Source organism: Symphodus melops (assembly GCF_947650265.1).
Source record: "Symphodus melops genome assembly, chromosome: 14".
NCBI classification, from domain to species: domain Eukaryota; kingdom Metazoa; phylum Chordata; class Actinopteri; order Labriformes; family Labridae; genus Symphodus; species Symphodus melops.
This window is the reverse complement of record NC_136704.1, coordinates 21,443,011-21,569,627: the sequence shown is the minus strand read 5'-3', so window position 1 is coordinate 21,569,627 and position 126,617 is coordinate 21,443,011. Positions and strand designations below refer to the sequence as shown.

The 126,617-nt window shown below is 42.9% G+C and overlaps 8 protein-coding genes across 18 annotated transcripts; 7 read left to right on the top strand and 1 right to left on the bottom strand.

Moving 5' to 3' along the window:
- Positions 1-5,215: 5,215 nt before the first annotated feature.
- Positions 5,216-8,402, bottom strand: thnsl1 (threonine synthase like 1). Its single transcript, XM_079361287.1, has 3 exons — positions 8,214-8,402; positions 6,625-8,028; positions 5,216-6,033 (listed from the first exon to the last, which is right to left on the bottom strand). Exons 2-3 carry the CDS (start codon positions 7,996-7,998, stop codon positions 5,230-5,232), a joined length of 2,178 nt encoding a protein of 725 aa, XP_079217413.1. The 5' UTR covers positions 7,999-8,028; positions 8,214-8,402; the 3' UTR covers positions 5,216-5,229.
- A 460-nt stretch (positions 8,403-8,862) lies between these two features.
- enkur (enkurin, TRPC channel interacting protein) lies at positions 8,863-11,307 on the top strand. Its single transcript, XM_079360695.1, has 5 exons — positions 8,863-9,028; positions 9,252-9,397; positions 9,476-9,699; positions 9,840-9,986; positions 10,889-11,307. Exons 1-5 carry the CDS (start codon positions 8,949-8,951, stop codon positions 11,060-11,062), a joined length of 771 nt encoding a protein of 256 aa, XP_079216821.1. The 5' UTR covers positions 8,863-8,948; the 3' UTR covers positions 11,063-11,307.
- Positions 11,308-11,403: 96 nt separating this feature from the next.
- Positions 11,404-21,146, top strand: prtfdc1a (phosphoribosyl transferase domain containing 1a). 2 transcript variants are annotated; one of them, XM_079360696.1, is made up of 10 exons: positions 11,404-11,554; positions 11,705-11,802; positions 12,865-12,971; positions 13,055-13,238; positions 15,052-15,117; positions 16,804-16,821; positions 17,243-17,325; positions 17,825-17,871; positions 18,377-18,453; positions 19,863-21,146. In XM_079360696.1, the coding sequence occupies exons 2-10, from the start codon at positions 11,725-11,727 to the stop codon at positions 19,908-19,910; spliced, it is 708 nt and encodes a 235-aa protein (XP_079216822.1). In that variant the 5' UTR covers positions 11,404-11,554; positions 11,705-11,724; the 3' UTR covers positions 19,911-21,146. The 2 variants fall into 2 exon arrangements, with proteins under 2 accessions (XP_079216822.1, XP_079216823.1); XM_079360697.1 differs by lacking the exon at positions 16,804-16,821 and having other exon boundaries at positions 11,404-11,802.
- A 3,928-nt stretch (positions 21,147-25,074) lies between these two features.
- Positions 25,075-103,298, top strand: arhgap21a (Rho GTPase activating protein 21a). 9 transcript variants are annotated; one of them, XM_079361764.1, is made up of 26 exons: positions 25,075-25,328; positions 26,280-26,521; positions 67,079-67,267; positions 69,051-69,072; positions 78,337-78,429; positions 80,005-80,083; positions 80,429-80,483; positions 83,175-83,198; positions 84,578-86,543; positions 90,541-90,687; positions 90,792-90,894; positions 91,064-91,100; positions 92,068-92,187; positions 92,535-92,834; positions 94,050-94,114; positions 94,234-94,385; positions 95,218-95,348; positions 95,458-95,616; positions 95,878-95,956; positions 96,078-96,151; positions 96,293-96,382; positions 96,463-96,588; positions 96,677-96,718; positions 96,893-96,998; positions 99,509-99,540; positions 100,572-103,298. In XM_079361764.1, the coding sequence occupies exons 2-26, from the start codon at positions 26,444-26,446 to the stop codon at positions 102,249-102,251; spliced, it is 5,949 nt and encodes a 1,982-aa protein (XP_079217890.1). In that variant the 5' UTR covers positions 25,075-25,328; positions 26,280-26,443; the 3' UTR covers positions 102,252-103,298. The 9 variants fall into 9 exon arrangements, with proteins under 9 accessions (XP_079217890.1, XP_079217889.1, XP_079217891.1 ...); XM_079361763.1 differs by having other exon boundaries at positions 25,075-25,521; XM_079361765.1 differs by lacking the exon at positions 83,175-83,198 and having other exon boundaries at positions 25,075-25,521.
- Positions 103,299-103,713: 415 nt separating this feature from the next.
- apodb (apolipoprotein Db) lies at positions 103,714-109,148 on the top strand. The gene is made up of 6 exons (XM_079360770.1): positions 103,714-103,899; positions 104,220-104,405; positions 105,913-106,028; positions 106,111-106,232; positions 107,106-107,191; positions 107,883-109,148. The coding sequence occupies exons 3-6, from the start codon at positions 105,918-105,920 to the stop codon at positions 108,113-108,115; spliced, it is 552 nt and encodes a 183-aa protein (XP_079216896.1). The 5' UTR covers positions 103,714-103,899; positions 104,220-104,405; positions 105,913-105,917; the 3' UTR covers positions 108,116-109,148.
- Positions 109,149-109,460: 312 nt separating this feature from the next.
- On the top strand, positions 109,461-110,940 carry otos (otospiralin). 2 transcript variants are annotated; one of them, XM_079361793.1, is made up of 4 exons: positions 109,461-109,597; positions 109,753-109,810; positions 110,255-110,278; positions 110,632-110,940. In XM_079361793.1, exons 2-4 carry the CDS (start codon positions 109,762-109,764, stop codon positions 110,817-110,819), a joined length of 261 nt encoding a protein of 86 aa, XP_079217919.1. In that variant the 5' UTR covers positions 109,461-109,597; positions 109,753-109,761; the 3' UTR covers positions 110,820-110,940. The 2 variants fall into 2 exon arrangements, with proteins under 2 accessions (XP_079217919.1, XP_079217920.1); XM_079361794.1 differs by lacking the exon at positions 109,461-109,597 and having other exon boundaries at positions 109,653-109,810.
- A 633-nt stretch (positions 110,941-111,573) lies between these two features.
- On the top strand, positions 111,574-115,961 carry cops9 (COP9 signalosome subunit 9). The gene is made up of 3 exons (XM_079361698.1): positions 111,574-111,759; positions 112,301-112,373; positions 115,779-115,961. The coding sequence occupies exons 1-3, from the start codon at positions 111,697-111,699 to the stop codon at positions 115,814-115,816; spliced, it is 174 nt and encodes a 57-aa protein (XP_079217824.1). The 5' UTR covers positions 111,574-111,696; the 3' UTR covers positions 115,817-115,961.
- A 1,783-nt stretch (positions 115,962-117,744) lies between these two features.
- and1 (actinodin1) lies at positions 117,745-124,166 on the top strand. The gene is made up of 7 exons (XM_079361612.1): positions 117,745-117,764; positions 118,316-118,412; positions 120,104-120,148; positions 121,125-121,270; positions 121,779-122,192; positions 122,439-122,693; positions 122,817-124,166. The coding sequence occupies exons 2-7, from the start codon at positions 118,340-118,342 to the stop codon at positions 123,816-123,818; spliced, it is 1,935 nt and encodes a 644-aa protein (XP_079217738.1). The 5' UTR covers positions 117,745-117,764; positions 118,316-118,339; the 3' UTR covers positions 123,819-124,166.
- The last annotated feature ends 2,451 nt before the right edge of the window (positions 124,167-126,617 follow it).

Below are 126,617 nucleotides of genomic sequence, written 5' to 3'. Positions count from 1 at the left end.
CAGAGGCCCTGAGGATGCTTTATGGCCCAAACATACACTTTGCAGTTATTATCATATTATAAAAATGTAAATACTTTATATTTCTTCATGTCTTGCAGCAAACAGTGTCAGGATTGTAGGTTGAAATTGGAACCAGTGCAAAGAGGAATACAGTGCATAGGAAGCCCACACTACCACCTGAGCTACATCAGTAACCCAACAACTCATTTCTGTAGAAACAGATTTTAACATATAGGTTCATTCTTAGCATTTAGATAATACTGAAATGGGCTTTGCAAAAAGACTATATCATGACATTTTACTTTGGACTCATTCTCATTTGTTTTGGATTCTTTAAGCAGAAATTGACCAGAAGTGATGTCAGAAGACAAACAACTTGCTCAGCCAAATGACCAATTCAAAGCAACGTATTTGCCAAAAAAAAAAACAACAACTCTATTTCTCACAGAGCAAGAGGGCCAAGAGAAAAAGTGCATGTCACAAAATAATTAACAACATAGAAGACGGTGCCGTAGATGTGATTTATGAAAGCATTTTGTTCAAGTCACGCACAGTGGATGTGTGATGTGTAACACAAAATACAGGCCTCAAAACTTTGCAACTTTCATGGCACAGTTTTTATAGAGCTGGGGCTGGATGAAGACATTCAAGGCCTCAACAATCACATAAAAGAAACCCCTAATAAATCCTAGAGGGACTGGTAAATAAATGTAAATATATCACTGAGACTAATTTTAATATGGGACAATAGTATTTGAATTAAAACTCAAGCTCAAAGAATGAACACAAACAAAAGAGTCGATGACCACTCGAGCGCCAAATCAACGCAGTTCAGCGGATCCTCTCTCCAAACTCGTCATAAGCGTTAATTTCCTCCTCTCTCCTTCTATTTCCCTCCACAGTGAGAGAGCAGTTTCCATTATGCCTCAGGTTCACATTAAAGAGATGGGAACAGGCTGGTACCTGCAATTATCTCTGCTCACCCAGCCGTGGGCCACGAGGTGCCGAGCAACAGCTGGCTCTCTCTTTCCCTCGACCACTCACACACACACACACACACACACACACACACACACACACACACACACACACATGCACCTGCACACTTCCTCTCCTCCCCCTTAAGACACTTACCCGCCCATTCCTCACATTCACCTGCCAAACAGCGTGATTAATAAGGCCAATGCAACTATAGACTCAGAGGGGAGGAAGGGAGAGGAAACAGCATTGAGCTGATAAAAAGAAGTGTACAGTGTGGGACCACGTGTTGGGTAATATATTCACGCATAGCAAGAAAGTGATCCGTCATCCTGTAAGGATGGAAACACACTAAAGTATAGTCAGAGGGGTGATCGTAAAATATTGCAGTGATTCAAAGAAACAGCCCAGGTTATAAATTATCTTGATGTTCCCCTCACCACCTTTCTCTCTCTATCTCTCTCTCTCTCTCTCTCTCTCTCTCTCTCTCGCTCTCTCTCCCTCTCTGTTTTCCATCCAATAAAACCAGTACACTCGAGAGCAATGGATCACCTCAAACCACAGAGACTGCATTCTCCCTCTTCCTCTGATTTTCACTGACAAGCAAACCGTTTAAACACGATCCTTCTTTTTGTACTATGTTTAGTCCAGTATAAGGAGGGAAAAGCGGATCGGTGCAGAGCTGTCGGACTCTCTTTCTGTTTGTTGATTTTGTTTATCAAATCTTAAATCTTAAAGGAAGATGATAAATATAAGAAACAATGGAACATTTTGCTGCTAATTTGACAGGCGAAGAGTCTCTCAATGCAAACTGAAGCTTTTCAAAAATGTGTTTGTGCTCACTGTGAGAACGTTCTTGAGGCTGTATGGGATGTGTAGTTGACTTATGTTGAGTCTTCTTGTTTATTTATTTTTTAAGTTTATTTATGTCTTTATGTCGTCGTTGTGCAGAACGGCCAGTGTACATGTTTGTGGTTTTTCATTGGTAAGTGCTTCTCTGGTCACGTGACTGTTGTTGGTTCTCTTGTTTTTATTTGTTTATTGATGTGTGCAGCACTGGAGTCCAAGACAAGTTGTCCCTAAGGGGACAATATAGTGTGTCGTATCGTATCATGTCTCAAGTGGTCTCGTGGTGCCTGAAGAAGTGGGTATACCTTCAATGTTTTTTGTTTTTAAGTAGCCCATCCAGTAGTGGATGATAAACAGTGACCAAGAAGACTCCTCTTGAATTTTTAGTCGGTGCACACCAGCCAATTAGACAGAGTTGTGAGGGTCATCCAATCACCATCCTAGGAAAAATGCAGCATATTTGAATCTTTGTCAGTCAATCAATCATGTGAATCAGAGAGGATTTAGAAGTCGCTTTACCTGATGAAGACTGAAAAGTATGTGGGTATCCTCCATGTATGAACTGAACTACACCACTGATCAAATCACATTTATGTTGAGTAGAACCAACGTAACCAAATCTGTGCTTCTGGTTGGACACTTTTTCACCTGCTTTGGTTGCAGTAAAAAAAAAAATCATTGTTTTGTTTGAATGATGTTGAAGTTTATGGATAGTGAGTACTAATGAATTTTTCCGAACACATAATGAAGACTCGAGTGCAGTTGTGTCGAACACACGGTTAACAGTTAAATGTTAATCTAGCTTGTTTAAGATCAGCGTCTCCGTTATGATTTTGTTTTATGAAAGACGCTACTGTGTTGTTTTTATCGTGAGCAGGACAAGGTGTCACATTTATGTTTGATAAGACTTTATAAACACGAGTTGAGGGACATTCAAAGGGATACCAACACTAAAACACTTTTTATAGGGCGGCCATAATGCTCATCTCTCCAAAGTCACCTGAACTTTATATGGATTGTATTTTTTCGGTAATATAGGCCAGTAGGTCATTTCTTTCACAGCTCTTCTGCAATGAGAAAATAATAGCTAACTATGTTTATACCTGAAAATTGACACAATTTAAAATGGACTTGAGCTGGTTAAGATCCTCTCTGGCCTTTGACTACTTTGTCAACTGTTTTTTTACACCACAGGTCACACTAACCCATTCGCACCCCCGTCACACACTGATGGCAGAGGCCGATACGCCGAGCGTCCATCAGTATTAGCTAATCCCATTCATACACATTCATGTGCCGCTGACGCAGCAGGAGCGATTTGGGGTTCAGTGTCTTTCCCAAGGACACTTCAATGTGACTGACACCTTCTTGTTAAAAGGCCACCTATTCTTCAAATCATCCACAGCCGCCTGTAAAGGCTTATGGGGAAAAAAAAGATGGCTGTTTTCTTAATGAAATGAGAAATCTTTTAAAAGGCTGCGTTTGGAATCGGCTTTTCCTGTTTCAATACTGAGCACAAATTCGGTCATGAAGACATCAGGTATGCAGTTTGTTGAGGAAGAACTTGATTGGCCCTCAGCAGAAGGTGTTCAAAAATGTCATGAAAAAAAAGAAGAAGTCTAGATTCAATACAGATGTTCTGCTCAGGAGACGACATACTTTCAGCTGAAACGGAAAATTAAAACAATCAAAAGTGAAGGAAACACTTTCCCTGTACATCCTGGGAAATACTGAGACACACGATGATCTAGTTTAAAGTTCAAGCTCTAAAAGTGCTTTGTCAAACATGGACTTTCCATCTATTTTAACAACTGCAGTCATAAGCAATATTTGAGATCTATGAAACTTATCCTCGTCTGTCCTCGACACTCAGCTGCTGAGGCAGCACCTGGATTTCCATGACTCAACTGTCGGCCACTGAGACTCAAATCATTTATGGACACTCCCTGTTATTGATGCTGTGACATAACATGGAGGGAAAAAAAGACTTTGCATCATGAGGATTTTACGATTCTGACACAGGGTGGGTAGAAACAGGGCAATGAGGTTTGTTATGCTGGAAATCCTATTTATGTTTTAATGCTTTTTTTTTTTTTCATCGGAGAAGTTAAGCCATGTCTCAACAGAGCTTTTCTTCCAGCCATTGCTCTCCCTTTCCTTTTCCTTTAAACATGCATCTATAAAGAGCCGCTCTCACAGTCTCCTCTCGAGATGGCGGTTAAGCAAAGTGTTTAAAGCAAGTATATGTTCCTAATCCATTTTAACCACAATGCTTTAAAATTTCTCCGGTTGTATTTTTATTAAACAGTCGATTTTCCCAGTTTCACTCACACAAGTTCTTTATCTACGGCAAAGACTTCATGTTTTTGAGCTGTTGTAACGAAGCAAATAGCAGGAAAAACAACTGCAGAACATCCGAGCACTGAAATAAGACGCATTTTAAGTCAAGAATAAAAACATCTTCCTTTCTTTGCTTAACAGCAGAAGCATTATGCTTAAGCACTTAGTGTGTTTGCACCATGTTTAGAGGCTTTAGTCTTCGAGAGCCGGCAGACTGGGTTCGAATAGGACCTGTGGCTCCTTTCCCTCGTGTCATTCCCCATTATTTCTCCCCCCAATGAAAAACAAAGGCATGAAAGGGCCGAACATAAATCTCACAAAACACTGAAATCAATGCTGTTATTTCCTTTTTGATGTTGTCTGCAGAAAAAAACACGAGTAAGTATGTTGAGAAGCTTCCTGGGTAAAAAAACAAAAACAAAGTGATCACACATTATCTTCCAACTTGTCCTTTAATAGTCATGTTCTAAAGCTGAGAGGCTGAGTGGTCGACAGTGCCATCAGTGAAGAAGTCTTCTCCCTTTCAGTGAGGTAGTTCATGAGACAGCAGCAACTCATTAGCTGTATAGCTCTGATGCTCTTCATCGACACCAGCTTAACTTTTCTCTGTGTCCAGAAAAGTTAAGTAAAAACACACAACACTATAGATCAAACCTTGTATATTCATTTGGAGGAGACGTTTATCTTCCTGACTGTTGAGAACGATTTCATGTCACTCTTTTAATGTTTTTTTACAAACTCCTGAACGAGCCAGTTATCAGTTCCCATTCCTGCACTTCCTGTATACTAACGCTGTTATTCTCAGTGTTTTCATACAGCTGAGGCCAAGAGGCAGACGCCCTATAGGCCTCTGCATGACGATGTTAAGAAAGCTGCATAATCAGTAGGCTTTAAAAAGCGTCATAAAACAGTTCAATGTTCAAATAAAGTACAATCACAGTTAGTCCTGCAGACTCATGCAGGTCAAACATTTTATATTGTATATAACATTTATTATTTTTATTCCATTTTATTAATTCAAAGAGGAAATGAGTTGGGGTTTTTTTGTTTTTTTAAATAGTCCTACATCGCTTTCAAGAAGGAGTCCTGTATCATGGCCTCCACCTCTTCTACCAGCACACTGTAATCTGCCTCACACACAGTGTGTCCTCTCCTGCTGCTCTCCAGCAGCCGTTTCATCATGTCTCTGTGCATGTCTGGTCCGGCTGCAGCCGCTGCAAGCGTCCTCAGCTGCTCCACGGGATCCTCTGGCATATTCTGGATTTTTAAGGCTTTGAACACAGCGGGGGCAAACTTCCCGTAGTGCGCAGTGGAGCAGATCACCACGGGGCAAGAAGCGTCCTGCAGCCTGTCAGACACCACTTTAGCCACCGCGGTGTGTGTGTCCATGACGTAGCCCGTATGTGTGTGAACGCTCCGTATGACGGCCAAGCACTCGTCTTCAGAGCACCAGCCGGCCTGCACTTCCTGCTGCATCCTACGGAGAAGAGGCCTGGGAACCTGGAAGTGCTGCTGATTGTCTAAACGAGAAAACAGCTTTTTCACAAGAGGCCCATCTCCGCGTGACACGTGGTGGATAAAGCGCTCCAGGTTGGAGGATTTCAGGATATCGATAGCTGGAGAGAGGGAGGGAATGAGAGGTCGGCCTCGCAGGTTGTACTCTCCTGTGGTTATGAAGTCTGCGATGATGCGGTTGTGGTTGGACGCACACATTACTTTTCTTATCGGGATGCCCATTTGCTTGGCGTACACCGCTGACATGGCGTTGCCAAAGTTACCAGAAGGGATGCAAACATCAATGGGCTCGCCAAACTTGATGACACCGTCTCTGCAAAGGTCCAGGTAGGATGAGCAATGATAAACCACCTGAAAGAGGAGAACAAGTTCACTGTGTTGACCTTCATGTCGATAAATTAGAGACTAAATGCTTTAGAGGACTGTGTCAAATGAGAAAAAGTGAAAATCATGTCGATCTTCTGCTGCATTAACGGGGTTTCAATCCTGGCTGTGTTAAATCAGTCTTTGTGTGTCTTTCTTTCTAATGCCTTTATTTAGAGATGGGTGGGGGTGGGTGGGGAATTTGGGGGCACAGTGGGCAGACATGATAGGAAAGACTTCAGGTAGAAAAATATTCAATAAATGGTAGGAAAAATTATGTGTGGTAATGTATACTTAAATGTATTTAGACTTAGACTCCTTCAGGGAAATGTAGGTTTACTGCAGCATATAAGATAAAATAAAATGTAGCAGGTAACAGTATAAAGAATAAAATAAAATAAATAATAGAGCATTCTCTGTTGGAAAAAAGGAAAATATACAAAATATGCCTTGAAAATGCAAAATGTAAAAAATATGGCTAAAACAATTATTATTATTGCGATTATTGCACATACAGGTGAAAGTGTCCATGTGTTATTGCACAGTGAAATATATATTGATTTATTATACACCGCCCACCTGTGGCAGCAGACGTGCCCAGTTGATGGAGTTGGCGGTGCTGAGGACTGTCCCGTACTCCACAGCGAGGTGCCCCGTCAGGCCAGACTCTCCGAACATCCTCTTTATGGATCTCTGACAGAAGTCAAAGTCCGAGGCGACGCTGACAGCCCGGACGTTTCCCTCGCTGTAGCTCGTCATCTGAAGTTTCTGGATCTCACTCACACCAACTTCTGGGAAAAACACGAGCACCCCTGCCCTGTGTCTGTCGGTGCCAGCGAGACCACTAAAACCACTGAGTACTGCACTTCCTGTGTCTCCAGACGTGGCGACCAGAATGAGGTAATTACACATGGAGGGAAGGCAGTGGGCGAAGAGCTGCGGCATGAGCTGCAAGGCGAGGTCTTTAAATGAGGCGGTGGGCCCGTGAAAAAGCTCCTGAAGATACTGGTTATTCATGAGATGTTTCACAGGTGCTACTTTCTCGCTGGAAAAGTTAGAACCATATGCTTTGAAGATCATTTTTCTGAGATCTAAAGCGGAGACTTCCAAGGGGTGGATGCACTTTTCCAGTAAAATTGATGCTCGCTCTGGGTACGACATGTCAACAAGCCTTTGCCACTCACGAGGATGCACATTTGGAAAGCCATTTTCAGGAACATAGAGGCCTCCATCTGGAGCTAAACCTTCAATCACCACATCACTAAAGTCTGTTTTCTGATTGGACGATTCCCCTCCATCACTCCTGGTTGACACGTAGCTTTCTCCGGAGGGGTTTTGATATCTTTTCACAGCTTTCAATACCTTCTCAGCAACTTCCTCCACCGTGTCCCCTTTCCCGCACAACACCCGCACGTCCACCCACTTCTCATAAAACGGCTTCCTGTAAAGGAGAATGTCCCTCATGGACACACCCACGTCCTGGCCTACAATCCTGTTCACCTTCATCCTGGCGAGTCGGTGTAGGATGTCTTCACTGTCCACGTCGAGGTAGATGACCAGGCCGGACTCTTTGACGTGCTGCATCGCCGCACAGTGAAGAGGATTGGAGCCTGTGAGGGAGACAACACACCCTGAAGCAGAGAAGTTACTTAAAGCCTCGCCTTCCTCCTCCAGGAATCGTTCACCCCCGATTAATGCCAGCTTGGCAGCAACGGGCATCTTCCATGTCGCCTCCAAGACATCATCGTCCACATCAATGGCAGGAAGTCCCAGTCTGTGGGCTACTATCTTGCCCACTGTGGTCTTTCCCGCTCCAGGAGGACCCATCAGCAGGATGTTTTCCCCCCCCAACTGGTAGGCTTTGGTAGACAGCCATGATTTGGTTGTTGTAAAGGGAGTTAAGTAGCATCTAACAGCTCTCACTGCAAGCTGTCCTGCATTCATTAAGCCCATGGAGGAGTCTTATAACAGCTGCCAGCTCTCCTGTGGAAGAGAAATTAATTTAAAAAGGGGACATTTGACTGCAATGACACGTTTGATTCAGACTGATATATTAGCCACTACTGTGGGTTTAAATAAGGCTGCAGCCAGGACAGTACCCTAGATAGAAAATGACCTGTCACCATGACCTGGGGAGGAACGATTGTTTATATGGCCGAGACACTCACGTGAAATGTTTTATTCCCGTACTGCACACTCAATTATATTGTTTTAGTAGAGTCTGTGGCGTTTTCTTTTCTTATGTAGCGGGACAAAGTACAATTCTGCCCCACATGGTTGACAGGAAGAAAGCCCTCTGAAGTCACTACAAACATCTACGGTCAGCCTGGAGGGACAAAATACCCGCACTTTCAACGAAAAGTCAAACGCATAGACTGTGCATATTAATATTACTAACCCAAATGTCCCGTTGCCAAGCAAAATAAGCGCATTTAAGTAATTTGTTGTTTATTGTTTTATTTTTTTGAAGTGGGCTCATCGACTTCATAATGTACAAGAGGGTAAACATTGACAGCACGCGAGCAAACCATGCTGTATTCACGGGCTCCTCGGAAAGTTGTTCTTTCGAAGAGCAGAATCAAAAACAGCATCACATTTCTATGACAATAGCCATTTATGTTTATGAAACAATTCTAGAAATGAAATGAACGAAAAACAGCGTAATGGGTAATGAATAGTGACAGTTATATTTGCTTTCGTTGTTTTATAATTTAAACCAAGACACATCTCGTCAATTTAACAAGAAGACAGGCGAGTGAACCCGAATCCGTGTTTTACAACGGTCTGTAAATGGTACACGAGCTTGTTGTTGCCCAGCAACAAACCAACAGCGTGTTGTCAAACAAATCCAGCTAACTTTTTTTCTCCGTTCGCTCGGTGGTCTTTTTGTGAAGTAGTTCACAATGTCCGGATTTATTTATCCACCGGAAAGTGTTTACAATCTGCTCCCTAAGGAAGAGGTTCATACTCAGAAGCCACCTAGGTATTTAAAAAGGCAATTTAAAAAAATATTAGTTGGTGTTCTCTTACTCCTGCTTTCACGTTATTATTCAGAAATTATTATTATTATTATTTTTAACATTTCAAATATTATTATTGTGCTTGCTTGTTTTAAAACTGCATTTAATTGTAATAGATAAAAACATATTCTTCTTTGATTGTTGAGCAATCAATGGTTTCTTTTCTTTGTTATGCTTTATCTGAAGGTATATGTCCAAGTTCAGGCCGACAGTCATTCTTGAAAAGAGATCTAACAAAGAGGCCATGAGGACCATGGGACCAACAAAGATAGAAGTGCAGCCCCCGGAAAAATACCTTAAGAAGCATTCAAAAGATCCCAAATTACCTGAAAGTGAGTGAAATGGATCAATGTGTGGTTTCATCTTTGAGCTGCAATTGTGATATTTACCTTACATTTGGTGTTTTACAGTTACACGGTGTTCAAAAGAGGTTCGAAACACCTGCGTTGTGAGAAAACCTCCTGTTCCTGCAAGGACAGACCGGCCACTGATGGGCCTTCACACGAAGAGGGACTTTATAAAGACAGCTACAGCCGTACCAATGAAGCCCCAGCCTGCATGTGTCGACACGAGCAAGGGACACAAGCAGCCCATTGAAAAATCCGGACTCATCCCGGTGTACATTAAGAAAAAGGTACATAACTACAGTCTTACACACAGGTAGATCAGCTAATAAAAAGATGACAAGCAGAGCTCTCAAAACTTTGCATAAATTCCCAATTTGATCTGTGAAATGATCATCTTCTAAACTTCTTTTCCGGTTCCTTTTTTCAGGATTACGGAGAAGTACCCGAGTACCTGAAACAGCGCTATGAGGAAGAGCAAAGAGTTCACGAGGAGAATTTAAGATTTTTGAAGGAACAGAGGGGGCATGGAGCCATCAAACTGATATCTGAAGAGGAGCAACAGAGCATGATAGAGGTACGCAAACACATGACTTTGCAAAGTCGCTCTCTCTCAATCAGCAGGGAGGCGTGCAGACATCTGGAACATCTGTAGTAGAACAGGAAGGGATTCTGACAATTTAATGTCTGAAGTTTTCAGACACTTTCATTCATTAAGAATGCCCTGAAAGTACATTTAGCCTGAGCCAAGCATAATTCATTCAAACATTAATTGTATTTTTGAACTGCTACTCCAGTGATATAGGAGCTTTATCGGAGTAATATTACACAATGGGAGTGCTGATGTAACAGAAATCAGTACAGCTGAGATCATCCTCAGCTCTCAGTCTGCAGCCTTGTGTCTACGACTGAATCACACTCCTGGCTGTATTCAGACCCACATCCAATGTGACATTGCTTTTACAAAACAGTTCAACAAATAATATTAGCATTAGCAATAAGTAGCATTAATAAGCAACTCAAGGTTATTTTTGGTTCATTGAGTTCTTGGATTGTTCCCAAGCAACACATTTGATTTCTTATTAGATTTGAGTGAGTGAATTAGAGAAGCCCTGAGCAAAAATACATCCAGATGTTTTACTGTTGTTTATCTGTGATAACAACAATGGAAACAATTCCATCCTTTTCTCGAGGTCTCTATCCTGCTCGGGATTCCTTTGATAACCTGGTAGTTTATCAAGATCATGAGAAAACAGATGATAAAGATAAAGTCCGGTGTTGTTAAACCAGCATCGTCATCAAATGAAGGAGGATATAGGTTAAGATCTCACAGTTGCATAGTCATAAGGATTTAGTTGTCATAGGGATGTATGTCCGTGTGTGTGGGTGTGTGTGTGTGTGTGTGTGTGTGTGTGTGTGTGTGTGTGTGTGTGTGTGTGTGTGTGTGTGTGTGTGTGTGTGTTTGTTTCTACTATCCAGGGCTTGAAGAAGAATTGGGATATGATGTTCCATGAATACCAGGGCCTCTCACTTGTCACTGACACCATGACAAAGAGAGCCCATAAGCAGCGCCTGGAGGCTTCGTTGGATCAGCTGGAGGCTGACATCAAGTTTTTGGAGAAGTTAAAGAGAATCTACCGAATCAAAAACTAGGACATCAAATAAAATCTGACTTCATCAGGTTTGGTGTGCCTTGTCTTAAAACCTTTATTCTCAATACAAAAAGATTTCACCTTAAAATGATGAAGCGCCTATTTCTCTTGTTGAGATTTAAACATTTGAGCCCCCGGGTATTGACAAAAAAAAGAAATGTGCATTTGCAAACAGTCAGGCTGTCACTGTTGTATTAAATCTATTTCATTTTGACAGAATAAAATGTTCTGCTCTGAAACGAAGAATTTGTTCATTTCTCCTTCTGTGGCTTGTGATTCTACCACAAGCCAGCATCACATCACATGAGGCTGATTATCCCTGTAATTCTCCTCCACCACTCGTAAACAGCGCTTTCCTGTTTCACACTAATGACTCGAGCGTGATCCCGCGGCCCATTGTGGCCGGCTGCGACAGGACTACTCTGGATATCATTTGACTTTCTGTCGTCTCTCTTGGTTTTGTGAGTTGTGACCGAACGAAAGCAGCAAAGCAGTGAGTAATGCAATGGGACAGTACGAGTTGATTTTTTTGTGTCATTTTTGGTGAAGTTTGAATCTTTTCCTGTTCAGACAAAGATGGGAATCCTTTCGTAATTTGCGTCCATCAGGTTAAATGTTAAATGTTTGTGTATTTCCTCTGAAGGTTACTGCCGCCTGTGTCCTATGCTCAGTCTTTACTCCAGGGTGGACAGTTTTTACCCACTGCACATGGACAGCACAGGAGTGACAAAAGGAATCGTGGTATGTTCAAACAAAGGATTATTAGTGCTGAATTCAGAAATGTATGTCCCAGCTATATATACTGACATTTATGGAGAAGGATTATTTCCTCAGCTACAAACATTAGAGCTGTTTGAAAATGATAACATGTTTGTTTTTCTCTGAAAGAATTCCTTAGGGTCCTGGTGTGATTAATTTACACTAAGCCGCTTCAGAATACCTTCAAGGTTTTCATATTCTTAACCGAGAAATAATTAACAATGGAAGAAGAAACGACTACATGTCTGAGGTTCAGGATGCTGTGGGCTAGAAAAACAATTTGTTTATATCCGATATGGTTCTAATTCTCCGTTTATATCCCGAGAACTTTCACTTTAAACACACTTTGAGCCTTTATAATGGGCAAATTCAACATTATCACTGCTGAAGAAACTTAAAGTTACTTATTTTGTTGTTCTCTTGCTGTACTGACTTTCTGTGTGGAGCTGCTAAGTTCTGTTGTCAGCTCCCCTGAATTTCTTATGGTGATGTAGTGTGTAGTTTTAAAACACCTCTGACATCCATTCAATTTCACTTGATTTAATATCCCCGGGTGGAAATGTGTCTTACAACCAGGTCATACCATAAAACAGGCAACAGAAGTCCGTAGCCTCGGTCACGACACAATCAGAAAAAATAAAAGGTATGCATGCAGTCCAGTCACCTGCTGCTTGTTGCTTAAACAGCAGCGCCCCTTACTTCTCTTACTTCAGTAATATTTAAGTATGTAGAGAACAGCCAACACGAAATTCACTGGACCTTTTAAGATCCCTCACTCAAATATAAATAATCAAGTAACTATGTTACACTGCTGTATCAATTCAATTCAAAGGGCTTTATTAGCATGGAAAACATACATTAACATTGCTAAAGCTCATTAAGAATAATTCACAAAATGATGTACATTACAATTTAAGAGATTAGAAAAGATCCAATATTTAACTAACTAGTTTTTTTTATACTGTTTTTTTAATACAAAATATAAATAAATAATTAAAATTTGTATTTGTATCTCAATTTCTAATGGCCTGCTGCATGTCCTAGATCAAAGATGATTGGCCTGGATACAGTCTGGACCTCTTCACGTACCCGGAGCACTACCATGAAGACATAGAGAGTGTGTACATTCCACATGGAGTAGTCATGAACAGGTAAAAAACACACCTGAAAAATGTATTCTTTCAATGACTATACCTGCTCATTTGTATTTTGATATTTGCCATTCTTCCTGCAGGATCGAGCGTATGGCCAGATACATCATGGATGACTTTGGAAATAGCAACATCATGGTGCTGTGCGTCCTGAAGGGAGGCTACAAGTTCTGTGCAGACCTGGTGGAGTTCATAAAGGTGCTCGGTCGAAACTCCAACAAGTACCTGGAAACAAGGGTTGAGTTCATCCGTCTGAAGAGCTACCTGGTAGGTAAAAAAAAAAAAGATATTGGATGTTGTTTGTAAATTTGTCTTGAAGTTTGTTGCCAGTCGTTCTTAAAACCCTTTCCTGTCTTCTTTTCCTGTCTCTTCTTTAAAAGGGGGGGAAAAAGCCCCGATCCCCATCATTAAACTTCACAGTACGGATTTGATTGATTCCATTTGAGGAAAAATCATTGACAATTTAAATTATTTTGAGAATTAATTCTTTAATGGTAATTAACAAAGTCAAATATTCCATCATTCCAGCTTCTCAAATGACTGGATTGACAGGATTCCTTATGTTTTATATCACTGTGGATTTAATATATTTAGGTTTTGGGACCGTCAAAATGATAAAAAGATGTTGTCCTTAGCATTCCTACACTCATGCACTAAAGACACTCCTCCTTTGTTTGGCATCCCAAATCTGACTCAGACTTCAGTTTGACCACCAGATGTCACTGTTGGTCCTGTTTAGCATTGATAGCTCGTTCAGGCAGGACACCTCAAGGGCGATAGATGGTGGATCGAGTGCAGCGCTCAGGTCGTAAACACAACACTCGGATCATTTGTGTTTGTGCAGCTGCCAAAGAAAGACGCATAGAAAAAGGGCCTAACAACTGGAATGTAGAAAAAGGAGGATTTTTAACTTATGGTATTAAATATCAATGTTTACAATGATATATAACTTGCCAGTTTCCACCACAGACAGTTATGATTGTGTGTTTTGGCACACGAAGCATCCAAAATGATGTGATTTACATTTCTCTGCATGTGGTCACATTCCTTTACTTCCTCTCCCGGACATGGGAAGACTCACTTTCTACTTGAAGAATTGGCTTTTACAGAGGATGTAGTAGCTATAAGGACAGGCTAGATTGAATTCTAGATTATTTTCTTTGGTGGATCAGTGAAAACACTTTGAGGTCATTTCACAAAATCAAGCTTATAAAACAGATTTCTATTATTAAATAACTGTGTGAATGAATGACTGACCAAAACATACCTGAGTAAAATGAGAATTTCTTACACACATAATTAAATTTGTACAACTTCATTGATTCCCTGTGAGCACAATTGTACTCAACAGCTTTCTCATCAGATCAATTGACACAAGAGGAATTCACAGAAGAAGAAGAAAAAACAATCTGTATGTGGAACATAAATACAGGAATTATTTTGTTAATACAAATCTAAAATTGCAGCTTTGTAAATAGAAAAACTAGTGAGGCTGTTTAAGAAGATAAAAGCATCGTCATTGCATTTTGATGTCAACAAACAACATGGCAGCAGTCAGTGCTGACTCTTTGTTCAGTAGAGGACAATGTGTGAGTGATGATGACTCTGTTAGTCGATCTCACAGGTCATGATGGAGTCATGTGAACGGCCTCCAGGGCCAGGATTCACTCCCTGCTCGTCCTATCCACACTGATGCATCGCTAGCTGAGCGACCCCAACTTCAAAGGTTGACATTCAAAGCTCACCTCCGGACTCCGACAGAGACAAAAAGAGAATTTTTAGAATCATATGGTCCATTCAACATCTTTGTGAGGCAGTTAACGCTTCATAATGCAGCAGACTGATCGCTCTAAAACTGTCAGACAGACGCAAACTGTTCAATAGTCCTACGATCGGGCCTCGACCGATGAAGACTTTTTTACACCAACACTGAATGAAACTACATAATGACACCATTTCTGCATCACACCGAATAAATACACCAACACTGTGAGAGGCTTCATTAGTTTTGATTAGTATATATACATACATATCTGTGAGGCTCTACTTATATATGAATACTCTTCTCTGCTCTCCACAGAATGACCAATCAACAGAGGAACTGCACATCATAGGAAGCCAAGATCTGTCTTTCCTGCGAGGAAAGGTGCGTGTAAATTCATTTCTGACTGAATTTGGATATTAAGTGGAAAATTGGCAATAGAAATAGAAAAGGTCTGCTTCAATGAGGAGCTGTCAAAACAACAACGATAGAATTTATGTCCCGCAGTGTTCCTCTGAGATTAAATACATTTTTAGCAATTGAGATGAGATTTAGTTTTAAAGTTGTTTTTTTTATTCTCTTCTGGAGCAGAGAACACAACCCCCCACACAACCCTCCATGAAACAGGATAACAAATGTTCCTACACTGCAGATTTACTGACGGTTTATCTCGTACAGCCCGGAATGGAGGTCTCTGGGGGGCCACGCAGGATCTCGAGGAATGATCCTCCTCACTGCATTATTATCTGAGATATCAGGCCCTCCTTACTCAGCCGATTGAGTTTGCAAATATGCCCACACGCGTTCTTCGAGGAGAGAAAAAAAAAAAGAAGACTGATTTTGAATTCCGTGAAATGAAATGTACTGAAGGTGAAAAGGTCCTGAAGTGTTCAGAATAGAAACAGCTTATCAGCACCTTGCACAAAGGACGTGAATCACTCCACTCTGAAAGTGTTACATAAATCACAATCCTTTAACCTCCCACAAGGACCTCTATATCATCACAAACACGAGTTCTTCAATATGTGTATAACCATCTTTCATTGGAAGCCATCCACACAGGAAGACATGAAATCACAGCTCCAGATGATTTTTCGCCTTCAGGTGTCTTAATACCAGCTGTTGATTATGTTGCAGATAAAGCCAGAGGTGCTGTTTGTCAACGAGCAAGGCAAGCAACTGCTCGGGGCCCGAGACCAGCAGGAGGCCCCTCAGGGCTCTCAAACTTGATTGATTTTCTGTCCAGGGCCCCAACAGACTCTAGAGTCGTCACAGCCATCACACCCTGAGACTTCTCCATAATGGAAGGCCGTACATGCTTCGCGCTTGTGCGAGTGCATGAAGGCCACCTTTCGCGCTTTCTAGGGTTGAGCACAGATCGGAGCACTCAAACTAGTCAAACAAACTGAACCTATAAGGTGAAGCGTGCTTTTTTGTTGTCAGTATTGATTGACAAGAATAAAAAAATTTAAAAAAACACGATCCAGGCGTCCTGGTCAGAACGAAAACATCGACCCTGCAAAGTGAAAAAAACTGCAAGTGCCCAGCTCCCTTGAAAGAGCGTATTTGTAGCTACAACAAGCAGCCACACAGGGTCGATTTATTTCAGTATTTTGTGTTCTCCACTTTCCCCTTCCCACTTTCTCCGAGTATTGTGTAACAGTGTTCAGGTGTAGACGGAGAGAACACTGGCCAGCTGCCTGCATTCTCTGTGCTCACTCTCCCCAAAACCATAGATACTCCGCTCTGCGCTCACAAAGAGCTCCATACAGCCAACTCAGGGAACAAGGAGTCATTTGAAACCCTGCAGCAGTGAAAGTGTGCAACACGCGGACTCTTAGAAGTGACTTTTTCTCACTGTCGATACACAGCTGTTCATTACAATGTGGAAGAGAATGAGTCGACTGTGTTTTTAAGATACTGCCAATGTTGTTGCTATAGATATCATCAGTAAGGAATGTACATTACACAGAAACAGTGGCGCCTTTATTATCACTTTTCCTGCAATTGCTTTGAAATAAAGGTGCTATTTTACTCCTGTTTTTTCTCCTTTTCCCACATGATACCAAGAGTGTGCTCATTGTTGAGGTGAGTCTCAGGTGCATCTTTGGTTCCTTTTTTATCGAGCACTTTTTTTCCCGGATGTTTGCCTTGTTTGACACCTTTGACATGTTTTGTTTGCACTCCTGTTTGTGCCCTTTTTTTGGGGTTGAGGAGCCTTTGTGCTGCTTCTTTTTTTGTTTTTGTTCCCAAAAAGGACAAAAATAAATAAATAAATAAGTGCTTGCTTGTTAGGATCACGTTTCAGCTGTTACTCAAATCAGAAGCACAATACAATAATGCTTGTGAACTCCCAGTTTCGAGTGGGTGTCCTTTTAGATTGTGTTGTGGAAGTTTTTCCATCCTGCAGTGTGCATATTTTCAAAGCATTCTGCACTCCGAAACCCCGCGTCCGTCCCTCTTCATCTCTTCCTCTTCCTTTGCTTCCTTTGCTCTTCCCTTCCCTCAGGCCATAGTGGACACAGGAAAGACCATGAAGGCCCTTCTGAAGCATGTGGAGACCTTTGAACCCAAGATGGTCAAGGTCGCAGGGTGAGCCAGTATCTCTGTCCTCTGTGATTCCCCATATGGGGGGGGGGGGGGGGGGTTGCCGAGCGTGTGACGAGCACAAAGGAGCGATATCACTCATCCACAGATAGATAGATAGATAGATAGATAGATAGATAGATAGATAGATAGATAGATAGATAGATAGATAGATAGATAGATAGATAGATAGATAGATAGATAGATACTTTATTGATCCCGAGGGAAATTCAAGTTCACAGACGCTATCTCATGTCGCTATCTCATGTCTGTGGACTGTTCCTACACAACCTGAGATCACAGAAGCTAGATAAACATCTTTCCTCACACACACGAGTTTCATGCTGAAAGTTTGTCTAGTCTGTAACTTGAACACTGTTTAAATGGCAGCTGTAGATTTTGATAGTGAGACTTATTTGTTTTTCTTTCTAACTTTAAGAACTTGAATCATTTCTGGCCTGTTGCTTTTTTTTGGAAATTGACTAATATTTCATGTGTTTTTTAGTCTGTTGGTGAAGAGGGTCCCTAACATGGCAGAAAGTTTGACAGACTGTGAGTAACCCTGTCCTTTAATGGCATCCATTCCTGTCTCTTTATTACACTTCCATGAGGCCGTTATCATACCTCATCTCAGACGTCAGCAACAGGGACTCAGATGCTCCAGTGTTTCTCGAAGCTAAAGCAGATGTTAGGCATGCGGTCTGTTCTGTGTTTTATAATGTTTCATACTGTGTTGATAATCGAGAATGCTTCCTGGCATGATAAGTCTCCTCCAATCAGCTCTGGACCGCATGACTGAGACAATAAAACTGGAGATAAAAACTGCAGAATTGAGGTTCAGTTTTTTGGCTTTTTGCAAATTTTAGAGGAGGGTCAAGAAGAAGCCATTTTTTATTCGGACAGTCAGCAAAGAGGCTGTTTCTCCCTGTGAAGATGTAGAACACAACACAGACACGTTTGTAGTTTAAAAAAGGAAAATAACTGAGTATCTAAGGTTTAATGTTGGCTTGTTGGTAAATGTGAATGCTAATATTCATTTCTGTGTTTTCCCTGGTAGACGTTGGATTTGAAATCCCAAACCGCTTCGTGGTCGGTTATGCCCTGGACTACAATGAATACTTTCGAGACCTGAATGTGAGTCCACGTCTGCACACAGCACCTGACCTTTCAAAGAGCTTTAGAGAAAAAGATGAAAGGGAAAGAGGGCGGGCAGGTAAACACAGGAAATCAATGAGATGCACTCCTCTCTGAAACCTGAACCTCAACACGCAGCCTGAGGAGGCTTTACATGGAGGCCTCGCATGACAAAAATCTACATGGAAAAATTATTCAGGGAAGCTCAATACGTGACTCGGCTTTGAGTCAGACAGACAGATGTCAACAAGGAGGCCCAGCAGTCAGGGACATCTTCAGACAGAAAATGAAGGAGAACCATTAAGAGCAAAATATTTAACTTAATGAGCACATGGATAATGATTTACTCCATTATCATGTATTTAAATACCTTTTAAGATTAAAATTGGTGCTGTATGAATTAAAAACATATTATAATCGAATTTATAATCATTTATCTACAAGGTTGACACATACTGGTTAAACAAACTATTTCACTTCTACCTTCAACACTTGTTTTTTTCCTGTTAAGCCAACACGGAGCTACACAATATAAAGAGTCACAGATTGCAGCGGAGAGTTTAAGACTGCAGCATTTTTAAATTGTATTTGAGCAAACGTTATTATAAATCACTGCTTGTTGGCATTATTGGTACGTCCTTTAAATATGCCGACAACGTCGAACTAAAAAAATGGGATGAACATTTATTCTTTCACATCCATGTGCTCATCCAGCTCACTTCTCGACAAACTCTGAATCAGGAGCACGTTTGACTCTGATATTTCGACGACTCATTCCAATTTAGACTTCTGAGTCTTTTTTTAGAAAGTGCAAACGTATGTGAACTTTGTCTTTTTTTATATCTAAGAAAGCATGACCTCATATTTGCCTCTGGCTCATGTGAAACAATGAGCCAACGCTGACTCCCCTGCTTTTTTTTCTGTGTATGTGTATGTGTGTGTGTGTGTGTTTTGTATTGGTGTGTGTGCAGCATGTAACGTCCATACTGTACGGTTGTGTGTGTCTGCCTGTTTGAGGGGAGGGGGGGGTGGTTTTCATTACTAAACTTTGAAAAGAGGTTGACCTGTGGAATGTGGAGGTTCGGATCCCTTTATCAGGCTGAGTTAAAGCTTCCCTTCTTATCTGTCCGTATCCTTCACAAGAAATATGAGCTGCACCCCTGGGACGTTCAAACTTAGAGTAATGAACGTGTCATATCTATGTCGAAAAACCTTCCTCGCTTTTTAATTAACACGTTCACTTTCATCTACTCATACTATATATGACACGTATAATGAATTTTGCAGACCATGCTGGAATTCCCCAAAGTGCAGGGTGGTCTTAAACAAATGTTTTTCTGTTATTTGATGTGGACAAGACTGAACACTGAGGCGACACAAGCTCATTCTTCTTCTTCTTCCTCCCTCAGCATATCTGTGTCATCAGCAAGACTGGGAAGATGAAGTACAAGGTTTGAGGAGAATTAAAACCATCATCATCTACTTTACTGCAGCAAAATGTCAAGGAGCAGTTTTGCACTGTTTTTGCGAAAATAAGCGGGATTTTTGTGATTTTTGTTTTCATTTCTCTTTGTATGTCTTGACATTTTTTACAGTGTTTAATATTAACCAAATACTTCCTTTAAGTGCTTGACTTCATTATATGTCTTTATATTTAAAAAGAATACCACAGTATAGTAACGTCTCATCGTCTCCAGTTTGTCTTCTGTTGTGGTGCACATGAGGGGAAAAAACAAACAGATTGAAAAATGAAAAAAGGGGGTTGACTGACCACCAGTGCTGAACGTTGGTGACAGATGGAGTAAGCTTATGGACGTTGGCATCCCCGCGCCCGGATGACGCCCACTCTGACTCATGGAAAACACACAGTGGGTGTGGAATCCAGGCGATTCACCAGTCTGTCTCTATTTGTTCCCAACTTTGAGTGGACCTTGAAGGAAATCCCGAAACCAAAGGAGACTTCAACCGAGCATTCAGCAAACATGTTGAAAAAATTAACCTAAAGGTTTGGTTTATGAGTTACTTTAGATGCCAAATCTTTCATGTTGATTTTTATACAGTGTTCAAGCATTTTAGCAGACGTGAAGTCTTTAAACTCTGTTTCATATTGAGAGTTACGTCCAAGTTAAAACTGCAAGTATCCTACATTAAACAGAAATAAAACTTTTTGAGTGTCAGATATATTACTTCTGTCATCAATATTCCCAAATAAGACTTTCTGTTTGATAAAGAGGTCGGCCTTTCACATGAACTGTTTTTATAAACTTTATTGAACAAATAATTCAGCTCTTAAGCTCTTGACCTCAAGGGGAGAATGCTGGCTGCAATTGCAACTAATCAAAATACCCGCAGCATCAGTTAAGAATGAGATTCTGATTATTTCTCTGTAACTATAAACACAACCACAGGCAGGGGTATTTCTTGTGTTTTGTTGCCATTGTTGGGGTGACTAAGAAAGCTAATCGTGCATGTCAGCAGACAGAACAGCACACGCCTCACTTCAAGGCTTCACTTCACTGGCGGAGTTTTATCATCTGGATACGCACTCCTGGTTCTCAGTCACCTGAAACTCTAAACAGCCGTCATATCCCATGGCAGGAATGCATGCTCACACACACAGCCATTATTCTGTGATGATTTCAGATACAACATCTCAAAGTATAGTGCAAATGAGTCAGAGTGCCTTCAAACCTACAGGTGACTTATTCTGCAATCCTTGAGACTGGAATAAAAACAATGGAATTCTACGAACTGTGTGTTTCCCTCACTTTTTTAGGGAATAGTTTCTAGGGCAAAGGCAACGATCCAGCTCAGACGACAAGGTCTCTCCATGTTCAATGACCTGATAAATGAGTTGGCATTTGGATAATATGAGATACTTCAAACAAAAGAGAGACGTGGGAGGTCTGGAGCACTCCGATTCCACGTAGTGCTTTCAAAGTTTCCTCACGTTTTGTGCCGATAGAGGTAAACAGCACCTTGATTAATACATTTAGAGGAAGCCTTAATTCCATCAGGCCTCGTCCCTGACCTCTAAGGTGCAGGAAAGTGAGATAAGCGAAAAAAGGAAGACACGAAAACAAATTGTCCAGCTTTTTGGTTATCTGTGCAGAGTCGCACACACAAAGACCATCATTGTACCTCAAGCTGAAACCTGCGTGTCCTTATCATAAGGCATCAGCACTTGGCGGTAGTGGTTAACCTATCCCAGTGCTAATGCCTCCCGCACTGCCCTGGGAACCTGAAGGCCATTGTCCTTCTCCTCGATGCAGGGTTTGGTGAAAGGGATACGAGACACAAAGCATGGCAGGTTTCACAAGCTGTGTCTTTGTAGAGCTCCGTCAGGGGAACACAGGATGGGGCTGACCACAAAAAGTAGGCTACAGGTAAACTGTGCTCGGGACAAAAGGAACAAAACGGGAATTGTACATTTGAATGGACTCACATCTATGCATTTGACATTGGACGCCTGTGGCTGGAGACGGTGCGGTAGGAATTCATTTCACACCACCAGTTCCAATGAATGTACTGTTGACTAGAAAACCCTTCATGATCTTCTTCCTGGAAAAGAAGATTTTGGCATTTTAGATATTTGCTTGCATTTTGAAGCTCTTTCATAGTATTATTTAATATCCTCTCTCACGTTTGACCTGCAAATAGAAATGAGCCTTAAACTAACTTTGCTTTAATACATCAAATTACAACATTTCATTTTAATATTACACACGCTCCATTTACAAACAAAAAGAACTGCCCAAACTATTTTTTTTACCTACATTTTGCAAGCAGGTGGTTAAATATAGCTCTCATTCCATGTTTGGATTTACTAAAAAGCGCTTCACTCACAGATCTCACGTACACAGATAGAAAGTACATCCTCTCCAGCTTTCATTGTGTTCCAATTATGGCACTGGCCAGCCAGAGGGCTTGATACATTGACAGCTGTTGGGATTCATCCAGTCATCAAACTCAGTGCCAGATCCACTTATATAACCTGGAGCTGGGAGTGATGGTCATCCTCTTCAACCCTTTCTTTAACTGCAGCTCTTACAATTAGAATGATTTACATTTCTACATAATTGTATCGCCTTCATGTTTTTTTTTTGCACAAAGCAAGTAATTATAACATTGATCTCGTACTCTACATGTTGTTGGCAGGATCAGTTCCACCTGGCCTAATCCTCACGCTACTGCGCTTTGAACTTGGACTTCATGTGATGTCCTAATCCAGCCAAACATTTTGCTGCCACGAGAGAGCTCGTAATCTTCCCACTGCCTGCCGAATGTTTGAGTCACGCTGACTCTGCGACTTCACTTGAGCTGCTAATGGTCTCTCAAATGCTCCAACAAAAAACTTTAAATCGAACGAATGTGGATTAAAAATTCAGAGCAAAAAAGGTGCAAAAAGGATGGCGAGTTTGAATACAAGTCTACACAATGGCATCTGAAAAAGCCTGGCAGGCACTGGCTACAGTTAAATGAGCTTTACTCATCATTCACTGATGTGAAATCCTCCGCCTGCACGTTTCCATTCATAAAAAAACAACACGACAGTGTATGAATGTCTCATCGCAAAGTGCTGCATAGAGCAAAAAGAACTGGTACCACAGGGAAAAAAAGACACACAATGCACCTTATATTGGTGCATTGACATATTTTGATCACCCACTTGTCACTTGCAGTCTCTGTCTCTATCTCGTTTTTCAGCCATAGCCATCACAGCAGATGGCGTTCTACCAACCATTCTGTTTCTTCTCGAGATTTCTGCCTGTTAAAGGAAGGTTTTTTTCCCCCTTGCAACTGTTGCCAAGTTCTTGCATATTGTTTGATTTATGCTGTGCTGCTTTACATTGTACCTTAAAGAGTATGTGTGAAGTTACATGAGACAATTATTTCAAAAATAATTCCCCAAATGTAAAAGTAGTCATTGCTTAGCTAACAGATCAATGAGTTAAGTTTTCATGCACAGTAACTCTACCAAATCAATAAGATGTCCTTGCTGTGTTAATAGGGCATTAAAAACAAATTGCATTTAGTAGATATGGACCTCATGTTTGCCATCACATAATGCAGAGACCCACTTACATCAGTTTAAGTTCTCCATTGTCTGAATGAGGGTGCACCAGGTCTTTAGACAATAGCTCCTCTCTGAAACCAGGGAAACCTCGCCACACTATGGGTCAAAAGAGTCCCATTGTCCTGTCCTCTATTGTGCTGCAGGAGTAGCTTGCAAACAGAACACTGTCAGCCTTTGTCTTTGTCAGGATCAGCTGTGCATCTTTTTTCCCCCTTTTTTTTTTAAACCCTGCTGTGTGGAGTCCCATGTGGCTGCCATGCCCTATATGTCACCATAATAAAGTTAAAGACACTGCTGTTACAGTTGATAATGGATGGACAAATGTGTTTCACCAGTTGAACGTTAGGAGATTGGAGAGTTTAGCATGTGTGTGGAGCCTCAGGGCTTTTCCTCACCATTACAATGCCTTTGCTGTGATTTCAATAGAAGAGGTCTGAAAGGCTGCATGATGACGGTGGAAGTGTATTGCTCAGTGTAAAGATATAGATGGTTACATGAGTACTTAATTGCATTATCTGAGTGCAAAGTCTCTTTAAGCTCAAAAGATAATAATGTTCCATAAGCAAAATCAGAAAGGCATTTAAATATTTTTAAATAGATAGATTAGATTAGATTAGATAGATACTTTATTGATCCCGAGGGAAATTCAGGAAATAAAAGTAACATTACCAATTATCAATTAATATTATATAATAATATATATAATTTGACATATAGCCACACTTATTCTTGTGTACAGCTGGTAGCGGTAGACGACTTGAACTCGGAGGTGAAAATGTAAGAAAAGACTCGAAAGAAAAAGCACCTAACATCTTTTTCTGTACAGATCTTAAGTAAATGTACATTCCTACTTTTTGGAAACTGCTTGCAAATTCCCATCTTTCCCCCTGACATTACTCAGTTAGTTTTGTTTTTTAGTTGTAGTCTTTTTCAAAGCGTCTTTGAGTATTTTAAAAAAGTGCTCTATAAAATGTATATATCATTATTATCATTAGATAAGTAATTACACACAGAGTAAGAATTAGAAAAACAAAAAACATTGACTTTGGTCAAATTAGTTATTGCATCAAAAATAAAAACTGTACAGTGAAATTAAGTATTTGCATCAACATAAAGAAAGCCCTGAAACTTAAAGAGCTAGTAATGCAGTAAAATGTTTCCAAAATAAAATGAACTATTTGATATTATTGTAAAACAGTTTTTATTTATTATACATTGATTGATGTGTTAAGCCACTTTAATGCAATGGTAAATACGGCACTATTGTATGTTTTTTATATGATCATGGAAAAGAAAGACAATAATGTGTTTAAGTATAAAGTAACATAAACTTCAGTTAGTCAGGACTTGAGTAAATGGGTTGAGATACTTCCCAGTAACTAAAGTGATGTTGAGCCAGTAACCAGAATAGACCAGCTTCCACTCTTTATTAGAAATGTTATGTAACAACAACTCCAATAGGCCCGCTTTAAAATTCCAAAATTAAACTTACCCCCTGATTGGACGACGCCCTGCTTGAGGGCAAGCCGAGGGGCGGGGCTTCGGCCGAGTCGGGGAGATTCATCTGTCCACATAGAGATTGTCGCGCCGCCAACCGGGGGGACCACGTAGGAGGGATACATACGACTTTTTTTTTTGTTGTTTCTATTTTGGCTGCTTTTTTTGCGTGGAAGAGAAGCTCGAAAATGATGGGAAATGAATGAGCAAGGGAGGTTTATTTTTTGTCGGGCGTCCCTGACGAAGAAATGCAGAGTGAAGGGCGGATACCGTGTTTTTTCCACTGTGTTTTTCCTAACAGGTAGTGAGCCTCAGCGGTCAGTGAACGCAGCCCTGAAAGGAGACTGAATATCCCGCTTTGTAATCTCTTGACAGCCCTTTTAACCCATCCTTTGGCTCGACGGAAGCTCGCACCAAACACCTTACTTTTCCCACTAAACATGGACAATGTGTTTATTCTCTCGTTTCGGGACAGTTTTATGAATTTGTAACAGGTAGGTTTTACGGTGTTATTCACAATTATAGCCACAGCAACAACCTGTCGGTCGAGTTTTATCACTGAAAGCGGATGAAAATGTGAAGTAAAATGTGCATTTATACAAATACATCGTATCGTATCTGTGTGTATTTAGCTTTAGATTCATGATTGGTTGGTTTAGCGTTTTACGTCGAAATGTGAATGTCTTGTTGTGCACTTGCTGCACGTCCTTGTCCGTCAATTCTCCTTTTTTTTGGTGATAACATCCCAGAGATGTAGTTTTGGAGATGATTTTTTGTAAAGGTTGCAAAAAACCTCCAAAATCCACCTGCCAATGTTCGCTTCAAAACACTTCAATGCAAATATTAACTAACCCTTGATGCATGCTATTTAAAAATAACACTATTAACCCTTATACTTCTTTATTGATCTCAGTGTGCTTTAAAACAGTGCCATCACCATAATATTGGAAATATAATAAATTGAATGTGTCATATGACTTTATAGTGCTTTAAATTTGCATCATGTCTGATTTTACAGAAGTTATAAGGCTGTCCTTGTTTGACCAGGTCCATGCAGACTGTATATAGGGAGCTTTAATGTGACGTTTAATGGCTGTAGTATTTTTCAGTTCAGGGTAACTTAACTGAAGGTGTCTGTACGTGCATGCCCAGGCTCATCCTCTGGATAAAAATGTTGTTGGAGTTGTCACTTCGACCACACAGGTCAGTGTGTCCACCTTCTCTTTCACTAACTTCTGTCCTCTGTGTTTAGATTTCAGCCCCTGATGGACATGAAGAAGAAGGACGGTGTGGATTAGGATCTTTTTTTCCTTTTCCTTTTTTTTTTTTCTTCTCTATATATTTTTTTTGGCTTCATCCTCTTCACCTCCATGTGGTCTCGAAAGGACTTTTTGCTCCTGTGCGCTTCGAAATGAAATGATGGCAGCACGTTGGAGTGATTCCCCCCAGGACAATGAAGAGAGTAAACACAGAGCTGTGACTCCGTCTTGCGAGGTAGGACTTTGTGTGGAGATGAGTTGTCTGCGTCTGGGTCTGCTATGGGTCACTGTGCAGTCTGGCATAGTGTCTCTTGATCGCATTGTTGTGTTTTCATACCTTTCTCCTGACATGAGAAATCAACTTGCGTGTGACCTTTCTGGACAAGAGAGTGACTTCATTCTTCACATGTTTTGCATCTGTTCTTTATTTCTTATGTAATCTTGGCTTTGTTCTGCTTGACAGAGGTGTAAGTCACTTTCATGTGGATTCACAAGTTACAGACGTTTATCTGAAGACATGCGAAGCTTTCTGCGACTTCATCAGTGCGCTCTCAGAAATCTCACGACTTGTTGCAGGAGGTGCAAAGAGTCTCTCACGGCAAGCCTGTTAGCGAAAAAAGTGTTGCGGCGCCAAGCACATCACGCCACATCTGCCAGCATCCAGGGTGACGAAGTTCACATTTTTCCCCACTCTGACAACTGTTTAAGTGCACAAAGAGAGTTTTATACTTGCAGTGCTAATCTTATAGGCTCTTAAAGGGGCTGCATGCCAAACTCTGATAAATGACACATTGTGGTGGAGCTCATCCCTTTTCCTCTTATGGCAGTCAAAATGGTTACATCATCATAATCATCATCATCATCATCAGAGAGCAGCCAGGCTTGATGCATGTCATAACAGCACTGCAGCGGTGGCATGTTTTGGATTAATCCATCATCAGAAAATGGCAACAGTGCTGTGTGTGTGTGTGTGTGTGTGTGTGTGTGTGTGGGACTGTAATCCTCTTACGAGAACTAGCTGAGGATGGACGACATAAATCTTTGGAAATTGGGTACCAGCTGATGGAGTAAAGTAGGAGCACAGGGTGTCCGTACTGTATTTGTGTAGACGTGTCTTAATGAGAAGAAGGAGGAGCAGAGTTTGTCTGAGGTTGTTTTAATAGTTAGGTTTCGAAAAAGACTGAGAGCGAATCTCAGCGATAAAGAGACAGGAGTGTTGTCACCGCAGAGCCTCGTCTGTCTTCTTCACCGGCTCTTTCTGAGTGTCTCTGCGGTGTGGTTTTTCCTCACATCTGTCTCTTCAGTCTTCGAAATGTTTCCCGTAACATCACTTTAACTTTCCCTCACAAACACCACAGCCTGCCGAACTCCCAGCTGCGGAGCAGAAACATCAACAAATACGCACATTACTTGAAAGCACACAAAGTTCTTCGATTTGGACCGTCTTCTTGAGCTTCAGGAAGAGCAAATTACGAAGAAAAAAAAAGAAATCCGACAGCTGAATCAGCTGGACGCCCTGATCAAAAGTGGGATTTGACTCCATCTGTTTTTTTTTTTTTTTAATAACCCGGAGGACCAAAACAGTCGGGCCACACAGCTCTACAGGTGTGAGTCACCTGTGAGTCAGTAGACATGTTTAGCTTGATTATTTTTGCAGCCTGAGGCCTGACGCTGCAGTGACTCAGGTCTTTTTGAGCTACCTGATGCCTCCTACACAAAAGACTCACACAAACACAAAACTTTCAAGCCTTTTTCAGGGTAGAGCGATGTCTTATTTTATGTAAATAATGACTCTTTGTATATTCAGCCTATCACACACTCAGGAATTAAAAACAACAATCAGTCTGCGGCCACTTTTCACATGAATGTCAGTCACGACACATTTCGAGCTTGCTACTCTCGGCCTGTGCATGTCACTTCTACCATAACATTTTAAAATAGTGATTGTTATTAGCTATATATTTGTTTACTGAATAAATGTTGTTAAATGTTTAGTTTTAAGAGAAACAAGCTGAGCTAGCATAAACCACAGCTCAGCAGGCAGCCCACAAAGACCTTCAAAAAACGTCCCTTGGAAACAGATTTCAACAAGGACCTGCAAATTGTACTATTTTAAAGCTTCATTGATAACTGGGTCTTGTGAAAGATAAACTAAAACTTGCCTTGATGAAGGCAGCTCAGCTCACAGCCCCTCCTGACATCCTGTACAGCAAATAGCATTGGAGAAACAGAGATTTTTAGCTTTTTTTTTTCAATATGAAAGAGACCCTTCGGGAATGATTGAGCTCCTGACAGAGAACGATAAGCAGAGAAGAAATCTGATTCAAAGACGGACCTACAGTCCTGACAGGCAGCTCAGCTCTCAGCCCCCTAACTCATGTTCTGTAAAGAAGAGAGACTCGAGCTTTAACTTTTTCTTACCGTTTAAAGATGATCTTATTGCCTATTTAACTATTTAGCACATGAAAATAAACTACAACAAAAATACGACAGATCGTATTTTTTCTCCCTGTTATTGCCTATAGTCCTCAGATTCACTGTTTTTAATCACCATGGCCCCCTGGGGTGTAATGACAGTATAGAGACCCCAGGCGGGACACCCCCCTCCCCCCTCTGCTCCCATCCACTCCGCTGCTTCACTTCAGCTTGTTAATGAGACATAGAGACACCCGCCCTCCCGCCCGCCCGCCCGCCTGCCTGCCCCACCCTGATGCCGCCTAAGCGATGGCAGCAACGGTGGGGTAATTCAGGCACAGCTGCCCTCGTCATTAGGAGGAAAAACACCCCACGTGTGTAACGTCTGCTCCTCTCTCTCTCTCTCTCTCTCTCTCTCTCTCTCTCTCTCTCTCTCTCTCTCTCTCTCTCTCTTGGCCTCATTCACATTCCCTCTCGACCTGCTGTCACAGTGATACTGGCAGGGGCATTTTGAAGCAGCTGAGGCCCTCAAGTCGAGACATCTCAAAGGAGTACGTCAAAGAAAAAAAAAAAAAAAGTGGGAATTCGATGTAACAATTGTTTTCCTCATTAATTAATCTCCCAGTTTTGTTTTGTTTTGTTTTTTCATGAAATGAGCGATATCAAAAGTCTTGTTTTGAACAGATGTTGGGTTGGCTTGTTGCTCTTTCTACCGAGTCGATTTAGTCGTGTCGGTTGGGGCAAATGAAGATGTTCAGTCAGCCAATCGTCTATGGAGTAAACTCTAAATGTCGACATTAAAGTGTTGCAGGACCCCGACCAACCCCCCCCCCCACACACACTTTTTGTTTTAAGTTCCTGACAAACCTGACATGTTTCCACCGCTTCAACCTGCTGCCTCCAACACATATTGATCACATCGTCGTCCACGGTGGAGCAGATCAGACCAATGGCGATGCTGCTGATGCTCTGCTCTAAATATAGCCCCTCCCAGCTCCATAAAGCCCTGCTCTTTTTTTTTTTTTCCCCTCTTCCCTCGACCACATGCTTGCCTTTCACTCGTCCTCTATTCCCGCGTGTTTTTTCGTGCTGCTATATTTAACCCTGTGGAAACATGAATGCTGTGTGCGTCGGAGAGGGAAAAATGGAATCACTGTGCTGGAAGCCCCATTCGTTTTTTTTTGTTTTTTTTCTTGAGCGCTGTTACAGGCAGAGAATATGTGACTGTCGGTCAGCGCTGTATCATTTTGAGGGTTGGGGAATTTAACAGCGGTCACTTTGGGACATGTGAAAGCTTGTTTTTAAACTGTGGAAACCAGAATGTCGGGCTTGTTTTTTCCACTTACATCCCGAGCTGCACACGTGTTAAAAGATGAGCTCCATTTCAAGTGTCCATCTTATTATTACCCGATTTATTGCGCTCACTATGATCTCATTTTTTTTTTTTTCGTAGTCTGCAGGGTTTATTTTAGTCAGCGCTCGGAAAGATAAAAGATTACAGTGTCTACAAAAAGGGAATGACAGGCGCATTTATCAGCGTTTAGAGCCGTGTCGTGTTCATCAATCAACGCAGCGGAGGAAAAAAAAACAAAACACGCTGATTTGCATACGTTTGAAAAACCAAATATGTGTCAAGCAGCACATCGCGCTCCTTTCCTTTTCAGCAAACAAGACACTGACCTGGACGTGACCTCGCTTCTTTCCCAGCGCAAACACTTAAGGAGACAAAGTGTACTGGGAATAAGCAGAAGCCTGCTCCATGAAGGGTCCACCCCCCCCCTCCTGCCATGTTTGACTTCGACCTCCCACTTTTTATCATCAAACTGAAACCTACGCACGTGTTTTGTCATCTCTTATCGGAATCATAACTTCCGGGCTATTGTCACTATTTTTCCTGGAAGAGACCAAAAGGGGAAAATCTGTGTGCGGCGTCGGGCTCAAGGTCACCAGAAATATGTGTTCAGATGTGTGTAAGGAGGAAGGTCTCGCCGGTCTCTTTCCCCTCGTGGAGAGGCGGCATTCATGCTTCCTTCAAAGACCGGCCACAGTATCAAAATCAGACGCTTTTATTCCGCTGGCCAAAAGGGAAAGATGGATGATTGATGGATGGATACACCGAGGGAGGAAGGGAGGAGTGGGAAGAGGGCAGGGGGGGGTCGAGGCAGATATGAGTTGGAAAACCCTCTTCTTCTTTTTTTTTTTGCCAGTTGGCTCAGTGTCCCGGTCTCTTCTGCCTGAATGCCCCGGCCCTTTCCTTATGATAAAGCACGGGCAGGAAGAAGATGGTGAGAGATGGGGGGTTTGGGTGGGTGGGGGAAGGAGGAGCTGACAGGCAGAACAGAACCAGTGTGATGCTCAGTGAGGCTGAGACGCTATCCATTACACTTCCCCACGGCCTCCCTGTCAAAGAAGTCGACCTCTGGCTGCATCTGTGATTGGCTGCGAGACCTGGCGTACGCGAGTCCGGGCTGTTAGGAGCATTAAGAGCTCCGCTTCTGAAGGCGCTATTCACCGTCCCGTCATATTTTACCCCAATTATGCAAAACACACTGCAGCCATAAAGCCCTTCCTTATATTAAGAGCAGAACATGAGACTCGTTTCAAGAATAGTACAGTCCCGATGTGAGATGGCGACCAGGGTGCTGGCCAATCGAGTGACGCTTATATAAACCTTTTCTTCTTCTGGTGAATTATCGTATCTGATACATGGACTGGTGTCGTGGCTGAAAACTGACTCTGTATTTTAGGGGATAGCGGGAGTTGAAGTCAGTACTGGTGTTGGTTTTGAACAGCTCAAACTTTCTTGAATAAATAACTTTATTAACACACGCGTTCCCGCCGTGAGACATCGTCGTGAAATGTTCTGACAGAGCGCTGAAGAGTGATGGAAGACATGAGTCAGTCAATACTCGTGTGTGATTGGACGTCCACTCTACATCGGCAAACAAATATTTATGATTTTCATCGGCTCATTTTGTATCTTATACTTATTTACTTGCGCTTAATACAAGTCCATGCACATTTGTTGTTGCACATCTTTGAACTGAATCTTGAAAGTTTTCTAAATCTGTACTTTTATTTGTTATATTTTCGTACTTATATTTGGATATAGTTTACACAGTGGCAGAGAGTAACGTTTTCTAGATTTGTCTATATGTTCAGCACATGTTGAAAAACTGATGATGATGACAGTTCCTTTAGATCAGGGATACAAAGATTTCAGATGGCAGTGCAAATGTTCCTCTTCTTATTTTATTCCTCCATCAGACACTCTCACTGACTTCGTGTTTTTAAATGTAGTGAGTTGATGAGTTTTGATCAGCATGATTTGTTCGGAGCAGACGTTTACGTAACTGGGTGTTATCGGGACATATCTTAACCCGCGGTGTGGTCTCTGAGGTCGCGGCAGGAAACCACATTATTTCCTGACGACGTCAGTTGTGGAAATGAACAAGGGCACCGTGCTGAAGGAAAGATTTCATGAATGGAGGGCAGAGAAGCCGTTAGTCTCTGTTTTTCGGCGCTCCGCTCCTCCGAGTTCAGGCCGCTTCAGTTCAGGACTGAATTTATGGCGAATCAGCTTGAATTCACCCCACAGTGACCTCAGCGGCGTCATCGGAGGCAAGAAACCACTCGCTTTACGTCATCCAGGAGTCGGCCAACAGGCTGTCAGTTTCTACAAATATGTGACTTTCATGTTGTTTCCATCCTAAAGCAGTATTTCACACTGAACAGAGTTTTAGAAATATTATTGGAGATTATTTTTTTTCGAACTAACAAGATGACAGTCATCAAAGTAAGGATGTTAAAATAACAACTCTGTAAATCCTTATGAAGCTGATTCCTGATGTCCTGGACTCCCTCACTGCTAAAGGAAACTAACTAACTTGATAAACGTGTTTAAACATTAGCTGCTTCCCTCTTTTGTAACGTGAAGATTTACAGACTTCACATTTTTGGGATTTCGCCGTGATAATTCAACAAACTGATTGGTAAATAAATCATTAATAATATAGTAATTGAGTTTAAACGTGCAGGTTGGATTGAGTCAGTATTTACGGACTCGAGTCTGAGTCCAAAGGATAAAGCTGCTGGCTTCACTCAGTCATATTTTATTCTTCTCCTCTGAATTTAATAACCCAAGTCGTCCGTCAACGTCTCGATAAGCTTCAGACCCCCCCCCCCCCCCCCCCAATGAGATGATGTAACCCCCACATCTTTAAAACATGCATCGTTGTTTTCAATCCTGTAGGAGGAGTTTGTGTGTGTGTGTGTGTGTGTGCGCAAATGTGTGTGTCCAGAGAGTGCCACAGGATCTATAACTCAGGATTGATTAAATTATATTGGCTTCAGCGTGTGTGTGTGTGTGTGTGGGGGGGGTTGATGGGGGAGCTGCAGCTCGTACGTGTTGCTGCATGATGTCACGGCGCTTTCTGGTGTATCTCATCACGTTTGCTTTTAGTCCAACCAAAGATTATTCAGGCGACAGAGAGAAGCGTAAAACTTCTAAACAGCTGCAAAAATCCCAAACTCATGTGGTTATGTCTTCTTGTAAAGTCACACACAAGGTCTAATTTTGCACGCCGCATCGTGGATTATTCATTGATTTGATGATAAATAAGTTACCCTCCGACTTCATGATCAGAGGTTATTGGTGCAGTTTGGTGATTTTTAAGAGTCGCTCTGCCAGGTCTACGTTCTTTGTCAACATTACCACATGGTTGCAGATCTTGGCAGCAGACTTTCTTGCATTAATCCCTCTGGCTTGTGAAGCATTTGTGATGTTTTTGTGCAGCTTAAATTGAAAAAAAAAAAAAAAAAAAAAAGCTTTGATATGTTTTAATCTGGAGACAGCTGGGCGGTTAGATCTCCAGTCCCTGAGAATTTGTCTTCCATGTTTGACCCCAGAATGCAATTTGAAAAAAAAAAGTCAAGGTAGCACAAGAGATTTATCTGAGAATGTAAAGATGATTCAAATAAACAGATTCAGATTATTTCTCCACTTTTCAAAGCTCATCGGTGAATAGAACAACAGGATGCAACGTCCACTTTGTGAGTCGGCGTGCAAGGGTGGAGTTCATTCTTTTTTCTTTCTAACACTCGAGACGAGGCGTCGGGACGCATGTGGCTCTGTTGCAGATGTATTTTCGGGTTCAAACTTTGTAGCCACAAACATTTTCGTGGCTTCCAGCTTTAGTAAAAAAACTGTAAAAAGTAAAAAAAAAAAAAAAAAAAAAAAAAAAAAGCGCAGCCCAAAGATTTTTGGACCATTCTGTTAAAGCTGTCTGTCAACAACCCTGATATTCCTATTTTTAGCTTCTGTGTGTTTTCCCCATTAAATCAGTACAAGAGGCTGGACTCTTTGCAGAGATAGACTTGTGATATTGCAGGGGATGGGACCGTGCAGGATCCCCTCCCCGGCTCGTCTGTTGCTGGTTTGCAGAGGGGCCCTCTGCGTTGCCTCGTCTGGTCACATCCTGGGTACGGCCTGTGGGACTTGGCTGACCTTTGTGAGCAGACTGAGCGTAGCCTCCTGACCTGACACTGAGTCTCGTGTCTCTGATGTCACTCGAGTCGTTTCCACTCTTCTTCTCTCACTTCACACTTTTGCATCACAGCTCTGTCCACGCTGGGTTTGATCTGTTCGTGCACCTGCGCATTCAGCGGCGTTCTCACCGTGACGTGCCGGTTCTTTATTCTCTGTGAGTAAGCTGTCATGGTAAGTGGACGCCCAGAGCTCCCTGTTATTGTGAAGAAGAGAAAAACAGCACGGTGCCACATCATTTTTGAGTTTTTTTTTTTTTCCCAAAAATGTGTGAATGTTTTAAACCCCTCGTCAGGCTCCTCTTCGCTGCTAAGCGGTTGTGGCGTTTCTCATTTGAACCGAGTTTGGAGCTTCTCACTGATGAAGCCGCCTCATGTCACAATCACAACCATCTGGACGTCAAACGGCATCAAAGGCTGAAAAGAACATAAACAATCTCAGACAACTATTTACTGGCACACAGTAGTTTCCTGATTCTCTCCTCATGCATTTCCGGCATATTTCTCTCTCTATCTCTCTCTCTCTCTCTCTCTCTCTCTCTCTCTATCTCTCTCTCTCTCTCTCTCTCTCTCTCTCTCTCTCGAAGGCTCGATTTCTTTGACATCCCGCGGCGAGAGGAAGCCTTAAACTTGATGTTGATTCACTCCAGAGGGACGGCTGCTTTGCTCTGTAGCGGTGGGGGCTGCGGTATTCTTCTTGCCTTGCACAGGAGGGTGAAGATTTATTTATTTATTTATTATTTTTTTTGCAAAGTAAGGAAATAAATAAAGGGGATAGAGTCCCGCATTGCCGGGCCATCATTCAGGTCTGGAGCAAGAGGCAGGAGAGCATGCACAGGTGCGTGTTCGTGTTGAAACGAGACATCAGAGAGAGAGGTGAATCAGAGGCAGCGAGCGTCTCTTTTCTTGGCTGTGTCCAAAAGAGAGAGAGAAATCTTCTGTCCTGCATTGCGGCCTGATGATTTAGAGTGAGCCTTTGCAGCTCTGCTCTGCTTTGCTGGGCTGCCTCAGCCTGGTACCGCTGCAGAGACGAGCACCGGGTGGCACAGCCAGCTGGAGGAGACACCGTCACAGGAAGGAAGACAGAGCGGATCAAAAAGAGAGACGAGTGAAGTGCAGCCTCATCCATCTCAGTTATTACTCTCCTCCACCGGTGAGTCGGCATTTTCCTGCGTTACCATGGAAATACCTCTCCTGCACTGCCATAACCAAGTGGACTTTGTCTCTCCGGACTGCTGACAACTTTATTTTCTGCATCCCTGTCTGTGGAAGATTCTTTTTTTTTTCCTATTTTTGTTTTTGTTGATGAAATAATCCCCAGAGTTTTTGCGCAGCACGAGTCATTAGCATATATTGCTAATGAAGCGTGTCGGGGGCGACGGCTGCAGCAGATACAGGATGCCTGCTGGGCTTGCATATGTGCACGTAGATGCGCCCTTCGCCGCATGCAGCTGATGATCCCCCCCCCCCCCCCCCCGTCAAGGTGGCGTCGGAGAGCAGCAGGGTGCAAGCGGTGCTCAGCGGGGTTTGGTACACACAGCTGAGGGGCAGGTGTCTGCGCTGCTCGGATTGAAATGTCTCATCTTAAAGTTCTGGACTGTATGGTCAACAACAACTGGAGCCTGATCTGCGATCTGTACTGTGCCTGGAACAATCAGGTCAGTTCGGTCTTCATTTCATCGTTCGTGTTCCATATTTTTTATAGCATTAGCATTTTAGCATTTAGCATTTTAAGCATTCACATTCTTGGTCGTAAAGGAAGTTATTGGCTGAAGTAACCAGAAGTTGCTTGTGATTAAAACACATACCAAACATCCAAAGTACTACGTCACTAAAAATGGATAAATGGACACAATTGTGGCGTCTAATGAGATGAAGCGAACATGAGGCGCTTTGACTGTGTGTAAGAATTTTACTAGCCTCTGGGCTTCGACAGTGGAGTCAATGCAGAAGTGCCTTCAACTCTTTTCTGGAAGTTTCCTTTTAAAAGATTTCCAGTTGTTTGGAAGTTCATGATGTCAAAATGTCTCAGTTAAAAGGGCTTCAAACTATGTTTTAATTTGTTAGTAACTCCTAGTTTGGAGTTGTCTTTAATACTGCAGGATGTTCCCTTTGTACGTCATGGAGCCATGTAGAACGCCTGTGTCTACGAACTGTCGACGCTCTTGTTCAAATATCGTCTTATTTGGCTCCAAAGACAAAAATTGTGTCCGCAGAAACACTCAACTCGAGGCTATCCATCAAGTTGACATCCTGTTGTGGTTACAGAGGCAGTGAAGAAGTAATCAAGGGTTGTTGTTGTTGAAGCAGGTGGAGCTTCGGTCGCCCTCTCTCACCCTTCTTATGAGCCTGCCTTTGCCTCCCACTCTGTCCACCGTCGCTGGCTGGAGTTCTCCGGGAAAGGCATCCCTGACATCTCGTGTATTAATAGCCAGAGTTCATTGAGTAGTGCAGTGTGGAACAGGAGACTCTGGAGTGCTTGGCATGCTGACCTCTGAGTGTCCCTGCTCTTGCAGACAGAATAGCTAATGCAGCCTCAGGTGGCCTGACATAAAACTGAATCCACTTCTTCAGTTCTGGAATGATCTGATTAAGCGGGTGATCCTTGGCTTGCATATCTCTCTCTCTATTGGCTCCAATTCACACCAGACTTCGTCTTGGGAACGTCCTGATTTTAACATAGAAAATCTTTTGGGAATATCGGATCAGATGCCGTTTGGAAAGCGTCACACATGCGGGTGCAGTTGAAGATCAAAGGCCTGCTGCTTAAAGTCCACGGGAGGATGTTCATCTTTAATGGACGAGATGTTAAGTTCAAGGGGGCAAAGGTTGTCTCCCTTCTATGTTCAGAACATGGTATATACCCCAGTGAATGTGGACATTATCTGTGTCATACAATGCTCTTTGTGGAGATGTCTTGTGTGTGTCCGCTTGTCTCCATATGCACAGAAGTCAACTTGGCACCCTCGCTAACACTTCATATCTCTGTCATGCCTTTTCAGCTTACTGGAAACACACAGACGGCTCATTGTTTCCTGCATTTCTTTTCCCCCCCCCTCTCCCCTTCTTTCATTTCACCATCGAACGCCTGATGTGAGGAGTAAAGAAGTCTGGCCGTGCGGAGCAATGCGGCAGAGTTTTCTCCCTGCTCTCTGGTATGCCCCTTCCCCTAATTTAATTTTAGCACTGCTGAAAATTGTTTGCGTCCCGAGCTGAACTGACAGGCCTCTGTTTCCCCGAGTGCCTCTGCCTCTCCGAGGTTGCTGAAAACGGCCCTTTGTGCACCCAGTGGCTCAGCACTGAGGCCTCATGAAATATTTACAGGCTAACACCTGGTGTGAGACACAGAGAGACGGGAGCTGGGGAAAACAACAACACCGCCACCAATAGCAGCGAGGCCACAGCGTTACTAATGTGGTGGCCTGACAAAGATATTTGGCTTGTTGTTGTCTTTAGTATTCCTGTGAGCAATCACATTCTTTCCAGTATCAGAGCAAAAAAACAAAAGTATAACAAAACTATAACTACAAGATCAAATCGAAAGAGTGGTGGATATTTTTAGTTATTGACACTAAAAATGATGGTTCGTTTGTTAATCTCTAAAACGAGGACTTCCAAGGAAACAAAGGTTGTGTCTGAATCGACACGTTTACCCAATCATAACTCCATTTCTGTCCCTAGTTGATGTGACTTTGGACGACACAAAACGCCTGTTAAATTTGGATGTAGTCTTAGTGACCTCACCCATCGGTTATCGGTTTCTGAAGAGGAGTGATTATCTGTGAAGTGGATGTTTCTGTGGTGTTTCTTGGATCTGTTCGAGTGTCATCACTTGACTCTGTGGACTGGTTTTGACATGACTCTGTGGACTGGTTTTGACATGACTCTGGTGGGTTTAAACTGGAGAGTCTAAGTGTCAGAGGGTGCACTGTCCTGACCCTCCCCTGTCAAAAACCTCAAAGAGCGAACAGGATTAATAATTCATAGATGAGGAAACCAATTATACCGGGCTTTGCTAGCATCTGGGTGGGTGGAGGGGGGGGGGGGACCCAGGGGACACTAATTGGCCCACCTGCTCTCTGTCTCTGAGGGGTCGGCAAGGTGGCTGGCTGGATTTTGAGAGTGGAGGGTTTGTCTCTTTGTTTGGTGCACTGGGAGCCTGTGCAGTGATGGAGCACACCCAGCACAGGAGGGGTGGCATCCAATGTGCTTCCCCAATGACTTTCACAAGGCAAGCCAGAAATGTGTATCAAAGTGATTCATTAGTTTCAAGTGCTAAAACCACGAGGCGAATCAGAAGGTTATCAGTGAGCTACAAAATGCCGTGGAGTATCCCAAAAAAAAAAACTACCCGTCAAAAAGTTCTTTCCAAATGGGATGGGGACGGTGGGTGCAGGAGGCAAAATGTGGTGGAGAAATCCAAGATGGCGGACAGAACAACCAAACATTTCTTGCCTGTGTATCAATGCGTCCAGGGTCAACGAACAAGTGAGAAAGAAACATCCTGGTGATCAGAAGAACATCCTGGTGAACATCATGGCACCTGCCCACGAGCTCGAGCTGAAGTCCCTGAATGTATCGCGCTGCATTTACACGTCGGCTCGCCCCGATGGAATTGAATCGGTTGAAGTCGTGGTTAAACGTTTTAGCCGTGTACGCTCTCACGAGCAGCTTCAGGATCTCTGTGCATGAATAAAATCCCCGGAGAGTTTTCAGGAGGAAATGATTGGAAAATCTGTGGGTGTGGTGCACATGTTGAACTATTTGGATGCGTCCTTTTAGGCCTTGATGCATTGTAATGAATATTACTGAACTAAACATAGCTCAGTGCGGAGAAGCAGCCCCGGGCTATGTACCTTTTGTAGCAAACTCTTGGGGCCTCTGATGCGCATCAGCCCACTTTTGTCTCGTTTCTCTCTCTGTCCGTCTGTCCCTTTCTCTCCTCTCTCCTTCCAACTCCATCTCTCCTTTGTGGGCAGGAATTCCAGGCTTTTGGCTCACACAATCGCCCGTCCATTAGCATAAGAAAGCAGCCGAAGGGGCAGAGAGTGAGGCGGGAAAAAGGGAGGGGACGGAGAGTCGTAAAAAAAAAAAAAAGTTTCAAATCAGTCCCGAGCGGAGATCTGAACTTAAATCAGCCTCGTGGTTGAACATTTGCCTCTGGAGCAAATCCAGTCTGCAGTGATAGCTGATAAATTTATTTTTACAGCCCACAAAGTCTGAACCCTGATAGTGCTCTTACAAACTCCTTGTAGACTTATCTCAGACATTAAATCAATCCATCTAAAGGATTTTCTCCTCGAACTTGATATCTTTGTGTAGTCCTTAATGAGGTCACGGTCTTATCTAAAGATCTCTCTCTCTATTAGGACTCACCTACATGTATATATTTTGGTACTTTTAGTCTTCTTCTTTCTTCTTATTCTGCATGCTCTGTGGCCTTTCATTACAGCAGAGCACTTCATGAAGACGTTACAATTATTCACGTTTTACGTAAGCCTTCGTAGCGATGACTCGGCAAACATTGCCTCGTGTGTTCACCGAGCCTGTTTGCAGTTAAACTTTGATTGAATTGATTTTGGGAGACATTTGTGTTCTGAACATAGTCTGGATGGAAAAGGAGAGAAAAAGGAAAGGATATGAGGACATGTGTTGTAACAGTGAGTTAGGATGTACCGAGGCGTTAAACTCATGAAGTCTTAATACCCCCCACTGAGACAGGTTAATGTTTAAACACAGAGGGCAGTTTGAGCTTCATGACACAGATTATTCAGACCAACCTGAACCTCTGACATACGCTGACAGGATTGTTTTATTTTTTGTTTTTCTGTATAGTTCCATAGTGTTTTTTTATTTTTTTTATTTTTTTAAAATAAAGACGTTATTAGACGGGGATAAAACTAGAAAAAAAAAAAGTAGAAAACAAGAAAATTACAAAAAAAAATACTATCAAAGTTGTCAGAATGCCAGAGCTCGCACTTTAAATGAATATCTGTAAAGACGTTTCAGTGCCTCAGAAAAGCGTCATATTTGATCCGCAGCGTCACAGAAATGCAAGACATCCCTCTCCCTACTTCTGCTGTGTCATCGTAACCGCATCCAGCTGCAGAGTAGCAGGTTTTTTTTCTTCACTGTGGACTCACAGCATCTTTGCCTGTGGTCATAAATTCGGGCTGCGCTCTCGTCCTCCTCAGCAGTTCGGCGAGGTTTTTTGTAGTGAAAGCAACGTGAACAGAATGCTGATTCACCTCATGCTGCCACACTCCCCCCCCCCTCCCCACGCAGGCACACAGACATAATCCCTCCAGCATATGTGCACGGTGCTGCAGTAAACATACCCATGTGGCTGTTTCTCCTATTTCCTTCTGTGTTTTTTTCCACAGAAATTGCATTTCTTTTTGTCTTCAACTGTCTAAAAATTATAAATATGCAAATAAATATCCATGCAGACTCTGGCATGTTTACATCTTTTTAATTTCATGCAGATTTTGAAGTCACCGTCACATAAACAAATAACAATTCTGATGGCGCTTGTTGAGGTTTTTCCAGCCGAAATCGAGCTGAAGAGAAAATATCTGGCGACTCGGCGAAGCAAAAGCGTGAAAAACACCTCGTCCTTGGAGCGTCACCTTGGAACCATAGAAACAGATGGCACAGAAAGACGCCTTTTCTTCTCTGATAAAAGCAAAGAGAGAGAGAGAGAGTGTGTGTGAAGGAGATGGAAGACGACGGAAGATGCTGCTGAGGCTCAGATGATGAAAAAAAAAAAAACGCCTCGGAAAAAAAGATGCAGCTCTCTTTGGTGCAATGCAGACAGGGCTGGGGAGGAGCATTGTGTGTGGGCGGAGCTGCATGTGCACGTGAGGAGCATGTGTGACCGTGTTTGTAAGACGCTGTTTTGTTTTCATCTCCATTGTGCTTACACATTGGCTCCTGGGGCCCGGCCATCCTCCTGCCTTTTGATTATCTCGTAGTGAGGTCGTAGCCATCACCGGCACGCTGCTAGACAAGTGGTTGTCTTGATGGGGTTTTTTTTGGTTTGTTTTGTTTTTAGCATGTGTTTGTTTTCTCATCGCTTCAATCCCACGAGGTGCACAGTGGACATCGATACTCGATCAACCTACCGAGAGGTGTTACGTCATGAAAGAGAGTCAGAGAGTGCAAGAGAGGTGGGGGGGGGGGAGAGGGGGGGGGCATAATCCCTCTGCAGAGCCCTGACAGAGAATCCATAGATCACTGGTGTGTGTCGGTCACCCTCTCTATACTGCTGCTATCACCGGCACCAGAGCGAACACTTCACATTCTGCTCTAGGTTACATAAAGGGATTAACAGCTCCGAGCGAGTACTCTGCTTGCAGTGTGTTATTAAAAACCTGAATTCTGAACTCATTTCTCCTCCCATGCTTCCAGCTCCTCCATAAAACAACAAGCTCGGCATATTTTCCTGCTGTCCTCACACGGCCCCGAGGCACTGAAGCAAAAGGGCCGCTAATTGGCTAATGCCAGTCAGAGCTTTCAATCGGCTTGTGGAGACGGCCGATAAAATGATCTCTAAATGGGATTGGGATCAAAAAATAAAAAATTGTAGATGACTTTAAAAAAAACTTTTATGAGATGAGATTTTAACTTCAGTGGTGTTCCTCGAGCAGGAAATCTTAAACCAGGAAGTACGCCTCAGTTTGAGCACAAACACGCTCGCTTATCATTTCAAATCATCGTTTGAGCTGCCAATGAAATACTTCAAGTTTTAAAAAGGACTCTGGACGTAAGCTACTGTTCTCTTTCTAAGATGAGGAAATCTTTGCCTCAAAAAAAAAGAGTTAACCTTTTCTCAACTATGTGGAATAAAATGGCAGCTTGGTTTGCAGCCCCCAACACATCACCATTTGTCTGCCATAAAGACTTGAAGATAGACTTTTAACCTGAAACTGCCAAAGTCCTTCTTTTTTTTATCAGCATGTTATTAAAGAGTTTTTTGCCACAGGTTGATGGACTGAAAAAATTCCTCACCCCCAAAAACAAACTAGCTAATGTTTCCCTGCAGCTCAGCTAGCAGCCCCCCATGTACACGACTATCACAGATGCTTCATTCAGTGATTTTAGAGGTTTGAATCCTTCACCTTTAAAAGAAATAATACGGCATTAAAAAGGGTTAACTGTAGCACATGTCAATAAACAGTTTGAAGTGTCATCGATAATGCAACCTTACCTTTATTGCTAAATATTAACATGAATGAAAGTGGAAATAAGATTTGGGATGTAGTGTGTTTACCATACTGAGCCGTGCAGGCCTCATCACGTCCACGTACAGACAGCTTAATGAGGCCGTCTGCCCTGTATCAGTCAGTCCGCACATGCCGCTTTGTTCTCATGCTGATGGATCTCCACCACATTTGCATTCAGAGCACCTCCACCTCCGAAGGTCCGCTGACAGCTCCACAGAGATAGGCTGAGCCCTGATTTACTAATCAACAGTGATGAATTGCAAGAAAAACCAATCTGACAGTGTCACGAGAGGTCGTCACAGGAAAGTGGTGCCAAATTTGCTGTTTGGTTTTTTTTTTGTGTGCATTACTGCCTGCCTCCCTCCCCACCTCAAGGAAAGCCATCTCGATTCCATTGTCTGTCTTTAAAACACAAATGACATCCATCTGTTCCTCTTTTACTGTTTTTCTCTGGCTTGTATTGTGAAGGGGGCCTGGGCCTGCATGCCAGAGAGAGTGGCTCACCAGTTGACTGAGTGTTTACTGTGGGAGACGGCAAAAAAAAAAGCAGTGGACGCTCCCTCTCTGTGGTTAATGAAGGATGATTAGAAAACCACACGATGAAGCCAGACAAAAGAAACGCGGGCGTCAAGACAAATACAGAAGGTGATTCTGAAATCCTGAAGATGATGTTGCTGTCGTTTTACAGTAAGAAAAAGCGACAATAATGGAGCGTGGATGGAGGGAAAGAGAGATGAGGTCTTTATTGTTTCCAGCTGAGCCTGGGTGTGGTCATCACGGCCCGGAGACCTGCTGTGTTCAGTCCTGCTCCGAGTCTTCCTTCACAGTCTCTGACCTGTCTGCCAAAGGCTTCTCTCTGTCATATTTCGTGTCCGCATATGGTCCCGCACGTGTTTGACTTCTTCATCATTTCACGGTTGTTGTTGTTGTTGTTGTTGTTGTTGCTCTCATTTTGGAAAATTCGAAATTAAAAAGGGTGTCTTTGCAAGTGAGTGCGTGCTTTTCGTACGAATCAGCTCCTACAGGAGTCAAGTGAGTTCTGTTTCCAGTCCAGGATGAGTCGACGAAGAGGGAGGAAATCAGGCGAGTGGAATATCTGTCCGCAGGTTATAAATCGAAACTGTTCGCTGCTCAATTGTTGTGATTGTGTTTGCTGTGGCTACGGTCATGTTTCATACTCTGCTGAGGGTCAGCTGAGGTAGTGACAGGGGCGTAGCTTTGTCAGCGCTTCCTGTCTAGCCTGGCATTCATCCACATTGACATCAGTTGTCCTTTTTTTTTTTTAAATTTTTTTTTTTTTTTCATGACTGGGAGACAAATCACTTCAGAAACACATAACAGGAAAGATGCGTCTTCTTCATTTTAAGTATAAAAGTTCACACCTGCAAAAGAATCGACACTTCCAGTACTGGGTTTAATTTCACACAGATTACAAATGAGGCGGGAAAAAAAACTCCATTCGCTTTGATGCCAGTTATCGTGGCGTGAATTGGCTTCTGTTAGCTAAACGAAATGATAAAGCACAGATTGACTTGCACAAGATGCTACATTTCAAATGTTTTAATTTGGATCTCATTGATGGATAGAGTTTGACAATAGGGAGGGCGGGTGGTCAGGATTTCGTTTTCTTGGCCTGTGTGGAGGATACTCTCCGACAGTCATGTCGCCACAGCGCTCTGAAAAAACCCCAAAGTATTCGGCCTTTACCGCACAATCCTCCTCTGGCAGACTTTCGGCGCAGCGCTCGCTCGTGTGGTTTTTCCCTCATCTCTCATCGCATCATTATTCAATTAGGCAGTAAAACACATGTTAAGCTCAACACCGACCGCACGGGAGGATCCCCTATTGAGAGGAGAGCCGTAAAGACGAGCCGTGTACTCTCGTATCACGCTCCATCTGCAGCGATTACACTCGCCGCCTGGTTCCCATTTGGATCTCCAGCGGACACGGGTGATGCCTCGCGATGGATGCACCTTGTAAATACCTGCTGGTTCGGAGGGGTAGATGAACCAGAGCCAGGGAGAGACAGCGAGAGGTGAGAGATTTAAACTCCCGCTTGTTGCGATTACTACGGAGGCTGATGGTTATAACTCGGAGCACTATGTCAGCATTAGCCTTTATCTGTATGTGGAGGCTAATGGGGTCAATAAATAGTTGGGTAAAGAGCTGTGATTCAGGTGCAGAGATGCTCCCATCCACTCATCCCGTCAGTCCCAGTGGGAGCATCAATCAACCAAGCTCCGGGGCTTTTTTTTTTCCTTTTCTCTTCTCTGATTTGATTGATCGCTAATGACTCGCACTAATGGACATGTGGCTGCAAACACACATGATGTGCTTTGAAAAGCCACAAAGGGATGCATTGCACACACACACACACACACACACACACACACCAGCAGCAGCATGAGTATCGCATCCACATTGCAGAAATTCACACACACACACACACACACACACACACACACACACACACACACACACACACACACACACACACACTTATGTGTCCGGGCCTTTCCACAGTCTCAGCATTCCTCTGGCTGTATCTCACCGACAGCCCCAACTGCTTTTAATCAGTCGGGTCACGAGGCACTCCAGATGGGCCTCAGCGTTGGGTGGGTCTGCTGTGGACGTGCTGGGGTGGGTGGGGGGGGAGGTGCTGGAGCTCGTAATAGTCAACATATTTGTGCCTCCCCTCCCGTCCTGTATTGCGTCACCCTCCTCAGAGAGCCGTGCTGGACAGCTCGAGCTACACTGGCTCCGCTGTATTATTGGGCGCAATGCTTTTTTTTTCTCTCCAGCGTTTTAGCAGCTAACATTTTCCATCGTCACACTGCGTGCTCCGAACGGTTTGAAGAGAGCACTGTGTGCTTTTGGAGAGCGTCTCTGCAGGTCCGTGTCATTTTTTTGTAGTTTTTCCTCGAAAGATGAGCGGACGATTAACGGCTATTTGGATCGTTGACAAACCACCGATTCTTGGCACAATGAATCAAGTCGTCGAAGAATATTTCACACAGCGACTCCGTTTCAGCATTTAAACGTAACATCACTCTTTCACCCTAAAAACCAAACTTTTGTCTGGTCTTTAAACATAACGAGTGTCAGTGTAAGAAGGGGGATTTTTCAGCAGCAGCCTGGTTGCCATAGTAACAGGGTCAGAGTTTGCTGTGTCAAGAGGAAGAGGTGAAAAGGAGACAGCAGGAGTGTTCTTGACAGATTCTGTCAGGGATTGCAAAATGTCAGAAAAGTGTCTGAGATGTTGAACAGCGTCACCGGCGGTCTCCTCATACATGAACCCGCTCACATCTCCACATCATTAAACGCTTACATTATCCAAGAGGAACGAGTTGTGTTATTGTATCAGAATCCAGAAGAGTGGGGGTCCAGTTGGTCTAAGAGATCAGAAGTCAAAGATAGCACGGTATTTTTGGCAGGTGTGATAGTCACTTACTTTCTTGTAGCCATAGCAACACAGACGACGCTCCTACAGAGTCATTTAATCCCTTCAGTTGTTTATCTGCGCTCGGAGCTGCTCTTTGTCAGCATGTCATTATACAGTCTCGTGCCTCCATTCTCCCCTTGTTCAGTCTTGCTTTGACAGTGTTTACGACCGTAACCTGGATACGGGAGGAATAATCTCCCCTTTCCACTTTTCTCTCGCCACCTCTGCTTCGCCTCTCACGTTACACGGGCCGACTTCGCCGCATTCTCTCAGTTAATGCTGGGCGAAGGTCACAACACATCCGCACTGACGGAAACGTCTGGCATGCTCTGAAGTTTTTTTAAAAAAATTTTTTTTTTTATATGATAGCACTGAGTTGTTCCTCGATCTCATCCAGCTGACAGGTTCCCGTAGGGGGCGAAAAATGTAGCTCTTGCTGGCGGCCCATGATGCTCAGTCTGATGAGTCTTAAAGGAGGCATGAAGTGGTCGTCAACCTGACAGAGTGGCAGACGTAAGCCACTCCCATCGGGGGCTACAGATGGGCGGTGAACTGCAAACCTATAGAGTTGGGCCTGGTGCAGCAGAGTGAGCATACAGAGTGACGGCTGCCTGCCACTATTCCTGACTCCATGTTGGAACCTTTCTGTCAATGGGATTGACTGAGTGAGGTTTGCTCAGTTTAGCAGCTGATCTCAGCTCCCCTTAAAGGATTAAAGTGGTTTTACCTAGAAGCTATAAACACCAGGCATCCATTGATGGCTGCTACTGTCTGTGACTGAACCACTGCCAAGCTGTCATTCATTCAGCACTCTGGTCTACATGCTCGATTTGTCCAATGCCAAATGAGACTGATAGAGTGCTGAACTAATGAGCTCTGGGTTTAGCGAGTCTTTGCCTTCCTTATGTGAGACACTTAATCACGACTAGCTGACACTCGGTAATAGGAAGTGAACCTGCTTTTTTTCTTTATTACATATCGCCTTTTACTGGGCCGGACAGTCAAACAGGTAAAAGATGAGAACTCCTGTTTTTTGGTGATGTCACAGACTCATCTGGGTGTGTATGCATTTAAACACAGAGAGATCCAAATCTATGAAAAGCAGCCGTGAAATGAGAAGATACACAGGGCTGCACAAGCTGCAGGTTTCTGTCATAAAATCGTCGTGCAGACTCACGCACACACACACACACACACACACACACACACACCTGGTCTGAGTCAGTGCTTACATAAAAGACAGCAGCTTCATCCCTCAGTGTCTCCACCGAGGAAAAGTGTCATGTCTGCCGTTACTCACATGTAACTCTGAGACTCACCTTTGGTCCTGACCTTGACACCTAATTCCACTTTACTCGTCAGTGAAAGCGCAGTGTGTGTGTGTGTGTGTGTGTCTGTGTGTGTGTGTGTGTGTGCGCGCGCACATGGATGTGTCTTTACTCAACGTAAACAAGATTAGTTTGCCATGTTGAACTTCTCTCTCTGTGTCTGGTAAATAAAAACATCTTCTTCCCCTTCAACAGAGCAGATTGAATGTTTAATCGGTTGTTCTAGCTCAGCCCCACGACCATCTCTGACACACACACACACACACACACACACACACACACACACTCCGGCCCCTCCTCCCACCCCTCATGAGCAAGTGGCAGTCAGCGGAGTCTGCTGGTAAAGCCATCTGCTCCTCAGTCTGGGTTTGTGGAAGCAGCAGCAGCAGCCCCTCTCTCTCTCTCTCTCTCTCTCTCTCTCTCTCTCTCTCTCTCTCTCTCTCTCTCGTCCACTTCGCTGTACAAACGATCTCAGCTGAGTCACAGATAGACAACTTTTGGTTCAGCCAGTGAGCCTGATAGCTCTGTACTTCAGCCGAGCTCTGTGGAAGTCTGAGATGTTTCAGATTGTTCTCAATTCTGAACATCCCCAACCATGAAATATTACAGATAGAGACGCATCCACACTGATAACCACTGTACGTATTAGTCACTATAGATAATGTTTATGTCCCATCTTTAAGTCATTTGCACTTATATATAGCGATTATTCCAGTCCTACCTGGTACTAATGTTACCATCTAAATTATTTCTGTACCTCTAAACAACACTTACAACCCAACGTCCCTCTGGGATGAATGAAGTATTTCTGATTCTGGTTCTGATTAATACAGTTCTCAGAAAAGGGACCATCTACTTCCTGGATGTGTTCATGGTCATCTCTACAGCGTGGACACATTTAATAAACCATAAAACGCTTTTAAAAAAGGAAAACCATCAGACTTGTTCCCGCTCATTTTTTATTTCTGATTTATGGAAGAAAAAAACCTCCTGTGGGCATTTCAGTCTGGAGAGGTGAATACTTTAGTCAACATCAATTATTTTAGTGTTCTTGCTCAGAGGACTTTAGTTTCTTTGAATCAGTCTCAGAAGAGAAAAGATGCTTTGTGCCAGATTTTGCTAACAAGCGAATTTCCACCTGATGTCCCTGAGAAGATGATGGTAACAATAAAATACAGAATCAACCAATCATCTTTACACACACACGCACACACACACACACACACACACACACACACACATTTCCGATGAGAGAAGAAGAACACAGATCAACACTCGGATATTAAAACATTATGCACACGTTTCCCTGAGCTGAAGAATAGAAATCCATTTCTTTCACTTCCTGTTTGGTGTTGAAGTCGACGTAAAGTTTCAGCTATAGTGCCGACAGGATTCCGTTTTTTGATTGGCCTTAAAGGGAACTGGAGGTTTTCGTCCTCAGTTTGTTTAAGTGTTCGATGGAGGCGCTCTGTTTTCTGCAGTGTTTGCATCTTCTGCACGTGGCTCTTCCTTATTAATGACCTTTGAAGAGGGAAGAAGTAAAGCAGGGTGGAAACATCAAAACGCCATAAAGAATTTAATATTCCACTCCTCCTCTGCCCCAAAGTGATTTCAAACATTCAGGATGTCGCTTTAAGGAAAGTTGTTTCCAGCACCTCTGGCTCTAAATCTATCGTGGTCGTGTGAATGAAGCAGCTCAGCTGGTCATGAGGACTGTCTGCTTCCTGTTTGACACTTCAATCCAACTTCATCTCTCTCTCTTCATGGAAAAACAACGGAGACTTTTCGTTTCCAAACACGACACAATAAAGAAAAGGAAACGATCCGCCTTCTTGAAAACGTCTCTTGGAGTTCGTGGGAGCTCTTCTGCCTGCGTTGGATCGGCATCATCGTGTGTGTTCGTCCACACAGGTGTGATCACAGCGATTTAGTAACAAAGAGGGTCAGAAAGGTTCGATCAAGAGGACAAACTTGGTCACCTGCTGACATATCTCACACGCGACCTCTAACCGCTGAGTGTCTGTGTTTACGTCTGGACCATCTCCTGTTTATTTTTAAGTCTCTGACACCAAAAAGTCAGAGACTTAAAAATAAACACGAGATGTAAGGCACGTTTTTATTTATTTTATTTTCTCTCTTTGTGTATGTTTTCCTCTTTTTACTTTTTGCATTTATGAGGCACCTTGTAACAAAGTGTTTTAAAAGTGCTGTATAAATAAAGACTTACTTACTTCTAATGTGCTGTGTGAGAGAACGCACGACCAAAACACGAGACGGAGCGACGTTGAAACAACCAGCGAAGTGTCGAGAGTGGATGCGTTTTATTTTTCCCCTCTTTTAAAATGATTCCGTCTCATTATTCTGCTCTCGGCCGTTAAATTCGAGGTGTCACAAAAACATGAAAGGTTCTAAAGGAGTCACGTGAACACACATTAATGGAGACTGTGAAGCAGCTCAGCGTTTCAAACAAAGTGAAGTCCAGACGTTTCACTGCCGAGTCGTTTGTGGCCTCGCTCTGCGTACACAAGGAGACGTTTTGATAGTTCAGTGGCTTGTTGCACCAGCTCGTCGTAAGCCCTGCTTAAGTCGGGCTGTAATGAGCACGTGTGGTGAACAGTCGGCTTGTTACTGAAGCTTTGCATATGTTGTTTAGCTCTGGCTTTGAAAGGAAGGGGTTAACCCTTTATTTAACCCTATTTGTGGTCATTTCCGTACACATCAAATATGGCCGCCCTTCTGCACCTCAGTGAGGTCGGGAAGCACGTGATCCTCCCTCAGCCAATCAAAAGAGACCACCCTACGTCACTGATGGTAACTTTGTCAATGTTTATTTTTCGAAAGGAAATTTCAATTTTTGAAAAATATTTTAACAGAAATAAAGTTCTGTTATGTCCAATAACTCTGAGGTTGAATTTTATTTCAATGAGTGCGTTAAAGGGTCACGTTTGAGGAGGCTTTACATGAATGAGATTCATGCACGATGGTTAACAGTGTTTTATTGAAGCGTTTGTTTCTACAGGAATAGAAGAAGATTCACGGCCGTCTCAGTCCTCAGATGTGACGTCGATGCCAACGTGACTCCTCTTTGGTCCTGCCGCGGTTTAAGTGAAGGGTGTGTGTGACGGGAAAATTAAAAGGCTTATTATCACTAAGGGTTTCCTCTAAACACTTACTCATCATTTACCCCCCAAGATTAAGAGACAGACAAACACTCTGACACGGAGCAGTGATTCATCAGGGTCCCCCCCTCCCCCCCTGTCCCTCCCCACGGACCAACACAGGAGGAAAACCTTCCCGTGAATAATGGCTGCAGAGCTAAGTCGTCTTTTCTTGAACTCGTGGACGAGGTCATTACATAACGGGGTTTTGTTGGGAGGACATTCAGAATTTGGACTCCAGTAAAGTGTAGCTGCTGCTGGAGTAAACAGCCCGGAGAGAATGCTTTGATGCACTTTGATATGAGCCTCCTCCTCTGAATGAAAACGAGACAGGGGGGCTTTTCACCGGAGAGGACGTAACACGTCTGTCAGTACATCACATCTGTCCGGCTCCTTGTTAAACTTCAAACAGCATAAAACCCCAAAACTCCTTTCCACCGAGCGACGTCAGCGCTCGGCTGAAAGACGACATTCTTCTCTCCTCAGCTCACACAGGACGTTTTCTGTTCGCTCGGTCACACCTGCCCCGCCTTGAATAAATCCCATTTCTGTCTGTCTGTCTGTGTGTGTGTGTGTGTGTGTGTGTGTGTGTCTACAGGTCACACGAACTCTCTTGAACCCCACCCGCCGGCTGACGTTAGAAACAGTCACGCAGCGTCCAAACCATTTAAAAGAAACTGGGAGAGACGTCGTCTCTCGTGGGGCCTTCGGATCATCTGTGCTCCCATTTCTGTCCCCGTCCACTTCCTCGTCCTGCTCTGAGCTCTTTGGCTCCACGCTCGTCTTTGAAACACACTGACCCTCACCTCGTGTAATTCTCAGCTTCTTACGCCGCCTTCCTTCTTTTTTTCTTTTCTTTTCTTTTCTTCTCTCCTCATCTTTGTTGAGACTTCTTGCACGGACCTCGGCGTGAAGAACCAGCTGAACATCAAACGGCAGCTCAGACGAGACGTCGAAGGAAAAAAAAGGTCTCTGATTACAGTCGTGCAGATCCTCTGAATGACTCGGGTCATAAATCAGACCTGCATCCTCTCTGAGACGCTGCCAGATGAGCTCAGGAGGAACGCCTCGCCCTGCAGCTAAAGACGTGTCTTGATAAAGCCCAAATGAAGCCGAGCGAGCTTCATGTCGTTTTTGCTTTTCTCAGGCCGTGACTTGTTTTTATGTTTTTTTACTAAACTAAAGCTGCAACTGGAGTTTGTTTCTATTTCCATTTCTCCTTAAAAGACGTTTTTCACTGTGCACGCTTCAAACTGATTCAAACACTTCTCTAACACTTCTCTATCAGGTTCGGTGGAAGATGGATGGATGGATGTAGAGATTGAGATTGACTGCATGTTGTCAAATATCGTCAAAGTGTCGACCAGTGTTGGTTCAAAAAAACAAAAAACAGAGACGATGTCAGGAAAATGTGCAAGCATGACCCCGATGAACACGCCACGCGCCGACACGCATCGGTCTAACGTGTCACCTGTAATGTTACAAGTGTCGCTGGAGCAATTTGACCTCTTCGAAGCAAATAGTCAATCCTGACAGAGGTGAAGTTTACTGTCGTCGGCGTTAAGAAAGCAGAACATAATAAGGAGTCCGAGGCGTTTCATTTTAAAGTTTCAAAAAACGTCATCAACACATTTCACAGTTTAGGGATCCGTTCATCGACACAGCTTTTTTTTTCTTTCTTCGGTGACACTTCAGCTCGTGTGCCGAGCTGGATCTGAAGCCCACAATATCTGTGGTCACATCGGTGTACACACACACACACACACACACACACACACACACGCGCACACACACACACACACATCAGCGCAGTCCATTTGATGATTTTGCTACATGACGTCGCTCGGTGAGTTTCTGGGCGTGCACGCCGTCCACCTTCCTAATTAATGAAGCGGCTACGGCAAAACTCTGAGGGCTGATGAAGTGCAGGAAGGGGAGGGGAGTGGGGGGGGGGCGCGGGGGGGAGCAGAAGACACGCCCATTTAGAGAGAAAGGAGACGGATAGAGCTACAGCAGCGTATGTGCTCCATGGCGTCTTCCAGGGAACATCACTTCTCTGAGCGACACGACGACGGACTTCCACGATGACTCACTTTTTCATGAACTCTTCTTCTTATTTTTCTGCCTGTTTCTCTCATTTTCTCCCCTCACACTCCCTCTCCTTCTGGATGAGAATAGTAGTGTGTGTGTGTGTGTGTGTGTGTGTGTGTGTGTGTTATTGAAAGGGCGTGTCCCTCAGCCCTCATCAGTGTTGGATCCAGCGCAGAGCTCCTCTCTTCATAACGAACACCAGATCTGTCCCATACCAAATCACTTCAGACTCCACTGAGTAGCATTACAGCAACGCAACGGCATTAGTATGACTTAATGCATGCATGTTTCTTGTTTTAAAGAAAAGCAGCATGTCCATATGGAAAAAAAAAAAAAAAAAAGAGCGTGCAAACCAATTTCTCATGCAAAAGTGAAATCATTTGAAATCATGGTCCTGCTTCTTCTGCTGCATTCATCTGTTTTCAAATCGTGAGAAAATGTTGATATTTGGGCTTCGGCTGTTTGTTGGACGCCACAGGGTTTGCACGCTCTTGTTTTTATGCTCATGCTAATGATTTTTAAAAACAGATCACGCAAGTGATTTCATTTTCTCGCACGAAAAAGTGCCGAACTCCAAACATAAAAGTGGCGTGTGATTGATTCTCTCGTGGTTTCCACAGTAGATATATATATATATATATATTTATTAAAAAAAAGTCTGAATAAAGGTAAACGGTGGGGATGACCCGTCCCTCCTGTGCAGAGCCGCGTCTCTCCGTCACGCGGTCGGACTCTCTCCTGTTATGAGACGTACAGCTGCTGCGTTGAACAACATCAACATGAGCGCACGCTGCAGCTGCTGCACGTGAGGAAAGTCAACATGGCTCCTTCGCCAGACGTGGAGGAAGGAGTTCATATCAAGATGAATATTTCATATTGCATGACGCTGTGAGGATTATTTTTGGAGTCAGGAAGCGTCTCTGCGGTCGTTTATGAATTTTAAATGCACGTCGTGAATATTTCACAGGACGACCAGAATAGCCGGACAGGACGCAGGGAGATGGCGTGTTTTGGAGTTTCCTGACTTGTTCTCACTCGGAGGCCTGATGGAGGAATGTTTTCAGGATTGATCTCAATGTTCAATTTTTCAATAATGGAAGAATTGTTTTCAGCTTTAAGGTCAATTATACTCATGAAAAGTGAAAGATGGAGGTTTGGAAACGCAGCATGGAGCTGCTGTTATCCAGGTTTGAATCATCTCAGCTCAATCCTTGTTTTACCAATCTCTCTGTACTCTCATTACCAATCAAATAGAAACACAGAATAAAATGACTACTCAGTTGTGTCATTCATATTCATCAATGATCATTTAGCTGGTTGTTTTTTTTAGCTGACTGTATCCTATTGTGTCCTCTCACGTGTTCGTCATCTGATTCAAGATCACTTTAAATGCTAAGAACAGGATTTGTCGGTGGCACGTTGTTTGTATTGAACAAGCATCATGTCTCTATGCAGGTCTGCTCTCTCACACCTCTTAAAGTGTGAACCCCCCCCCCCGAGTCCGCAGCAGTCCACCCTCAAACCTCAGCCGAGGGAACTCCTGGATCACTTTACACCACATCTATATGGGCTCTTTATGTAGCACACGTTAGCTAACGACACTGTCACACGCTCTTAAAGGAGCCTTTCAGACCTCTGGAAAGCTTGAGTGACTCAGTTTACATTCAGGGCGGACGGGTTCGTCTATATGTTCTATTCTGGCACTCGAGCAGCTCCGCGTCTTGAATCGGGTGTTTGTCTCTTTCTAATTGATGAAGTTTCTGTGAGTTTTCCAGACGCGGGCGGTTAACGGTGTCGGGTCGGTTGTGAATGAAACAGTGCTGTCTTATGACGGTGAATCCTGCTGGACTCATGGGTCTTTTTTTTTTTTTTTTTCCCCAGCGGCTGGAATCCCGTTAACACATAAGCCCTGTGTCTGACGTGTTAAATCTGAGCCATTCATGAAGAGCAGGTTAATCCCTGGTCACTCACACAACACCTGCTCCTGCTGCTGCAGCTGAGACTGCTGCTAAACCTGACCTGATATCAATACACTGTATCTGCTACAGGGACCTCTTCATTACAAACTGCTTACATTGAAAATAGCACAAGAACAACACAACAGCATACGTCACATTATGGAAAACTGTTGGTTCAAGTACAAAAAGGGATTAAAAGCTTAAAACTGGAAATGACTCTTGTTTTTTTTTTCACAATTATTATTATTTTTAAATCCTGACTGATTTCAATGGATTTGATCAAAATCTTTTATGAGAAGTTCTGAAGTTGCAAAAACAATGTATGAAGTCTTTCCTGAGCTCCTCAAAGTGTGACTTACTTGTGATGTCACTCGAGCCGAACAGATCTCACTCAACGTCTGCCTGAGGCGAGGCCAATCACGCGGCTTCTACCATCACACACACACACACACACACACACACACACACACACACACACACACACAGCACTGGGACTGTCAGTGTTATCGGAGTCAGCTGTGTGAAATATCATGGAAGGAAACATGAACAGGAAGATTTAGCAGAAGGTTGTTTTCTTTTTGTTTAAGAGCACATGAGCGTCTTTTGCGTCTAAATTCGTGTTCTCAGTCAAAAACGACAAAGAATAGAGTTTTGGTTTGTGTTCTGGCTTTTAGGTTTTTGTGAACTTGGGAATTGCATTTGCCCATTTTTCCAACGAGGCACATACAATGTGCGAACAGGCGATGTTTTAGGCAGGTCAGTTAATGCATGTTGACCCCCCCCCCAGTACAGACCTCAAACACATGACCGCTGTGCCCCTCTGACAGCTGTACAGCTGTGTCTTCATTAGCGCTTCCTGATCTGATCTAAAGCGCTCTTGTCTCACCTCTTCTGGAGCACATTTCTCTCCCTGAGGGAAACAACCTGCACTGAGAGAAGAGATCCAATCATTATCCATCCACAGAGAGGGTTTTTTTTTTTGGTTTTTTTTAAATTCAAGAGTTGTTCAGGTTGGGGTTGGTGCAGGCTGTCATCAGAAACGTATTTTCTTCTTCTTCTTCTTTTTTTTTTTTTTTTTCACCCTTGTCCGAGAGCAGCTGCTGAGGAGTGAATGAGCCGGCTACTGAATGCTTGATTGGCACAGGGGTTTGTCTGGGAGTGTCAAGGGACTTCTAGAGACAATTGTCCAGCTCCGGCAGCGCTCCTTCACCGGGGAGTCTCGCTAATACGCTGAGCTCATGCAACCCCCCCCACCCCCCCCGCCCCGCCCCCCTCTTTGGGCTCAGGCTTTTTGTCCTCCTGCTAAGTTTCAGGGTGAATGTACAACCCAAAAAAAACCCCTCTCCGTTCTGCAGCCACAGCTCCTCCGTCTGGAGGGAAATCCCCCTTCTCGAAGCTGTTGTGTTTCTCCTCTGCTTTTGCACAGATGGTCTCCATAGCAAACTGTGAGGTTTGATAGTTGTTTTTGCCAGTGGAAGAGAGGAGATGCTTGGGCTCATAAATTCGACTGGGCATAACTCACAGAGAGTGAAAGCGGTTGGAGTTGTTGTGTCACGACTCGTGTTTGAGTTGGCTTCTTAAAATGAAAGGAAAAACTGGTGCCAATTTCCTCGTCACAACAACAGCATGCACGAGAAAAGACAACCGTTGTATTTTTAGTGGGGCTTTACATGAGGACTTTTTCTTGATCCGTTGTGTTGGATTGGGAAACATTTCGGTTTTCCCCTTGCATTGTTTCAGAGTGATTTTACTGCCTATCGTCTTGCCAATTTTAATTCAGCATTATTGCGTTTATCTGTTTTTGCTTAGTCATGATAATTGAATCATAGCAGCAGCTTGAATATTCATTACACCTTCACATTTAGAGAACGGCGACAAAATATTATATTCACAATCAACTACTCTGCACTGTTTATAAGGAATGCTTTATTGGTAAGTCTCTGAAATTCCCCCAAAATTGGAAAAAAAACAATCTCAATATCCCTGCCGCAAAATCTCAAAAGCTTCGGTCGCTTTCGAAAAAGTGAAGAAAATCCAGATGTAAGTTTCTGCTCATGTTGTTGTTTTTGCAATTTTTGGAGCAGTGGAGACAAATAACACACAAAGAGACATATAGCTGTTTACTCTTCTAGTCCAACTTGTTCTCCCTTTGAGCTCTGTTTTTGGTCTCCTCCACCACTTCCTGTCCTGTCTGCTTCTTCGGTGTCTAAAATGATCTTTAACAATAAAAATCAGCTTTTCAGTTCAGAACAGGGTTTTTTTTGTTTTGTTTTGTTTTGTTTTATGTTTCTATGAACACAGCCGTCTGCTGTGGCTAACAGCGACAAAAAGACCGGTGAGGCTGAGAAAGTAAAGTTTTAGGACCGAGCTGAAAGACCTGAGACTCACAATAAAACAAACACACAGTGTAGCTGCACATTTGGCCAATGATCCTCTGTGAGTGTTTTTCATTGTCTGGTGAATTATAGATAACGTCATATCTTGAGACTTGGTTCGTTTGGCCAGCTCCATGAACAGAAGCTGTGGGCCTAGAAGTGGGCGGCCCACCTTCAAATCTCTATCAAAACCTGTGGCTCCTTTCCTGCATGTTCATAATCCATCATATTTTGAAATATATAAACTGTCCTCTATCACCAATAAAGGCAAAAAAAAAAAAAAAGCCCAATAACTAGTCTTTTAAAAACATATATTATTCATTTTAACAGTCTAATTCTAATTGGTTGATTTTTTTTTTTTTTTTTTTTTTAACACTGACCATGTGAAACTTGTTTTCTGTTACTTTTGCATATTTTTTTTGCATACATTTATCTCCATCGCTTTATTGGCTGTTAATAATATCCACAGGTGCAAACAGCGTCTCTCGCTTTCTTTCCCTTCCTCCAGAAAAAAAAGGCCTGGCTCTGTCCGTGTACACCCTCCCTTCCTCTTGGCGTATTGGCAGAGGACTGTGTAGTTAAATTATATTACAGGCCCTCACATTCAGTACCTGACTCTATTATTACCTCCCACACTGACATTGAGGCACTTATCTGAGCCTGAAACAAGATCAATCCGCCCCTGTATCTGCCCCATCAGACTCCTACCTCCCCAGGGTCGTCGATTGTGGGCTTCACTCCCCTCCGGTTCCCTCCCTGAGGCCCGAATGAAGCAGGGCATTATGGGTGTGCAGTGGTGTGGGTGCGCAGTCTGTTCCTCGGCTCTCATTAGCCGCTCCTTTGTTACAGTAAGCCATACCTCGCGGAGCCCAGATGCAGCGTGTCCAGATTAGATCTTACACCCGACAGGAGTCCGAAAAAGCCACCCCGAATCGAGCCTAATCCTCCTGCAAGACTTTCCCCTTTCTTCTCCGTCTCTGTACCACACGCAGACACACACACACACACACACACACATAAACTTGGTCACACAAGTGCACCGGTCGGAGGCTTCAGCATTGTGGTTTTTGGAGCCCTGTCGGTGCCTTGTGTCTTTAATCCGCGTCCAGAGATCCTGTCAGCTGCTTGCAGACCGCGGCCTCTTTTCTCTTTGTTACACAAATCAGAGCTGCAGATAATCATCTAATAAATCCAGGACTCCAAGATTTGAGTGGATTAAAATGAAACAACCTGGTATTCATTGTGTTGTGTTCTCCAGAAATGTAAACATCTGAAACAAGTTTAACGTCTCAGGGAGCACAACTTTGGCAGAATTTTGAGGTTGTTGTTTTTTTTTCTCGAGGTTGGACTTTAATGATTTTTTTCTGCTGTGAGAAATGTTGGAGGTCTTTTAATGTCACTTTGGAAGACAGAGCAGCGACTTTGTCTCGCACCAAACAAACAGAATTGACCTGACCGATCACAAATCCTTTGTGGTTTCATCTTAAAGGTCCGTCCTTGGTCTTTAAACGAACTCCATCCGTTTCAAGCACAGCAGCAGTCTGGATGTTGGTTTTGGCTCGGCACGTCACGTCGTGTGAAGCCGTGAGGCCGTTTTGCAGAATTATCAGCAGGGGGACTCCCAAGACCAAACAGCACTGTGTAGGTCCCAAAGATACGGAGAGAGAAACCAAAACTGGTTCATGTTGCAACACATACATGAGGGAAAAAAACCAACCCTGCTGGTATCGCAGCGCTCCGTACGCACTCTTTCTAAACCATCCTTTTGTAGTTTGATCTGCTTGTTTTCCTTCCTTGATAACTTCTTTAAAGTCTGAGCTTTGTTTGAACTCGGCCATTATCCCTTTAACCTGCTGCTGTTATTCTGTTTTATTTGAATTTCTCTCGGGATCAATAAAGTATCTATCTATCTATCTATCTATCTATCTATCTATCTATCTATCTATCTATCTATCTATCTATCTATCTATCTATCTATCTATCTATCTATCTATCTATCTATCTATCTATCTATCTATCTATCTATCTATCTATCTATCTATCTATCTATCTATCTATCTATCTATCTATCTATCTATCTATCTATCTATCTGCAGAATATGCAATGGGAAGACATATGAACACTTAATCTTCCAGTAGAGAGGAAATGTGTTATTAATTAACAGTGTCCCACATATTTGATTTTGCACACCTTTAATTCATACGCACTCATGACAAATCTTTGATAGCTCCATTGACTGCATATATAGAGGGCCAAAGAGTCTCCACTTCTACACGTTGTCCAGAAGTGAAACCAAATGACCACTAACCACTGCAGCACCAGCGCCCCCTGTAGTAGTTTTTACCTGCAGACCTTTGTTAATATAAACTGTCCGTTCCAGTAAGTGTCGCCTTTGTTCAATCAGCCTTTTTTCCCCCGAGCGTTCGCTGTCGTTCGAGTTATTACCATGTTTCCATGACACATCTCTGTAAATGAAGCTCTTTATTTACAGAAATTGATGAATATGTCAGAACTTGACTCTTCTGCTTACTTTTTTTTTTTTGCTGCAACAGCAACACCTCATATGACATGAATCATCGACATCGACGATTCCTCACACACGTTTAAACAATATCCCCCCCGAAAAGTAAAACAAACACAGCTCAGCTTAACTCAAAACAGACATACATTAATCCTTCTTTTTACTCGCGCGCTGCGATTGGGCAATCAACCGTCCTCGACTGTGAGGAAGTCAAATCTGAAGCAGTCCAGTCACTCTTCGCCTGACCTTTAAGACACACAGATCTATACATAAGCACACACATACTTGGCATCACATGAGCGTGTACAGAGAAGACTGTCGTCGACATTGTTGTGGACATAATATTTCTCACTGCCGTGACTCGTTTTGGTGTCAGCACCATGGCATCAAATCCATTTCCTCTCCAACAGGAATTCATGTGTTTTCCATTTTAAGGAATGTAGAGACATACATGAAGGGGCCGAGGTCCATACGACAGCCTGAAATGTATTAGTGGAGGTATGACTAAGTACTTTTTTTAGCTGAATATTGTACCTCTGATGGCAGTGTTGGCTTCGATAACATGATATTTTTAGTTCATATTTTCAAAAAGTAGACAACAACATGATGAAATGGTAAAGCCTTTCCTGAATAATACTTGGAAATTGGAGCCTTAATCCCTGTTTTGGCTTCCCCAAGTCCAGTGTGTCAGCTGGCCGTTTGGCCACTTCTATTTCTGCCGTCTTTTTTCCGCACAGAATACCACACGCTATATTAAGCCCAACCAATGTGGTAACAAGATTCCCATAACAAAATGCCGAGAGGAAACATTCCTCGGCTGGGTTCCTGATGTTGTTTTCACAGTCGCCTGTTGCCGCGTCGGATGGCGAATATCCCCTCAGACTGATAACGGACCGGCGTTTGTGTTTTTCACCGTTCAGTTGAGCGACTTCACAAACCCTCGGGGCTTTTGACGGAGCAGTTAGAAGTTAAAGTCAGACAATCTGTGCATGAATAATTCACTTCAAACCCAGTGTTAACGTCCACTGTATGTTTTGAATGAGCAGGTTGTACACTTGAAAGGAAATGACCAATCTGTTCCACTAAATGACCTTTTATTTCTCAAGGTTTTTGACCCACAGTTTGATGGTTTAGTACGTTTCATTAGTTTTCAGTCAACAAGAATTCATTTTTCCGTGAATTTTGTCCAGCGATCAATCCCACATTCAGAATATGGAGCGTAATCACATCAAAACTAAGAACGCCCTGTGGTTGGTGACTGAAATATCAGGTTGATTATCAATCAATCTTTCAACCTTAACAAGGTGGGAAACCTTTTCAAGAGAAAATAAGGATGGGTACGAGCACTCGAGTACTCGCCACTGACTCGTTACTCGCGCACCTGTGCAAACGCTGCGTTTGGCTCACACGGCGTTATTCTTGTGATTGATTTTCGCCTCACTGATTAAACCAGCAACGCAAATAATGAACGGGAAACAAACGCATGACGGCTTCAGCTTTAGCACACACGAGCCAGATGTCAACAAAAACTATAGGCAGCTACGGCAACTCTCAAGGGACAAATTAGAAAAAACAATCATGCGAATAATAATAATGACAATAATAATAATAATAATAATAATCTGCGAGTACTCGAGTACTCTTTCGTGAGGTAGTTTGAGTACTCGAGGACAGAGAAGACCCTCGTAGAAAAGAAAGAAACCTTCGACACGTGTAAGCAGGCAAAACACACCAAAAGATGAAGACTTACTCACCGTTAAGCGAGTCCGGATGCTGCTGCTCCAGAGAGGCCTGAAATAAAAAGTGATGAAATATTAAATGGATGTTTAGGCCTGCCTGTCTCTCACAGGAGAGACGGACTAAAAGGTCTATGGAGCTGATTCCATCACTGCTGTCCGTAGATGTAAACACCGGGGCTTAGTCTCTGAGTAGTTTATTTACCTCCGAGGATTAAAGAGGTGTGCGCTCGGCTTATGGCATCATGGCCGCCCTGTTACGTAACACTTCAAAAACCAGTGTGACGAGCTCGGTCTCGGACTTTGTTAGGCCGTAACTCCAAGCAGATTGATGTCGTTAAAGAACCGTTTAAAGGGTTGAACCCGTTGACCTCGTCGCACAGTCAGTGTCTTTTAAAATATCGGAGCTTTTTGTTGCAAATCTTCGGTGTAAAATAACTGATTGGTGAAGGGAGATAATCCTTTTTTTGGAAATGGAAGGTGGGGGGATTGGGCTTCATGTTTTTTCGTTTTTAAAAAGCCCTTCACACCCACAGGAGTTTTTAATCTCTTTAATGCGAAGACGTCAAACCTGGACACATTTGGAAGGAGCTGCAATGGGAAATAAGTCATCAAGTCCAAAATCTATCAACTAAATTCAATGAGCATTTTATACAGCACTCAGTCAATCAGTCAAGTAGTCTTTTCTTAGTTTTTAAATCTTTGAATCTCAACACAATGTGTTTGGCATTCAGGAAACGTACTCTACTGTTAATGCTGCACACAACTTCTGATTGATTCTTTTTTTTTCCTTATCAAGGGTGAAATGAAAAAAAAAAAAAACACTTTTAGTTGCCACATGTTCAACTTATCGCCGTCCTTTTGACCCAAATGTCTGCTTCACATGCATCGCTTCTTTGTACTCTCCAGATGAGCTGCAGGCGTGCAGAGGTGGGCGGCTCAGCTCCACATTTTTCTGCCTTACAGAATTCACAGAGCACATATGCTTCCTTATCTGCATCGGCCCTACTTGACTTCCTCAACTGGCTGTGAAAACAATCCAAGTCATTCCCCCCCCCCCTTCCCTTACCTGTGACTTGTGTGCGTCTGGCCTTTACTTAAATCTGTTCTTATGATTTATTGATCAGCCTTTCCACGTGAGTCTGTTCCTTTAAACTTTTAAAGGTTGGCAGCAGAGGAGGTGAGTTAGAGAGAGAGGGATGGAGGAGACAGGAAAGAGGCTGCCTGGTGTGTGTGTGTGTGTGTGTGTGTGTGTGTGTGCATACTTCAGAGGGAGAGTTCTGTGTGGCGAGTGGGTGGGTGCGTCAGTCGCTCGGTCGGCCCGGGCTCTCTGCGTTGCACTCAGCCTGCTGCGCTCTCTCCTCTCGGCTCAGTGGAAACATCATGTGTCTGTGGGACGCCAGGAGGAACAGCCCTCTTTCTCCACGCTGAGGACGGACTGAGGGAGGGAAGAAGCTGAAATGACCTTGGATTAGGAGTAAATCATCCAGAGGAGAAGAGAACTAAAGGCGCTGAAGCTTGAGCATTATGAAGGACCTGTTTGGTCATTAAACCTCACCACCTTAAATCTTGTTATTCCATCACAGCCAAGGGGAACACCCGTGTTTCCCAAACTCCTGGACCAGATTTGAAGATTGATTGTTCTTGCTTTTGGAGTAGACTATCTAGCAGAAACAAGGAACCAATACAGAAAGTACCCAGGTCATTTGGAAGGATACATTCTGGGATTTTATCCCAAATCAGACCTGGATATGCCATGCTGGCCCAGAGGAACGGGCTCCCTCCGGGCTGCAAAGCGGTTCCTCTGAAGGATCGAGCGGACCTGCGGGATGTGGATGTGACCGCAGAAGGGTGTTGCTCCCTCTCTCCCTCCCCGTCATCGGGAGGTTGTCCCTGGGCTCGGCTGGCCGGCGTGGACGGCTGCCTGTCGGAGCCGTACTGTCTTTGGTTCCAGCTTTTAGCCCGAGCTTATTGGGGAGAGGTGGAACTGGGGCTGACGAGTCCCAACCGGAGTGTGTCCTGGGCTCGGCTCAGGGAAGCTTCCAGGAGAAATTGTGTCCGATCCAGGGTAAGGAAACTTGGACCGTATCTTTGTGAGTTGACCGTTGTGTTAGGCGTATTATTGGGGAAACACCGTGTGGCTGAAATATGTGCTCAGCATTATCAGTGTCTGGCAGAGATGTATAGGTTTACATAGGAAGCCTCTGAGAGGGGAAGAGAGGTGAGGGGCGGCTGCACTCTGTTGTGCTGTCTGAGGAATTTTGTGTGCGTCATCCTTCTCTCCAGCGGCAGGGTAGTCCTGTTTCACTGACCGATATCTTGTGTAACATGTCTGTTTGGCTTCAGGTTTCATTTATTGTTGGTCGTTTCACATGGGCACTCGGCTGCTTGAGAAAGTTGCTGTTTATTTTCCAGCCGTGCGTTCATGTGCCGCACTTACAGAGCGCTCGAAAGCTTATTGGCATGAAGTCATCCTTCAGTGATGGGCGAAAGTAGGGAGTCGCAGGCATATTTTCCAATCTTCTAGTGAAGGATTGTGTCTAAGGTTAAAGTCTGTGGTCAGAGAGGGAGAGAAGTTTGGAAAGAAAATGCAAGGAGTGGAAGAGGTAGATGAATGAGGTCAGACGAGCTGAGTGACTCACCTACTTAAAAAAAAAGAATTTGTAAGGAGAGTCCAGACATGATGCCTTTCAAATGCCTCATCTTGTATGCACAAAGAAAGCAGGGATAAGCATGCAAATGCACCAATCCTCAGGCCATGGCACCATATGGCATCGCGCTGATCAAACCCTGAGCGTAGACATAATGGTGTGGAGTGCTTTAATGAACAGATTGCACGCATATATTGACTGTCAAGTGCTCGTTTGGAGCAGATTTACAGTGTTGTTCCTTTTTTTTTTTTGACTGAGTTATTGTGGAGATCTGAAGCTGCACTATCGAGCTTTATTTACCCGACAATGCATCTTGGCCTTTGTTTATCGCAAGTGTAGGAATCAGTGAAAGGCCCAACGTCACGACACAACATTAAAGTCAGGATACAACATGTTTGCAAATTTTTACCATTTTGCGAAACGCTGAGCTTTCCAACCACAAATATTGTGTTGTATTTTTCATTGTGTCTTACGTCCCCAAAGGAAAACATCGTCTTGTCAACATCTGTCGTATCCAATAAAATAAAACTGAAATTAAATAAAGATGTGTAAAGACCAGCTTCCTACCAATCCCACTGACAGTTATGTATTTGATGGAAAAAAAACACATACTTTTACAATTGTGGTCGGAAAAAAAAATAAACTTACAGTATATTGCATTATCATGATGTTTCATGTTTGTTTGGTAAAAGGCCAATATTTGGCTTATATGTTTGCGTTTTCATCTGTATGATTATAGTATGCTTCATGAATACACATGAAATTAAACCTCAATGAAAACAACAACAAAAGATGACGTCAGGGCTCGCGGGCAATCATGGGAGTGATTCTCTCTGCCATGTTTGAATGTAAACATTAGCATGCAATTCAGCATACTCTACCTTTAAGGAAAAATAAAAAGCCGCTATAACCAGATTGATGCCTTCAGTAGAGACCTAGAGAAAGATGTGTGCGAGTACCTCAGGCAGGGAGCGTTAGCTTCGCTGTTGCATAATCCAACATTAAAGTTTTAGCATGAAAGCACAGCAACAAACAGCCGAGGTGAACCATCAGCACTCCTCCCAGCAGCACCACTGTGGACTGTGGCTCGGTTCCAGCGCCTCACCGCTGGGTATTGCTCATGATCTCACCAGTCAAACCATTAAGCCAACACCCATCCCGCTCTCTGGAGGCTCCGACATCTGCTGCTCCCAGACTGGGCCCGAGGAGAAGGAGGAGAAGGGGCGAGCAGGGAGGACGTCTTTGTGTTTGGATCCACACCTCAGATGTATTTTGGTAGAAGAAGAGCCCGTGGAGAGAGCCCGAGTTCAGACTGAGACTCTTGGCAGGCTCGTGTAGCCTCCGGTCGCTACGGTGGTGTTAGCAATAACCGCTAACGCACGCCCTGCGGTGCGGCGGTTCAGCTCCATCGTTAGCCTGATGATGGATGAGGCAGAAGTCAACTGTTGGACTTTATGACACTACCGCCTCTATATTTACTACACCTCCAAAAACAGCTGCAGTTCTTATTCTGTTACTTGGTGTTTATTCTCTACGCTCGTAAGGCCCTCTTAAATGTTTTTAATAGAATTTAATCGATTATTTAACTTATTTAGATTTTTGCGATTAAATATTTACTCAGCCCGGTTTCGTAAATATTCACCTTTTATCACAATGCAGTCTGTAGGATAAGCTTACATACAGTTTATAGATCCCCCTCGTTCTCTCTGTTGCTGAGACATGTTTCACACATGCACAGCAGGTTCCTATGGACGTGCACCGATGGACAGATATCGATTTAGGCGCTGCTCTTGAAATAGCGCCCGAGCAGTGAAGGGATTCGGGGCGCTGCTTAAGGGCACATGGATAGTCTGCAGGAAGTGACCTGGCACCTCTCCAGCTACACGCTGGATCTATAATATAAGAGGATCCATACGTGACGATCCTCTCGGCGTGTATCGCTGTGTTTTATAAGGTGTCATCTCCAGTTAAAAGCGTCTTGAACACAGCTCGCAGTGACTCACTGTATTTCCAGCTTAGCGACCGTTGCCATTTGAGAGCCATTCAGCGTAAACACATTCGTCTTTTTGTGTGTGTTTGTGTGTGTGTGTGTGTGTGTGTGTGTGTGTGTGACAGAACATTTAAAATCAAAGTTGTGCAGCTGATGTGGAACATGTGTTGTGTTATGTCGGCAGAAATGTAAAGTTACGCAAGCCGAGAGCATGCCAGCATTTAACTGGTTGATTTTTTTTTTTTTTTTTTTTTTATCCCGTGCGTTCGTCACAGTAGGAATGTAGAAGATAAGTCTGTCATCATGCAAACACGCCAAACAGCCCAGAAAAGCCCCAAACGTGCAATAACTAAAGCCACATGTATGTTTGTGTGGAGCTCTGGGCAGAAGTGTGGCTTTAATAACAATCCCGGTTATGCTGACAGATATGATTGTGGATGTTAAGAACCAGTGAGGCATGAAGCATTTCACTGCAGTTTGAAGCCACTTTGGTTGCATTTTTTTCAAAAACTGTGAATGACATCCTGAGCTTTCTTCATGTTCCATGTTTGTTGTCCAGAACGATCTAGAAAACGGTTAAGCTGAAGAATCACCATCAGGGGATTTGTCTCTGTTTTCACATGAAGTTGATGGATCAGACGAACGCTCAGCTGCGGTTCGTGTTGCTCATATCATGGCGAGGTGTGAAGCGAGGATGATGTGACTCTCCTTTTCTTTGTGGGCGGGAGAGTTTCTCACCACCACGTTCGGTTTCTTTGTTGGGGAGCTGTGCATCAACTGGACAGCAGTGACTCTCCCTGGGGGTCCCTATGACACATTTTGAGTAAAATATAGGGTTAAAAAAAACAAACAAAAAGAAAACGTTCATGTTTCACATTCTCATGCTGAGACTTGCGGGACTTTTTTAAAACTAAAAGGTCTCAAATTGCGCTTTTAACGAAATAAAGTAGTTTTGCTGTTTACACTTATCGTCCACTCCAGTTTATCACAGTTCAGTCCAGTTATGATGCTAAAGTGAGAGGTCAGTGCGCACGGCATGAAGACGTAAAATGAGGATAAGGATACACTTTATTGATCCTCCAACGGGGGAAATTTGAGAACAAGAGGAAAAGGAGTTTTAGCTGTCACAGTGTCTGTCACTCAGCCTCTCTGAAACACCCGATTTAACATGTTGCTAAGTTAAGCTAAAGCTAACCTGGCCTCTGCTATCTGAACTGACTCTACAGGCTTGTAAGTGCTATCAGCTGCTCTCATCTAACTCTCAACTACAGTCACATGACTCGTCCTTTGTTTTTGATTTGTTTGAATTCAGAAGATCAACTCTGACGTGTGTCCTTGTCGTGTGTCCTTCTTTCAGGCCAAGCAGAAGGATGGGTTGGATCAGAGCGAGGCATCAGCTCTGGCGTCCCCCGGGCCCGACGAGGAGCCTTTTTCCTGGCCGGGGCCGAAGACGCTTCACTTGCGCCGGACCTCGCAAGGCTTCGGGTTCACACTGCGACACTTTATCGTCTACCCGCCTGAGTCTGCCGTCCACAACTCTCTGAAGGTGAGAGAAGGTCATTTCATATCCTGAATGTACAACAGTCAACTCTAACATAGTCAACACTTCCTCATATAACTTCCTCATTTTAATTTGAGATGGCTAAAGTGCAGAGATGAAATATCTCTACAATCTCACACATCTCGCCTCTCTGATCCAGCCATCAGATCTGCCCATTAGCAATAATCCTGTGGTTGCAGCTCTTCCTGTTTGTAGTGCTCACAGGCACACGCAGACTAAAGGGCTTCTGGGTAATGTTAAAGTGTTGCTGGAGTCAGCTTATCACAGCCTCTTTTCTATGAGTTTTTCTAAGTGATAATTTGAGATAAGTCGGGTTTTCGTTTCTCTGAAGTGTATTTGGACAACGTCTGCAGCTCCCACAGATGGATTTCCTTTAAAGCTCGCACAGTGCTGCTTGTTTATAGCTTTTGGCTTCGCTTTCTACGCATTCAAAGAGAAACTGTGCCATGACAGTGAGGATTTTCAGACTTTTGTGTAACCAACAGATTCTCCCAAAAGACCTACTGGGGTATCACGATGTCTAGCTGCCAATCCTCTTTATATATGAAGACTCTCTACCTCTATCTTTGTTTAAAATCACATTCTGTCTCTTATATAGGAAGCCACAGAACGTCAAAATGGAGAAACCTTGATCAATCTTTGGATTTTTAGGACACATTTGTATCATGCACAGTCGATGAATTGAAGTTTTTCTGAAATGCCCGAGTGTTGTAGACCGATTAGCTTGTGTATTTCAGCTCTTTTTATTTTTTTATTTTTTTTGACCAGACGTCTTTTTTTATTATTTATTTTTCACAGGTTAAACATAAAAAGAAACATTCAGTACAAAAAAGCAAAAGTTTTATATATATATATATATATATATATATATATATATACACACACACACACATACAAACACACATACATAAAAACACACACACACGCATGCATACATTATTCATTCATTAATTCAACCTTATTTACGAATAGATGACCAAAAACTAAGAAAATGAAATAAAACAAAGTAAAATAATGATTTGGTGAAAAGCGCTCGAATCGACTTCAGAATCAAGTTGATGCCCTTGAATATTCTTGAATTACTGCCGTCTTGTCCGACAGTTTGAAACTCTGACAAAGAGCCTACAGTCGTGTGTACAAACTGTGAAGCATCATGTTGTGCCCTTCAGCTGACTGTCTTGAGGCTCATGTAACCATCTTATCATAAGACTTGATTCTGGGAAAAAACTCAAAGTGAGTCCTTTTCTTTAAATCTGTCAGGTCACACTCACTGTACACTCTCTTCCCATGACGTAACCCAAACCAACAGGGACCGGCTTCAGACATTTCTTGATAATTACTCCGAGCGTCTTGGATTGAAGCTGTTGATTTAATCACAGTTTGAGGATATTGGGTTTAGCTTGAAGAGGGTCAGAGCATCTTAAAGAGAGCTTTGGGAGTGGGGGGGGGGGGTCTTAAAGGATCCATGGAGAACATATGTGTCACTGAGGGGAGCGGGATTAAAGCCGCAGTGTGTGGAGGTTTTTCACCAAAGCTCAGGGGGAAATGAAGGTTTTCTGTGTGAGGGGAAAGGAAATGACACCAACATGGCCACAATGCTGCTTTTCTGAACATATCAGTCAGGCACAAAACAAAGTCGTCACTCATCGCCATTTTTTCTCATTTCCTGCAAGCCTAGCATACAAAGGGTTAATAATGAATAACTACAATACAACAAGGTTGCATCTCAAATCATCTGACATTAACTCTCTTTTTTTCCTCCTCTCAGGATGAAGAGAATGGCAGCCGTGGTAAGTGTACAAAAACAAGTATTTGATATATATATATTTTTTATTGTTATTATTTTTATATATATATATATATATATATAAAAATTCCCGGAAAAATGACATGAATAATAGATGTGCTGTGTGATCAGCTGTTAAAAAAAAGGAAATCAGAGAAACCGTTAACCTTCATATATTCTTCAGTTGCTCTCCAGAGTAGGGATCAAATCAGGATTGACAGTCCATTACTTTAATGTATTCTCCGGGTTTGTAAATTCAAATAGCTGCTTTGTGTGGATTCTTTGGTCCAAACGTTTCACTTCCATTCCTCATTCAGCCTCATGAGCTTTATAAGTGCACTGCTCTGCTCGTTTTAAACAACGTGCTGCAGGTGCAGATGTCTTTTCTGCAGGATGTCGTGCAGACTGGCGGCGTCGTGCTGCACTTTTCCGCTTTTGAAAATCTTCAGCCCTTTTCTCTTCAGAGTGGCAGTCAGAGCTGCGCTCTTCGCCTGTCCGCTTGGCGGTCACCTCGACATTCCTCAGAGCATCCAGCGCGTGTGTGTCGTCTTGGTGTTCCGCTCACGTCTGCAGCCTCGGCACGAATGCGGGAGGATTCACAGGCCTTCTTCCACATCTGTGTCTTTAAGAGGCTCAAGCATGTGTACGAGAGCTCCCATAAAAATAAACGGAGACAGAACAGCAAAAACAAGCCGGAGCGTTTTGATTTAAATAGACGTATACTTTTTTATGTTTTCAGATGATTAAACACAAAAAGGTTTTTTTTGAGTAAACCTGCTTTATGAGTCCGAGATTCTTTGGCGGGTGTATTGTTTTCTTTGTCCGTAGTAAAATGAAGGCTATCATTGTTAGCTTGTTTGTTTAGCCTGTAATGAACCCAAACAGAGACCAGGTGTGATTCAGCGGATTGTTATTGCATGTGTGGACGGTGAACGCCAAGAGCTGGAGCGCTCGAGGAGGGAAAGTGCACTTTTCTCTGTGATAAATGTGACTCTTAAACTCCTCTCGACGGGAAATTGAGAGATTCCTGCAAGTGTCCCTCATCATCCTTCTTGGCCCTCGGTGTCACATTCCTCACACTCACCCCCCCCTCCTAGTTTAACCCCTCCACGTCCAACCTTGGCCTGGAAACCTGAAATAACCCACAGACGCTCCTGCTGGGCTGACAGGGGGGATAATATGTCGCTCCTCATCCTCACTACGAATGTGTTTGTGTGAGTCTGTCTCCATGCGGTCATGTTAAACTAACTCATGTTAGTGTGCCTGTTCGTCATTAGGAAGTGTGCAGGAAGTGCACGAGAGCCGTTCATCGTGAGGCTCACGAGCTGTAGTGAGTAATGATCCTCGCCTGGAGAGCCCCTGCGGTGACACAGGAAGTCCCTTGGCTCACCTCCAGCTTGTCATAAATCCGTCTTCGCCTCTCGTCGGGCCCGTCGGCACAGAGAGGCGGGTGACGCCGACAGGTAGTGCGCTCAGAGACGAAGACTAGAAAGTAACAGGACTCCATTGTGACATCAGTGTCGTGTTGTGACGATGATGGAAAACTGCAAGAAACCAAAATCTGCCCGTAAGTTTGACTTCTTCCTCCTCGGATGAACCTTTAACTTCTCACTGTTTGTTGACAAATGACACAAGAATGCAACAGCCAAAAATGACAAACTAGCAGGAGGGATATAACCCAAACTCAAAGTGCACAATAAAGCATCATAAACACGAGGTGACTTACACATGTTGTCTCCTGTGTTCGGGGCGAGGGACACAAATGACATACAGTCGGAGTCCCTACCATTACCGTTGTTGACACAGTCTAACAAACGTCCAGACTTTATTCTGAGACATGACACGGCAGAGACACCGAGAAAACAAACGACCCAATGTTGTAAAACGTGACGTAACGTAACGTAACATACACAGGTTTCACACAGATACAGAGGGTTAACAAGTCCAACATCTTAAGGTCGCCTCTTCAGCGTTCTGTAGAGTCAGCTCTGTGATGTTCGCGAGCTGCAGTTCAGTTTGTTTGCTTGACTTTATGCCAGTGTGTGATGAGGCTGTTGGTGTTTGGAGAGTGGGGAAGAGAAGGGGGGGGGGGGGGGGGGGCTCTTTCTGACCGCGTGTTGACTATCTGGGTGTTGCCGCTGGAAATGCTTCAGACCTGCAGAAACCACACACACACACACACACACACACACACACACACACACACACATAGACAGACACGTACTCGCTGACATCGGGACACATGATGTTCAGTTTGCAGCTGCAGAGTTTGAACGATATGCGCGCATGGATCTGTTTATTTCTACATACCAAGCTGCTGTAATCTCAAATCTTCTTCTTGATCTCACTTCCTCTCCTCCTCCTCCTCCTCCTCCTCCCTCTTCTGCCCGCTGGATCTCCTTCTCTTCGGCTGCGTGTTTTTTAAGCAAGATGGTTAAAAATCCGAAGCGAGGCGTTTCAGACTCCGCTCATGACGCTTTGGTGCCGCAGCGCAAGAAAGGAAAGCTTCACAGAAAGTTTCTCCATCTGTTCAAATATTTGTTTTTCATTCAACTTGAAACACTTTTCTCTTTATTTCCCTTCTTTTTTTTCCCAATGTCAGATTCGGGTTAGTTCCCATAAAGTCTGTAACGCAGCACAAGCAAACAGAATTCCCCAGAATCCTCCAGTGAGCTTTTAAACGCCCCACCTTCTTTAACAAAGCTCGCTCCAAAGTTTTGTCTTTCTTTCTCCTCCTCTCTGCTGCCCGTGTCCTTTCCCTCCGTCTGTATATTTACTGCCAACAAAGACACTTCTTGACCTCGCCTCGCACCGAACTCCTCAAACCCACTCTGATTTAAAAGCCTGTTTTTCCTCTCCTTCACACTCCCCGAGTCTTTTTTATCTCACGTGTGAGTAATTCTGACTCTTAACTTGTTTATTTGTTTTGACATTCTCGGCAGCCGCCCACACTGCAGTTGTTTAACATCTAAACTCCAGTCATACAAGGCTAGTACAACTCACTGTGGTTAGGCTCTCTGCTCCTACGCTAAATGCATCCGTTAAAATGTGTAGGCTACAGTACATCGACAGAGTTTAGTCAATAATTAATAAACAGATTTAACGCTAAAAAAATAAAATAAAAAAAACCCCACAGATCTTTGTTTTCTGCCTGTCACAACAGCGACTCTTCAGAAATCTTTTATGAACTCCATTCATCCTCGTGACTTTCAGTTTTGACATTTTCAAAGCAGTCTGTGACCTTTTAAACTGTAGAAAAAACTTTTTGGGTTCTTTTTCTGCATCCAGATTATTTCCCTTTTACATGTCATCCAGTTTAACAAGGACATGAACAATCGTGAAAATGTCTCTCCTGTGTCTTTGTCTGTGTGTGTGTGTGTGTGTGTGTGTGTGTGTGTGTGTGTGTGTGTGTGTGTGTGTGTGTGTGTGTACGTACTCTTTGTGTGTTTTGTCTGACTTGCCTCTGACTGACTTCAACAGTATTTACCATGTATGTGTTTTACACTGCAAACAAAAAGTCTTCCACTGAAATAAAAAAGAGACTTTGAGGCACATCGCTCTTTATTATCTTTGCAGTGGCTCCCAAATTTGCAAAAATCCAATGTGACATCAGTAAGAATGACTTAATGTCACTTTATGTCAGATAGAACTTCTAAGTCCAAGATCATTATTTCTCCAGCACAGGAAGTGAGCGTTTAGTTTCCTTTTTCTTTCTGTCACTGATCGATGCTTTGTAATGGGTCGACCAAAAATACGTTTGAAAATGGATCCATCTGATTATTCATCGCTAATCTGCAGCTGTTTTCTAATGGACTGATATTTTACATCAGTTCTAGCTCGTACTAAATGTGACTTTGATCCCCGGTGACAGTCGACTGAATATCTGTTGGTTGTGGACAAAATCAAACACGACTCTTTAATTGGATTTGTCTGCTTTGGCTTACGTTCTCGTTGACGTCGCCAAACAGATTGATTCCATTCTAAAGCTATCAGAGGGGAAGGCGTTCAGGACGAGGACTAACATGTGTTAGCCAATCACGGAGCTACCTGGGGTGACCACATCTGCGAAGCTTCGCTTAAACCGTGAAAGAGAGTCAGGTGGAAAATACTACAGAGTGAAAGCTTTAATGGATTCAAGGCTTTGCCTCGAAACCTGCAGATGATGATTTCATTGTCGTGATTGCTACTCGAGCTAAACATGCTAATGGTTGCATTCAAGTGTTTTGGACCTTTTTTAGTTTTGTTCTTTTTTTTCCCCGAAGGTTACAAAAAGCAGACGCCACCCTTCACATTCTTTCAGAGCGCGCCGGCTCATTAAACGCAGTTCTTAAAGAAACAGACAATCACTTAGGCTCGAGCGCGTCTGCTTCCAGATGTTTGTCACTTCTTTTCCTCACATGAACTTCAAATCCCTCGGTGCATAGTTTGGCTGCTTGTTTTTTTTCACAGGGAGAAAAACAAAACACTGAATTTGTCTTTCTTTTCTGAGGGCTTCGTTGGTCAGAGTGATGTCGGTGCATATCCCGTTTCCCCCCGTGGTGGATTTTGGTATTTGGAATTCCTAGAAAATAAAGAGACAGAAAGTGCTCGACCCACCTTCCTGCGTGCTGGACAAACAGCAGGTGTCTGTAAACATGTGGGATGAGCAGAGAGGTTTCTACATCTGGATTTCTTTCCAATTTAAGGAGCGCGACACCGATGGAAAGGACTCATTAAAGGGAGCCTAACACTCCTTTACTTGATAATTGTTTGACTGAACGCCTCGATATCATGGCAAGGCAAGTTTATTTATACAGCGCTGTTCAGTCACAAGGCAACTCACAGTGCTTTACAGACATAAAAACAGAAATACATTCAAACAAAGCTTCAGGAAAGAGTGCAACAGAAAGATTGAACATCATTAAAAGACAGAAGAAAGTAAAACACTCGATAAAGTAACAACTTTTAAGTTTTGTAAGTATGTTTCTAATTGAAAGTCTGAGTGAATAATCAAGTTTTAAGGCCTGATTTTCATGGCATCTTACAGAAGCCGGTAGATTAAATGAAAATGTCTTCCAGAAAGTTTAGTTTGAGTTGATTTGAGAAGGTTTGGCGAGATGTCTTTCTAAAAGTACCACCAACTTGTTCTTTGGGTGTCGTCTTGAGACCCGTCGGGCGTCGGCCTCCTGTCCGTTAACAACGTGAGTTTTTGAGTCATTCCCGCTCTTAGTAACTCCTGTATCATTTTTGATGTTTACTGACTTCCATGGAAGGACAAACTCTCGACCTGCCAGCGTGAGTGATGACAGATGACAAACTCTCCTCCACCTGTGTGTGCGGAGATGACTTGACATCAAGCTGTGGCTGTTTGCAGACTTCAGATTGCTGGAATGAGACAGGCGACCAATCCGTTCACCGTCTTCTCACGCAGTTTGTACGGCTGTGGGTTTGTTGCCTTTTTTTTTCCTCCGAGGTCAGGGCTCGGGTGTGCAGGTGTTTTTTTTAGGAGGATTAAGCTTTCAAAGTAAGTTGTGTTTGGACCGGTTCGTGCGTGTGAACTGCACAAACCGAGTGTTTCTTCCTTGGGAACGGGAGAAACAGCGGAAAGAATGACAGTATTTGTTTTCAGCGAGGCTTCGTCTGCTATCCTCGAGAAATCCTGAAGTCGGACAACAAAGCTCGGCGTGCTTTTGAAGGGAGCCAGAGTTGAAGCATTAATGTGTAGTGTTCTTGTGCTTTGACCTCCCCACAGTATGGGGGGGGCGACGCCGTGCCAGGATTTTATGCTTCACATTTTCATATTTCTCTGGAGCCAGAGACCTGATACAGATCTCAACTCACACACAGCTCTCGTCCTCGGTGTTTGAAGTGATGGGAAAGTGGAAGACAAACACTTCCTTTAAGAATCACAGGGAAGAAAAAGCATACATCTGCATAGTTTTATTGACTATTTGTATGTGGTCGTGTTCTTACACATGAGAGTGACATGATTGGTTGGGAGCAGGGAGTTGGATGGAGAGGTATTACAACAGGGTTAATGCAGTGAGTGGGCAGCAGGCCCAGCCCTCCGAAGAATAACATTATCTAACCCAAAACAACAGGGGAGCGGGGGGGAAGGGGTAGTAGAGGGAGGGGGGGGGGGGGGGGGGGCTGACACAAGCGGGCCCAGCTGTGCAGCAAGGGACGAAAGCCAAACCAGAGCTTGTCGAGGCCAGAGAGCAGCGCTGACACACCGCCAGTGGACCAAGCACTGAAGGATTAGACCTTAATATGGTTTTATAAAACTTATAGAAATGAGAAAAATGTTGTTTTTTTTTGCTTCTTGTGTAATTGAGTTATCATTTTAAAAAAAAAGACATTTTTCAGTTTTCCTGTGCTGGAAAACTCGAGATACGTTTGAGACACCAACAGACCGGATCAAACTGAGGCTGTCTTCAGTGTCTTCTTATTCATTTGATAACAGGCTGCGTCATCCTTGTATTAGTACAGATCGCTGTAATCCACATAGAGAAAAGTGAAAGATTTCTCACTTTTTGTGATAATCTCAAACATTATTGGAAATTGACAGAAACAACAACGCAAGAAAAGAAGAAAAAAAACACAAAATGTGATTTCTCTTCAAAATAAAGAAAAAGATTTCTTTGTTTGTCGTGACTACGAAACACATCAGATCTTGATCTTGATCTGCTGGTCACACGAGAAGTGTAGTAAACGGGCTCGTTGTATCGACACTTTTAACGTCATTATTTTTAACACCGAGCAGCTGAAGCAAAGTTCACGTGTTATTAAAGGTGCTGAACTAGATGTTCCTGCTTGTTTTGGATGTGAAGTAACTGAAGCGTGAGGAGAAGAAGAATCTGAACTGTCCTGGCAGCCTGAAACATGTCAATGGTGAAGTCGAGCAGCTTTCCCCGCCCTGCGGTATGAACAAACATGGAGTCATATTTACACTCAGGCTTCGATCGTGCACCTGCTGCCAGGTTATAAAATCTGATCAACTCAGAGTATTAAGTGCTGTGTCCACTGTGGAAAACGTTTCCCCTCCAAGAGCAGCCGAGGTTATCTAAACATCATTTAGTATTTTGGAACAGCTCAGTCTTTTTTTTTTTTTGAAGCGGTCTGATGATGTATTTCTTTAATCCATGCCGTCGTTTTTTTTTTTTGATTCTGTAAGACAGTTGGCAGCATTAAAAATGTCCAAAGCTTTAGATTTCCAGGTTTAATCCCATTCATCCAGCTGCATGGGGCCGTGGAAACTTCCAGAATCCAATTTGTGCTGTGGAGTTGGAGGGCGATGAGATTGGCTTTAGATTGGGAAGGGGGGGGGGGGTTGTTGACATCAGTACCTACATGAAGGGTCAGCCGTGCCTGACATTGTGTCCGTGATGTAACTCAGAAATGCATTCTCTGACAGTGAGAGCCACATCGGAGCACTTTAGTTTATCATAAATCTTCTTTTTTTTTTTTTTAAATTTGACTTGTAATCAAACACCAGGTCTCCATAATAACCTGCAATAACATGATGGAAACTACAGCGTTGCCCTTTTTCCACTCACATACAGAGCAGTGATTTTATGTGCTACACTGCCTTCTGCTGGATCAGACAAACGCCTGCAGGATCCCAATATAACTCAATATAACGTTTTTTTATTTTTTATTATAATATTGCATTGCATACTAATGCAATTTTTTTTAAAAGACCCATTGGTTATCGTGGGTCTCAAATATGTTTGTATCCTGTTTTTTCCCATTGATTAGATCTTCTCATCCAATCAGAGCTGAGAATGAGATTTAAAAAAAAAAAAAAAAAAAAATGTCACTTTAAAGTCACCTTTTTTTAAGTTGTTACTTTTACAAGTGATCAAACAGTTTTCATCCCTGGGTCTGAAGCTTTTTTAAAAATGTTTTTTTATTTTATTTGTCACATAGATTGCAGTTACACTTTCAGCCACAAGAGGGAGTGTTGTGACCGCCTCGCTGTCATGACAACATTACTGCAGGTAAAAGTCACATAAGGTGACGTGCCAACTGAACAGCAGCTCGTGCAGTACATGGAGGCCACACATCCATTTATTCAAAGTCTTTGTTGACAGTCTTTTAGGGACACGAGCCTGAGACGACGATCGGAATCCGCTCTCCCCTCCTCATCTATGAATTTGCTGCTGTGCAACACTTTGAATCCACATCTGCTGCGGTCCAGCTGTTCACAGATCTGCACAGGGTCGTAAATGCATCCTGCTGCTGCTGCTGTGGTCCATGTGAAGCAGTGTGTTCGTGAAAAGAGCACGAGTGTTAGCCGGCGTTCCCTCCGGGAGGAACGCTGCGACGCTCTGATGTTTGCCTGTGGGCTCTGAGAGGCAGCTGAGGCCAGAAGAGATGGAGCTTTATTAAGGCTCAAAGAGAAAATGAATTCTGATGTATGCACATTCTTGTAAACTCATTATGAAGAAGTCATGAGCGCTTCTATGGCCGTTCTTAATTAGCTCTGTTTTCTCTGCGAGCTCCCTCTACTCTCCGACTCTCTCCCTCTTGTCACGTGACATGAACGTCCCTGGAGGCTTGTTTGCATGCAGCTCTGTCAGCATGCTGTGACCTTTGCTCACTGTCCTGTTCTGCAGCTCAGGACACATCTGACAGCAGAGTGGAGTCAATGGAGGGAGGCGCCGAGGGACAGAGGATGGGATAGAGGGAAAGAGAAAAAAAACAGTCCATGCTTACCATTTAAATTCCAATGCCAAGAAAGAGGAACGTGTTGGAAGTTTTTTTTTTTTAAATACTGGAATCATTTTAGTCATCAGTCAGGATGATATAGTTCCTTGTTTATAGTCTCTTGCTTTACAATTCCTAGTTCATATTTACAATCCATCACGCTGAACAGAGATTCAACAAAGACTCGAGGAACGTCTCATTCATTCATTCATTGTTTTGAATCTCAGCTTTGTTTCAATAGTGCTGATCACACAGTCATATCACGATTTCACCTTTATTGACGGAGCGCTTCAAAACACCCCAAGTTACCAAGTGCTACACAAAGATAGTCATCTGTAACATGCATCTGAACGAGTCGTGGGTTGTTCTGGTGGTTTTGTCGCACCGATGACACGAGAACACAAGTTTCTGGTTCAGTTCTCAGTTTGGCCTAGTTCTGATTCCTGCTGCTTCTCTTCCTCACCGTGTGACCAATTGCCTCGGTGCATGTGCTCTCTCTCTCTCTCTCTCTCTCTCTCTCTCTCTCTCTCTCTCTCTCTCTCTCTCTCTCTCTCTCTCTCTCTCGCTCGCTCGTTGCCAGGGAGACAGAGGAACCGTCTGGAGCCAATGGACACCATTTTCGTCAAGCAAGTGAAGGAGGGAGGCCCCGCCCATGGAGCTGGACTCTGTACAGGTACACACACACACACACACACACACACACACACACACACACACACACACACACACACTCGGCGGTTTCACTCCTGATAACCGGCAGATCTCATGATTAACTCTGCCTGTCTTGCGTTTGACCTCAAAGCGCTGTTTGATGCCAAGATTTCTTCACGTCTTTACTGTAGGTAATTCCGCTTCCTCGCAACCTGCCAGGCCAAACAGATACGAGTTACAAAATAACAGATGGCTCCTTTGTGGGAGGTTGAACCAAGTGTAATAAGCACACTGTTATTTCAGCCTTCCCCGGACTCCGTTACATCTCCCACTTTGTTTCTTCCTTTATCAATATGTGAATCATCCCTAATTATAAGCAGCCAAGAACCTCAGAGTGAAGCGCTGAGTCAGCTCCTTTTCAGTTTCATAAAAGTTAAGTGTCAGCTGAAGCCCTCTGCCGTCAGCGTTACTACCCGGTTAGCACTGAGGCGGTTACAGGAAATGTTAAAGTGGCCTCTAAACTGTCCGCTTTTATCTGTCCTCTGTCTCCTCCTGGGACGAGCGAGAGCTCTGTTTTCCCACAATTATCCCCTTTCTCCTCTGAAAACTCACCTCCCCACTCTTCCTGTGAGATGGCCATCTTCAGAAAACTTGAATGGAGATGGATCCTCACATGGGGTCCTTTGGATAAACAAGTATTGGTATTCTGCTTTTGATCGAAGCGCAGATGGGTGTTTGTGCTGGAAGCCGCTCCTCCACAGTGGTTTCCTCTTTCAATAAACCACAATGACTGGATTCCAGATGATTCTTTCTGGGAGACAGAATTTATTTCAGGGATTTTTAGATTCATGTTATTTTTTTATTCAGATTGTTGAGCCTTTATTTGAGAGATAAGACGGTGGATAGAGTTAGAAATCGGGGAAAGAGAGAGCGGGGGAGGACATGCAGGAAAGAAGCCAAAGGTCGGATTCGAACCCAGGCCACTCGCTTGGAGGACTTTAGCCTCCATACCAGCGCCCCATTTCAGGGACTTAATGACTCAAAGTCTGATTAAATGTTGTTTAATTCATACACTTTATACCTCTTTACCTTTATTTAAAAGAATCCTGCAAAAAACCTGTTTGCTAAATCTTTGGTCTCTAATTTTTAAAGTTTTTTACCTTTTTTTTTTTTTTTTTTTTTAGCTGTTGGTGAATGACTTTGTAGCATTGTCAAGAAAGGCACTTTATGAATAATGTAATAAGCTATTCAATCATAAAAAAAAACTTTAACAAAGTTTTCCTTAATGCCAAAATCAGATTTTTTTTTTTTTCTCACTATCACGAATAAGGTTTAAAAAAAATCTAGATTCTGCATTGTTGTGTTGTTCGGTGTTGTGTTATTGAAGGTGCTTTATTGGGTTGGTTGTGTGCTAAAAATAATGAATGAAATGAATTTAAATAGACCAGACTTGTTGTCACCGATACCCGACAAAGAGCCAATCATATCCCTTATAGCACATGTGAGATTTGCATTGGTTCATCGAGCTGTACTGGATGGTGTCGTTTCTGTCAGGAGCAGATATCAGCCTCGTAACTTCATCTCTTATTCGTTCCAGGGGACCGGATAGTGAAGGTGAATGGAGAGAGCATCATTGGGAAGACCTACTCACAAGTCATAGCCTTGATCCAGAACAGGTGAGTTCATCGTCATCCGTCATTTTGTATCCACGTGACTGACTCGCACCCCGATCCCCGGGTTCACATCGGATTATTTCACTGCCGACGCTCAACTGACTTTCTCTGCACTCACAACACATCCAATAATCTCTGATGCAACGTTTCACTTTTCCAGAGCTAAACATTTCCTCATCATGTGTAACATTTAGTCACACTTCAGCTATTAAAGGTTAAAGTTAAAAAGTTCAACTCTCCCCACGAAGAAGCGGCAACGCTTTGAGATTTATTTATTTTTAAATTTTTCCTGCTGAAACAGTTTCTCTTCTTCTTACGTTCACTCTCTCCCCCCGTCTCCTCCCTCAGCGATGCCTCACTGGAACTCTGTGTGATGCCAAAGGATGAGGACATTCTGCAGCTGGTAAGCATTCAGTCATCAGTAAATATTGCAAGTCTGCTTGAAAATGAACCGTTTTTGTTTAGTTAATACCAAACCGTACAAATTAGATTAATAATCATTCCCAGATTTAATACCAGATTTGTCGAAGTTTAGTCTTATTAGAATTACAGTGTTTTGTTTTCTTCATCCTCACCGTGACGGGCATGTATTGGCCGTGTCTAATTTGTTTAAACTCCAAGTAAACATTAACTTTAAAGTGACACTTCTTGGTTTTATGGGGGAGAGAGTTGATCAAGATATTCATCCAGTTCATTTGGTTGATAACAACTTCCCTGTTAGGTCACTTAACAGAGAAATAACTCCACGCCCTATCTTTACTTTCCTGTACACAGGTTAAACTACCATATACAACTTTTTTTTATTGATCAGCGTCTATGTTGGCGGCAGGTGTGTTTTTGAAGAGCCGGGTTAATCGTTCTCTCAGTGCGTTTGGGCGTAAGGCTGAGATAAAACCTTTAGGATCAAGAAATGAAACCAGACGTCGCTCTAATGGAGAAGATCATATAAAGCCTCAGTCTGACTGACTGAATGACAAACTTATCTGATAAGCTTCTTGTTGCTCCAGTGTTGATTGAACCTTAAGTGTTTGATTGGACTTGAAGGATTATTACCACTACGGTACGATGGTTCAAGATGAAACACAAATATGTCTTTGGTTTATGGGTAACAAACAACAAGAAGAAAAAAATGCAGCATTGAAAGGCGCACACTTACGCCCTGAGTACGGTACGGCGCGCCCAACCGTGTTTAAAAAGATTACTGCAGGGATCATTTCTGAGTATTTGTCAAAGAGTGTTTACTTAGTTTATCCTAAAGGTTTGAAATATGTTAACGAAGCGGCCTGATGTGTTGACACTTTTCTTTAGGCTCAGGTTTACACATGCGAGAACGCAAGGAGGCCTCTGGGTGAAAGCGACGATCATTCCTGTCGGTGTACTTCTGCTCTCTTGATTATCAAGATTGATTCATGGGTTTATGGTGGGCTAATAAGTAATAATGATTTTTTTTTTAAAAAGGACTTCAGTGAGAAAACAACTAAAAGAAGGAGAAGCGCTAACCTTCACAGCCCCCCACATCGATGAGCTCATCGATGCAAAACAACCAGCCCACGCCGTCCGTCAAGGTCCAGAGCCCCACAGACGATAAAAAAAATAATAAAATCAGCGCCTGGCCACCTCAAATCAGTCGTCACACGTTATTCACTTCTCTTTGAGAAATTCTCTCTCGGAGCAGAGAACTGAGTCAGATCTCACTGTGTTGCTAAATTCCACACATAGCTTGTTAGCTTGGCCGCAGCTCACCAAAAAGCCACAGAAACTCGCTTTTGGCACTTTGGAACGAACCCGAGCGCTCACAAGGCCGAGGGATTTGAATGGAGCAGTTAGCTGTTGTTTTGTTATTGAAGGGAAAAATTCATTAGCAATTCAATTCAATGTCAGATGTGCCAAGTTGGGTTTGTTTTCTGCTCACGGATCTGTGAAGTCCAGCTGCCATGAGACAGATTTAATGGGTTTTACTGGCGCATAATGTTGCAAGAAACATGTGTATCAAAGAGCAAATGAAAAGACATGAAAACAAGATGTGATTAAAGCAGCATATGTTTCTATTTTCTTTATGATTAAATTTGATTTCTTTCAGTATTTCAACAATTAGATTGCTCAAAATTCGTGTAAGAATAAAACAAATGAACAATTCCATTAAGGGTATTTACTGATACGCCTCTTAAGGCTGCTACGTTTGGCCCTTTTTTTCTCATTTAAGCAAAAATAAAGATACTCAAAAAAGAAATACTTGGTTTTTCACGTGCGGTGTACAAAATTAAGTTATTGGTCCAGAGATTAGAATAACATCATTTCATCCAAGTTGTTTCAGCAGAGGAGGCAAAAGTCCTTAGATTATCAGCGTCTGGTTTTAAATGTGTTCTTGTTTGTCTGTTTTTCTGTTTCTGGAGTCACTGATCCCACTCCCACTAGCAGAGGGAGTGCAGCTGCAGTCAGCTGACTCCTCTCTCAGCTCGCTGTTTACAGGAGGCGAGTAAGTAAGTAAGTAAGTGAGTGAGCGAGTGAGTGAGGGAGGAAGCCAGCGCAGCTCAGGCAGGCACGCTGCAATGCTCCCCCAAAAGGCGAGCGTATGATGAAGCGAAATGTCGAACAGATGAGCGGGATGCTGGCAGAGAGGAGGAAAGAGGCTAGGAGAGAGAGTGTGTGTTCGCTGAAGTGCTCCAGAAACCAGAGAGGGGGAGGGGAGGTACCACAGCAAGCAGGTGAGAGTGACAGAGCAAAGGAAAGAAATGCTGAGTGTAGAGAGAGAGAGAGAGAGAGAGAGAGCCAGCTGAAACCAGCTCACTGTATTTTGACAGCAGCTATGTTGTGAGTAGAGGAAAATAATGGGGATGAAGAGGAACCCTGAGGATATTCAGGTCTGAGAAGGATGTATTTTAACTCTATTCTTCTTTCTACCACTCCTCCTGACTGATGCTTCTGTTCAGCGTTTCCAAAGCAGAATGTATTTTTTTTATCCTGTGCTGAAGTCTTGGAAGTTGCCTGTGTCACCTCCGTCTGAGACCTCTTCATACCTTTTTGCTCACCTGCCTTCTTCTCTTTATTCTCTTTTTTCCTCCTTGCTTGCACTTCTCTCACACGTGGACTGCAGTTTTCGAGAGATATCACTGCTCTGGTAAGAAGGTTAAACTCATCTCTTCCCCTCACACTTCCCATGACATGTTGCACCACCTTTTAAGTTTGTATGTTCACTCGTCGAAGCTGGCAAGTCCCTAAAATTACCTAATATACTTCCTCTACTTCTCTCTGTTTGTACAGTGCTTGTGGTTTGTGCTGGTATCGCTTTCATTTTCCTGAGTCACAGGTTAAGAGAACAATGTGCTCTGTACTTTCCGTGTTGAGGAAATTGGTTTGACTGTATGACTTATGCAAATCCAGAGGGAGCCATCCACCGGCACACTTACTCCTGTAGCTGAAGTGCAATTGTAATCTGACACCCCAGGTAGAGTGCTATCGATTAAAGTCCAACACCACGACTCTCTCCCTTTCATTTTCCCAAGAGCTTGTGCGCTGAAGGGATGTGTAGTGTTCGATGCCAGCAGGAGTTTCTTCCCTGAAGCAGCCCGTGGTGATCGTTCGCTTGACAGACAGCAGGCTTAAATCAAGAGACATTTGAAGATGTTTCTCTTCTAGTTTTAATCAAGGAAAGTACTGCAGTTGCTACAGTAAGGGTATAGTTGTGGAGCCATGCTGACAGAAGTCACGTTAGCTGCCAAACGCAGACAGAGGCGTCCCCCGTTTACCCTCACCTCATGCCTCAGGTCACCCTCTCCAGTACCAAAGGTGGGTAAGCCCCTGAAAGCTTAATCCCCAATTCTGGCTCCATGGGGTTATTGTGTTCTTTCCAGCATTCTCTTCCTACTTATTCGCCTGTCTGGCTCTTCAACAACTATTGTTTCTCAGGACCGCTAATTTGTTTCATTGCATGCTGCATTTTTGCTTTTCAGTCTCCTTGGAAAAGATTGAGAAACTGTGAACAAAGTGTTGTTTGATTTGGAGCGGGCTGGAGCTCTGTTTCTACTTTTAGCATGCTGCTGTTTTATTTTTATATACAAGCTGAAACCAGTTGTCACTTATTCTCTGGGGGAATGCAGTAACAGTGTTTACTTTGCTGATAATCTCATCAGTTTACTCAAAGACTCTTGTCAGTAAATGACTTCTATATTCTCTCTCTGCTTTCAAGATGCCAGGAAACACATTAGCGTGGTGTAGTTACGGTGTAATAGAAAATAAATTTGTAATTGGTTGCTTAAAAAGAAATATAGAGGAAGATGAAGTCATAGTTGAAGTATGGCAACAAAAATGTGTCATGTAGCAACGGAAGAGGTTGTCCTTAACAGGTTTGCAGTACTCCCTGTTCTGTGTTTTGTAGGCGTCTTAGGTATCCGCTCCATGGTACGGTGTGATGTTCTCAAGGGGTTTAATGTGATCTATTTAAGAGCTATAACCTCTCACCAAACGTAAGTGACATAATGTCCTGTAATCTCTCTACAGGCGTATTCCCAGGATGCATACCTCAAAGGAAATGAGGCATACAGCGGAAATGCCCAAAACATCCCAGAGCCCCCTCCTATATGCTACCCACGGATAGAAGTGAAGGCTGCGGGCATGGCTCAAGCGTCAGAGCCTGCCACAGTAAGTGAGACCTCCAGAGGGCCAGCTCATGGACCGGAAAGACGAGGAGCGGCCACAGAAAAGAGCTACAGGGTGGAAATCCCTGTTCCGCCATCTCCTCCACCCCAACAGACTGTGGTTTGTGTCTGTAATGAGAATGTCAGGACAGTTGCCATGCCTCCTGATCCAGTAGATAGGGGGTCCCGGGTGGCTCGGGTTGGTCCCAGCCACAGGACAGAAGAAAACCGATACAGTCCTACAGCGGATTCAGGCTCAACTAGACCCAGGCCACATATTCCCTCAATACCTGGGGGCGCACAATTCCAATACCCCTCTTCCCATCCGAAAGTAACCCCAGTCTACTCGCCTTCCTCAAGTTCTCGACCCGGCCCAATCTATCCTGACACCTTTTCGCCACATGTACGAGCACCTCTTACCCCTGCCTCACCAGACACCTTTTCCTCTGCCATTTCACCAAGCGCCAACCACTACTCACCCTCTCCAACAACACCATCAACATCTCCTCACCAGAACATTGACTGGAAGAACTACACCACCTATAAGGACTATATTGACTCGAAGAGGCTACATACATACGGCTGCCGCACGATCCAGGAGCGCTTGGACAGCTTGCGTGCAGCTGCCAATTCCTCATCAGCGTATGCTCAGCAACGTCAACCGCCTCCCCCAAGCACAAGTCAAAGAGGGGTGCCAGTCTTTCAGGGCAGACGGAGAAGCACCTCCAATGACCGTGGGGTGGATGCGAGCATCCAGGGTTCTGCATTGACTCCATTACGTAGCGCCTCCCAAGAGAGGCTTGGGGGTGGAACAGAGAGGACAATACCAATCAGGAATTGGCCTCGAAGTGCGTCAGAGGATGCTCTGCCTTTCTCAAGCCCCACAGGAGTCACCAAAGCTCGGGCCCGGTCTTGTGACTTCCTGGGGCATCAACCTGGAGAGCCAGGTGGGGTGTTCTTTGGCGAAGGAGCAGGGTTGGAGGAAAGGCTGCTGACTTGCCAGATCGAGGATGCCAGAAGTAGCAGGCCAGGAGCAGGTCTGAGAGCTTTACCTCACATTAACAGGAGTCTCAGTGGTCAGGAACCAGAGGTTCGTAGAAGTGGATTATCTAACTCTACTTTAGCTGCTCCTGTGTTTACTAAAAGTACGACAGATTCTGTTCTGCCATCAAGGACAGACAGTGTAATTTTGAGACCATCACGTTTGCCTGTCAAGAACTCAATCTCAGACCTCTCGCCTGCCTTGTCCTCCACCAAAACCAAGGACCCTCCTAAAGACCAAAGAGCTAACATCATGGGCAACCACCTGGGTTACCAACCCCCCCTGCAACTTCAGTTCAGAAGCAGGGCTGACAGTCTGAAATTGGAGAGCAGGTCTGAGGCTGGCTTGGCAGCCCGATCTTCCTCTTGCTCTGGTCCTTCTTCTAAACTGCCCATTCAGAGACAACTACAAGGTCTAGCTGTTGCCTCTCCTTCTGGTTCCACCACTACCAATGGAGCTGTGACCCAAAAGCCAAAAGCAAATGCCCCCGTACGGACTAACGGCAGTCTTTCAGAGGGTGTAGAAGGACTAGATGCAACAGTTGTTGTCCTCAGAAGAGACAAAAACTCTGGAACTCCTCACATCCGACCTCCGTCCTACGTGCTAGCTGTTAATGACAACCATAGAGGAATGACGCATAAGTCTCCACCGTTGGTGAAGGCAGGCTCTGCAGATGCAGCTATGTGCTGGATGTCTAATGACATGCATCAAAGAAGGCTTGGAGACACACGACAAAAGTCTGGCTCCAACAACCTTGATGACTCCCTGGATTCTATACCCTTCATAGGTAAGACTGCATTATACTCTGTCCTACCACCCTCCTTTTTGAGCTCCTCCTGTTTCTATAGCAACAGCAGTGACAGGGTAGTCGTGTGAAGAAAAGACACAGCTTGTGTTTGTGTGAGTGGAAAAGTATGTTTATGCATGAAAGCTTGGTGGACTGGATTCACACCCTGTTTTTTTATGGAAATGTGGCTGAGAAGCATAACACAAGTATGTCATAATAACTCAAACAGAGACTGGGCTCAGACCATGTAATTATGACCAGACCTGCCATGAAGCACTGAATAAGAGCATCAAAATGCTTGGCCTGATTTTAATCTTGTTAGCATATTAATCTGAAGCTTTCATGTAAATGAGGAAAGGCTGTGGATGCAAATCAGGAAACTTTGCACTATTTTTAGGGAGAGCGTCTGCTCAAATTGTTGAGCTGCTTGTGCTGAAGGTAAAATTCCTTTTTAATGCATGAAAAAAGTTTGTCAGAATTTGGAAAGAAATAGAGAAGGACAAGTTTCAAGTCTCAAACAATAGCATGTTGTTTTGTATCTGCTCTGAAACTTGTATTCACCGGAATGGAAAAAAGTAGGGGATTCCAAGCTCTGTATACAATGAGAGAAAATTGGGCGTTACTTTTGTAAGGTTTATTATTTCTATTGTGAAATTCTATCCAGGGTTTTTCTGCTATTATACCTCTAGCAATAACAGGAGAATATAACTCGCTGCTGCAAAATAGGGGGTGTGTATCAGTAGCTAAAGTGTATATTTAGCATGTGGAGGCAGTTATCTGTGATGCTATTCTGGGCTTGCAAGGTGTAACTGGAGGGTTTTTATGGTACGTTCACTGTGAGGTGTATACCTTGCAAAGACGATGGCATATCTTGTGTCTTTTTTTCCATTTCGTAACCCCAAAGCTCCCTTAAGCTTTCTAAGTGTTGGCATTCATTTACAAAAATGCATTGAAAATCAAGTGTAAGGCCTACTTATTACACTACAAGGAAATCCATTGTGTCTAAATGTCATCTCTGTGGATCGTCACAAGTTATAGTTCTGTTATTAGTAACAGGAAATACCCCAGTAATTTCATCGCTCGTCTGAAAAAACAAAACAAAAAAAGTCCCGGGGTTTGAGGAAAGTGTCATGAATACATATTAGTAGTGTTATAACCTTAGCAGGATTAAACAAACATGTTTTTAAATGCTCGCAGAAATCGGGTCCTCCTGGCATTTTGAACTCAGGATGACATCGAGCCAGGTGTGCGGTTATGTGACGGCGTGACACAGTACTGCAGGCAACATGACATACTCAAAACACCCTTTGGCACCCGAGTAAGACAACACCAGAAAAATAAAGTCAACAAGTTCACACAAACACACACAACTCAGTACACTCTCCAGTCTCCACCCACTACCTGAAGTGTCTCGAATGTCCCTCAGTGTAGTAAAGCAAGAGAAACCCAATAGCAGTGTCCTAATAGAGTGTGACATAACAGAAAAATAAGAGCATTCCTGCAGCAATCTGCTTCAATTGGATTTCATATTACAGTCCAAACAATGAGTGGAACAACTGCCGATTGTTCGGTGCTGAGAATAGATTGCATTTGGTGCTGCTAAAGCACATGCAAAATGTCACGTCCCCCCCCCCCCGGTTTATAATGAGCAGAAAGCCTGCGTTGTTTTTTTTTCCATTAGAAACTGAAATCATGACAGAAGCGCGTCATGTGAGTGTAACGGAGCTCTGTATTAACTTGTTTGTTTGTGTCATTCTACATCTTAATTCCAACTTATTGGCTGATGTAACCCAACAGGCTTGAACTTGACCTTGCAGTCGCGTTTGAATCCACATAAGTGACTCATCACCGACCAATGAGAGCAGCTCTTTTGCTTCACTGTGGCCCACATCCTGCAGGGGATAAACTTAATATGCATCTACTTCCAGGTCTTTTGCTCAATGTTAACACAATCCATTTCCACCTGTCTTCCTTTAGATTAAGAATGTAATGAAATAAAAAGGTTTCTCAGTCTTTTTTTTTCTTTTCTTTTTTTTTTCACATTTTTGATGCTTTAGTTTGGCACTCTCTTAAAATGGTAGGTTGGCATTTCAGATACATTTTGAGGGTCTGAAGGTTGATATTACTCTCTCCCTGGACGACAGAGAAACTGGGCATAGAGACTGGAAGCAGCCAACAATATACAGTCAGAGGATTACATGACAAGCTCTTAAATGTAACCGATATGTTTGTTCATATGCTGAAAAATGCTCTGAAAGGATCATATCAGACTTTTCCCTCGGAGTTTATTTTCACAGCACTGACGAAATCCTGTGAAGGAGAGCTGCTACCATGAGTTGATCTAAATGTGCAGCCTCTAATATACGCTGCTTTGTGGTCCACTTGGTGGTCTGTTGGGTTTGACATTTAAAGACGTCACCCTGGACTTCACAAGCTCAGAGACATTTTCACTATTTAGCAGTATTGCATTGATCAAATGACAAATTGGTCATCTTGGAAGCAGAGGCAGATGCATCTGTCAGTTCCAGCCCTGCTTGAATGTCTTTTGCAGAGAAGACAACCATTTCCTCCTGTGAGCTCAGAATCAAGTAAAAACTATGCGAGTTGTATGACCGTGATGTTATCTCCATCTTAACAAAAAAAAAAGGAAAAGGCATCGTTTGCTGAATGTGCAACTGCTCGTTTTAATATTCCTGGATCCTGATTTCTACCAGTGACATCCCCTGAAGAATAAATAGGAATTGAACACGTCAGACATCCCTGACTGTCGCACAGTTTCCCAGAAACTGGATTGGAAGTGATTATAGATGAAATGGGCATCTCGTCTGGGTTGGCAGAAACGAGCGTTGCAGCGTCCTGGGAGAAGTCTTTGAGGTTGTGTGTGTGTGTGTGTGTGTGGGTGTGTGTGTGGGTGTGTGGGGGGGGACTTCACAGCAGTGCTCTGTACACATCTAACAAGCTGATCAGATGTTTCATATTAAGTTCATATCAGGAAGATTTGCATCAGTGCTCTGCAACTTTGAGGAATGTAATCATGTAGATCTGTCTTTGCCCCAGTTCTTTGTAAGGATATAAAGTTCACTCACAGTGACAGTTACATTTCATGGCATGCGTTCAGGACGATTAGAATTTGAGCCAAAGTACGTATCGAAACACATAAACACACAAACTGTTTTGAGCAGTGTTAAAAATGTTGTTTTTCTTCAGGTCTTATTTATTCTAAAGTCTTGCTGTAGTGCTGACTTCCTGCCCCAGCCGGGCCGTAGATACGAGTCATTTATTAATGTGCAGGGTTGTTTTTTAGGGCTTGCTGATATTGCATATCAGATGTTATGACACTGTCTGGTCTGTAATGATGTAATGTTGGCTTGGTATTTGAAGGTGAAGGTGTGTACCAGCTTTATCACATCAGAAACACCTATCTACCGTCTGTCTGCAGTCACAGAGCTCTTTATGGCCGGCGGCAGCTGAAAAGTTTCCCCAGCTGGAGATAGCAGAGATGAATTCGACTTTTGTTTTTGGTTCATTTAAATGACACTTTTACATCTCCTGTTTGCAGATGACACGTGAACACAGGCTGAAGATTTACAGCCGTGTCCTGTCTGACCCCTGACTTAAAGCTTTCTGTCTTTAAACACAGAACATTATTATCATGCTTTCAGATTGACCAAATGTTCAGTCATTTTTTAAATAGTTGCTCCTTCATCCAAGACGGAGGTAGACAACAGCAGGCTTAACATTTCCAGACAGTGAATTTAGATTTTATTGGCTTAAATGAAAACAGTTACTGTCAGATTGGATCACTTAAAGCATTTAGCATGATAGCTTATGAAGCTAGATAATTCAGTTAGGTCTATGAGTCTGTGGCTGATCATGTAATCTGTTCTGCTGACCCTTTTTTTAAAAAAAAAGAGAGAAGCAGGTCAAAGAGGTCTCTTATCTGTTTGGTTCATTTAGCTAACAGTCTGTTTGAAGCGTTTCCTGTTTCTGTCCTCAGATGAACCATCAAGTCCCAGTGTGGATCTGGATAGTTCCCTCGCCCCGGCCTGTTCTGTCATATCTGGAGCACCCATCATCACCACCATACCGCCCAGCCCCACCTCGCCGTCGCCTTTCATTCGACGCCAACTGTCCCACGACCAAGGTATGTCCGCGTCGAAGCAGCAAACCGAGCCTCGGCTGATTACTCGACTTGAACCGTACGGTTTGATGAAAGTTATAAATAATTGTTCAACCCTTTCTTAATAGATTCTCTCCGTCTCACAATTATTGAGTCAGATTCTGGTACGAAATCTGAGCGGTCCAAGTCATACGATGAAGGCCTGGATAACTACCGGGAAGAAAGCAGAGGGTAAGTTAGACGCACTCTAGTGTCATCACAAACATTTAAACCTGTTTGAATGACTTATTTAGTCGATGTTCTGTCTTTGTTTTTCAAACACTTTCATCATGCTGTGTTGCTCTTCTCAGAATCCTCTCAGCTCTGTCATTATTAAAATATTTCTTCATCTTCAATGTAGGAGGTCCTTAATACCTGGCTTGAAAAACCTCAGGAAGGTGAGTCAAATCCTCGACATCTTATCAGACAATTCTGTTTGTTCTGTGCCAGCTGTGCTCACATGCCATCAGAGTTTCCTGCTCCGAGGTTTATCGGCTCACACCCTGAAGATAAGACATCTTCCAGTGAAAATATGATTGATATGGATAAGTGATTAGTCGGTGAATCATTGATTTAAAATGTAGGAACCTGTTTTTAGAGTTTGCTATCTCTGTACAGTCACACCATCCTATTCAAAATTCCAGTGCAACTCTTATCACAACACGCGCGACAACCGGAAGTCCAAAATCCTGAAGTCTGCTTGAAGCAGCTGAAGACCCAAACACACCACATTAAAAATTATTCATTATTATTAATTAATTATTTACAGCCTGGTTCACAAACGAAATGAGTAGCTGATGTTGTGTACGGGGGAGCTTTTTGATAAAGGATAGGAGTTATTCACAATAAGGGGCGTCGCTAACCTGATTGACAGGCGGACGCGATGTAACAGTACGTCAGGAGGCTACAAACCCGCCTAAGCTTTTTTTCAGCCAATCGTGTCGTGCCCTGCTGGCCATTAGAAGAATGAAGGATTTAGAAAATTATTTTATGGCCAAAGTTTTCAAGGTGAGAGGCCACAGCAACGTTTTACATCATAACAGTAATTTTACGAATGTGAAATCAGTGGATGGTTTTTTTTTTGGGCTCAAAAACATAAGTAAGTGTTTGACCTAATGCTCAAGTTTCTTGGCATGAGAAACATTAGAAATAAGACACAATATTTTCACCTCATGATTGTTGAAAGTACAGAAAAAAGGAATATTTTTGTGCATTAATTACACTTAGTTTTGGTGTTGGAGCAAAGCAGCTTGGAGGAAGTTGGAGAATACGATAACTTCAAGCTGTCCGTTTGCACTTGCACCTGGAGCCTTTTCTTTTTCTTTTTTTTCTTTTCTTCATATGTTCCTTTTTTACCCCCGACAGGCTGCAGACCGATCATCTGAAGACTCGGGGTCCAGGAGGGGTTCCTCTTCAGACATCTTCTGCGACGCCACCAAGGAGGGTTTGCTGCATTTTAAGCAGCTGAATACAGACAAGAGCAAGGTGAGAACCGTCTCTTCATCCGTGACATCAAACAGCTCGCTGAGTGACACACACAGCATGTTTGCGTTACGTGACCTACTGTAGAACTTGGCTCACAAACAGGACGAAGGCTGCCCTTGTTTCCAGAGTCTGACCTGCATATGTTGTACTGTTAGATTCACCTGTCTGACCAGTTTACACCCATACCTGTCTTTGACCTCCTTGTTTGAGGCCTCACATTGTCCCCCCCTCCAGGCAGTGATTATGTGTAACTTTTCCCAACAATAAGAACATTTACAGAAAGATAGCACTTTAATCCCTTCTATTTTACCTTAAACTCGCCTCTTACCTGTGACCTCTTTCTGCAGCGTGTCGGAGGGGGGATGCGTCCGTGGAAACAGATGTACGCCGTGTTGAGGGGCCACTACCTCTGCCTGTATAAAGACAAAAAAGAGGGGCAGGCTCACGCCAACTGCCAAGCCGTAGAAGAGCCCGTGTCCATCAGCATCAAGGCGTGTCTGATCGACATCTCGTACAGCGACACGAAGCGCAAGAACGTGCTGCGGCTGACGACGTCCGACTGTGAGTACCTGTTTCAGGCGGAGGACCGGGAGGACATGCTGGCCTGGATCCGAGTCATACAGGAGAACAGCAACCTGGATGAGGAGGTAACAATAGTTGTGAAGTCAAAACATAAAGCTGAGCACTTTCACAAAGAGATGAATAGAGGTGGAGTTGATGTGTGATGAATAGATAGAGGCAGAGTAAGGGTGAGAAGGAAGTCAAGAAAATAAAAGAAAAGACTCGCTTCATCACTTCATCATCACGACATCACGACAATTTACGAAGAGCTTTTAAAGTATCTTCTTTGTTTGGTGCAAAGACATCTCTAAAAACAATAAGTGTAACCAAACGATCCTTTCTGAGTTCTTCTTTTGTTGGGGCTTTTATTTCTTCATTGAAAGACAAGACAGTGAATAGAGTCGAAAATCAGACAGAGAGAGAGAGAGACTCTTTAACATTCAGGATTCAAACACAGGCCGTCTGCTTTGAGGGCTTCAGCCTCTGGTCACTCGGCATGCAGACCGACCACCAGGCCACTGAACCTTTTTTCTGACCCCATTAGAATGAGAAAGCGGGAATAGTTGAGGAACTTAAAACGTTGTTTTCATCTGATCTGGTTTAACGTATTGGATTAGAATTTGAGCCAAAGTACGTATCGAAACACATAAACACACAAACTGTTTTGAGCAGTGTTAAAAATGTTGTTTTTCTTCAGGTCTTATTTATTCTAAAGTCTTGCTGTAGTGCTGACTTCCTGCCCCAGCCGGGCCGTAGATACGAGTCATTTATTTATACGCAATTTCAAATTCACAATAAGACCTTTAGATTCAAAGAAATTCTCTCCAATGTGGAAATACGTTTTGGTCCAGTTCTCCAGAAATACAAGCACCAATAAATCCAGAGTACAAACAACAGATCATTTCATGATTGTAAAAAAAAAAAACAGATTCAAACTTTTCCAACAGTCGAATAAAAACTGGTTTGTTGTGTAAAAGAACCAAACCCATTACAAACGTCCCGTCATTCAACACATGATCATTTATTGGATTTATTCCACTACATGGTCACTCATCAGAGTCGAGTCTCCATCCATAAGCTCATCTTTCCCTCATTTTACGACCTTACTGTTCATCCATACGGTGGCATTCCAATGCTCTTACCTGTGTCACCTGAGAGCAGCAGCAGCTTGTGTAAAGATCTGTTATGGCCTGTAAAGGGTGGGCTGAAGGGGGGGCCGCTGCACCTGATAACCTATTGTGTCCTCTGTCCTGCTCTGCTCCTCTTTCCTTCCTTCCTTCCTCTTTTCTGTCTTTTTTTAGAACGCTGTCTTCACCAGCCATGACCTCATCAGCAGGAAGATCAAGGAGTACAACACCTTGATGAGGTAAATGAAAAGGGAGGGGACACACACCCCCCCCACCCCCACCCCACTCCACCCCGGAGAGCTGCTATCATAGTTAGCCCTGATTGGAGATCTCATTTTGTGCTTTACGCCTCAAACAGCCCGACCGGCAGCAAGACGGAGCCGTCACCTCGAACCTCACGCCAGTCTCTGAGCATCAGACAGACGCTGCTGGGAGGGAAAGGAGAGACCAAAGCCACAAGTCCACACTCACCCAAACAACCCGAGCAGGAGAGGAAGAACATGCACAAAGGTGGGAAACTCAATTCACTGAACTTTTGATTGTCTGCGACTTCAGATGGATTTTTATTTGATTTGATTTGTATTTATTTTTTTGCAGAACCATCAAAAGGTCTTTCACTCAAACATCTCATTGTTTTCCTTGAGGTGTCTTGTTTGAGATTGTGTTTTTGATGGGTCCTCTTGTAAAAAGGTTTTTAATCTCAATAAAACTTTCAAATGTAAAATGAAGGTCAAATAAAAACACAAAAAGGTGACATCGGGCTTTACGGTGACGATAGAAATAATAAACATGGCCAAGTATGAATTACTGAACACATGCAAGAATTATTCATTCAACAGAGAACCTTAGAACCTTAAGAGAGATTTAAATGTGAACAATGACAGATTAACTATGGCCAATCTTTCCTGACCACTCTTTGGTTTTTAACCCTGAACCAGAGGTTACTATCAGACCTCTGCTGGAGGATCTCAAGCTCTTTATGAACATGTGAATCAGTAACGTAGTTATGAATCAAATACTCAACAAGCTAGAAGAGAAATATATAACAGGGTCGAAGTGGTCCAGTTCAAATCTCATCTGATGGGGTCCAGGAGGTCCCTGCTGCTGTTGCTTGTTAATCTGTTGACGCACTGCTGTTTTATAGATCTTATCTTTGCTTTAATCCTTTGCTCATAGTTTAGCACCAAACACTAAGTCAAATCCTTGGACTGTGTCAGACTGTGATGAATGCATACAGGTGAAGAACACAGAGAAGTGGGACAGCCGCGCTCTCTGAAGTTGTCAAACGACTCACACTTGTGCGTTCTCATTGTACTGATTCTTTTGCGCCGTGCGCCCACAGATGACACCAGCCCTCCCAAGGATAAAGGGACGTGGAGGAAGCTGGTGAGGAAGCCTTTCGAGAAGAAGCCGTCTCCTGGAGTCACGTTCGGAGTGAGGCTGGACGACTGTCCTCCCGCACAGACCAACAAGGTGACTTTTCTAAAAGCACGATTTTAAACATGTCAGACAGGGTTTTTTTTCTTTTCCACATTTTCTTCATCATGCTTACAGACTTCCTACATTTCCTCTTGTGTTCCAGTTTGTGCCTCTGATCGTGGAGGTTTGCTGTAAGCTGGTGGAGGAGAGGGGACTGGAGTACACAGGCATCTACAGAGTCCCAGGGAACAATGCTGCAATCTCCAACATGCAGGAGGAGCTCAACAACAAGGGCATGAACGATATCAATGTCCAGGACGATGTGAGTGTCCCTTTATCGATCCATGTGGCTATAATTAAAACTCAAAGTGGAGTGTCAGGTTCTGCAGGGCTCCTGTCCTTGACGTGTTAGGAAAGAATGCAGATGTGTGTACAAAGCAGAAACGTGCATTTCCAAGAGTTTGAACTATTGCATCCTGATGGTGTAACAAAAATACAGCTCTTTAATTATTCTGCCTTTGCTTAATAATCACTGTATAATAATAATGTTTCCATCTTCACCTCTCGTCTCATGTTTTTGCAGAAATGGAGGGACCTCAACGTGATCAGCAGTTTGCTCAAATCCTTCTTCCGTAAACTTCCAGAGCCGTTATTCACCAATGGTAGGGCGTTGTTGTTTTTTAAACAGCGTGCATGCCATCTAGTGGACAAAAATGAGAATTACAACCCTGCAGAAAAATCCTGTGTTGATCCTGAGGCCTTTCTTCATTTGTTTTTTTGCAGATAGGTACGCAGACTTTATAGAGGCTAACAGAACAGAGGATCCAGTGGAGAGACTCAAAGTGCTCAAGAGGCTGGTGAGTCTCTTTTTTTTTTTTTTGCACTGTAAGCTCTTAAAATCCTGTTCAAAGTCAACAAAGAGTATTCATAGTTTACAGTTTAGGTCATAGTTCAAAAAGAGAAAACACTCATATGTGTCTGTTTCTTTCTTCCTCCAGCTCCGTGAGCTGCCCGATCATCATTATGAGACTATGAAGTTTCTCTCGTGCCATTTGAAAACTGTGGCTGAAAACTCGGAGAAGAATAAGGTGTGTGCCTGAGAAAACGCGTCGTCTTAGCCTTCCACTTTTCTTTCAGAGTGTAATTCAAAACTGTGTGTGTTTGTCAGATGGAGCCGAGGAATCTGGCCATCGTGTTCGGTCCAACGCTGGTGCGAACCACAGAGGACAACATGACCCACATGGTGACGCACATGCCCGATCAGTACAGGATAGTCGAGGCCCTAATCCAAAATGTAAACATCAGATCTTCCACTGATATGAGTTTATCTCTCACTCAATACCAGACTTAAAAACAGAGACTGACGTTTGAATGTTTTTTAGTACGACTGGTTCTTCACTGAAGATGGAGACAGAGATCCAGTGGTGAGTTCAGCCATCACTGCTGTTAAATGTGTTCTTACTTTTTTTTTTCCTTCGCATTAAAAAAACAACAGTAAGGGTTAGGGTTAGGGTTTTTTTTTTTTTTTTTTCGCTCTTCAGAGTCTTAAATGTCTTTGTGGTTCTGCTCCTCACTGTGTCACACTCGCTTCCCTACAGACCGTGTCGCAGGACGAGAGCGCGGTCGAGTCGCAGCCCGTCCCCAACATCGACCACCTGCTCACTAACATCGGCCGTACGACCACGTCGCAGGGTGAAGTATCAGGTAACGTGCTGTCTTTGGCAGACCGACTCTTGGGTGGGTTTTTTTACCTTTCTCTGCCCTCTTTCTGCTGAACGACAACCAGTGTGTGTGTGTGTGAGTGTGTGTGTGTGTGTGTGTCTCTGAACTAGTAACAGATGTTGATGATAACGCTGCTTCTTCCCTCAGACTAAGCTTCCCCTTCTGCTTCTTTGGCTGGTGCCACTAGATAGAAATGTCTATGGCCAAACCATGAGTCCAAGCGCCTGTGCGGGTTTCAGTGTGCAATCTATCTGCACCTCGGTGCGATAAATTGTTACACTTCTTCATTTTGCTTTCAAAACAATTAGCCCCCTGTCGGTTTCTGATCGATTTAAAAAAGTCTTTTTTTAATCATCCCTCTGCCCTTTAATTTCCCGTTTGCCTCGTCCCGCTCCCCCTTTTTGTCCCGCCTCCTGTTGCACTAATACGGCATGTTGTTTCCCACGTCACAAATAGATGTTTTTACAGTGAAAGGCGACCTCTGATTCCTCTGTCTCTAGTGAGGCTCTGTCGGGTGTCCTAAAGGCTTTCCCAGCATTCACACATACTGATCTTGACACAGGCCAAGTGGGCGGAGTCTATCACACCATGATGACACTGATGGACTCTGTAGTGTCCGTGATGGACAGCTGGAACTGTAGGAAGAAGGAGGATTGTTGCCCGCAGTGTAGCTGCCTAGTCTGCAGGAACCCGCAGGTCTTTTGAGAGCGAGAAAAAGCCAAAGAGAGAAAAAACAAAAACAGGAAAAAAAAAAAGAAACCGTGACGGAGAAGTGGGGAAGCGAAGCGGCTACACGGTACTGTACAGCGTCCGGTGTTGTATCAGAGTTTACCTAACACAGGCCGGTGCTACTGTCTGAAAGGCTCTCCGCTGTCTCTCCTCACTGTCCTGCAAGCTTGCCAACAGGAGAGATAGCATGGTATGGTTTCTACGTCTCCAGTCACTGTGCACCTGCATATCGTGCCATCATGTGATTGTAAAGGGGTGTATAGGGGGGCTCGGCTATGTCACAACAACAAAAACAAACAAGAGCAAATTTTAGCTGGAAATGAAGGAGGACATGAATAGATGTGATTCCGAGCAGGTGAGGACTGATTATAGGTTTTCCTTGCTGACACACTCTCTCTCTCTCATGTAGTGTCCCCTCTTCTCATATAGCTAGCCCCTCTGTGACCCCCCTGTCACTTCACTTGTACTCTTTTTTTTTTTCTTTTTTTTTGGTTTCTTCCATAGTCATCACTGTGTCACTGTTGTCATGGCAGCTCACGTCACCTCTCATCACTTTGTCAAACAGCATCACAATTACAGTCTGTGGAGGTCGGCTTCAGGTGTCACACTGTTTAGAGTGAGCGACACGACCTCTGACCTCTGACCAGACGTAGTTCATATTAAACCATGTCCTGTGCTCACTGCCTTTATACTTCACTGGACAGCTTCACCCCATGCCAGATATTTTAGACGTTGAGGTAAAACAGTCTGAGACGGGATCATTGAACCACACATCAGCTGACTTAGTGTCACTGATTTATTCTTCAACTGAAGGATTTCTACTGAACACGGTCGCAGCACTATGATAATTAACTCGATCATTCCTGGTACATCTGCAGAGTTCAAACTTTAAAGTCTTCTTATTAAGATATTGTAGTTTAGGGTGCTGAGAAGTCAGTGCGAGCGCCACATATACAGTACAGAGGGTACAATCCTCCAGGTGGACCGCCCGGGTTCGAATCTGACCAGAGGTTTCCCCCCTCTCTCTCTCTCTCTCTCTCTCTCTCTCTCTCCCCCCCTCTCTCTCTCTCTCTTTGTCTCTCTCTCTCTCTCTCTCTCTCTCTCTCTCTCTCTCTCTCTCTCTCTCTCTCTCTGTTTCTCTCTCCCCCCCCCCTCTCTCTCTCTCTCTCTCTTTGTCTCTCTCTCTCTCTCTCTCTGTTTCTCTCTCTCTCTTGACAAAGAAATGAAAATGCATTGACTCAACTTTTAGCTCGTTTAGGTTCCATCTGAAGCTGGAGGCGATTTTCACATCAGGCTGAAAGTCGATGGAAGTTTATAAATGTCCCCTCTTAGAGAAAAACTAACACAAAGCCTTTGTGTGTCATGTTTCTGATGATACACGAGGGTTCATGTCTGCACACCTTCATCAAATCAAACCCCATCAGTGTGTTGCATGGTTCTTTCTCTGCCTCACTGTCGGGCTGCTGTTCAGTGTTCTCGCTGTGTTTGTTGCTGAAGTTGCACTCAGCACTCGTGTTTGTCCGGTGGGGGGGATGGGGGGGGGGGGCAGCTCCTCTGTCCGTGTGTGAAGCATGTTGTCTGCTCATGTCTGCGCTCACTCCTCATCAGTCTGTCCTGTGTGTTTTCACTCCTCATCAACATGGATCTTTTTTTTCCTTTTCTCTCCCTGATTCATCTTCCCGTGTTGCACCTCAGAGATGTGTTTTATTTAATCTGTTATCAAAAGCAGCTAATTCTCCTGTTTTTCTTTTTTTTACCCGCAGATTCACCAACCAGTGACTCGGCTAAATCAAAGGTGAGTGTTTGGTGTCCTCTCAGGCTCCTGCTAGTGTAGGATGACAGGAGGTAGGTTACGAGCAGAAGAGATTTCCTCCATCCGCACCCGTTTAAAAAAAGGCATTAAATTCACATATTGTAATTCTTAATTAAAGGGCTGCTTCACAAAAAAAAAAAAAAAAAAAAGATTGCCTTTGGTTTTTATCGAGCTGTGCAGATTTGCTTGCATGTGCTGAACTTCTCAGGTTTATCTCACTTCCTGCGTTCATCCAAACACGAGGGGGCAGATCTCAGTGTGTGGTGCAACGATTAACAATGACAACATGTTTGTAGAAGTTCAAAATCCCAAAGTCGTACGATAAGTTTTCAAACACTTTTTCCTTTCGCTCTCACACATACTTCAGAGTTCAGATACTTGGACCAACAGAATATTCTTTCAGTCATCAATGATGCGTACGAATCACGGGGCAGAAGTTCACTACACTATACTCCATGTTTGATATCACAAACTACTTTCTGCTGCAGTAAAGCTAAACATACTCCACAGTAAACAGGAAGTACTTTAAATAATGTTCTGTGTTTTGGGTGAACCAACACTTTGAGTGAATGTAATGTAAAGTCTGTCAGTACTGAGGGAACAGAGCCGCCTTATAAATGTTGTAAAAGCTGAGGCCGAGTCGGCGGCTCGTGTTGAGAGAGAAATAATGGGGGGGGGGGGGTTCCATCAGCGCACTGCTCGTATGTGGCTGCTTGTCCTTCAGGGACGCTTCAGTTCATGCTGGCCTGCTGCTCGTCCTGCTTCTGCTTTGAGGTCGTCATGGAAACGCTGTTGATGTTGTCTGTTAATGTTCCTCTCTCTGTCCACTTCTCTGGTTTTTGTGGTGCTTCACGGGAGCGGGTGGAGTCCAGCTTTTAAGCTTCCAGACAGCGGTGAAGGGTTTGTGTTCTCTCCGTGCTCCTGTGTCACAAACACTCACTTCGGCATCCTCCTTCTCTTTCTCTCTCTCGCTCTCTCTCTCTCTCTTCCTCCTCCTCTCTCCGTCTCTGCAGGGTTCCTGGGGCTCAGGGAAGGACCAATGCAGCCGCGAGCTCCTGGTGTCCTCCATCTTTGCTGCAGCCAGCCGCAAAAGAAAGAAGTCAAAGGAGAAGCCGCAGCCTAGCAGCTCAGACGACGACCTGGACGCCGTGTTCCCCAAGAAGGAAATCCCGGTTCAGAAGCCGAACCACCACGGCCTTCAGACTGAGGCGCAGAGCGAGACTCGACTGAGCCCCAACGCTAAACCCAACGCCAAGCAGCCAGCACGAGCCGAGGAGAGGAAGGAGAACGGGAGGACTGTGGAGCTCACGCCTAAAGCCAAGAGAGAGCATCGGAACTCTTTGTTCCTGAAGGATGCGACTCCACCCAGACGCCCTTCACCCTCGCCCTCCCCGTCCCCCATCATCTCCAGCTACCAAGCAGCTCCTCAGGGGAAGTCTTCTCTGTCCGATCCCCCGTCCCTGCTGGATGAAAACACCTCAGACCTCGGCACCATGAGCTCCGGAGCGTCCGTCCCGAGGTCCAGGCCCAAAAAGTGGACCGCGGGAACGTCTCTTGACCTTCCTGCAGGAGCGGTTGCCGTCGTAGGATCTGCTGCGGGTCCCGGAGCGTCTGCAGGCGCAGAGGTGAGCTCCATCACCTCAGACTACTCCACAACATCTTCCATCACTTTCCTCACCGGAGCGGAGTCCAGCGCTCTCAGCCCGGAGCTGCAAGGAGGGGAGGAGGCGGATGATGAACGCAGCGAGCTCATAAGCGAGGGACGACCCATGGAGACAGACAGCGAGAGCGACTTCCCCGTCTTCGCGCCTGGCGGAGGCAGCAGTCAGTCCACGCCGTGCCCGGAACAGAGTACGGAAAAAACCGAACCAAGAGGAGCAGCCGAGGCGAGCGCCACGCCAAAAATGGAAGGGCGGCGCCTTTTCCCATCGCACAGGATGATCGAGTGTGACACCCTCTCCAGACGGTGGTCGCTGAGGCAGAAAACGGACAGCGAGTCGTCCGTAGAGGGCGTGTCTGGAAGTACGGAGCGCAGTGAGGGTCGAGCAGAGGCTTCCACGCGGCTCTCCCGAGTCCTGGAGGTGATGAAAAAAGGGCGGTCCACAAGCAGCCTCAGCTCGTCCTCACGCAGCGAATCAGAGCGTCCCGAACCGTCCTGGCACCTTAAAATCACCGAGCGACTGAAGTTCAGGATCCGGACATCGGCCGACGACATGTTCGCGCAGAAGAACCGGACTCAAGAAGCTCGAGCGAAGAAGAAGAACATCCGACGGAGGCACACCATGGGAGGGCAGAGGGACTTCGCAGAGCTGGCGGTCATCAACGACTGGAGAGAGCAGGGCGGCGTGGACCAGGCGGCCGAGCTGTCGCCTCTCGATCGTCTCAAGCCCCGATGCTCCTCTCAGGACTTCTCCGTCAGAGGCTGGATCTCCAGAGATCGCCACAGAGGCTCGGACTCGAGTGGCGAAGTCGCACCGAGAGCCGTCCCAGAGGACGACCATCCGGACGCACACGACGGAGCTCAAGAAAGGCCGCCTCCCTCCGCGACTCCCGACGCTCAGCCGCTCGCGGGGGAGCAGGTCAACGGGAGCGGGCAGCAAGGCAAAAACAAAACCAGCCTGACGACGGACGCTCACCCACACAAACTGTCGGGAGCTCAAGTCGTCCGCTCACGGTTCTACCAGTATCTGTGAAAGTGAAACAGTGATTTTATCTGCCGAGTGAATGCGTGAAATGAACGAATGTGTGTATTTTAGCGAAGGTTACTGCACAATATTTTTTCTACAAAGTATACTTTATGTATCTACTGTACATACTGTGTATAGGCTTCTTTGATTGTTACTGGAATAATTCTACAGAGATGTTTATGCGTGTGATTCCTCTGAATTGTCGGCCATACTGGAACAGACGTGGAAAAAAAAAAAAAACTCAGACTTCCTCCTGCAAGAATGCAAAAAAAAAAGAAAGAAAAAGGTGACTTTGGCAGTGATGTAAGGACATTTCATGTGGACTCTGTTACACAGCACTAATGAAAAAGATTCAACTCGACTATGACTGAAGAAAGCATCGGGAAGCCTGTTTTTAAGGAATGATGCTTCAGTTCTTCCTATTATAAGCGTTATGAAGAATGTAATCTCTCTTTGGACTAACACTAGTTGCTCATGACAATATTTTGTCATTTTCAAGACGACATGTATGTTTCGATTTGCCTGTACTTGAAGTGTGTGGATGTAACTGAGGGCTGCTTTCTGAGCTGCGTGCTGTGGGAAGGTTTTGGTTTTTTTTTTACTTCAAAAATAAGTTTTACATGTGTGTGAATTGTTTTCATCTCAAAAAGTGCCTCTTTTTTTCTTTCTTTTTTTTAAAACTGCTTTTACCAACAGTTGTCAAAGACAAGAAGAATTTTTAAAAACATTTACGGTGATCTAAAAAAAAAAAAAAAAACTCACAGGCATTCCAGAGATTTTCCTTTTTTTTCTTTGTTTTTAGTCGAACTCACAGCAGCATCAAAGTGTTCAAATGTGCGTCCATGTTTTATTGTAGTTTTACTTTCCCCCTCTCTGTATGTTTCCAAGTGCAGTCAAATGCATGGGCGCTAAAAAAAAAAAAAAAAAAAAAAAAGTGGGAGAAAGCAACGACAGATCTTTGAAATCTTTAAAACTGCATGAGATGACGTTTTCTAAAAAGTGAACATCTCGCCCTCCCTCAACAAACACTGGAAATAAATCATCTTTATTAGATCCCTGTGTCTCTTTGGTGTCATTGTTTCATAAGTCAGAAACATTTGGAAGTAATGAAAGACCTTTTTTTTCTTACTGTTTGCCTAAATACACAGAGATGTATGCTTGTCTTTCTGTTATCAGTGTGAAGGTTACATTGATACACAGTATCATGAATTTGAGAAAAGTTCACCTGTCTTAGTAAATCAGCAGCATTATTTCACTAGATGTTAAGCTGATTTTAAAGTCATATAATTTCTAAGTATACTTTATGGTGGCGATATTGAATATTAGTGTTTGACATTTGCATATCTGCATTGCTTCTTCAGTTGTAGACGGCAATGATGAAGAAAACAAAACCTTTGAATCAATATGTGTTAATAATATTGTGGAAAAATAACCTCAGATGTGTTTTGCTGGAAAAAGCATTACCCAGTTATCAGAGACTGGCTCGAAGTCTGCAAACTGCATTTTACAGCATGAACTTAATGATTGCTCGCGTCTAAAATGTGTTCTGTATGTTTAGGTTTTTGTATGAACTTTGGCGACACCTCGTGGTTACATGAAGAATCACAAATTGAGGGAGAAAACCGTGCCAAGAACAGACCTGTTGATTTAACAGGTACATTTTAAAGACACTAACAAACAATTACTAATAAGAGCAATTATAATGCTAATGGTTAAAAAAAAACTCCCTCTTATTCAAGGGAGAAAACGAAATACCCCAACGAGAATTTGAGAGGGAGAATGCAAACTAAATGCATTGAATATAGCCTAATTAAGAAAATATTGAATACATATAAAACGCATACATAATGAAATTGTGGTAAAAAGAATCCAAGAACAAAAAAAGAAGAAGATTGTGCTTTTAAAAAAGAAGAAAAGTGATGTGGGAAAAAACCGGATTCAAATATTCAACCACAGTGATCTTCATTGTCACAGTGTGGGAATGTGCGCGTGAGGACAATTCAGCTAACGAGCTGCCTCGTGCTGCCGCAGAGACGTCACGTGAACACTCCCAGAGTGCGTTGTTGTGTCCAGAGAGCTCGCGACAGTTTTTCTCATCAGAAACAGGAAGAACGGAGTCATCTGCAGCCTCACACTTCCCCTGACACATTTATACCTCAGGTAAGTTTTATCATTTCATGTTGATACAAAAATGTTAAAGAAAACTCTTAACAGGATCCTGTTTTTTTACCACTGTGTGTTTTTAACTGCAAAACTAGTTTTACACTTTGTTTTATCAATTTCCAAAAATAATTTATTATGTATTTCATCACTAAAATTTCTTGACATTTCTTTCATTAATCAGTTTATTTGTTAGGGACAATACATGAAGACATTAATTTTATACATTAAAGTGATGTATAGTAGGACTGCAGTCCTTGTCCCTGGTCAGACTTTTAGGATACACAATACAACATAGACAGGCAGCTGAGAAGATGCACACAAACTAACAGTGAGGCAGATATAGACAGGCAGGTTGATGATAATGAAATAAAAACAACCAAACAGAAATGATGAGTGAACTATAACTTGTTCTGTATAAAACGTTTAATTCAGTGTCTACACATTTGCTTTTATTGAAGCCATTATTTTTGCCTTTTTATTAAAAGCTTTGGAGTCAGTTGAAGTGTTTTTTTTTTTATTTCTGACGGGAGGGTGATCCAAACCTGTTGGCCTTTCAGTGAGAAAGAGGACTTAGTGGTCTTTAGTCTCCACTAACTGTCCCTCTTGTCACGGTTCCTTTTTAATGGAGTTATTTTTTATTATTATTATGATTTGACTGACTGGGTCCAAAAGTATTCCCACACTTAAAATTGTGTTTGACAAATGAGAAATTGTGAAAACGGTACTTTTGTTGAACCTTTCAATGGTGGCATTTCATTTACCTTCGCTCACGTGTTTTTAGAGTTTGTTTTGTTCTTGTAACCTCACCCTGAACATTTTCAGCTTGCATGCATAACAGTTGTTACGTGAAACCAGAGGAACAGGTGTGGTGACATGTGAAAAAGAGACAAAAGATGTGAAGGGCCCGACAGCTGAGCTGGACACTCAGAGAAAGAGCTGAGATTTTTTTTACTCCTATCTTATTTCACCGTCCCATGAACTTTACACATCTATAGGGAACAATAGATGGTGAAATGTTTATAGTACAAGTATGACAAATATCAAGCCATCATACTGACTTGAGTCATATGTTACTGAAAACAAAAGGGTCAGTGAGTCCCACACACTCAGGCCTATTCTCACACTGAACATGTATAGCTGTACTTTAAAGAGTCAACTTCAGACAGCATTCAAGTAAATGAATGTTTTATTTATTGGCAGCATCACAGTCTTTCCGTATCGTGGTATACATTAGACGTTTTTGGTTGTATTTGAATTATCAGTGAACAATAAAGAATGGAAACATAAAGGTAACGTGGTCAGACAATGTTACAAGTAATTATGCTCCTTATAAAAGTTAAGCTGAGGCATATATTGGGAAAAAGTTTTGACTTCAATCCCTGAATTAACAAGATAAAAAAACAGGAATAATTCAGAGAACACAAAAGAAACTTTTCAAAAAATATATCCAAAAACTTCCAAACACTGACTTTGTGAACATCTTATCTTCCCTCGTCTCCCGAAGGAACCATGTCAGTCGTTTACTTTCTCCTCCTGCTACTCCCTCTGGTGTCAGCTCAGACCTATCGCTGGGGTCCCTGTCCTGTTCCTAAAGTCCAGCCCGGCTTCGACATTCAGAAGGTAAACAAACACAAGTAAAAACACTCATTCACGACACATACAACGACGATACACAGAACTGATTGAGCCCGTTTGTTTACAGTATCTCGGACGCTGGTATGAGATCGAGAAGCTCCCTGCTTCCTTTGAAAGAGGAAAGTGCATCGAGGCAAACTACGCTGTGAGGAAAGACGGCACCATCCAAGTGCGCAACCTTCAGTTCTAGTGAGTATTAAACTCTGTGTGTAGTTGTTTTTGAATTTCAGAGATTTAGCATACGTAGCAAACCAATTAGTTCTGTGGATGTTTTCAGTTTCTTCCTGTTTTGTTTGCTTTACCGCTGTTATACAGAGGCCGACGGCAAAGACTGAAACGACTGATATTTAGAAAAACACCCACAGCAAATTCACAAAAGGGGCAAATTCAAACGTCCCAAACAAATGCGACGGCTGAAACCCGCTGCCTATGAATCAGACGTGCTGCAAAAAAGCTGAATCAACTGCATGAACACCAAAATGCTGGAACTAAACACAATGTCAAAAACATGCGCACACAGAAAAACAACTGCGAATAGAAAAGGCGCTGTAAATCCAGCCTTTTCAACACATTCCCCTGTAGGGGGCGCTGTTTGGGACAGTTCGTTATTGACTGGAGAGATTGAGGTAGACTAGGCACTGAAAGTTTTGGACAGATGGAAAAGTTCTATCCTTGATTGAGACAGAATAGTGACAATGATCTAGCACCTGTTCTGTACGACACAAGAGTCAGCAGCCAGTTAGCTTAGCTTAGCATAAAGACTGGATGCAACATCTATCTGACACGTGATGGTTTTTGTTTTTGTTTTGTTAAGAATGTATGATGCAAATAATAAATGTGCATATTTGTGGAGAAATGTCCTTTTTTTATGCAGGAAATGGAGCGAGTTGTATTGTTTCAAAAAAGTCAATTTGAAAAACCTCCGGCAGAATATTCAAGTACTTAATTATCCTAAAGAGTACATCAACCCCACTGAGAAACACCACGTTTGTACTGACAGTCTGAATTGACACATTTTCATCTCGCTCAAAAAGTCATCGTCTTCGTGTTTCTGTGCCTCAGTAAAGAGAAGACGAGGGTAGCAGAAGGCACCGCAGTGATTCCAGACCCGAGAGAAGAGGCGCAGCTTGGAGTCAGCTTCTCGTATTGTAAGTCCTCATCTTCGTCTTTCAGAGTGCAGTCAGAGGTTTTGAATATTGTTATTGTATTGATGAAATCTTTTAATCGCTTATTGTAAAAACACTCAAAGAGTCAAAAAGTAACGACTCGTTTGCAGACTGTTCACTCATCAGCGAGCTTGTTTGTGCAAACATGCCTTTAGAATGATGATACATCTGCTGACACATGATGCGACAGCCTCAGTGCATTTGTCATATTAGTGACAATAAGCCTGTTTGTTTGTCTGTGAATCATCTATTTTGGACATCTTCGTTATCAGTAGATGTTTATGTCCTGTTTTAGCCAAATTAGAGCATTACATCACTCACTCATCCGTTAAGGCAACAGGTTCCAGTCCGACCTCTCTGGGCTTCAAACTGCTGTAAACAGAAATGTAAACATTATAAAGCTTTGACCAGATTAGTGCTCAGACACGTTTCATGTTTAACTATGCTGTGGGGCTGTGACTTCTGTGGCTATGTTGCTTAGTTGGTCAGTCGGTAAGTCCGACTGAACGAGTGGAGAAAAGTTCACACATCACAAATTCACGTCTGTAAAAGTCAACAAAAGCCATAAAAACAAATCATTAAAAAAAGTATAAAATGTGAGAAAAAAGTGTTATTTTCCTGCTATGAACTAAAAGCTAGATGTAGTGTCAAATATTCCTCCTCTTTCTCGTAGTCTCTCCGTACAGCCCATACTGGATTCTCTCCACTGACTACACCAGCGTGGCCATCGTGTATTCCTGCACAGACATCCTCCGTATTTTCCACATCGAATTCGCCTGGATCCTCGGCCGCTCACGTTTCTTACCTTACGGCACCGTTGAGCATGCCAAAGATCTGCTGAGGAATGAAGGAATCGATCTCTTCAGGATGACGGCAACGGATCAGACTGGCTGCAAAGACAACTAGATAGAAGTGAAGAGTTCCCCTCAGTCAGAGAATTCAGGTCTAATTACTGATCATTCAAATGGAACGTTTTATCTTATTCAATAACCAGATGACTTTTACCTTGTTTTGCAAAAATGATTTTGTTTTTTTTTATGGAACAAAATAGTGTTTCATATCCCTCAATCTGCTTATCAAGTAGACTGACCTCGGGCTGTCAGCTTCAAAGCATTCATCGTGTTAAAACAGGGTCTGGAATGAATGTGTTACATTTTTCTAACCACATGCTATTTTGTCCCTTTGGGCACACTGTACTGTAGCTAAGCCTCCGTAACATCTTCCTGTACTGATGTGACGTTCCTTATTGTATTTAGAAATAAATCATGTTTGTAGTCAAACAGGAAGAAGAGCCCCCTCAGCTTCAGACAGTCCAAAAGTTCAAAACAAAAACTCTTTAAAGCATAAGATTTTTTTCATGATTGTTTTCATACGGTAGTCAAGTGGCAACTGTGCACGCCCCATGTATTGAGGTCCAAGTGGGTGATCCGGGTTCGAATCTGACCTGTGGCTCCTTTCCTGCATGTCATACTCTTTCTATCTAAAGCTCCATTCATCGTCCTGTCTGTACAGTAAAGACGTAAAAAGCCCCAAAATAAAGAAAGAACTGATTGAAACTGCAACAATAAAATAAAATTCAACAGTTGTATTGTGACAGCCCTGGAATGAACACATTGAAGGACATTTAAGAATGCATTTTAATAAGTTAAAGCTTTAGTTAGCGGTGAGTGGGTTACAGATGAAGGGAATTCTTTGGATCAATAAAGTTAGAAAAAGTGAGTTTATTAAACTTTGATTTCCTTACATTATGCAAGTGAAGTAAATGCTCTTAATTCTTCGACATATTTGAGGTACTTTAGTAGTTTAGTAAAAGCTTTTATTGCCATTTCATTGTAGGAGAGCATTATTGTACTTTGACGTCCAAGTTTTTAATCTGACAGCTTTAACATGAATAAAGATTTTTTTCTTGAAAAACAAAATCCTTTGGTATTAATTTCACAGTATTTACACCTAAAACAATAAGTCAGTAGAAACGATGAAAAAGATGTTTAAAGGAGAAATGTAAAGGCTCACTTCAGGATTTAAATAAGTTGGTTTTAGTATTTCACTGACTCACTTTCTTGAATTTTAACAGAAAACTAACAAATATATAAATTAGATATTTAAAGTAAAGCAACCAAGGAGAATAACTGTGTTTGTATCGTCAATAAAAGAAGAAAGAGATTTTTGCCAGCTCGAAAAATCATAGAAGAGTGACGTGTAAGTGTAAGTGTGACGTGCACAGTGGGGTGTGTGTGTGTGTGCGTGTTTGTTTATGTGCGTGTGTGTGTGTGTGTGTGTGTTTCTCAGTCTATTGGCTCTTCCACACTGAGCCTCACCACACACCACAGGTCTCAGTGAAGCAGGAGGGAGAGCGTCTCTGCAGGGCTTCACAAAGAACATTCACAGGTAAAAAAAAATCCATCTTTATCTAAATACTTTCAACAAACAACTTTCAGAGCTAGACTTTAAGAAATATGTCTATTTCTAAATTGCATGAATGTACCGTGACTTGACTTACTGGATTGAAACCTGAGGCATGATGGGCATTGGTGTTCTTGTAGGGAGAGAAGATGAAGGTGCTGATCTTGCTCGGTGTTCTCCTCTGCCTTTTTGTCAGTGGTGAGTTTTTAAAAAGATGGAAATAATACAGCAGAATATATATATTTTTTTTTTTTCAAGGCAACTCACTTTGTGTTTATGGTAAAATAGCAATGGTGATTAAGTATAACAAAGTGTGTATATGCGTGCTTTAATATTTTTATCTGTCTTTGCATTTAAAGGACATTATTTGTTGTTAGTGACTGCATGTGCACAAAGAGGTCTCTGTCCAGGTGTGTGTGTGTAGGCATGGGTGTGTGTGTGTGTGTGTGTGTGTGTGTGTGTGTGTGTGTGTGTGTGTGTGTGTGTGCATGCGTGGATTGGTCAAAAATAATATTTGGGGAGGGTATCCTAAAGTCCACTGGGAGAGTTCAGTTTTCTGATCTTGAATCCTGTCTTTGTGCTCAGAAAGCCGAGGAATGTTTGAGAAGGTTAATTTTTTTTTCTCCTTCCTCCTCCTCACAGAGGCCAGAGTCATCCCAGAAGGAGGTATTGTATATAAAAAACATTTTATTTTTAGGATGCATACATATTTGGACACATAATGCTCCACAGATGTTCCTTTCTTTCACTTCCTTCTCTACTATATTTGTTTTAATGTTAATCTTGCAATGTATGTTGTAAATGTTTTCTTTAAAAGTCAATTCCACAGACTCCTGGAGGCAAATATGGTATTTTTATCCCATTAAATTCATCTGAGCGCTGTAGTTACTTTGCATATTATAACGTTTCATACCCTCTCGACTGAAAACTGTACATGATAATCTGACTGAATGAAAACACATGAACACACGAGGTTGGACCACATTACCTTAACACAGTTGTGTCCTGCTCATCTTCAGTGCCTTATGATGAGCCTCCAGGTGTCCCTTACTGGCCTTATTCCACCTCTGACTTCTGGAACTACGTTGAATACTTCAGATCCATCGGTGCCTATAACCACATCAACGAGATGGCCCGGGCCTTCTATGCCCACCAACACCTCGGGGACACCCTGGGGTATGAGACCAACGCGGGACATGAGCACTGAGAGAGGAGAAGGAAGAGACCGTAGTACACAGTGTAAAAAGAGTTGAAAGAATATAGAGTATCTAGTCTAAGAGGCTACTGATTGTAGGCTAGTCAAACATATAAAGAACAGATGTAGCTCCTCTGAGGAAATGTATGATATCATCTGAATAAACATTTTTCCAAATTAAGCAATGTCTTTATATTGTGTATTTTTTCTTGAATGTGTGGTGTTGGTAAGATAGTTATATGCAGTATGGCGAGGCAAAAGGCTGGTATTTGAAACACCTGGGTGGGATTTGGATTTGGATATATAAAGATAAAGACAGCCATATTTTGAAGAACAGAACCCTTCGGCCTGGGGAGCAGACGGCCCAAAGAAAAGGTGAGAGATGGAAAGTAAAGAGGAGGTCCAAACGCGAGCACATGAGAAGAAAAGAAAGTGATTCAAACAACAGGGAACGGCCAGGAGTCTGACAGAGGAAATAAAGAGTAGCAGCAAGATTAAGAGCTTAGCTTTCATGATAAACTGTGCTGCTGAAGCTGGGAGGAAATAGGTAAAAGAATTTCAATTGTTGTGAATTTTGTATGATGAGGGAGAGAAGTCTTCAGGTCCTCTCAGGGCTTTGGGTGAGAGGGTGGGAAATAAATATTATCAGCATATTGTTCTATTTTGTCTTCTTTATTTATACGTTTATTATAGTCAGCATGTTTTAGGTTTGAAACCAGTAGGAAGCGGTCAAGGCAACCGCCTTTAAAAAACCACCGAAGAAGAAATAGAAACACCCGGAACTCTTCTTTAGTCGGACCCAATTTAGTGTGACACAGCGTCGTTTTGTTTACGTGAGCTCCCAAAACAACATTTTTTTGTAAGTAATTATTATTGAAGCCAAAACAAAATGAAACCTGCAGTGGACGAGATGTTTCCTGAAGGAGCTGGACCTTACGTGGACCTGGACGAGGTACTTTTATCGACGTGGAGAGAAAAGGCTAACGTTAGCCTAGTTAGCTTAGCGAGTGAGAAACTAACTTACATTAGGCTTCATATTTGTTTAACTTATAAATATATTTATATATCCTATTTATATAAATCAGCATTACTACCTCATACACGAAGGATGCGTTTCTGTTTTTGTAATTGTTTTGCTATTTAGTGTTTAAGGGAATTCATTGTGGTTAGTTATTGTATTTTGATTTCTGACTTTTTAAGGATAAATCCATCATTATTATTGTTATTTATTTTCTCACTGTCATAAGAGGTGTTCTGATCGTTTCACATCATACAATAAATAATTTAATTTAAATAAACACAGTAAAAGTAATTTGGACTCATGTACGATTTCTGGATGTGTAATTTCTGAATTTTCTGTTTACTGAATATTTTCATTAAAAAAAATTAGTTTGTTTCATTGTGACAACATCTTTTTGTATTTAAAGGGAAATAGTCATTTGTGTGTTTCAGTTTGTTATGTGAACTACAGTTGCAGTGCTGTGTGTTGACAGGCAGGGGGCAGCAGCGGTCTGCTCATGGACCTGGCAGCCAATGAAAAAGCAGTGCACTCTGACTTCTTTAATGGTAGGTGTCTGTCTTCATTTCTTTATTTTACTTTTTTCATCATCCAGAGTGTTTGGTCAGCACTAAAAAAGCTTGTAGAGTCCATGAGAAATCAAAGATGTTATTATAATCACACACTTCTGGGGCGCTTTTTCCCCTATTTGTTATAAAAAAAAAAAAAAAAATTTATTCAAATTGCATTTATGTTACTATTCTATTCAGTTTTGACTTTTTGATTTTTGTATTGCTGCTGCAACGCCCAAGTTTCCCCCTTGGGGATCAATAAAGTAATATCTTATCTGACATACTCTCTGAAGTATTAAAAAGTAAACATGAAAAACATGTTTAAGTCAAAAAGTTTTTATATTCTTTTATTTGAAAGTAATCTGTGTAAGCAAAGACATGTAGCATGATGCTACTAAAAAGCATCAATAATCGTCTCTACGTGTTGATAACTAAAGCAAGTGAACGGTTGTCTGTTTTCTTACATTTTACCCGCACCTATTAGTAGACACTGATGATTGTGATGTGATAAGCTATTGAACTTATCTGAACAGTTTTGTGATAATGTGACATCCCTAAAGAAACCCAGTGTGCACCAAATAACGATAATGAGAGCGGGTTAACGCCTGCTTGTCACTCAGTCTTATTATTTCTCTCGTTAAGTTTTCTTCTTGAGGTTAAACTAAAGAGATGTTTTATTACGTTCTGGTGTGTGGAACAGTTCTGCCATGTGTTTCAGCTTCCTGATCTCTTTACTGGCAGCACATCATGAGAGAAGCTTTTTCGAGAAGAAATTAACTTTATCACTTCCAGAATATTCCAATATTTCCTCAGCTGTTAATAAAGGGGAGACGCAGCTTATTAACAATCTGCATTTTGAAAATGAATTTTAGTGGAAACACATTATCCTGTTTCTTGCTTAAACCACAATGTCTTCTTTTAATTAACCCTCAAAAATCCCGTTATTCCCCCCGTAAACACAAGTTAATGTGTTCCTCACACATATAAACACGCACGCAGAGGACGCACAAAAGCACCAAGCTAATCGGTTTTTTTCGTCTTGCAGCGTCGGCTGCGGGCCAAAACAATTTTTGGCTCAGCAGCACATGACCTAGAAAAAAAAAAAAAAAAGAGCTGATTGTTAAAAAGAAAAGAAGGAAAGGAGGAGAGAGGTTGGATGGTAAAGAGAGTTTATGGCCGCAGTCAGACTGAAACTCAGCGGGACACCTCGCCAGTCAGCTGCTTTAAACACACACACACACACACACACACACACACACACACACACACACACACACACACACACACACACACACACACACACACACACACACACACACACACACACACACACACACACACACACACACACACACACACACACACACGTGGACCCAGGGATTTTGGATCACCTGGGTTGTAAACACTGAAACTGTCAGATGGGTAAATCTTATGATTGGTACAAACTTGCATGAGGCGCTAACAGGGAGTCGCCTCATGACGATAATGAAATGCGCCGAAAACGTTTGAATGCTGTGTTTCAGTCAGAAAGTGAAACAGCTGGTACACAGAGTTAGACTGACTGACAGCTTGTGTACAGAACAATGCACCTCAAAGGTTTCATCAGAAACAACGTTTTCTGTGGCACTAAAGGAACTCATCAACCCGAAGCTCCTTCTGCTGCAGGAACTTTCCTCGAGAAACATTTGAAGAAACTGTGTTTTCCAACCTCACGCTGAGACCAAAAAGGATCTGTGTGTGTCGTAAAGATTACAAATCGACAAGATCACTCAGGAATAAAGAGAAAAACATTTGACAAGAACATGCTGCTCGCGGACAGACCGCTTTAAGGTGTGTGGTGGAAACACTTCCAAAGACTGCTGGACGGGGCAGATCCTGCACACAGGTCCTGTCCTGGGATAAATAAGGATTGAAACACTGAGGGGGGGGCTTGCACACCGACTTACTGTGATGGCCCAATAACTGCAAAAAAGGATGAATCTGCCGATCTACTATTTACAACAAACAAACCAGTGCTGTGGTCCAGGCTCTTCTACACATTTACCCTGTGGGGGAAATTCGGCTTACAAAACATCAAACTGCAATAATGAGGTTTTGAATTTGACTGAAATGATGTGGGGGGAAAAAAGGCTACGACGTCGGACTTCAGTGGACAAATAAGCCCAGCTGTGTGTTTAGTCTGTTGGCTTCATTGGAAACGCAAATGATAAAAAGCTGAAAGAAACTTTGCCTTCCTTGAAAAGTAGTGACCGGGACTAAACGTTCAGTACTTTGTCGTCGAAATCTTTGCACGATTGCAAAACAGACGTTGTCTAATACAATAGAAACGACCGCTGAAGAGTTCAGAGGACGAAGTCAGGTGGTACTAAATGAGGCTCCGTCAGCTGTTCTGTGACCTGACGTAAACGTGACAATAACATGTTCAGCCCTTAAAAAAAACAAAAAACTTAACAGAGTCGGATAAGTTTTTTTAGACCCACTTGTGAAAAGAAGGTTTAGCGTTGGAGTCGAGGGGGGGGGGGGTTACAGTGTAATAAATTGCAATGGGTTCTGGGTAGCCATGGGGAAGGCTTTTTTTTTTTTTTTTGGACTCACTTGTCCCTTATTAAGCTGAACACAGGAATATCCTGTTCCTGGAAACCACACAGACATGAAACAAAGAGTTCCCAAAGCCTGGTGAGCTGACAGGTTCCGCCTGCGGACATTTGAGCTGACTGGTGTAAAAATGTCAGATTAAAGCCGACATCACGTGTTGCTTTATAGCTGCAAATCACCTTGAGTCTGTTTCCCAGTTTGAAAGACCCTCGAGGAATATTTCTGTACTTTCCACATCGTGATGGATGCGTCTTGTTACAAACGCTCACCAAAAGATGACTCAAAAGGTCAGAGGACTTTTTAAATTGGTAAGAAACCGACGGCATTTAAGCCAAAGATGTAAGTGGTCAAAGAAGAGCTAATTTAAAAAAAACTTTTTTTGTACTGGCCGACGAAGTGATCGAAGTGACCCCTACACACACACACTGTGTCATTCTGTGACTACAAGGTTTGTTTCATGATGTGGAAAATGTCCTCAGCTTCAGTTTTAACAACCTGCTGTTCGTCGGGATTATCTTCAGTGTTTTTTTTATACTCATCAGGTGAACCATAGAGACAAACCGCTCTTTGTTTCAGCATCCAGCATAGTGTGTCTCATTAAGTGTCTTGTTACTAATGCACGTGGCTTCATTTTTGCAGCACATCTAATAAGTAAACAACAAAAAGCTTAAAAAAAATAAAAAAAAATCTAAATGAAAGTTGCAGAAAAGTGGCCGACATGTAATTCAGAGGTAAGGATGTTATAGTTGAGACAACGGCTGGACTGGTTCTAACCCTGCTCTCCGTTTTCTTTTTTTCTACCTGCAGACTTTGAGGATCTGTTCGACGACGACGACCTGCAGTGACCACAGCAGCAGAACGCCTGTGCTTTACTGCGAACGTGTCGAGGAGAAAATGAAATCGTTCTCATTCTGACCACAGCTTCTGTCTTATTTATATCCCTAACATGTCCCACAACACCACGCCTGAATAAAGCCTTTTTTTCCCCTCTTTTGTTTAAAAAAAAAAAGCTGTCTTCATTGGTGAACCAGGTGTCTTTAAATCCCTCACATTCCACCTTCAGAGAAAATTATGAGTATGGTTTTGGCGCTGTCGTGTTTGAATCTGCTCCTGGCTGGATTGTAGGTTTGCTGGCTCTGCGAAACACCTGTTAGCGAACGTTAATTACATACGAAATACTGTGTTAACATGACCGCTAAATGCTCGGCCGGGGCACGACGGGATGGGACAGGAAAAGGGGGCTGCAAAAAATGTGGAAATGCTAAAAAAAAACAAAAAAAACAATAAATGAAGCGGTCTTCTTCAGGTACAGACTCGGGCTGTAAAATGATTGTCTGAGCCAAAGAATAAAGATGCAGTCAGTCATCATAAAGAGGAGCCAATGGAACCGCTCTACTTTATCGTTACTGATAAGAATCACTTATGACAGGGCGCCGCTCCTCATGTATGGAGGCTGTTCTCCTCTTCTCAGTGGATGTGGGTTTGAATACGACTTCCCTTTGCTGCATGGCGTCCCACACTCTCTCTTCCCAACACTTCCTGTCTCTTTTCAGCTTTCTTAATCAAAAAAAGCAAAAAACTCCCCCCGAAGAAAAAGAAAAAAGACCAGTCTCTAAAATCCGTCAAGAGACCGATCTCAAACTTTAAAAAACAGACTCAAGATTACAAAAATCAAATATGAAAAGAAGTTTTGTGCGTGCAGTTAATCATAGGGAGACAATAAAAGAACAGATCCTCTCGCTGAGCTCTACTCGGATTAAAAACTCATTTTGTCCTCAATAAACATGAATTATTTGGGTTAAATCATTTCAGGTGTGAAAAAGCCGACTATATTTTTCTGCATAAACTAATAAAAACCTGCTCAGAAGCCGGCCTGGACTCAAGGCTCATCAGACTCCTGGGAGTCCTAGTGAAATTACACGCTGCTCCAGTCAGATGTGCTGATATTGCATCACACATTACAGCTATACAGGCTTTGCAGAGACCCTTAAAGAAAGACCTGTGCATGTGTCTCACAAGGCTGGCATGCCTGAACACAGTTAAAGTGAGGAGGAAACTGTAGATTAACAAATTCCTCATGTGTAGACCAGCTGTCCCCTGCGTGTGTGTGTGTGAAGCTGTGGTTTAGGCATCATTTAGGGTCTCTGAGAAGTGCTTATGTGGCACCTCAGCTCCCCTTCATGATGTTTGCTCTCTAATGATGTTGGTTCTCTATTTTTTTTTTACCGTTTTGGAGGATTAGTGCGTTAAAATCATTTAGACTCCGACTCGAACTCTAAACGTGACGTAGAATATTTAGAATAAATTGTAAAGTTTGTTTACTTTAATAGACAACTTCCCGTACCTATCCACGTCTCCACGTCTGCTTCAAGCCCTCCCACCTTCCCTCTTTTTCTGTCTTTAATTACGGTTCCTCCAATTGGCTAAAACTTTCTGAAAGTTTTCCAACCAATCAGGCGTCTCGTTGCGGTGGCCCTTGACCCCCTCAGGTGCTTCCCTACATGTGTTTCTACTGTGTGACTGTTAATGAGTGTCTGTTGCGTGTGTGTGTGTGTGTGTGTGTGTGTGTGTGTGTGTGTGTGTGTTCGGTTTATAACCCTCGTCCGATGCCTCCGTCAGAGCAGTCTGTCAGAAGGCCCACAGGGACAGGGTGCAGAGGAACCTCTTTCACACCCCCCAAAAAAAACACACTCGTACAAAATTAGAGTTTGAGTCCAGGTGGACTGAGTCATCCGGCTTCATTTGAGTCCACATCTGGATCTACAGACAGACAGGCTGATAAGATCACTACAGGTAAGAGACTTCATTTACTTAGTTTATTTCGGGTACTTTCCAGGGATTCAAGTGCAGGATGGAGTCAAGTTTAAGACCTAAGCAATCTGGTTTTGTCTTTTTTTTTTATGATGAGCCAGGAGTTAAGTGGCACCATGTTTGTTTAGTTCACTTCCATGCTGCAGGGTCACAGCCCTCCAGGTGTATGCATGCACACCGTAAGAAGAGACATTAAACACCTTTGGGCAGTTTTTCTTCAAAAGGGAGCATTCTCGCTGCGTACAAAATCATCTTTGTGGGTTCTTGTTCTGAGATCTGCCAGTAAATCTGCAGCTGTACAGAAATAACTTGAAACATAACCATATCATTGAAATGATAAACCCCCCTCCGAATTCAAAGTTACAGAGAGAAGCAACAAAAAAAAAAGTGACTCCACCTCCGGCTTTGATTATTACGTTAGCATTAACAGTGGCTCTGCAGAGAAAATAAGCAGAGTTTTAAGGTGTAACAGTAATGCTGTTGAATGTTTTATAGAGGAAAGCCTCACTTTGAATGTGTGTTGGTTTTTTCAGCAGGAGATAGGAGGAGGTGAAGTCATGGCTGGAAGGAGGAAAACCAGTTTCTCTGGTGTGTTGGTCGCCACTCTGCTGGCCCTGATGCTGCTGCCAGGTGAGTACACAGTGAGGACCAGACCATCCAATTATCTGCAAACATCTGTTGCATGGAGTCCATGGTAAATTAAAGTTTATGCAATCAAGTATTCAGATTCCTTAACTAGGAAAAGCACAACACAGACTTATCAACAGTGGGCTTTGGATTGCATTTGTATGATTTAAAAAACTCAAGGGATGTTTGAAAGTATATTCTAGATAATTGATTAATTTAGTTTGTGGATCTGGATTATGTGATAAAATCCTTAAAGCATACGAAACTTTTAGGACCTCGATGTGTATAAAACGCTTTTTTTTTTCTTTTTCTTTTTTTAACCAAAAATTGGTCTTAAAATCCCTTAATCTTCATACTCTCCAGAAATATAATATGTGCCATTAAATTACAGTTTTCCTGCATTAAAATGTGCAAAAATGTGTTTCTACATTCTGCATATCATTCTTCAGTTTGCTCTGAAGCCTCAGTGTTACTCCGCTTTTTTTTTTTTTTTTTTTTTTAAACCTCTTCATAGATAAATTGCATTTGAGTTATTGCTGTTTAATCCGGCCTGCAAGGTTTCAGGCGAAGGGTTAGTTGGACTGCTCAGGGTTTCTACCCTCCATCAGTTCATGGTCAAAGATCTTGTCATCGCTAAACTGGCTAAGAGTGATTGTAACTCAACTGTGCCACGTTGTATTTCATAATGTGTCTCTAACACAGCCCGTGGTGTTCATACATCATCTATAAAGCTTCAACATAAAAACAGGCTGCTCCAACACCACCACCTGTTTCCACATGATTGACATATTTACAGCAGTCAAAGCTTATCTTTCCTTTAAAGGTGGTTTTGGAAAACGCACTTAATGGTTAAAAGGGGGAGGAGGAGTTTCTTTCATCGTCCCTGGTCCTGTAAAAAATTAGTACCTGTCAGCATCACCTCCTCCTCTGCCCTCTTAAAGCTCTGCTGTTTCCAGATGTGCCAGCCAGTGTTTTACAGGCTCATAAAGAAACAAACAGTACAGCCGATCTACTGAGACAACATCGTTTCGCCCTCTTCCTCCTCTTCATCCCTCCATCACCTCGGGTCACCTTCAGCTTCTTCTTTGATTCTCTTTTCTTTCCTCTGCAAAGTCATGCTTGTTACCCATCATCTGAAACTTTCCACGCTACAGTGCACTCCACATCTGCCTGATTACAGCCATCAAAGCTTATCAAAACTTCTTTTTTTTTTAATCAGGAGATTGGTGTTTTCCCACTTCCATCATGCGTCACATAAGCCTGAATTATCCCCTCTGGATCTCTATTTGAAACCTGTTCATTTTTTTCACCCTTTTCCTCTCCTCATGTAAAGCATTGACACCTTTTACCTGCGGAGATGAAAGAAACCTAAGCTGATTCTGCGGTTCCCTTCGCTGCATGGGGTCAAACAGTGCACATACGAACACATATGAGACAAGTGCAAACACAGCTCTTTGGAAGCACAGCATGGGGTTTGAAGTTAAAGGCCCACCTATAAAATCTACAAAGAGCTGCAGTCACTAGAGCTTCAGGCACAGCCAATTACCCCTGTCCTACTTAAGGAACAATATCCGCAGGAACAGTTTCAGCTTTGATGTCATTTTTTGTAATTTATATATTAAAGGCACGTTTAAAAAACAGTAGATACAGTCTTTTTTTTTTACATCTGTTTTCTATGTTCTCTTTATTTCTAGCATTTTTGTCTGCTGGACCAGTTGTGAAGAAGCAGAAGGGAGATGGTAAATATGTGAACCTGAACTTGTTGCATACACATTCACCCATTTCACAACAAAGTTATTAACTGCTGTTAAATTGTCATCTCCGACTGCTGTGCTAAATTATAAAAAGTTCCGAACGGTTCGAAATTTATTAAACGCTGCTTTCAGTTGGTCATCTAGAAAGCGAAAATGGATGTAAAAGATGTAAAAGTTTCCAAAGTCTAGCAGCATATAGGTCTATAGGTCTATGTTTACTTAGCTATTGTGGGGTGCAGATACCTTAGTGTTTACATTGCACCCCATTAACGGAGACCTATAGTCCTTTAAGCGTGCGGCCTGATTCAAATCGGAAAGTTAAATCTTAACTACTGAAAGACGACTCCTAATGTTAGCATTCAGCCACTTTCTGTTCCTGGTGAAATAAATCAATATAAATGTTAATATATGGAGGCATTAACAGTTATAATTAAAGTATATAAAACACACTATAAGTAAGAGGTAGATAACAGTAATGTTAGCTAGCAAACAATTAGTAAACATACATATAGCTGCTGAACAACAATATGAAGTTTGTAGCATTTCATCATTGGAAAAATGTCCAGTGTGAATATTTAAGTTGTTCTTTAATTCAAAGTATAAAGCTGTAAGATCACTGGAGTAATAGACCTTTAAAGTTCTTGAAATATAAGTCCAAGGAGGTGCTTTTACTTTAAAGAGTAACACCTGGATTTATCGCCACACTTTACCTTGCTTCACTGTATCATCAGCACTTACCAGAATTATTGCTATATCATATGAGGTATCCATCACACAGCTGACAAGTAACAACAATTATGGCTTAATGATGCCTAACCCTTGGTAAACAAATTTAAGACCTTGACTATCTTGTTGCAAACTTTCAAAGTCATGAGAAAGTCCTTGAATTTGATGTCCAAGTGAGCGCTGAAGCCTTAGGATCAGCTGTGCCATCTTTCTATTTTTTTGTCTCTGGCCTCAGCAGGAGAGAATATTCAGGAGAGTTCAGCTGCTGCAGAGTTACACAGGAGGCTGATCCGCAACCGCAGGAACATCAGCTGGTACAAACAGCACTCCGACTTTTGGGGATGGTACAAGTTCTTCACTGAGAATGGAAATCAGGATGCAGTAAGTGAACATAAATAATAAACAAATACAGAGGCAAGACTAGACAGTTCAGGAAGACATCTAATGAAAAACAGTAACTCATTTTAATGTGTGAAGTTAAGAAACATTGCAGGTGACTTGAAGGAACCCCTGATATATATACTGTAAATATTTAAGTGTTAAGTCTTCATATAAAACAAGAAGTTATGCAGTTTGACATCAAGAAGGTTAAAACTGCTCAATAATTGAGAACCGATGAATTGTATTTCTTTGTACCTTTGCAGGTGACTTTATATTTCCAAATAGAATTAAAAGTAAACTCTGCAGTTTCCCTCTACTCTACTGAGCGTTTCAGCAACTTGAGCTGAATGTCTTGGTTTATAACTCCTATAACTGCTCTGCTAAATGCCACCCTGTAAGCAGGCAACACATATTTGACACCAGAGAAATTCATATCATCATATATACGAAGTCTAAGCTTTTGTGCTTATTCTAACAAAAGTTCCTCCTCCTCCTCTTCCTCTCTCAGGTTCAGGAGATGGACCGCATCTACTTGGCATACCTCCAAAACAAGAACCGCGCTGAGGGTCGTCGCTCTTACAAAGCCTACCTGCGCCATCTGGGGGAGGTATACAAGTCCTGCGCTGAAACTGATGACCCTAACTGTGTGGCCTCCTACACCAGCAGGCCCAAACCCAAACCGGAACCCCCCAAACCTGCACCAGTAAAAACCTGCGATCCAACCAAGGACCCCTACTGTCTGTATGCTGCTTTGGTCCAGGGTAAGAGCCCATACCTGCCCCTGGTGATCCCAGCTGCCACCCCAGCTCCAGCTCCAGTGAAGGCCCCTGCACCTCTCTACGTCAGGTCTGCTGCTCCAGCCAAGGACCCACAGTCAGGGTTCTACTACTACTCTCCATCTGCAGCGCCTTACCTTTCTAAGGTACGCTCTCAGTTACTCATTAATTCTTTCAGTTCAATTAGACTTCATTATGCTATTAAAAAACTTACAATGTAAAAGTATATGAGGTAATGAACACACTGCAGTGAATACGAAAAATCAAGGCCTGCACACAATGTTAAATTAAACTTATTTTCATCCTAATTTGTAGAAGCTTTCTAAAAATCCAAAGCTTTGTCCGTGCAATAAATCATAGTATGCTAAGTCTGTCTGTGTTTCTCTCTTTAGGAGCAGAAGGCTGAACTCCTGCGTATCTGTTCCTCTGATGACGTGGAGTGTCTGCAGTACCACTTGAGAGCGGCCCAAGGTTATGCACCCTCTGCTGGACCTGTGCCCTCATATGCTCACCTTGGCTGTGACCCTAGCAAAGACCCTAAATGCAAAGCCAAACTGGTGCAGAAAGCCCCCTCTGGTCTATACCTGCAGTACCCCAACTGCGATCCAGTCCGTGATCCCCTCTGTGCCTACTCTGCCTCCCTTGTGGTATGCTTCATTTATTACTGCAATACATTATTGAAATTTTAGATCAGATTTTTAACATTTGCCTTTTGTAACATCAAATTATATTGTTCTCTTTTGCCTTAATTATAATGACTTTCATTTCAGGCACCCCGTGCCCCAAATCCCCCAGCCCCCGCTGGTCCTGGATCCTGCAACCCTCTTTTCGAGGAAGGCTGCAACCCCCTTACAGCCACCAGATTTGCCACTCCACCTGAGTCATACAAATCTGAGGAAAAAGAAGAGGCTGCAGCCATTCGTGCTGCCCCTCGTCAGGCCGAGCAGAACCACGACCCTTACGCTATGTTTAGGGATGCTTATGCAAATGCTAACCGAGTTACTGATCCTTATGCTATGTATCGTCAACCTAGTGCCCCAGCTTCTCCTCCAGCAAATGACCCATATGCACTTCTGCGCCAATTCATGGCCCAAGCTCAAGCAAGCGACCCATATGCTCCCCGAATGGAGGCTGCTCCAGAGTCCAACCCCAATGATCCTTTCGCTGCAATCCGTGAGGCCGCGGCCTCCATGCATCGCCGAGGTCCTCCCACGTCCAGGCAGCAGTATCCTTTTTCCAATCCCAATCACGAAGAGCCCACCCAGCAGGAACATCACCCTCTAGGTCCCCCAGGGAAGACCAAGGAGGGCTACGACTGCTTCATTGGCTATGATCGCGAGTGCTTTCCCGTGAAGCCCAGCAATCCTCGCTCTGGGATCCATCGCCAAATCCCGTTCTCTGCTGAAGCCTACGAGCCCCACCTGAATGCTGATGGATCTCGAAGCGGCGTCCTAGAGCCAACCAACCCACACTGTGACCCTGAACACGACCCCGACTGCCGCCTGCGTCGCGTCGAGCCAGAGCTGTCGCATGCCGGGGCCCAGCCTGAGCGTTACGCTGAGGAGGACCAACACCAGGGGGCAGCGGAGCAGCAGGAACAGGACCCATATGAAGCCGAGCCCTACCAGAGTGGCCAGGAGGAACCTCACATGTCCTACCAGCCCCTCTCACAGGGTATGCCCAGCCTCCAGGATATATTGAGGCGCTATGGAGACCAGTTCCCAGAGCAGGATGATCACAGAGCCTACGCAGACGACTACCGCCAGAAATAGAGAAATAGTCGCGCTAACATACACATGCATGCAAATGGACATGACTACACAGTCCCGTGCGTTCTTGTAGCTTCGTCCTTCATCGCGACAAGCACTAGATCCTCCCTGGATCTGATACGGGACAGTAAAGAAGCCTATGGACCTAATGAGCAAGTACTTGCATGTACATCCACACAAACCTTCCAGCTGAGCATGCGCAAAAACGCAGAGTGTGTTCCAGCAACATTTCCATCTTTTTAGTGTCTTTAAACTTGTTGCTTTCCAGTTTCAACCTGACCTTTGTAAGAAAAAAAACACTCTAGTGCGTTCTGACTTTTTACATGACCAGCTTGCTTCTGTATCTTTGCATCTCACATTTTTTGTATTTGTTTGTTGCTTTTTGTCTGATGGTTTATGTAAAGATTTTTTTTTTTTTTTCATTTTGAATGTTCGAATAAAAAGCTCTTAAAAGATGTGTTTTGTGTTTTACTGAATCCTGGCGTTTGACTTGACCATACAAGTCCACGAAAGCAACATGTGACATCTGACTTACAAAGCAGACATTTGTCTGTCTTTGTATAGCTTTATGGCGGTTCATTATTATAATTTTTTTTTAAATCTTACAAAGTTAGTCAGTAGTTTTACACCAGACATTTCCAGAATAGAGTAAACATTACTAAGAGTCTACAGCTAACCAGCAGCTCTGTGAGCCTGTGCAAACGTCACAACGTCACTTACTACGGTCCTGATGCTAGAAAGGTCGGCTTATTTGAGTCATATTTACCTATTACCAATAAAAAAAGGACATTAAAGGCTTATGTGAATTTCATGAGTTTAAAGTGTTGCGACAGAATTCTTGAGCTCTACATCGGATGCGCCCTCACTAACCAAACTTCATACCACAAATACGAGGGGAAAATTAGAAATGACTGCACGATTTGACTTTTAAACTTTGTTTTGAAACTTCAGCTCCATTTATCTTTCTGAAGTTGCTCGTCAGATGGTGAAAAGCAAGGGGGAGCTCTTGGCCAGAAGTTCTTCATAGCATAGATTACACCTGCAGCCTTGTTTTTTGTGTCACATAGTATCACAACCTTGGGGGAACCAAGGAGGTGCCTGTGCCTCCAATCAACACCTCTTATAACTCCGATGGATAGAAAAGCAAATATAATCAATGAATAAAACGATGATATGAGACTTCAACACTTTACATAACTTAAATTATTCAGTATGAAGCTGTAGTAAAGTAATACGAATCAACAATGAAAGCACAAGATCAATTAATCAAAAACAATCTTAATACCCCAACACCCAAACTATCAAATGTAAAAATAAGATGAGATAACATTAACAGATAACACAACTGAGACAGTATTTGGTTCAAACAGCTGAAAATGAGACAAATATATTTTCCATTGAAAATGTTTTTATTTTTCTTCATTTTGAAATTCCACATTCTTAAAAATGTTCTTCATTATATCTTCATTGTAAACAAATGACACTAATGTGAATTTTGAAAATGAAAAGAAATATTTGTATTTTTGTAATTGTTGTTAGTGTCAGATTATGTATGATCCATGAATACATTATGTGGTGACTATCATCATTTTGTTGCTGTTCTCTTTAGGATGTATTTGCTATATTGTTCAGTAGTGTATAATGTGTTTGCATTACTGAGTAACAATAATTTAAGCAATAATTTAAGTTTTTTTTTTCTTTAAAATTTTTCTTGTCCTTTTTAAAGAATACTTTTCACAGTCGAGTACTTCACATATCTCCCAACAACTTTAATTCTGTTATTTTAAAATGATAAAACCTTTGTTTTTGTTTGTTTGGTTTATTAGAAACCTCAAACAATGATTGAACCTTTATATGGATGAGCAGTAAAGCCTTTTTTTTTTTAAGTGATTTATTTTGCGTCTGCTGCTTCTCTGTCTCTCTCAGTCTCCAGACACACAGAGCCTGAGGTGTTGGGGCCACAAAGAGCAGAGACTTGACTGTATCGATCCAAGATAAAGAGACTTTAAAAGCTGCAGCCATACTGAGCCTGGTCCATAGGGAAGCTCAGCGAGTGCTGTGATAGTTAAAGAGAAGCTATTTTTAAAAGGATTCACCAGAGCTATAAAGAGAAGAATGTATTTGAAAAGACATAGAGAGAGATTTGATTGTAAAACAAAAACAACGGATGAAGCCTCAGAAATGTTCTCACTGTTCTACTTTAAGATTGAACTAATATACATTCAAGTATATATTGTTGTAAATGTGTAACCTTGTTTGAAAAGCATCTTTATTTGAGATTTTTTCAAGTGGTTTGTACAAACATTGTTTCAGTGTTTTAATAAAGGGAGTAAAACACTAGTTGATTAAGACGAGTTTCTGATTTGGTTGTTCCTAGACTTTTGAAAAGATTTACAATATTTTCAGTCATGGCAAACATATAGACAATAAGAGAACATTTCCTGGAAGGGTTATCATCTGAAAGGGTTAAATTAGGTTTGGATCTAATTGGATAGGTTTGATGGTCGTTTACAGACAATAGTAAGACTCCTAATGGAAGAAGATAAGAAATTAATAATTAGAGAAAGACTTTTTTTTTTACATTATGCACTTTGAAAAAAGACCTGGAAATGTCGGGATTAAAGTTGGAATACAATTTTGAGAATACAGCCGAAATATAAAAAAAAATGTTACATTGTCTAGAGAGGGTCAAATTTAAGCATAAAGTTAAAATACTGTTTTGAAAGAAAAGTCAACATTTCGGGCAAAAGACACAAATTACGAAAATAAGTTTAAAAAAAAAAAGGAAAATAATATAAAGTC

Excerpts from the sequence above, each read along its gene's own strand:
- thnsl1 (XM_079361287.1), bottom strand. The coding sequence starts at position 7,998 with ATGGGCTTAATGAATGCAGGACAGCTTGCAGTGAGAGCTGTTAGATGC. Across the intron at positions 6,034-6,624 it reads GGGCACGTCTGCTGCCACAG|GTGGTTTATCATTGCTCATC; the intron begins GTGGGCGGTGTA and ends CTCCTCTTTCAG.
- enkur (XM_079360695.1), top strand. The coding sequence starts at position 8,949 with ATGTCCGGATTTATTTATCCACCGGAAAGTGTTTACAATCTGCTCCCT. Across the intron at positions 9,398-9,475 it reads AGATCCCAAATTACCTGAAA|TTACACGGTGTTCAAAAGAG; the intron begins GTGAGTGAAATG and ends GGTGTTTTACAG. Across the intron at positions 9,700-9,839 it reads CGGTGTACATTAAGAAAAAG|GATTACGGAGAAGTACCCGA; the intron begins GTACATAACTAC and ends TCCTTTTTTCAG.
- prtfdc1a (XM_079360696.1), top strand. The coding sequence starts at position 11,725 with ATGCTCAGTCTTTACTCCAGGGTGGACAGTTTTTACCCACTGCACATG. Across the intron at positions 11,803-12,864 it reads GAGTGACAAAAGGAATCGTG|ATCAAAGATGATTGGCCTGG; the intron begins GTATGTTCAAAC and ends TGCATGTCCTAG. Across the intron at positions 18,454-19,862 it reads AATACTTTCGAGACCTGAAT|CATATCTGTGTCATCAGCAA; the intron begins GTGAGTCCACGT and ends TTCCTCCCTCAG.
- arhgap21a (XM_079361759.1), top strand. The coding sequence starts at position 62,837 with ATGCTGGCCCAGAGGAACGGGCTCCCTCCGGGCTGCAAAGCGGTTCCT. Across the intron at positions 69,073-78,336 it reads TGAAGAGAATGGCAGCCGTG|GGAGACAGAGGAACCGTCTG; the intron begins GTAAGTGTACAA and ends GCTCGTTGCCAG. Across the intron at positions 94,115-94,233 it reads GAGTACAACACCTTGATGAG|CCCGACCGGCAGCAAGACGG; the intron begins GTAAATGAAAAG and ends CGCCTCAAACAG.
- apodb (XM_079360770.1), top strand. The coding sequence starts at position 105,918 with ATGTCAGTCGTTTACTTTCTCCTCCTGCTACTCCCTCTGGTGTCAGCT. Across the intron at positions 106,029-106,110 it reads CCGGCTTCGACATTCAGAAG|TATCTCGGACGCTGGTATGA; the intron begins GTAAACAAACAC and ends GTTTGTTTACAG. Across the intron at positions 106,233-107,105 it reads GTGCGCAACCTTCAGTTCTA|TAAAGAGAAGACGAGGGTAG; the intron begins GTGAGTATTAAA and ends TCTGTGCCTCAG.
- otos (XM_079361793.1), top strand. The coding sequence starts at position 109,762 with ATGAAGGTGCTGATCTTGCTCGGTGTTCTCCTCTGCCTTTTTGTCAGT. Across the intron at positions 109,811-110,254 it reads CCTCTGCCTTTTTGTCAGTG|AGGCCAGAGTCATCCCAGAA; the intron begins GTGAGTTTTTAA and ends TCCTCCTCACAG. Across the intron at positions 110,279-110,631 it reads CAGAGTCATCCCAGAAGGAG|TGCCTTATGATGAGCCTCCA; the intron begins GTATTGTATATA and ends GCTCATCTTCAG.
- cops9 (XM_079361698.1), top strand. The coding sequence starts at position 111,697 with ATGAAACCTGCAGTGGACGAGATGTTTCCTGAAGGAGCTGGACCTTAC. Across the intron at positions 111,760-112,300 it reads CTTACGTGGACCTGGACGAG|GCAGGGGGCAGCAGCGGTCT; the intron begins GTACTTTTATCG and ends GTGTGTTGACAG. Across the intron at positions 112,374-115,778 it reads GCACTCTGACTTCTTTAATG|ACTTTGAGGATCTGTTCGAC; the intron begins GTAGGTGTCTGT and ends TTCTACCTGCAG.
- and1 (XM_079361612.1), top strand. The coding sequence starts at position 118,340 with ATGGCTGGAAGGAGGAAAACCAGTTTCTCTGGTGTGTTGGTCGCCACT. Across the intron at positions 121,271-121,778 it reads AGAATGGAAATCAGGATGCA|GTTCAGGAGATGGACCGCAT; the intron begins GTAAGTGAACAT and ends TTCCTCTCTCAG. Across the intron at positions 122,694-122,816 it reads CCTACTCTGCCTCCCTTGTG|GCACCCCGTGCCCCAAATCC; the intron begins GTATGCTTCATT and ends CTTTCATTTCAG.